The sequence below is a fragment of the Staurois parvus genome, unplaced genomic scaffold (assembly GCF_062004578.1).
Source record: "Staurois parvus isolate SC_StPar_1 unplaced genomic scaffold, SC_StPar_1.0 ptg000017l, whole genome shotgun sequence".
Lineage (NCBI taxonomy): Eukaryota > Metazoa > Chordata > Amphibia > Anura > Ranidae > Staurois > Staurois parvus.
In genome coordinates this window covers 10,162,051-10,306,229 of record NW_028317813.1, presented here as the reverse complement: position 1 = coordinate 10,306,229, position 144,179 = coordinate 10,162,051, and the positions used below count along the sequence as shown (strand labels likewise).

General features: G+C 41.7%; 2 protein-coding genes across 4 annotated transcripts; both read right to left on the bottom strand.

The window, feature by feature from the left end:
- Positions 1–42,949: 42,949 nt before the first annotated feature.
- Positions 42,950–84,102, bottom strand: TROAP (trophinin associated protein). Of its 3 annotated transcripts, XR_016313060.1 has the most exons (18): positions 83,947–84,102; positions 78,731–79,066; positions 75,667–75,880; positions 68,427–68,587; positions 67,027–67,120; positions 66,434–66,537; positions 66,189–66,343; positions 65,320–65,384; positions 64,447–64,595; positions 64,280–64,364; positions 62,644–62,741; positions 59,967–60,083; positions 59,725–59,811; positions 49,756–49,818; positions 46,334–46,604; positions 46,007–46,188; positions 43,373–43,568; positions 43,072–43,210 (listed from the first exon to the last, which is right to left on the bottom strand). XR_016313060.1 is itself a non-coding variant. In XM_089679611.1 (17 exons), the coding sequence occupies exons 2-17, from the start codon at positions 78,980–78,982 to the stop codon at positions 43,536–43,538; spliced, it is 2,130 nt and encodes a 709-aa protein (XP_089535737.1). In that variant the 5' UTR covers positions 78,983–79,066; positions 83,947–84,102; the 3' UTR covers positions 42,950–43,535. The 3 variants fall into 3 exon arrangements, 2 of the variants coding, with proteins under 2 accessions (XP_089535737.1, XP_089535732.1); XM_089679611.1 differs by having other exon boundaries at positions 42,950–43,568; XM_089679606.1 differs by lacking the exon at positions 43,373–43,568 and having other exon boundaries at positions 42,950–43,210.
- Positions 84,103–96,133: 12,031 nt separating this feature from the next.
- Positions 96,134–129,369, bottom strand: PRPH (peripherin). The gene is made up of 9 exons (XM_089679593.1): positions 128,721–129,369; positions 118,985–119,045; positions 116,884–116,979; positions 113,319–113,483; positions 112,091–112,216; positions 111,752–111,972; positions 107,225–107,274; positions 102,241–102,323; positions 96,134–96,872 (listed from the first exon to the last, which is right to left on the bottom strand). Exons 1-9 carry the CDS (start codon positions 129,242–129,244, stop codon positions 96,822–96,824), a joined length of 1,377 nt encoding a protein of 458 aa, XP_089535719.1. The 5' UTR covers positions 129,245–129,369; the 3' UTR covers positions 96,134–96,821.
- Between the last annotated feature and the right edge of the window lie 14,810 nt (positions 129,370–144,179).

The window sequence follows — 144,179 nt, the reverse complement described above, 5'->3', positions numbered from 1 at the left end:
TTCCTTCTCCCAGGACGATATTTAATAGTGAAGTTGAAGTCAGCTAGTTCTGCAACCCATCGATGTCCTGTAGCATTCAATTTTGCTGTAGTGAGGACATAGGTTAGTGGATTGTTGTCAGTATATACAACAAATGATGGACAGTAATATAGGTAATCTCGGAATCTATCACATATTGCCCACTTCATTGCTAGAAACTCGAGCTTCCCTGAATGCATGTGGTAGTTTTTCTCAGCAGGTGTGAGAGTTCTAGACCCATAAGCAATCACCTTTAGTTTCTCCTCTTGCTCTTGGTATATTACGGCTCCTAGTCCTTCTTGTGAGGCATCACAGGGAAGAACAAAGGGTTTGGAATAATCGGGGTAACCCATAACTGGAGGATGAGTTAACACTTCAGTGAGCTGGTTCAGTACTATCTGATGATGGTCAGTCCAGGCTATAGACTGATAGGATGGAAGTTGACCTTTTGACTTTGGGATTGGTTTCCTCCTCTTCTTTGTCTGGTTATCTGGTGTTGAGGTTGTGGTAGGTGTCAAACCTGCTGACAATAGTTCATAGAGAGGTTTGGCAATTCTGGAGAAGTTTTGAACGTAAGGGCGATAGTAGGAAATAAATCCTAATAGTTTCCTGAGTTCTCCGACAGTCTTTGGTTGGTTGTTTCTTAAGGCAAGAACAGGTGCCGTGTCGGCCGGGTCCATAGAGTGGCCTTCTTTTGACACAATCTTGCCCAGGAATCTGACTTTATTTTGAAAAAGTTCACACTTCCTGGCTGTTAACTTGATTCCGTGTTGTTGGTAACGTTGGAGTACTGACCGGACATGCTCCACATGCTCCTGGAATGATTTACTATGAACAAGGTTGTCATCTAAGTATGGCAGGCAAATCTCATCTCTCAGTCCTATTAAACATGTCTCCATACTGCGTTGGAATTCGGCTGGTGCAGAGCTCAGACCAAAGGGTATTCGGATCCATTCATACAAACCCCAAGGTGTAATGAATGCTGTCAATGGTCGACTGGCTTCTTCCATAAATCCTTGATGGTATGCTTTCCCCTGGTCTAGCACAGAAAACCATGAACTTCCTCCTAGACTGTCCAGCATGCCTTGGATTCTAGGAATTGGATGACGGTCAGGAATGGACTTCTGGTTCAACTCTCTATAATCGCAACACAGTCTAAAACTGCCATCTTTCTTTCTTACGCACACAATGGGTGAAGAATATGATGATTTTGATTCTGCAATCCATCCTCGATTTATCAGATCCTGCAGATATTCCTTAACTTCTTGGTGCAGTGGTTTTGGCACAGACATGTAAGTTCTCGTGACCGGTGTACTGTCTTTGAGATGAATCTGTAACTGTAAAGAAGGAATACATCCTACATCAGAGTCATCTTTGGCAAAAGCATTGCATTCTTCCCTTAGCATTTCTTTGACGATTTGTTGATCTTCAGGAGGGAGGTGTTTCAAAGGCACTGGCGGGTCCCAGCACTCCTGATTGTCATCTCCCACTCGCGGATAAGTCTCATTTGGATTTCCAATTTTCCCTTTTGGTCCTACCTTGAGTGTCTGTGGTTCAGAGGTCACCGAATTAGTAAACACATTTGCTGATTGTTTCAATTGTACTTGAGCCGGATATGTTGTTTTTATGGGCTCTACACCTCCAATCTTTGTTTGACCTGGTAACACAATGTCCCGTTTAGTTGTATTCCAAACTGGAATGGTCAGTTTGGAGAATTGTCCTCTTTGAAATGAGACTAGTGTCTCACCAATATGCAGTCCATCCGGCAGGTGATAAGCCTCACTCGGTGTAAACAAAACTGTCTGAGCCTGCAAGGACGGTTTGGTGTGAGCACTACACCGGATGTATGTTACAGTATTTGCAGGGATTCTTTGGTTCTTAGTACCAGTCTTTACGATAGCACCACTGGTTTCCCTACAGTTGGCTTGTAGTAAGCTTACAATGACTTCTGCTTTGGGGGTTGGCACTTCCAAAGCTGTTCTTAATATGTCCACAAAACCTGGGATAACTTTCTTCCCATCAGCAACTGTCTCTTTGAATGTTTCTTCAATTATAATATAGCCGATAATTGGCTTCTCAGCTACTTTCTCATCCTCAGAGACTACTAGTGGTACTAATAACTGTTTGGTAGTATTACTGCTCGATGTAAGCTGAAAGGTTACCTCAATCCAACCTGAGAACGGAATCTCTGTCTCATTGGCTGCTTTCCCTTGGAGTACCCCTGGTCCCAGCAGTTCTTCAAACGATCGGAGTACAGTGTGTGGCAGTACTCGCTGTCTCCAGCCCTCATTGATAATGCTAACCTGAGAGCCAGTATCCCATAAGGCCTGGACAGGAGTGTTGTCTATTTCACAGTTCACAAGGCATCTCTTTCCAATAAGACCCAGTAGCTTGTTGTGCTTTTTCAAAGTGATGCCATTCACATTGGTTGGCAATTTTTCAGCTGTCGGGGATAGACTTTGAGCAGGGCAGGTTGGCGTTTTCCTCCAGTAGTCTGCGTTTAACTTTCCAGCCAGGGCTCTGATGGTAGGTTGGGGACTGGTTTCTTTACTACTGACATGATTTGCACTTTGGGACGCAGGTTTGGTTCTGGCACAGGTTACTGTCGGTCCCTGAACAGCAACCTTCTCCCGTTTGACTGATTTTGTTTGGCCGCTCTGCACTCTCGCCCTATGTCCAGCTCGACCACAGTTAAAGCAATGGTCACATGCAGTTCTCTGATCAGTCTTTTCACAAGATTGACAAGTCCCTGTCCTTCGTCCAACAGTTGTTCTAGGTCCTCCAAAGCCATGCTCTTGTCGAGTTCTCGAATCTTGGAGAAGGTTTTTCATATCGAATATTTCTTGTTGCAACTGTATTACTATCTTTTCAAGGTCAGAGTTACTCTTTGAAGGCTGTTGGATTGCCAGACTACTTGTTTGTGATGGAAACAAAGGGAGGGTGCCTGGTACCTGAGAACAATGGAGGATGTTGGCCTGGCACTCTCTTCCCTTCGTCAGGTTTCTGTGCTCAGATTTCTTTTGTTTCTGCTCCCTTTCCATCTCCATATTTGTAGCCTCATTCATCTTCTCTATGAGCAACTCATCTGAGACTGTAGGATCGTCCAAGTGTTGTTTTAGTTGAAACTTGATATGGTCACTTCTCAGTCCGATGCCCACTGACCTTAAGAATTTCTTTTGTATAAATTCAGTGCCGAAGTGTTCATCTGAACCTTCCCCTTGTGAAACGAACAGCAAACGGTCCTTCAATGCAATGGCCCTAAATAGGAAGTTCTGGGGAGTCTCTTTACTATTCTGTGATATATTGATCAATTGTTGGTATAGTTCGGAAGCATTTTCCTCTTTATAATGGCTTTTTAGGATTCTCTTGAGTGGCACTAGGGTCAGTCCATTCTTCAGCTCTAGCATGCCTCTGAGACTTGACCCAGGACTAATGGCTTTCACCACAGCTTCCACAAGCTCTGACTCAGGATATCCCTTTTGCAGTCCCATGTCAATCTGGTGCATGAGGTTAGTATAGGACAGCTTATCTTTCTGTTCCTTTTCACCTATCTGGCCAGCAATTTGAGTCCTTTCTGATTGTAACTTTTGGCAAGTTAGTATGGGAAAGTCTCTGAGCAACTAGATTAGGGTCTTGATTTGCAGGACTTCCTTTTGAGTCTTTGTCTTTAGTGCTAATTTCTTTCATCTGTCCCTCTATCATCTTGGCCGTTTCTTGAAGTTTTTCCTGTATACTGTAGTATTGCTGTTTTAAATCCTTTAACTGTTGTTCTGCTTGAGGGTCTTTGCCACTATCGCTTGGTGCTTCCATGTTATCTCTTTTCTCTAACTCACCAATGAATTTCTTAGTTGCCTGCAGAAATTGTGTCACCACTTCTTCACTTTCAGTCTCCACCAGTTCATCTAACACCTCATTCACTATCCTCATGTAATGTAGCCGGGTTTTTCCTTTTGCCATACTTGCTTCAGAGGCCTTTATAAACTGGCAAGTCTCCATGAGATCATCGACTGTCATGTGAATCAGGTGTTCACTGATTTCGTCTTGCAACTTTTCGATATCCATACTCCTAATGTTTTTCTTTAACTTCACCACGGACAGTGTAGTCACTCCTTTTCACTTCCGGACCTTTTGGCGTTCCTTTCACCCGGCCCCACGTTGGGCGCCAATTTTGTTGCACATACGGTAAATAATTCAACTGTGCGAAGGATGGGTCGGGTGAAACCAGAAGTGTTTTATTAGGACTGGTTGTAACAAACACAGAAAACCCTTAATTACATGTGACTGGATATGTTCACTGTAATCACTGTCCTGTAGGAAACAAAGTGTTAGCTTTTTAGTTCCTACTTCGGTGTCTTCCTATTATCACAGGAAGTAGTTCTGTCCTCTTGTGATGGTACAATAAAAATGCAATCACTAGTATCTTCTATTGACAAAGATAGATTACTGTTATATTAGGTATTAGGCTTTGGATTTAAATTTTATGGGGCTGCCTATTTTCTACACCTCTTACACCACCACTTAGTATGGGTGTACTGCATGGATCCTCAGATGGAGCCCAGCCTGACGTCCAACCGGAAGTGCGTCACCGGGCACGTACTCCATGCCCTTGGTCGTTGTGAACTTTTCCAACATGACAATGATCCAAAACACACATCTAATGACACTGTTGCATTTTTTAAGAAGAACAGAGTGAAAGTGATTTAGTGGCCAAGTATGTCTCCTGATATGAACCCCATTAGACACCTATGGGAAATTCTAAAGAGATAAGTTGAGCATCACTCTCCATCCAGCATCCAGGCTCTAAAAGAAGTCATTCTTGAAGAATGGAAAAAGATAGATGTTGCAATATGTCACCAACTTGTTCATTCCACGCCTAGAAGACTTAGTGCTGTCCTTACAAATCATGGAGGTCATACAATATACTAGATGTAGTTTTTGTTGTGGGGTGTATTCATTTTTGCATCAACTAATTTGAGTAAAACTGAAGATTTTGTAATCCAAGTTATATTATTGACCTTACTTTCATGTAATGAGCTAAACAAATGTTCTATAACACTCAGTTTTGTCAAAATGTTGGAAATTTTTCTTGTGTTCATTGAGATAATGGGCACAATTCACTAAAGGTTATCGCATGCGTTATGTCGTTCAGGTGACCACATATCGCATGCGATACTGAAAATGGAAATTCACTATTGCAGTGTGCTGTATTTACCGAAAATAGCAAAATCACTTGGTAAGTACCGCATGGAATTCAAGTCAATTCAGAAAAGGAAATAAGTAATTAAATGCATGCAGTAATTAAGTAGTGGTCCAGGCATGCGATATGTACTGGTATCTGTCAGTAATTGTCATGGATTGGTAAGAAGTGTATGGCCGCCGCATCCTTAACAACCTATGAGTCATCTGCTGTCAGCAGGGTTCCCTGCTGACAGCTGAATTAAAAAAAAAGAATTGCCGGCAATTAAAAATTTAGCAAAAAAATGGCATGTCCCTTCAGATCTGTTATGGATTTTTAGGAGAACCCCCACACCAAAATTAAAAAAAAAATGGTGTAGGGTCCCCCCCAAAATCCATACCAGACCCTTATCCGAGCATGCAGGTCATGCCGTGGTGATTGCTGGCAATTCTTTTTTTTTACATTCACATTTGTTATTCAGCTGACAGCCGAAACATTACGTATGTTTCACTACTATTTCAGTAGCGTTTTTTAGTGAATGACATTTTTTTAAAAATGTGCGGTATCTTACAGCTTGGAGAATTGTCCCCATTGATTAAAATCTTACTTTTCAAAAGGGGTGTACTCATTTATGCTGAGCACTGTGTGTATGTTTGTGTATATATATATATATATATATATATCCAGAAGTAGGTTATACAGGGTATTTTAACTGGGAGTGAGACATAAAGCTATATGAAGGGTGGAGGGGGATATAACTCTTTTATATTAAAGTAGTACTGAAGGCTGAGACTTTTTTGCATGCATATAATCATTTTAAATATACTGGTAAATGTTAACTTTAACTGTAATGCCTTATATTGCCTCCAGTCTATCAGCCTCCAGCTTCTCTGGGTTCGGTTATTGATCTTCCCTGCTTAAAGTGATTGTAAACATTTAATTTTTTTCAATAACAAACATGTCATACTTACCTTCTCTGTTGCAATTGTTTTGCACAGAGCAGCCACGATCCGCTTTTTCTGGGGTCCCCCACGGGTGTTTCTAACTCCTCCTGCCTTCAGAGTTCCCCTTTAGCAAGTATGGTATAGCGTGCCTCTATAGCAAGATGAAAAACTGCCTTTAGTATCACTTTAAATCAATTCCTTCTCCTGCCCAGGACTACATGTCCCACAAGGTATTGTTTCTCACACATTCAGTTCTCAGGCGCATACTGACATACATGGACGGTGTACTGAGCTGTTTGTGTGCTGCACTGTATTTCCTGATATGTAAAGAAATAATGCATTCTGTATGCAGGCCAACTAATTGGCTGACCAACTAATTGATAATGAAATATTCGACAACTATTTTTATAATTGATTATGTTGATTAGTTGTATCAGTCCTAATGGCATGCAGGGCAGTAAAAAGTTAAAATGAGATACCTGTATAAGTATACTGTAGCAGAGGCATAAAATTGCACATTTAAGGTTATTACAGTCCTCATTTCTTAAGGGAACATATTACGCATATAAAGCCCAATAAAGCTGTAGTGTAGTAGGGATGTAGCAACACAGATAGAAAGTGGTTATAGCATAAATAAATCAGGCAGTGCATCTATCCATTACCCTCATGGTGCATAAAGTATAGGTGCAGAGGTACAGTGCATAGGCACTGATTGTAAATTGTCAATTGTAAATTTCAAGGTTATTAATTGACTATGTACCATTTAACTAAGCCACTGATCGAGAACAAATATGCTGCTTCTGACTGGTGTACAACCATGCTTCAGTTAGGCTGTTAGGCAAATTTTGTTTTGGTTCCATTGCAGTTAATGGAACAGTTATTGAGTGTTTTTGTTGGCTGTTCCGAAGCTGGGTGTTTGATTTCTTCCACCTGTTTCTGGAAGAAGCTTCCAGAACATAGGGCAAGGAGAATCAGACACCTGGTATGAATATTTATCATGCTCCAGCCAATCCCTGGGAGGAGGCGTCCAGAAGGTTTCAGGGGAGGTGAAAAAAGTTCGCTCTTTGTCAGGAAGGGTTCCAGTCCCACTGGTGCTGCTGCCCCTAGGAGAAGAATCACAGAGAAAAGACTGCAGGCTGAGCCTCAGCAGCTGATGGGCTGAGGTCCTGGAGAAGTTTGCCAAAAGATTATACTTGCTGGTAGGCACTATCTTTAAATCCTTCTCTGGAGAAGGATCTTTTTTATCTCCCTCAATGAGGATCTATCTGTGGAAGCTGGGTGACAGACAGCTCCTAGGATACTGTAGGTAAAGACCTTACGGGGGACTGTTAATTTTGCAAGTGCCAACAGGGAACTAAGAACCAGAAGGGGCTATATGCACTGTAGCTGTAGGGTCGTAGATATACTGACCATTCCCTTTTACCTTCATGAAGAGCTGCCATTTGGAGGTTAGGGAGAGGTTTGCCCTCCCATGATTGTTACTACCATTTTGGGGTATCCTGTGACCCCAAACCCCTCTCCTGTTAAAGTTCTTCAGCAATAAACATTAAAGACATCCCCTAGACTCAGCCTGAATAGTTGGTGTGTGTGGGCCTGTGCAACTGGAAACCTCTGTATTATTGTGGAGTACACTCAGCAGTCCTTTCAGGGGGTATAAGTACTACATCAAACTGAACATAAATTTGTACCAGGTCACTGACAAGGAAGCCCAAATTTTGGCCAAAATCAGATTCTGTAGAGCCGGTAGAATTGTGCTGTTTTAATAAAACAAAAACAGGAGCGCAAGAGTTGAAATGGTCAGAGAAGAGCGCAACAGCATCACATCCCATAGAATGTATTGAAAACAAGAAAAAAGGTGGGACCTCCCCAGACTGAGGGGAGGAGACGGGATTTTTAATTGCCATTAATGCCATTTTCCATTAATAATAGTCACAACAGAAAAACTAAAATTAAAAATGTTTTATTAATCTATAGAAAGATTAAAATTAATAAAATCGTTAAACATAAAGAACACTTATGAATCGAAACATTCATATATTAGTTGTTACTCATTCGATCATTGTCCAGGTGTCATGAATCTCAACATGTTTCGCCCATTCCAGTCTTCTTTAGGAGATAATTTCCATTAACGCTTGAGGTAAACAAATTCAAATTCATTACAAAACTGATGTTGAACACATTTACTACATCAGACATTCATTCCAGAAAAACAAGAAATAATCACAGATATATAAGTATATTCCGAAGGTTGATGGAGGGCATCTTACCAACAAAGATATCAAATGAGCTGGAAACTGTTCAAAAATTCAGAAAAAGGTTTTTTGCTGGTGTAAATTACAATCGATCAAGAGGCGGCCCCCTATGCAGCCAGGACAAGGCAATGTATATCTTGGCCGCAGGATGGGTACATAAGCTGGGTTGAACTATAAAATAAAAAGAAGTATATATCAAATATATTAATCAATTAATCTTTGCCAAAAAAATTAATGAACATCACCAGTAAGCAAATATTCCCATAAGCAGTATGATGACTGTATACCTTTAAGGTATATGGCCCTTATCACAATGTAGCCCATACACTGTACAAGCCATTGTATCTTCCAACAAGCATTAGAGGTCCATAACAGAACCAAAATTGTTTGTCCAAATTAGGTTCTAAAACAAAATACAAGATGCAAATGGTAGTCATAACTGCTACAGGAATAATATAGTGTTTAGGAAAAACTCCTATGAAAAAATGTAAATACCATCAACCTACCTCCCTTGACAACTTTTGAACCAAGTACATGGGGATAATTCCAAAGGAAGTGTTCAAATCAAGTGGACACAGATGACCACCCCAAAAAAAAGGAGTTACCTGGAATAAGAGTGAGCAGCACCACTGCCAAATAAAAAACATCAATAGATCAAAAAAAATGGGACACCAGAATGAAAGCCAGCCACAACGCTCAAGTCAGTCAATATCCACTGTGAATCACCAAATGCGTACCAACGGCCATGAACACCACCTCCCCGCCAGCCAACAAAGCAAATACCCAACGCCAGCTCCTTTTATATGTGCCCCTCCTGCCGTTCCTGACGTGATGATGCAACGCGGACGTAACGCCAGATGTCACTTCCGCACATCAACTCAGCAGACATTGCCAAATTACACAAGCACTTTACATCAACAGGTAAGCCAATCACCTCCTCACAATAGTAAGGGAATCAATGGACAGGTGCACACACCCCATCTAGTGGATTTAAATAAACAATATTGGGTATGCCATCTAGTGGATTTCAAGCGTATTGTTAAATTACAATATAAATTAAAAATATCACCCAAGGGGAAATTAAAAGATTTTTTGTAAACAACTAAAAAATACAAAATATAGAGAAGAGTTGCCTACTCCCCTAAACTGGGTTAATTATCACAACATTATATAGGACAGATGGACAGAATAGATATCCTTACAACGGGGCGCCACTTGAGAGGGTGGAAGAAGCACCAAATTGGTGCTTGATCCCCGCTCTTTGTCCCAGGAGCACTCCGGGCGTCCATACAGCCACTACATCGCCATATGCCTGAACGAGCCCACATGGAAGAAAAATATGTTCGAAATATATTTTAAAAATATTGTTCCCAAATATATTGCCATATATTTGAAATGCTATAATTTTGGCCATATTCAATATATTTCAAAATATACTTCAATAAATAAATATACTGCATGTTGAAATGTGTTTTTATTACAAAATATATGAAAAATATTTTTAAAAATACATTTCAGATATACTGTATGTCTTTAAAAATACATATCTACATTTCTGGAATGCATTTACAAATATATGTAAAAATATATGTTAAAATGACTTTTTGATATATTTTTTTATATCAAAACAATATATTCACTAAAAATACACTAAAAGCATTATTACCAGGTACAAACACAGCAAATTTTACAAAATTTCTGCTAAATATAAAAGCCTAACCTGTATGATGTTAATAAATAACCATTATTTGTACATTTTAAAATGCACCTTTTCATTTTTCACTTACAGCTTTCAGAGTTTGTAAAAGACCCCCCAAACCATATATTTTCTGAAAGCACATGACCAGTGGAATACAAAGAGGGTGCTACAGATTTTTAAAGCCTTGCGATATTTGCGCAAATGTTTATCAAATTGCAATTTTTACAAAAAAAAACACTAAAATCCTTATTTGCACACATAAAAACAGCATAATGTACAAAATTCCTGCTAAATTCCTACTAAGGTCTCTTTCATATGGGGTTTACTAAAGCATATGCCGATGGAGGGCCATATGGAGAGCCGTGTTTATCCACATAGAGATGCGCATCCCTGTGCAGGCAGTCCTATTCATGTCAGTTGGGACTCAGTGGCTACAAGGACAGATCCGACATCTGTGTGGGTGTAGGTGCATGGTCCCAAACACAGACAGTGTGAGTTTGGAGATTCACATGGATGTCAAACTGGGAGCAGGTAACATGTCCTCCTTGTGGCAGCGAGCCGGGATCTTCTCCCCGTACATGCTGCCACAATTCAAAGAGAGCGTGGCCGTGTGGGCAGAGATCCCTCACAGATCTCTGTAAATCAAGGAACTACAAGTACAGACAGGCTTTGCAGCTGTCAGCTTGTGGTTCTCAGTGAATTACCACAGCATTGTGGTAGTTCATTGATTCTTCCTGTCAGTGCCTGTCCCTAAAATATACAGGCAGACAGCTCACACTGACAGTCTGCAGGAGACCTGCATGGCCCCAACGATCTGCTGATCGCTGTTGCAGTGCTTTCCAGGCTCCTAAAACAAAAAAATAGTAAATGAACATTTTTTTTCCTTAAAAAAAAATGTACATTTATTTTTTTTTTTTTTAAAGGTGAACTTATCTCTCTGCCTAGACATGTCTGTACTCCACCCCTAAGGGTTCTTTCACAGGGTCAACTGAGTAGTAAAATCAAGCAGCTGTGGAGCTGCAGAGTAATCTGCAGTGCCGCTGTTTCTTATTAATAACCTAAACTCCACTTTTGTATCAATCTGCCAGATTGCTCCGGTGGATTGCTGTAGAAGAGGGTGGGACATTAGTTTAATTCACAGTAGTCTCTGCACTGCAGATTAGTCCACCACACATGAAAATGGAAAAGTAGCCCCCAGTCTACCTGTACTGTTTTCCCATTGAGCGCCCCCGGGATCTGCACTTCTGGCAGCCATGAGGGAACTGTTGAATGAGTGTGAATGGCAGAGGATCCTGCCTCTGTGTGCGCTGTGCAGCCTCCTTGGGAAAGTTTGTGCCTGCATGAAGAAGGAACAAGCCAGGTAAGCTCTTCCCTGGGGGCACTGCTTGTCTTTTTCATAACCAGGAGCAATAGAGGGGAGGCTGGCTGATACTTCTCTAAGCTCTTACTATACAGAACTGATCTTTCAGCTGCAGCCAACAGTGAAAAGAGCAGCTGCAGCTGAAAGATCTCTTCTGTGTTCTTACTACCAAACTCTCCAATGGGGTCACTCTGGTAGGGACACCTCCCCTATGGGGTCACTCTGATAGGGACATGCCTACGCCTGCAGTCTCTGATCAACTCCTTTACTACGCCTACAGTCTCTGACCCTCTCCTGTACTACTCCTGCAATCTCTGAGCCTTTCTTGTAGTACACCTGCAGTCTCTGATCCTCTCCTGTGGTATGCCTGTAGTCCCTGACTCTCTCCTGTAGTACGCCTGCAGTCTCTGACCCTCTCCAGTAGTACTCCTGCAGTCTCTGACTCAGTCTTGATGTACTCCTGCAGTCTCTGACCCAATCTTGTAGTACACCTGCAGTCTCTGACCCTCTCCTGTACTACTCCTGCAGTATGTCTACTGTGTCTCACTATGTCCTATACTACACCTGCAGTCTCTGACCATCCCCTGTACTATTCCTGCAGTCTCTGAATATCTCCTGTACTACACCTGCAGTCTCTGGCCATCTCCTGTACTACTCCTGCAGTCTCTGACCATCTCCTGTACTACACGTGCAGTTTCTGACGATCTCCTGTACTACACCTGCAGTCTCTGACATTCTCCTGTAGTAAGCCTGCAGTCTCTAACCAACTCGTTTAATATACCTGCAGTCTCTTACTCTCTTCCTGCAGTCTCTAACCAACTCCTGTAGTATGTCTACTGTGTCTCACTATCTCCTGCACTACGTCTGCAGTCTCTGGCTATCTCCTGTACTACGCCTGCAGTCTCTGACCAAGTCCTGTAGTACGCCTGCAGTCTCTGACCATCTCCTGTAGTGCTCCTGCAGTCTCTGACCATCTCCTGTAGTACTCCTGCAGTCTCTGACCATCTCATTTACTACACCTGCAGTCTCTGACCCTCTCCTGTATTAACTGCAGTAACCTTTAGCAACCAATCAGTGAGTGGTAATGATGTGCAGTAACCTCTAGCAACCAATCAATGAGTGTGGACCAGTTCTTTATGTTTACATTATTACATTTTTTTTAGATAAGTTTATGTGTGTGTTTATTTGTTTTTTGGGATATTGGGGTGGAGCCCAAGAAAATCTCACTCTTTTTAACCACACCACTTTCAGCCACATCCAATATTTAGCGTTATTTAATCCATGCCCATTTTTTGGCAAAAGGTTTCACCTTTTCTTTCTGGGATAAATCACGCCCATAAATGAATGTTCCACCCCTAATTAACTACCTGCCGACCGCAGATAGCCGAATGACGGCTAAACTGAGGCCGGCTAGTTCTGAGTCATATGACGTCCTCCCAGAACGCACTCTCCTGCGCGCCCCAGGGGGCGCGCACCCGGCGATCTCCATGATCGCTGTGTCCTACGGACACAGCTGATCACGTGATGTGGTAAAAGGCCAATCACAGCGGCCTTTTACCACGTGATCAGCGGTGTCCAATGACACGCTGATCAGAGGGAAATGCAAGTGCCGGTTCTCGGCTGCACTTTCCTCACGCTGTCAGATCGTGAGGAAAGTACTGCCGAGAACCGGCAGTTGTCAGAGCGGGGATCGGCACCGATCATCAGGGCACTGATGATCAGTGCCCTGATGATCGGTGCCCAGCAGTGCCACCCGCAAGTTCCGCCCACCTGTGCCCAGCAGTGCGCCCACTAGCTCCGCCCACCTGCGCCCAGCAGATCACCCACCTGTGCCCAGCAGTGCACCCACCTGTGCCACTCTGCAGTGTCACACACCTGTGCCCAGAAGTGCCACCTACCTGTGCCCAGCAGTGCCACCCACCTGTGCCCACCCACCTGTGCCCACCCACCAGTGCTGCCCACCAGTGCCACCCACCAGTGCCACCCACCAGTGCTGCCAGTCAGTGCCACCAGTCAGTGCCCAGGGGTTGTGCCAGTCAGTGCCGCCAGTCAGTGCCCAGCAGTGATGCCAGTCAGTGCCGTCTATCAGTACCCATCATCAGTGTCACCTATCAGTGCCGCCTATCAGTGCTGCATATTAGTGCCGCCTATCCGTGACACCTCATTAGTGCTGTCTATCAGTGCCGCCTATCCGTGCCACCTCATTAGTACTGCCTATCAGTGCCCTTTAGTGCTACCTATCAGTGCCCATCAGTGCTGCCTCATCAACGCACATCAGTGAAGGAGAAAAAATACCTGTTTGAAAAATTTTATAATAGAAACAAAGAAACTTTTTTTTTTTTTCAAATTTTTTGCATTTTTCTTTTTTATAGCGCAAAAAGTAAAGCGCCCAGCGGCGATTAAATACAACCAAAAGAAAGCTCTATTTGTGAGAAAAAAATGATCAAAATTTCATATGGGTACAATGTTGCATGACCGCGCAATTGTCAATCAAAGTGCGGCAGCGCTGAAAGCTGAAAATTGGCCTGGTAAATAAGGGGGTATAAGTGCCTGGTAGGCAAGTGGTTAACATACTACTCTGTCTACACTGGACATAAAAACAAAAATAGCATCCCTAAAAATGTTTCTAAATGTTGGCAACTATGGAGTAGTTTTGAAGGCATTAGCATATTTAGATGGACTTGACTAAAAAACTAAATCCAGATTCCTGTTAGAACCTTTTACAGTTACAGAAATATTTTTTTTCCTCTCCGTATAAAGGTTTTACATATATTAATAAATGCCGGCCATTGTAAGCATGCTGCCTGTGTTAAAAGGTTTGTCTTAACTCTCAAACTGCCACTTTTGCTGGACAAATGGTCTATTAAAGGAAATTGACAAATAGCAGACTTATTGCCCTGGTCAACAGGTAAAAATACAAGAAAAAAAGGCTAAAAACAGAAAACTAATGCAAACACATCTAAGAACTGGTAAGCCACAATATAATAATTATTTTTCTTTCTGGGTTTAGTACCACTTAAAAGTCCATGAAACACTAAATAATCTAGTGGAGGGTACTCTGACAGGAAAAGAAGGAACTCGGTCCTTGATTCTTAAATTAGTTGAAAATTCTACCTAGAGATGGTAGAAGTTGAAGCAGGATGTCTCTTAATAAAACCCTTAAGAAAGTCAAAAATAGAGTCAGTCTGTTTAAAGGAAACCTCAGCTGAGATACTCAAACAGTACATTCCATGTCCAAACAATGGAGGGAAATCTCTTTGGAATGTCTCATAAACAGAAAAATGAAAGATCAATGTCCTGGTTAAGGTAAAAAAAATAAACCACCTTGGAAAGAGGCCTGAAGACAACCTTACCTCTGTGTAGCAGAAGAAGGGGTTCTTTACAGGTTAATTTCACTAACTCAGAACCTTGCTTGCACAGGTAACAGCAATGAAGAGAGCAGCCTTGTGAGTTATACAGAGCATTATCACTGATAGGTTCAAAGTGTGGTTTCTGAAGGACAGAGACAACCAAGTTAAGATCTCATAGCTTCACTGAGGGACATATAGGGGAAACAACATGAGCAACACCCAGTATGAAGTGAGAGATAAGCCGTCTCAGAAAGAGGAATGTCAGGCTGAAATTTGACCCCTGACATTACTCACAGCCAAATTATGATCCAGGCCAGACTGGGGAAAAACAGTATTTGTCCCAAGAAGTACTTCCTACGATGGAAGCTCCTTGCTTCATACCATTAGAAATATGCTATCCAGGTGTGATGGTAGACTTTGCAAGAAGTTGATTCCCTATCTTTGAGAAGCATAGAGATAAGAGAATCAGGTAAACCACTGTCTTTTAGAACCTGAGCTTTATTAGCCAGGCCATTGAAGCTGGCAACCAAGAAGCAGGGTGTTAAACCAGTCCCTGGGACAGAACATTTAGGCTATTTGGGAGAGCCCTCAGGAATTCCGCCAGGAGCTTGAGGAGGTCAAAGTACCACACCTGCTTGGGACAGTTCAGTGTGATGAGCTTCACCATATTGTCCTCCATCTCAATCCTGCAGAAGATCTGAGGCACAAAGGGCAACAGATTGGTAATGTTGAATGCTAACTACAGAGTGCTGGTAGCACCGATGCACCAAAAAGATGGAGACATAGAAGTAGGCATCCTTAATGTCCACAGAAGCCAGGAAGTTCCCCAGATGGAGGGATGCAATGACGAAGTTTGGAGATTTCATGCAGAATTTTTGTACCTGAAAGAAAGTGTTGAGAACCCCTAGATCGAGTATGGGGTAAACGCAGTCTTAAAAGAGGAGCTGTGCCAGAGTAGCATGGAGGTCTGCTAGTCCTTGCAGAGATGTTGGCAGGTTTTACAGAGTTTGAAATTCTACCTTGTAGCCTATGCATCCCTTTCAGGGAAGAATCCCACTTTATCAAGCCTATGATTGGAACAATGGGGTTTCCTCTCCTAGCCATGCAAGGTTCCCTTCCCTGCAATACAATTGCACACAGAGCAGGTGAGTATACCATGTTTATTATTTAAATTTTTTTAAAAATGAGACTTTAGTAACACTTTAATAGCGGTTATGACCAGGTTACTATAAGACAGCAGCAAGGAGGATCAATGTTGACTTAGCCATAGTTGCTAACAGTCACAAAATGTCCCGGAAATCTGACAGATGCCTTGCTCAGAGCTCGTACCGGGAAGAATCCAGAAAATTAAGCTCTGTCACAGACAAAGGAGACTTTTGCCAGTTCACTTTAAAATATAGCCTTTCAGTGGGTCAGATACCGCTGGTGCTCTCACCACCTCCGGGAACCCTATGATTAAGTCAGGATATGACAAAACGCATCAGAGTGTGACGGTGCGGTGGACCGGAAATGACGCAGATCCGTAACCGGAAGTGACGTGACAGCATTCTGTCTGGCAGATCCGGAGGTGGTGAGAGCACCAGCGGTATCTGACTCACGGAAAGGCTATATTTTAAAGGCTTAACTAATTTTGAATTGCTGTAAGTGCAATATTTTGGCTTATTAAAGTTTTTTACCTTGGGTAGTACACGATTGGAGCAAATTTTTTCTCTTTCTATGTAACTATGGAGAGGAGTATATATTATGATCCTGGCTACCATTCGTATCATGGGTGATTATTGGAGGAACCTCCCGGTCTCAACATTTGGAATCTATGTAACAAGGTAGAATAAAGGCTGTGTTCTGGTGGTCCTAGTATCTTGAATCTATATAACAAGGCTAATTAAAGGCTATGTTCTGGTGAGTGCACACCTGAGAGGGGGTGTATGACAGGCACAGCACGTGGTTTAATAGATTTTTCACTGAGAATCACATTAACAGAGGACGCACACTGGAAGATTCTTTTGGAGTTTTGTATTTTTTTTTAATATTAATATTTTTTCATGGGACTTGTGATTTATGGTGTTTAATTTGGGCACTATAATTTGATGTCACATATAATTCGTTGTAATATTTTTTAGTGTTTTATAATATTTTGTGCACAATATGTTTGCATTGTGGGAGTAGCAATGAAGACAAGGAATTATGCACTGAGGTTGATAATAGGATTTAATGTGTTATAGGTACATAATGCGCCGCTAATAATCACTAGTATTGAAGGTGGTAATATTTGAAGCAAGTATAGCATGAGGGGCTAGGAGGGGATAGTATAGCACAGGGGGTAGGAGGGCCAGTATAGCATGCGGGTCAGGAGAGGACAGTGTAGCACAGGGGGGACTAGGAAGGGACAGTATAGCACAGTGGGGGGCAGGAGGGAACAGTATAGCATGGGGGGACTAGGAAGGGACAGTATAGCACAGTGGGGGGCAGGAGGGAACAGTATAGCATGGGGAGGCAGGAGGGAACAGTATAGCACTGGGGGCCAGGAGGCGACAGTATAGCATGAGGGGGCAGGAGGGATCAGTACAGCACAGGGGGGCAGGAGGGAACAGTATAGCACAGGGGGGCCTGGAAGGGCCAGTGTAGCATGGGGGGCAGGAGAGGACAGTATAGCACAGGGGGGAGCCAGAAGGGAAAAGGAGGTTGAACTGAATGAATTATGTCATTTTGTAATACTGGAAACTGTAGTGGTTAGGGAAGCTGCTGAAACGTATCTAGCGCTTTGATTCCCACCCGCCTTCCTCTCTCATCCCTCAAGAGTGATGTCAGACCTGGGAAGGACAGGAGGGGTGGGCCAGCTGGGATCAGCGCACGATAGTGATGCAAATTGTTTATCTCTGCAGCCGGTCAGCTATGTGGTGATATGATCTACAGTTCATCTGCTTGTGATGAACAGGTAGATCTTGACAGAACCATAGGTTTCTACAGTACCCTGGTTGAGAAACATTGATGTAAGTCATCTCAGACTCTATTAACCACACCTCCTTTAAGCCACACCAACACACCCACTTTTTGCTGCGATGCGCTTTGTGCAGTGCATTTTCATTTCTCCTCCTTATGGAAGCACACCCATAGTAAAAGAATGCCCACCCCTTATTAATACAATGCTCCCCCTTCAGTGGCTTTCTGGACACACATGAAAAAAAATGTCTCCAATATTATATTTACATATTTTTAACAAGCAGTAAAGAAGCCCACTCTCCCAGTGCACCTACTCTGTGTTTACATCAGAGATTAGAAGGCTAAAAAAGGCTCAGTTACTGCTGGGGGGATCAGGGGGCCTGAGACCTGCCTGAGAGATCTTCTTGAAGGACTTCAGTGCCTCTGCTCTGAACTCTGATAATAAAGTGCTCCACAGTGTCTACAACTACAAAGGTTAGTGAAGACTTGTTTAAAGCCAATTAACTGTTTAAGAATCCATAAATGATGAAATGTCCATAGTCTGGCCACTGTTACACTTTAAGGCTTAATTATCAAGTCAAATGGAAATAAAAGTAATAAATAACAAAGTAGACATCATGAATCTGCTCTTAGCTGGTTAAAAGTGAATCTTGATTGGGTTACTGTACTTTGTACTGCCTCATTAACTAAGTCCAATTTCGATTGAAGGAGCTGATCTTTGAAGAGGTTCTGTATTCTAGCAGGTGTCCATGCAAAGTGATTAGTCTAATGTATCTTACAAACATATGTTGGCATTCTGGAGCTATTCTGAATTCTTCAAGCTTTGCCTATACATGATCACTCTTCAGATGTATCAGTCTGTTGCAACTCAGCCTTACTGCTGTCTTCATGCATCATACAGAATCCACAATTATATCGTCTTATGCTCTGGAAAATTCAAAGCTGCCATGATTAATAGATCAATACATGCACCCTTGTAAAGTAATCCAACAGATCAATATTCAATTAAAAAGTGTTTTTTTATTTAATCAAGCCTTCATTAGATTATGGAAATTGGACATGATTGCAACAAATGGCTACATGGCAGAGAATTAACTGTTGACACTTAACACTTAGAAAGCATGCTACTGGCTTCAAAGGCTTCCCTTCATTCCTGTACCCATTGCTTACGGCCAGCGGAAACAGTTGTTGTACATGCAGAATTTGTATTTATGACATCATTTTTTTTTTTACATAGACTGACTGTAATCATTGGAAGCCAATATTTTGTCAGTGCCAACATATTATATGAAGCTGCACCTGTAATGCTAGTTACATGTTTTTGCGAACAAAGGGCCTTTAGTTATGCTCAATACTAGATCCACCAAAACCCTGCTGAAACCCATACATGCAGGGGCGGACTGACCATTTGAAAACTCTGGCACTGCCCGAGGGCCCGGGGTCAGTAGGGGGCCCCATGAGATGCCCCTGGTACCTTTTTCATAGGCTTTTTTGAGTTTGGGCAAGGACACAGGGGCCCAATGATCCCCTATTGCCCAGGGGCCCCATGAGTTGTCAGTCTTGCCCGGGGGCCCCATGAGTTGTCAGTCCGCCCCTGCATATATGTGTGCACCAAGACAGAGTATGGATGGTGATTGGGACCTAAACCGTTTTTTGCTGCATCACTCTACTCTTTGATAACAAGTTTCTCAAATTTCTAGATATGATGGGCTAAACATAATTTTTGAATGCTGAGGATGACCTTGCAGAAATAAAATTGCATGTCCACGGTTGCAGCCATATTGGGATAAATTCTACTTTATACAGTATTTGCTACATGTTCCCAATCATATAGCATAACTTTAAAAAGTAAAATAAATAGAAATTCCTACTTACCCCAAGCATCCTACCTATATTAAATCGTCAGTTTTTAAGCACTTTCAGCAGCTTGTTTAACTGCTTACCAAGTATGTAGCTTCTTCAATTTTTAATCCTTGCCTATGTTCCTGTTAAGACCAGCACCATGATCCCTGCCCTGGTGTTTTTCCCACTTCCGGTTAGCTCCTTTCCCTTGCAGCAATCTATGGAACTACCCTTGCATACAGGCACTACAGCTGTGTCTCTCTACACTGTGTGCATCAATAGAAATACACAGCCGTGCAGCCTAGGATGGCAAGCACTTCCCTGCTCCTCTATCCTCCCCCCCCCCCCTTCCTTTTTACAATCTAACAGACTGGCTCAAGATTGCACTGTCCACTGGTAACTCCTTGCTATGAAGACTAGAATTTTTTTTAACAAATCATTCACTGTGAAATATTTAATTGTGAGCAAAGCTAAAAAAAAAAAAATGCTGAAGGTTTAAAACTACTTTAAACTTCCCCTTCTACAGTATGTTAAGGTAAGGGGCTGGGGAGTAACATTTAGGATAATGAACCCTGTTTTTACTATGCTGATTGCCATTGTATGTAATAAGGAGGGGACTCAGGAGTTATGTTTAGCATAATTAACCCTGACAGTACTGGGCTGGTAGATCTTTATTATCAGCTGTAAACTAGTGGTCATTGTTTGCTCTAACAAAGGGTTAAAGATATTCAAGATTTGGGTAGCACATCGGTGTTGATTTACTAATGGCAAATAGGCTGTTCACTTTGCAAGAGATGTTGTATTTTGCTGGCTAATAAAAACAAAAAGAAAATGATCTATGTATGGCCAGCTTAAATTAATCTCATTGCATGTCAGCATTTTTGTAAATCTGCCTTTTTGCACATTTAAAATCTATTCTGAACCATACAGACTGACTCTAGAGTCCTATGTATAAACCTTCTCCAAAAAATAATTCGAAATGTAAGAAAAATATATTTTTTTAAATTGTTTTTAGGTATGCAGTGTGAATGGAAACACATAACAAATATAGTGGAGGCTCGAATTTGACTGCAAAAATAAAAATACACTTTAAAAGTGTTAAAACCCACTGAAGAGGTTCTAAAATTAGGAGGCAGCAGTCACATGACACAAAAAAGATTTGAGTAATTGTGCCAAGTTTAGCACTGTATAGGGTACAAACAATCAAATAAAATATAATGGAAGTGAAGACACTGGCAAACATTATTCAAGTTTTTTTTTTAAATAACAAACATGTTACACTTACCTGCTCTGTGTAATGGTTTTGTACAGAGCAGCCCTGATGCTATTCTTTGTGGGTTCTATGCCGGTGGCCCTGGCTCCCCCCGAGTGTCCCCAATAACAAGGCTCTTGCCATGGGGGCACTCCGGTGAACATTTATTCACACACAGAGTCACCCCTCATTGGCTCACTGGCTGTGATTGACAGCTGTGAGAGCCAATGGTTCCCGTTGCTGTGTGAGTCAATGAGGAGAGAAAGACCTCGGAGAGCCGCTGCTCTCATGCAGCTGGATCAAAATAGGGCTCAAGTAAGTATGAGAGGAGGTTGTGGGGGAGCTGCACCCAGAAGGTTTTTGTACCTTAATGCAGGGAATGCATTAAGGTAAAAAAAATACCTTTTGCCTTTGGAACCATTTTAAGCTGGGTTGGAGGTTTTTTAGGAATGACAGTGTGGGTACGTACTGCATACAAAAAAACCTGAAATTTATTTTGAAATGTAAGCACCTCTATAAATCAAAATATATAGCCATTGTGCATCAAAAGTATTGTGATATTTAATTTAGGTTGAATTTCCAGAATATATTATTGTTCACATTTTAATTCCCTTACAATTTCCTTTAGTTTAGTCATCATGAATATGAGCCTTAAAGATTAACTTCACTTCCCTCCCCAAATATATATATAAGAAAGGATTAATTAGTACGATACACAAATCAGTAATCTGTGGCAGTCAATACAGCGTTTTTTGGAAGAGCTTTATTCATCTACAGAGGTGTCCATCCCTGAATATTTTTCACCCTCTCCTTGGTATCACTCCACACTTTTTTTTCTTTCTTCACATCGTTGGTCAGGTAGAAGAAAAACATGACATTCAGTCAAGTTCAGAGCCCTCCCTTTACCTCCTTTGGGAATTCTTCAACAAAAAGAAAGGCTGGACCTCTGCTTTTATTAACACCTTACTGCCAAAGTGTACAAGACTTATTCTACGCATGACTCAATAGGTACTATGGTTAAAAAGCACATAAAATGGGTATTTGTAAAACAATGTATGCTAGAAGCCTGCATTGCATAAATATATGATCAGCTTATAGTAGCTCCACTAGGGAATACCTATCTATTCTTTGTCATCGGTATGCTTTGTATATTATTTATGTGTGGAAAGCTTAAGAGCGGTACATATAACAATATCATCCAAACAAGCCTTGCATGGGCTCATAATGACCACCTTGCTAGCTACCCTTTACTATGCCTGCCTCCCTGATCTACAGTCATCTGTCCATGTCCTAAACGTAGCTTTTGCATGGAGTAATGAAGGAGGTTTTATCCAGGGAGCTTATTAAAGCATTGCACACACACATGCAGTGTGGCTTACACAATACTGTCTCGGTGAGTGATGTTTAAAGCACCAGGCACTGTCAGCTCCCCACACCAGACCTAAATGGAGCCAGACGTAGGGCGGGGAGTGAGGGGGAAACATCCTCTGCCTGGATCTGTCTCCCTGAGGAGTCCTGGCAATCCCCTTCATAAATCCAGGGCTCTGCTCTTATCCGTCTATCCAGAACATTGATCTGAAAGTGTATAGAGTAAGGATTAAACGGAAACAGCGAAGGGAGGGCCTGACCAGACTTGAAGACCACATGAAAATTGGGCTTTAAATACATAATATGCTGCCAACAGATGTGTACAACAGTCTACCTTTGTGTAAAGGATCACCACAAGCAGTGGTAGATTATTATATGGCTAATGTGGATAGTAGCCTGTAACTGTAAAAGGACCACACGCTTCCTTACTAAAAATCAGTATTGCATTGCAGCCTTCACAGTATAGAGATAAAACTAAAGCGAGGGGTTTGATATAGATGACAATGATCTTGCAATGCTCCAATTTGTGCTTTACGAAGGTAAAAGTTTGCATGTGAATAATTAATATGCCCCCCACTCGTTTCTCACATTAGAATTGGAAGCATTGAGCTGAAGATGATTTTTCTGTCCACAGCTTGACCTGTGTACAAGACCCTACTTCCTAATGGAAGGTATATTGTAAAACCTAGAAATATTTTACAGTCCACAGACCCTGGGCAGGGAATACTTGGGTTACTGGGTTGTATTTGTATATATTACTGCAGAGGCATGGTAGTGGTGGAGCATAATGACTTTTTATAGGAATGGGCACATATCCATTAGGATTGCTTCAGAGCAGGGTTGCCAACTATCCGTAAATTTTAACCCATTTACGGACTGTCCATAAATGTCTGTTACAGACAATAACTGTCCATGAAAAATATGGATGTGGGCTGACTTTGGAACTGTGCATGCGCAGTTCCAAAGCCTGCTGGGCTCGTGCAAAATCAGGCATTTTCATCTGTTCTTGGGTGGGCGGGAGCACCCTTCAAAACCATCCAGGCTCGGGGAGGCTAGGCAATTTTTCATCTGTTCTCAGGCAGGCACATGTACAGTGACATCATGGCGCAGCATGGCACCATTTATGGACTTGCTTCCCGATCCGGAGACTGGTGCACAGACACCCCTGCTGGTGATCGCTGCGAGTCTGTGCAACCTGTTCTGCATGGAATTTCTTCTTTGCTGCAGTCTGCTCATGGTGCTCTGAGCTGCCCCTTCCTTCTTTATGTTCAGCACTGCCTTGCAGTGTTTATTTTCTCCTCAGTTTACCCTTTAACTAGCACAGCTCTCTACAGATCACAAGCACACTCACACAGAAACAGAACCCCAAAGACCAAGAGTACTTCCTTCCTAATCCTTTGCTCTCCACCTGACACACCAATATAGAACCACAGAACTGACTCCTTCACTACTCTGCACCCCAGTACTGCCTCCTCACCCTGAAATTCTGCAACCCTGTATTGACTTCCTTGTCCTCTCTGCAGCTTCTAACCATCGCCTGTATCATGTCCGCAGCCTCTAACCATCTCCTGTACCCTGTCCACAGTCTCTGACCATCGCCTGTATCATGTCCACAGTCTCTAACCATCTCCTGTACCCTGTCCTCAGCATCCAATCATATCCTGTACCATGTCCACAGCCTCTAATCATATCTTGTAACATTCATAATCTTTAACCATCTTCTGCATCATATCCACAGTCTCTGACCATCTCCTGTATCATGTCTGCAGCCTCTAACCATCTCCTGTATCATGTCCACAGTCTCTGACCATCTCCTTTATCATGTCTGCAGTCTCTGAGGGGGGCCCAGAAAGGAGTCAAGGAGTCAAGAACAGGAGTACCGCCAGTGCTGGGATGGGGTGTGGACGGTGGAGAGGAAAATATAGGATCAAACCAGAGCCGCCAAGCTGGAGCCTAGAGAAGATGGTCTGACTGAGCCATGCATGGTGCTGAGAGGAAGTCAGTCACAGCAGTGAGGCCAATCTGGGGGAATTGGGGGGTCACTAATGTAAGGGGAAGTGAATACAGTAAGATAAGGGGGGCGTTGATATAAAAGTTCCCCCTTACCTTAGTGTATATAGTCTGCAGAAGGTGGTCTGTGGTCACCATAGTTCCCCCCCCCCACCACACACACACACACACACACACACACACACACACACACGTATTCCCAGCGTCCCCCCTTAAATCGGTGTGCTCAGAGTTAGACTTTACATCAGAGTCTGCAGGATTCCCCTATACAGTGCAAGGGAGAACGCTGTTGACCCTGATGTAAAGGACAACATTGCATACCCTGATGTAAGTTGGGCAGCACAGTGGCTAAATGGTTAGCATTTCCACCTGGCAGTGCTAGGGTAATCGGTTCAAATCCCAACCACGGCACCACCTGCCTGGAGTTTGTATCTTCTCCCTGTGCCTGCGTGGGTTTCCTCCGATTTCCTCCCACACTCCAAACACATACTGGTAGGTTAATTGGCTCCTGTCTAAATTGGCCCTAGTATGTGTATGTATGAATGTAAGTTAGGGACCTTTTACATTTCTTAACACCTGTGGATAAACATAAAGAAAAGGCAAACTATGCATCTACAAACTATGATATACAGTGCTCAGCATAAATGAGTACACCCCAACAGATTTGTCAGAAAACCTTTACTTTCCTTTCACAATCAACATTTTCTATGGAACACTATACTACAAAATACTCCTACAAATGTGGGCCATTGATTGCAAGCAAGATTTGGAAAAAAGTATTTTTCCTAACAAATTTATTCAACACCATGTTGCAAAAATGAATACAGCCCAATGAAAGTCTTGGTAGCAAAGCTAAATTTTAGACAACAAAATCCGAATTAACAAGAATTCAACTACAGCCGAGTCTTATAATCAACTGTCTGCTGGACACCTGTTTAATGAATAATTAAAAGGACAGGACTTAAAGAAAACCCCTTCCCATTTCATGCTTTCAGCAATGGCACCGCATGGAAGAGAAATGTCGCAAAAAGTAAAAAATTAGGTGAAGGCTACAAGAAGATCAGCAAAACTTTACTTATCAGTCAGAATACTGTAGCAAAAGTGATCCAAAAAAAAAATTAACAAAGATGGAACTGCAACCATCTCACAGAGAAATCCGGGCCATCCACAGAAGTTAACACCTCGACAGGAGTGTCTTCTCGTGATGAAAATCAACATGCAGGTTCACTGCAGTCATTCCTTTGACCCATTTTTAGCTGATAGTGGGATGAAGCCCAGTGTCGGCTGACGTCACTCTGCCGGCCCAGGCTGGGGAAAGATCCTGACTATAATGTCGGGATCCACCCCAGAGTCTGGAGTGACACCTGGTTCAGTCTCTCAACAATCCACCCCTTCCACAGCCCAGCGCTCCAGTAAGCATGGATTGGGGGGGCAGAGCAGAAAGCGGTGACTAAAACGGCGTCTGTGAGAACGCCACGATCAGCAGTCATGTGATCGGAGTTCTCACACTTCAAGCCAGCGGTGGACCGATTCTGCATCCACATAAGTATAATTTGAAAAAAAAAATTAAATCCGTACTTCTCTTTTAGGTATTGCACCCAGCAGCCCTCTCTCCTATTGGCCCCAGGGGTGTAGAGGTACTCACACTGTCCTTGTATCCTGTAGCTCTGGGTAAACAGTATTTAGGTCTCTCTCTGAGCCATTTTCTGTCCCCACTTGCAGGCTGTCCTTTCCTGGTGGACTGTAAGGTAGTGGAACTCCATCTGTCAGCTTCCTTTCTTTCCCTGTAGCCTCCAGCCCCCCCTCCCCTTGCTGGGATCCCCTGTCAGGCTACACAGCAGCAGCTTCAGTAAACCATCTTCCACCCAACTCTGGACCCCTTCTGGGGTGGCTCCTTATATCCAGGGGCAATCTGCCACAATACCAGGGCCTCAAGCCTGGGATTGGTCAGACTTCCATGTATATGCAGACCTAGGTCTCCACCCTACCATGCACTGGCTTCTGGAAGTTTCCTTGGACCTCCAGAACCAGGTAGAGGCCAAACCTGCTGAGTCATCCAGCCTAACCTGGTCTGAACTGGACTTGATACCCTCTCAGGCATGCTCACTCCAACTACTGAGACATTAAATTTGCCCAATTCTCTACTTTCGTTAGAGGGCGCTACATGCACATATGTAATGTTCTTTTTTTTTTCATGAGAGTGTTATCACTGAAATGTATAAAGTGCATTATTGTCTAATATCTATGCCTGGTCATAGTAGCAGAGAACATGGGCATATGATGAATCAGGTCTGTGAACCAATATGACCGCAATTCATTCTTTTTTTGTAATGCCTATTAGGAGGGTTAGGCCCAAAAAAGGTTTAAATTCAGAAACTGTGATAGGTTTCCACGTGAATTGTCTGGCAATAGCTGAATTTGAGGGGGTGGCCATGTATAGTTGTGCATATAAATTGCTTTGGCCCACAATCAATTGATACAAGGCTACCGTGAAAACACCAGAGGGTCTAAACGCTAGTGCTGGCAGTGAATGAGGCTGATCCTGCTAACACTGCGTTTTGGGGTACACTATACTAAGGGGGCACTAGTTTAGTTCTGTTTGTATGGATCAATATATTGTTCACAAACACTATACCAGTAAGGGCGGTGATCAAAGACCTATAAGCATGAGTGCAATAGTGTACGGGGAATCTAATGCAAGCTGACGCTGATGCTATCTGATGTCACTAATGACAGTAATACAGTGGTGAAAAATGTTATATACTGACACTGTATTAATGGCACTGGCTTTGCGACAGGTGTGATTAAAGGGTTAAGAAGGGCAAAAATATAGTGCTTTTACCCACAGTGTGGTGTTCTCTCTCCTCTCCCTGGACTGAAGAGGGGGGGGAGTCGGGGTAGTGGGGGTGGTGCGTGCTCATACCCGGATATAGATTGCAACTTAAGGGTACATCACTTTTGCCCAGAGCCTCGGTTCACCTGTACATTGCGAGCAGGTGGTCGGCGTGTAGTTGAAAAAAAAAAAAAAAAAAGTGAAAATAAGGAATCATTTCAAAAATTAAATTTTTAATTATTCATTAATTTTAAATTTAAAAAAAAAAATATGTTCATCAGAGTAGTTCACTACTCAGTGTACTACTGTGGAGGGTGATCAGGGATTTTTTTTTTTTTTTTACACTTATTGTAGGTGCAATAAACATCATTGAACCTGCAATGCAATGCTTGCGTTGAACTGTCATGAATGAGTCAAGTTCATGGCAGTTCAAAATACTAGTGATCTGTGATTGGCTACAGTTAATCACATGGTACAGGGTGCTGTGATTGGTCCATGTACCATAGGAAAGCTGTGGGCTAATCAAAGCTCACTAGGAAGGGAAGCAAAGCTGTTATGAATCAGATGGATTCATAACAGCTTTGTTGACATTGTGATAGCATACCAATCACATGAATACTGGGTCCTAACTACCAGGATACGCATTCCACTGTGTCCAGTGGACACAGCAGTTGAGGGGGGGGGGGGGAGCACCCTGTGTCAGTACAGCCAATGATGTACTGGTACATTACTCTGCCTGTACATGCCACCCGCTCACAGTACAAGTACTGTGTGGGTAGTCGGCAAGTAGATATGCAGTCATGTTATCCTTCGACTCTTGCCTTGTGAACATTAGGGTCTAGTACAGTGGCTTCCAAACTGCAACCCATGGGCCAAATGTGGCCCTTTGCTTACCTTTATCTGGTCCTTGGGCACTGTTCCTATCACTGATATGAGGCACTAATCATTCCACTATCACTAAAAATGGGGCACCATTCCTTCCACTGACACCAACGTTGAGGCAATATTTCTTCCAGAGACACCAACTATAAGGCATAATTCCTCCCACCAATACCAATGATGGGGCAGAATTTCTCCTCCTACTAACCACAGGTACTGTGTAATTTGTACTCCCCCTGACCACCAACCCCAAGGCATGGAGCTACAGTTGGAGATTAGACATGTGCAGTTCGTTTAGTTCTGAATCAAAATCCAGACAAAATTTTCATTACTCAAAGATGCATATGTATCTGAATTTCTGAATTACAATAGTAACAAATTTAAACAAATCCAAAATAACAAAACAAAATTGTGTCTGAAATAACAAATTATCCGAATTCGGATCTAATTTGAAAACTACTTTGAAATGTAAACATATTGCTTACTATGGCTGTTTTTCTTAAAGACTGTGTAATAAAATATAGCCTTCCGTCTTCCAAAATTTGAATTTAGAAAAGAATAGATCAGAATAAAACTGAATAGAAAAGTAATATAATATAAAAGAATATAATAGAAAAAAAATTGAAAGAATGTAGCCATCTTCCAAAATTTTAATTTTGAAATTTGAATTTAGAAAAGAATAGAATGGAATAAAATGGAATCTAGCCATCTTCCGAAATTATAATTTGGAAAAGAATAGAATTGCATAAAATAGAAAAATTTAATACAATAGAATAGAAAGAGTATGTTCATCTTTTGAATTTGGAATAGAATAGTATAAAATAGAAAATATAGCCATCTTCCAAAAATATAATTTCAAAGAGAATACAATTGAAAACGGTATAGGACAGAATAGAACAGAAAATAAAATAGAATGGAATCTAAAGAAATAGGAAAAATAGAATAGAAAAGAAAAAAATGGAATAGAAAAAAAACAAAGAATATAGCCATCTTTCAAAATTTGAATAAAACATAATAGAATAGAAAATAAAAGAATAGAATATAATAGAATAGAAAGGGAGAGAATAAAAGAGAAAAGAAAAAAATAGATTAGAACAGAATAGAAAGAATATAGCAGTCTTCCAAAATATGAATTTCGAACAGAATAAAATAGAAAGACTATAGCTGTCTTCTGAAATTCGAATTTTAAATAGCATAGAACCAGTTGTTCTTCACAATGAGTTTGGATTGATTCAATATTTTTGATTCAAATACTTTGAATCCACTGGAGAAATCTGAATCAGATTGAAAACGAAATGAAATTATTAATTTAATGAACGGATATGAAACAAAACAAAAACACATTTTTGCATACTGCACATGTCTATTGGCGATAGCCTTTAAAACTGAAATTCATTTTTAGGGTAAATGTAACAGGAGGTGCCTGTACAGGTAGTGAAATAGTTTGTTAGATTGCACTGTTTGAGTATTCAAAATATACGAAGGCCAAGGATCCAGTCTGAACCAGGGCTCTATGGGCTTCAAGAAAAACATTTTATGGCAAGTACAAAAATCATATTTTCTTTTTCATCCAGCCAACAGCCACTGACAGATCTAAGACAGATAAGCAAAAGCTGTAAGCCAAAGCAAATAATACCTGGTGGAGCATTAGAACAAATCCTTAAGGGAAACAAAGACAACAGGTCCGCAAACCTAGAGTGGCCAGTCTAAGGATGTCAAAAAGGCCCAAGCGTTAATCTTTCAACCCTAGGTATTAGTGAAGGAAGGCTCCAAAAATAGGATTTTTAGGAAAGCCAACCAATCTCATATGTAGGGGCGGACTGACAAGTCATGGGGCCCCCCGGCTATAGGGGATTATGGTTCTCCTGTGTCCTTGCCCAAACTCAAAAAAGCCTATGAAAAAGGTACCAGGGGCATTTCATGGGGTCCCCTACTGACCCCGGGCAGTGCCCGAGTTTCCAAATGGTCAGTCCGCCCCTGCTCATATGAGATCTAGCATAAAGCTCCAAAAGGAGATGGTTAGGGGCCTTAGGAATTGAAGACAACCCCAAGTAAACTACCTTAACCCCCTGCCGACTGCCCACAGTAATTCTGCTGTGGGCAGGTGGCATGTGCAGACACAATCACGTACATGTACAGTTGCAAGAAAAAGTATGTGAACCCCTTGGGATTATGTGAAGTTTTGCATGAATTGGGCATAAAATGTGCTCTGAACGTCATCTAAGTCACAACAATAGAAGAACACAGTCTGCTGAACATAATACTACACAAACATTAGATGTTGCCATGGTTTAATTGCACATAACATGTAAACATTCACAGTGCAGGGAGGAAAAAGTATGTGAGGCCGTAGCTTAATGACTTCTCCCAGAGCTAATTGGAGCCAGGAGTGAGCCAACTTTGACTCCAATCAGTGTGATGATATTGGATGTGTTGCTGACAGCTGTCCTGCCCTTAAAAAACACGCACCTGTTTTGGGTTTACTGGTTTCAAGAAGCACTGTCTGATGTGAACCACGCCTCGCAGAAAAGGGCTCTCAGAAGACCTACGATCAAGAATTGTTGATTTGCATGAAGCTGGAAAGGGTTACAAAAGTATCTCCAAAAGCCTTGATGTTCATGTGTCCACGGTAAGACAGACTGTCTACAAATGGAGAAAGTTTAGCACTGTTGCTACTCTCCCTAGGTGTGGTGGTCCTGTAAAAATGACTGCAAGAGCACAGCGCAGAATGCTGCATGAGGTAAAGAAGAATCCCAGAGTGTCAGCTAAAGACCTACAGAAATCTCTGGCACATGCTAACATTTTTGTTGACACGTCTACAATAAGGAAAACATTAAACAAGAATGGAGTACATGGGAGGACACCACGGAGGAAGCCATTACTGTCCAAAAAGAAGATTGCAGCACGTTTGAGGTTTGCAAAAGAGTACCTGGATGTTCCACAGCACTACTGGCAGAATATACTGTGGACAGATGAAACCAAGATTGAGTTGTTTGGGAAGAACACACAACACTATGTGTGGAGAAAAAAAGGCCCAGCACACCAACATCAAACCCTCATCCCCACTGTGAAACATGGCGGAGGGAGCATCATGGTTTGGGGCTGCTTTGCTGCCTCAGGGCCTGGACGGATTGTTGTCATTGATGGGAAAATGAATTCCAGAGTTTATCAAGACATTTTGCAGGAAAACGTACGACCATCTGTCCGCCAACTGAAGCTCCGCAGAGGATGGGTGATGCAACAGGACAATGACCCAAAGCATACAAGTAATTCAACAAAACAATGGCTGCAACAGCACAGAATACACCTTCTGGAGTGGCCCAGTCAGAGTCCTGACCTCAACCCCATTGAAATGCTGTGGCATGACCTTAAGAGAGCGATTCACACCAGACATCCCAAGAATATTGCTACACTGAAACAGTTTTGTGAAGAGGAGTGGTCCAAAGTGACTCCAGATCGTTGTGCAGGTCTGATCTGCAACTACAGGAAACGTTTGGTTGAGGTTATTGCTGCCAAAGGAGGGCCAACCAGTTATTAAGTCCAAAGGTTCACATACTTTTTCCTCCCTGCACTGTGAATGTTTACATGTTATGTGCAATTAAACCATGGCAACATCTAATGTTTGTGTAGTATTATGTTCAGCAGACAGTGTTCTTCTATTGTTGTGACTTAGATGACGTTCAGAGCACATTTTATGCCCAATTCATGCAAAACTCCACGTAATCCCAAGGGGTTCACATACTTTTTCTTGCAACTGTATGTCATTGAAGCCTGCTCCAGTTTAGGAGCACGCTGCGTGCCTGCAGGGCCTGGGGATAATGTGATCGACATGTGACTGCTGTGAATCTCACTCATAACAGCTCTGCTTCCTGTACCACTGTGCTGTGATTAGCTTACAGCTTTCACATGGTACCTGGGCCAATCAGAGCACCCTGTACCATGTGATTAGCTGTATCCAATCACAGATCACTAGTAATCACAGCTGTTAAGAATGAAACTCATTCATGACAGTTCAAAGAATTGCTGTTACAATTATCATTACTGTTACATATAACAGCAACCAGTGTAAACAAAAAAAAAAATCCCTAATCATCCATCCCCTCCAGAATAGTACAATCTTACTATGGGGACACTGAACTACTCAGATAAAAGGTGTATTCATACTGTTAGGGGGTTCTTATACTTTCTGGCATTTTATAGGCCTCAAGAAATATTATTGGCCATTAGTACATCAGGACTAATCAATTTTCAAATATGTATACCATAGTTTGTAGATGCTAAGATGCTATAGCTTTTACACAAAATTAATATACACTTATTGGGATTTTTTCTTTACCAAAGCCATGTAGCATTTTGGCCTAAATTTATGAAGAAATTTGATTTTTTTTTTTTTTTATTGGATAGGTTGTATAAACAAAAGTAGAATATATCTTTTTTTTCCAAAATTGTCAGTATTTTTTCATTTATATAATACAAAATAAAATGCCCTCTATTTGTATGGAATAAATTATATAAATTTCATTTGAGTACAGTGTTGTATGACCACATAATTGCCAGTGGAAGTAGCACAGTGCCGTATAGCAAAAAATAGCCTGGTATGAAGGGGGTAAAACTTTTTGGAGGTTAGGTGGTTAAAAATGATTGTAAAGGCAATTCTTTTTCTAAATTAAGAAAAAAAAAAATCTTCTATACTTACCTATTCTGTGCAATGGTATTTCCTAGGGCGGCCTCTTACCTCCTCTTCTGGGGTCCCCTGCCGGCGCTCTTCACTTCTCTTCTTGTGCCCCCATAGAAAGCTGTGTGCTATGGGGGTGCACTCCTGAGCTGGGCCATAAACACACACAGCGTTACTTGGTCCCCAGGCAAGTGTTTGGGGGTTCACAGCAAGTGCTAAACATGTATCTTAATGCAGGGAATGCATTAAGGTAATAAAGATGTTAGAGTTAGAACTATTTTAAGTCTGAGAGACTAACAAAGGGTAAAAAGTGTACCATTGATCAAAATAAATAGGAGTGGGCAGACAAAAACTAGAAAACAGCAGGATGAGCAGGCCTGTTTAAATCAGCACCTGTTGTGCCTGCCTTCCTGATCTAAGCCATGTGACTAAAAATCTGCTGACCCCTCTATCCAGCAAAGTATCCACAGTTATAGAGGGAGGGTCAGGAACCTAAAGAGCTAACAATCATCTGATTAAGGATAGAAAGAGGGAGCATATTTTTAGGAACTTTGCTGAGGGGATGCAAATCAGCCACAGTAGGAGGGCCTAACTCCAAATGATGCAATCCCACAAACGCTCTATCTCCCATGAGTAGTGTCTGCATCATGAGCAGTCCACTGACAATTCAGGGGAAAAAACAAGCCTCCCAGTGATAGTTTCCTCCTGTGTGCAGGAGCTAAAGCCTATCTAAGTACACAGGTGTCTGTCTCCAGAATGGAGACTACAGGATAGAGAGGCCCAGAAGGCAAAACGGTCTTTAAGGGGAACCGGAAGATTGAGAGTAACATCCTCAGCATTGTCCAGCATAGGGACTAGGTCACTCGCTCTGTCAAGTGGAGAAATTCCCGACTGCTCCAGGGAACTGAACTCAATTTTCAGACATGAGGACAGGCCTGGAAGAGGAGTCCTTCATCTATGTAGTGTAGGAACCCCCTCATAGACCACAAGGGTTCAGATCAGAGACTACTAGATCCCCTGGGATTGCTTGCACCTCCCACCTTAATTTCAGACTCACATATACCATAGGGGAAACGAACAAAGATTGAAGGTCAACAAAAGGAGAGGCATAGCAAAGAGGGCAAGCCCCCAGTACCCCCTAAATGGGAAGTACTATGACCATTATGGGAAATTCCACTAACCCAGAGGGTGCAGGGCGATTCAGCAAGGATCTAAGCTCGTTAGCCTTGCTTGTTGGTGACTGATAAAACAGCAGCACTATACATCTGTAAGGCTCCAACAACTGGAAACTTGCAGTATTCTGATTATCACAGCCCATAAAACTGAGCCACTTTAAGGAACTGGTATAAGCATTCCAGAAAGGGGATGCCAAGAAAAAGACACTTGAGCGGAAACAAGGTCCAGTGCTGTCAACAACTCCAAGTGCCATTGAAGGACACACAGGAGGGTGCAGTGGAAATTGATCCTAGCTGGACTAAGAAGATCTCTCTGGGGAGAGTGAATACTGAGAATCAGGACACAATTTTCCTGAAGAAAAGAGGAAATATGCCTCAAGAAATTAACTCAGAAGGGCAAGATTCTACTAAGATCATGGTTTCCCAGAGTGCAGGAAACTCAAGGAGGCCTATGGAGCTATGTGTTGTAGCACAGAAAACATACTGGTGGTAGCGGAAATAGATGCTATCACAAGGTAAAAAGCCTTTAAGCTTAAAAAGGATGGAGAAGTGGGAAATCCTGAAAATCCAAAAGCGAATGAAACGTAATATTTGAGAACTCACCCGGGTGTGCAAACAGCCTGCTACCTGTAGTACACCTTAATGTGAACATCTTTACAGTGGCATTAGCAGATCTTTGGCTTCTGGACTTATGGTCTGAGTCAGTGTCAGGAAAGGCTCAGGAACCAAAGAAATCCTGCTCGCGCGCACACACACGGGTGTGCATTGGTGCCAGGCGGGTTATTTGAACTGTACTAGTTCATAATGTCACTTCCATTTGGTCTGTCGTTCCTGTTAACCTGCTGTCTGTGTTCTGATCTTCTGTTGCCGACCCAATCTGTTTGACCACGCTTGAATTCTGCCTGCACCAACCTTTGGCTTGCTTCTGGACCACATCTGCTGCCACTGCCTACTTGCCTTACCGTTTCCAACCCCGGTTTGAACCCTGACTATTCTCTGGCCTGTCGCCTTGTATTTGGTCCACCTGCCAGTTTCTGACCCGGTTTGCCTGGCCCTATCACCTGTACACTAGCCTGCTGTTTTATTACCAGTATCTATAGTACTGCCTGCAGACGCTACAGACGAATGACACATTTGCTTCTGGCATCCACAGCCTGCTGTCCTACTATTCAGCATCTACAGCTTTGTCTGCATCCGGTACAGACAGGTGATGCATGTGCTTCTGGTGTCCACAGCCTGCTGTACTACTACTCATCATCCACAGTTGTGTGTGCATCCAGTACAGATGGATGATGCATGTGCTCCTGGTGTCCATGGCCTGCTGTCCTACTGTTTCACATCCCCAGTCCAGCCTGGAACTGGTACGGACAGCTGACACACCTGTACCTGGTATCGCAGATCTATCAAGCACTTGTGCCAACACTGGCTCTCGTGTTTTCTGTCTACTCTATCAAGGGTACTGAGCAGGAAGTGTAAGAGAACGCCTTCCTCTCCATGTCAGGCACCATCACCAGGTACTTGACAGAGACTCTGCAAACATGTACTGCTAGGACAGATGAGGTCTGCTGAGCTCTGACAGTTGCATACTGTGGCTACCCAAGGTTTTGCTGTGCCAAGAGCCAGCCCAAAAAGGCTATGGTCAGCCAAAGGAAGAGGAATCAGCTGTTCCTTTGACATCTCATCAGATATCCAAAGCATGTAGCCAAACTGCCCTACATATTTGTACAGACATCAATCCTATGCAGAACACAACTATAAAAAGGTACATCCTACTGCTTCAGTTGGACCAGTCTAACTAAGCGAGCATTCAGAGAAAAGGTCACAGTAGAGGTTGTGCAATAGCTCTAGACCTGGAAAGTGCGGTGTTTAACACAGTACATGAAGATCTGAAATACACCACAATGCAGAGCCCAGTGCCCAAAAGGTCACATCCCAGACTAGCCTTGCCATGTCCAGAGGCCTACTCACAGACCGAGTCTTCATGAGACAGGATCACAGCTCTGGACCTAGAAATTGTTCTGTGGCTAACTTAAAGTGGTTGTAGAGGCTCATTCTATTGCATGAAGGTAAAAAATTGTGTGCAGCAGCCTCCCCAATACTTACCTGAGCCCCATCATGATCAAGAGATGCACTTGAGAGCCTCAGCCAGTGAGCCAATGAGGAGAGAGAGAGAGAGAGCAGCGGCTTGGAAGCAAGCCTATTTGGGTGCTTGCCTTTGGGGCACTTGGCCAGAATCAGAAGCCCCACCCAGGGACCAGAGGAGGGAAGGATCGGGGCTGCTCTGTGCAAAACCCTGGCACACAGCAGGTAAGTATGATGTTTGTTTTTTTAAAGAAAAATAGCTGCCTTTAATAACACCAACTAATACACTCAGGTCTGGAAAATGCCACAATACAGAGCCTACTGTCTGAAATTTACACTCCTGGCTAGCCTCACAGTCTCCCAGTCCAGCAGGGTCCTTGCATGACCTCCAAAGCCGATACGATAATCTGGATAGCAGCTATGTAGAGACCAGATGATGTAGCATTGTGAAAGTCTTACATTTTCTTTTGACTTCCATCTTCCTTGACATACCTCTGATAAAAGAAGGCACACAAGGAAAAAATTCTAAGAGGCTTTAATTAGAGTTTTTACAGCAGAACAGAGTAAAAAGGTGTCCTACCTCCTAGGACACTAGCAAAGTATTGGGTAGAAGAGGGTTTATACTGGGCCTCCTTCCAGTGGTAGCATACACCCTGTTTCAGAATCCCGGTGTCTCTCAATAGACAATAAAGAAATTGAAAATCTATAGCTTTCATTTACCATTTGGGAGCAAAAAACTGTTATTCATGTTTTTATTGGGCTTTAGCGAAACTAAAGCTAAAATGTTAATTAAAGCGGAGCTCCACCCAAAAGGGGAAGTTCCGGTTTAAGGACTGCTCCCCTGCTCCCCATTAAGGATTGGCATCTTTGGGGGGCGAATGGGTACCCAAATTTGACAGGTACCCGCTCCCACTTCCGGTCCGATCGTCCTAGGCGATCGAAAATGGAAGGTTCCCTCCCTCCCTGTAGTCTTTTGGGACACGTGACAGGTCCCAGAAGAGTACAGGACCATTCATGAAGTGCAGTGCTACTCGTGCATGTGCAGTGAGTACCCGGCTGTGAAGCCGCAAGCTATCACAGCCGAGTGCCCACACTGAAGATGCCGGCCTCCTGGAATACAGGACTGCCGGTGAAACGGGCTGCGGAGGACACAATGCGGGACCGAGGGACAGGTAAGTGGCTGTTATTTAAAAGTCAGCAGCTACAATGTTTGTAGCTGCGGACTTATTTTTTTTGCAGGGTGAGTAGAACTCCGCTTTAAGTTGCTATACTAGCAAATTCTTGACAAACAAAGTGGAGGAAATAGGAGGGCATTTATACTCGAATAGGAAGCAAGACTGGAAAAAGAACAAACAGCATCATGTGCTTGGAAAGAACACAACAGAGCTGGCCAAGGATAGGGAGAGTAGGCAGTGTCACGTGTACCTGCTCCACACTCCAGCACCAGGTCTTCCCCTCTGTGCGCTGCCCCTGCCTTTCTGCTCCCTCTGATGCTGCAACCAATCAGAGCGGGTGCTGTCCTAAACAGACAGTATGCAGGTTGTTCAGGGTTCAAGCAACACACACTAGCAGTCAAACCCTCTGTGTTCCCAAAAAACTTGTCAAGTGTTTCCCACTATGGCCTCTGACCTCCAGTGTTCCCAGTATGGCCTCTGACCTCCAGTGTTCCCAGTTTCTGTCTAGCCTAACCTAGCTCCTGTGTCTCTCAAGGTCTTTAGTTATACCAGCCTTGCGATTCCTGTGTATTGCAACTTGTTACCCTGCTCCTGGAATCGTCATGTTCCCCACATCCTGCTCCAGTGATCATGTGCAATCCTGCCAACATCCAGTCTTCCTTTAGCACCATATCTCCCTCTGCTCTTCAGTTCAGTCTGCCTCTCAATAACAGCATCAATGCACCCCCAGCCTGTGTTTCTGTGTGTTCCCAGGCACTCCTATTGTGAGGCCTTCTGTATTTAGTGCCCCAGCGCTGCAAGGAACTTTCGCCTTCTCTCAGTAGCTGCATGCTCAGGTCAGCCAGAGAACCAAAACCAGATATCGTCAGCATAATACCTTCCCCCTCTAGGAGCTCTGGTGAAGACCACGTGGTTCCTTAGATTTTAGAATATTTTTTATAAAACAGCAAATACATGTAAAGCCTCATTCAAAGCTGTGCGAGGGCCACATTTGTCCACATGGGGACGCACGGGTATTCTGTGCATCTGGTCCCATTCATGTCAATTGGGACGCAGTGGCTGTACAGACAGCCTCTGCTCCCAATTAGACATCCGTGTAGACGCACAGCCCTGGACGCAGACATCAGTGGTTCAAGGCCATGTATTCGCATGGCTGTCAAATTGGGAACAGCTGCTGTGTTCCCCTTGATATGCATGGCATTGCCTGCACAGGGATGCACTGTCCTTGCAGGCGTGTGCCCTGTAGCACACCCATGTGCATGAAGCCCAAGTTTTATTCTTATCTGTTTTATGAAAAAATTAGACTTCTGTCACTTTCAGTTCATACCTTTAGATCGTTTAGGTTGGATTGTGTTTATACTAAATTACTTCCTTTGTACCTATTGCCCTATTTTTATCAGTACAACTCTTTAGATTTTTAATTCGGTAATGAAACCCTTTTTGTGTAAAAGCCCATACTTCTTTGGAAAGCCTTGTGGCACCAAAAATATTTAACAATCCAAAAAGACTGGCAAAGAGGTGCGTGTGCCTGTGGGGGGAGGGGGTTGGGTTAGGTACCTGGAAGTTGGTTGGTTAGTAAAGTGAGAGAGACAAGTTGTTTACACTGCAGTAAGGTGCAAGGCTGCCATGAACTTGTTGGGGGCTACAGGCATGCAACAGCAGACATTTGGGGACTAATGCAGGCCATAGACGGGTCTAAAAATCGGCTGATTTTTCGTCCATAAAAAAAAAAAAAAATTGGCTGATTTTCGCACCGTTAATGGGTTAATTGGTCGGCTGTTTTTCAGGGTTTTAGCACATTTTTATTTTGTCGGTGAAGTTGGAAAAAAAAAAAATCGTCCGATTTTCCCAGCAATGATAGGCAAATCGGCCGATCTTTTTACCGATAAAAAATCTGCTCATGAGCCGTGGCCTGCAAGAAGAAGAAAAAGAAGAAGAATTCCAGTCCGCTATTATACAGTGGGGCAAAAAAGTATTTAGTCAGCCACCAATTGTGCAAGTTCCCCCACTTAAAAAGATGAGAGGCGCCTGTAATTGGCATCATAGGTAGACCTCAACTATGAGAGACAGAATGAGAAAACAAATCCAGACAATCACATTGGCTGATTTGGAAAGAATTTATTTGCAAATTATGGTGGAAAATAAGTATTTGGTCACCTACAAACAAGTAGGATTTCTGGCTCTCACAGACCTGTACCTTCTTCTTTAAGAGGCTCCTCTGTTCTGCACTCATTACCTGTATCAATGGCACCTGTTTGAGGTTGTGGACAGGTGTCTTTTATACTGATAACAAGTTCAAACAGTCACACTCCAAACTCCACTATGGTGAAGACCAAAGAGCTGTCGAAGAACACCAGAAACAAAATTGTAGACCTGCACCAGGCTGGGAAGACTGAATCTGCAATAGGCAAGCAGCTTGGTGTGAATAAATAAACTGTGGGAGCAATAATTAGAAAATGGAAGACATACAAGACCACTGATTATCTCCCTCGATCTGGGGCTCTACGCAAGATCTCACCCCGTGGGGTCAAAATGATCACAAGAACGGTGAGCAAAAATCCCAGGACCACACGGGGGGACCTAGTGAATGACCTGCAGACAGCTGGGACCAACGTAACAAAGGCTACCATCAGTAACACACTACGCCGCCAGGGACTCAGATCCTGCAGTGCCAGAAGTGTCCCCCTGCTTAAGCCAGTACATGTCCGGGCCCGTCTGAAGTTTGCTAGAGAGCATTTGGTTGATCCAGAAGAGGATTGGGAGAATGTCATATGGTCAGATGAAACCAAAATAGAACTGTTTGGTAGAAACACAACTGGTCGTGTTTGGAGGAGAGAGAATGCTGAGTTGCATCCAAAGAACACCATACCTACTGTGAAGCATGGGGGTGGCAACATCATGCTTTGGGGCTGTTTCTCCCCAAAGGGACCAGGACGACTGATCCATGTACAGGACAGAATGAATGGGGCCATGTATCGTGAGATTTTGAGTGCAAACCTCCTTCCATCAGCAAGGGCATTGAAGATGAAACGTGGATGGGTCTTCCAACATGACAATGATCCCAAACATACCACCCGGGCAATGAAGGAGTGGCTTCGTAAGAAGCATTTCAAGGTCCTGGAGTGGCCTAGCCAGTCTCCAGATCTCAACCCCATAGAAAATCTTTGGAGGGAGTTTAAAGTCCCAAAACATCACTGCTCTAGAGATCTGCATGGAGGAATGGGCCAACATACCAGCAACAGTGTTTGCCAACTTTGTGAAGACTTACAGGAAACGTTTGACCTCTGTCATTGCCAACAAAGGATATATAACAAAGTATTGAGATGAACTTTTGATATTGACCAAATACTTATTTTCCACCATAATTTGCAAATAAATTCTTTCCGAATCAGCCAATGTGATGGTCTGGATTTTTTTTCTCATTTTATCTTTCACAGTTGAGGTCTACCTATGATGCCAATTACAGGCCTCTCTCATCTTTTTAAGTGGGAGAACTTGCACAATTGGTGGCTGACTAAATACTTTTTTGCCCCACTGTATTCGACATGAAAAAGTATTGTGGTTGCAACAATGTATCTATTTGTATCCGAATAACAACATCTGTATCCGAAATGGATACAAATAGATACATTGTTGCAATACTTTTTCATGTCAAATATAATAGCGGAGCTCTCTGCAGGGACAGAAGTAATTAAATGCCGACCGATTTTTTTTACCATTGGTGGTAACGTCGGCCTATTGAACGACCGATTTTTCATGGTTTTTTTTTTTTTTTTTAAACGGATGGTTTTCGACCAGTCTATGGCCTGCATTAGGATATCCTAATTAAAAAATAGAAACAGCTTGTGCCTGCGCACTTGCTATAGATGGTGTCATCTTCCACTTCAATTCTGTACATCCCAACCAACTCTCAGCAGCCCCTTTTGATCCTCAACCCTATGAACATGCTCCTAGTAGACACCGCTGTTCAACCCAAATCAGTACTTATGGCTGGTAATGTAAAAATGTGAAATGAAGCAGACTAGTACATTTTTTCCCCGCAATGAAAGTTCCTTCTCCTGGGGGGACAGGAGTCAGTAATAACATGTATGATGTGACTGTGGCAAATCTGATTGTCTTTTACCGGCCTCAGATTTGCAGTGACTGCATATACAACAGTGGTCTCCAAACTGCAGCCGGGGATGGATGTGGCTTTTATCTGGCCCTTGGGGCACTATTCCACCAACTGACACCAATGTTGGAGTACATTGTCCTCTACTGACACCGTGAATGGGGTATTATTCTTCTTATTGATAGCAACAATGGGGTACTATTCTTCTCATTGATGGCAACAAGGGGGCACTATTCCTCCAGGTCATTTTTGGCTCCCACTGGCCACAGTCCGACCCCCCTAAAGCCTGAAGGACAGTGGCCCTTTGCTTAGATAGTTTGGAGACCCCTGATATACCTTTTACCTATAGCTATAACTTTTACCAGAGAACTGTGATTTTTGTCGGAAAGATTACACAGTGCTGACCCTGCGATGAGCCATGTGCTGAGAGCTCCCCCTAGTGACAATTTTCTAATACTGTACTTCCATTTCAGGATGTGAAAACAGATAGCACAGTTTGTATAGGCCCAAAAAGACCTGTCTGATTGGAACAGCCAGACAACAAGCTTTTTTTTTTTTTTTTTTTAACTAGGTCAGCAGAAGAAGGTCATGTTTTACTTATACTTCATTAAACAGAAAGAATTGCAGTACAAAGATAAAACAATATAGCACTGCCTAAGTAATTAAAGTGGTTATAAAGCCTAAACATTTTTTACCTAAAAGGAGTATGTAAACCCAACATTTCATATTCCCGATATGTGCCTGCTGTATCATGTACTTGTATGAAGAAGTATCCTGTTCTCTTTGTATTGCTTCTTTTGTGTGAAATCCCTCCACTTTCCTATTAAACTGCCCATACTAAGTATGAGAGCACAGCGTGGTCAGTTTTCTAGCTGTGGTGGGAGCTCAACCCGCTCTCCTCCACTGATCAGACTTCTGCCAACACCTCCCTCTGCACAGCCATTCACTGGGTGGATCAGCATACTGCTGTTTCTCCTCCGCCAGCTCCTATGCAGCTGAGAACAGAGAATATGTGATAATTTCTTTAAAAAAAAAAAAAAAGAAAAAAGGGTTTTTTTCTTTATACCTATACACAAGACAAAGGTTTTGCCTTTAATGTCTATCTTAAACTGAATGGGCTTGTTTTACAAGGTGAGGGTTTTCATATAGTTTAAAGCATTCCTTACATTAAGGTAAATATTTTTAGGCATTACACCCCCCCCCCCATTTTACATACTCGAGTCCTCATTGAATCCAGACCTGTGCCTGTCTGCAGCTCTCCTCTCCCCTCACTTCCTGGTCTCACTGGCTTTGCTGAGGAAGCGGGAGCCATTGGCTCCAGACGCTATCAATAAAAGCCAGTAAGGAGGGAGAGAGGACGTCAGGGCTCTCAAACTATTTCCACCAGACCAGACCACCACTGGGTGTGGTTTACCACTCAAACACATCGCTCCATCCTCCAAAAGGTTTCCCAACCTTCCTCCTGCAACTATCAGCTCCCAGAACCCTCTTCTGTCCCAACTCATTCCTTTAATTACTAGGCTAGGAGGTCTAAATGCAAGCTGGCTTCCTTTTTCTTTTTAGAGACTGAAAGTGTAGCTTTACCCAAAATGTGTAGTTGAAAATAGGGAAGGTCTTTTATTTCTGTCTGGTGGATTCAATTTCACTTTCTGTCCTGGCAATCATTGGCCTCTCGCTGCAACTCTCTATATGCACCGTAAAGTAGATTAACAATACACGCCTGAAAGAGGGGATACACAAAGAAAATGTTGATTTAACAAAACAATGATTTAAAAGTACAATTGTATAATAGATGAAAAACACAAATGTTAATTTCAAAATATAAATAGTGTTTTATTTTAATATTACTTTAGCATGAAATGGTGTATAAAAAAAAAAATAGTCCTGGGAAGCCTAATTGCTGGTATGATACAAGGTATTTTACACCTTCCAGTTTTCTACATACTGCCATTTCTTATAGCAGTATCATTACTGCATGGACAGACGTTACCAGATGCCACATCCAGTGTTGTAGCAGCAGCAGCAATGGAGGGTGAAGGTAGAACACATCCATGTTGCTGTAGTAAATCCTATAAAGGGATAAACGTATGGTTTGAGAAAATACTTTCAATATTTCTTCTGTATAGTTAGAGAAGGCCTAAACACATGGTACCAGTTACAGAGATAGACTTGACCTAACAGCATCTAGTGCATATAATTTAGGACCCAGATAGTTTGTCAGACTGATTTACCTGCCAATGCAGTTTAAGAATGTGATTTGGTTGGTTAAAAGTGTCCTGGTAACAGTGTTAACTGAGGCCTAACCCCCTCAAATGAGAACAAAAAGGAAGTGCAGCTTTTTCTTTGCTTGTATGCATACGAGTTCTGGTAATGATGTTTATAGAGACCAATAAGTCAGGATTCTTTAGGACAGATAGGCGTAAAGTGCTAGAAAGGAAAAAAAGAAAAAAAAAAAAAAGACATTTTAAAAACTATTAAAGATAAATGTATCAAAGACTGCAAGGAAAACAAGCATATTCAGTAATACAGCAAAAAGAGGATCACATATCTTTGGAATAAGATGACTGTAGTAAACACATTTCATTTTATTGAAGAAATCTTAAAACATTGATTATATCAGCTGCTAAAAAAAAAAAAAAAAAAAAAAAAAGCCAGTATATCCAACTTCAGCTTCCAAAAATGAAAGCCAATCTTTGAATGGAAGGGACAAACCTTTCAATTATCTGCTCGTCCTCCATTCACAGATTGAGTCTCTTTCTTTACTATAGGGTAATTGAGGTGGCAATTATTAGCATACAAGTAACTGCACTGACTTTTTTGTCCCTTTCCTACTGGGGAAAAAAAAAAAAAAAAGTGTGGCTGTGAAATAATTTTCTGGCTCCCAAAAGCAGAAATTCACTGCTGGAAACAATGCACACCATCTACCTTTTTCTTGTCAGTGCCACCCCAGAGATTGCTTGCAAGCAGGCTTCCTGGCCTATTCACATCTCCCCTTTGGGTAATTTTACTATTGGCTGCGCATGTACATCCCTGGGGGATCCAAAATTCCTATATACACATCCCAATTTTTATTCCTTTCAGCATTTTGCTGTAGAGTGCCTACATGTCATGTTTGTGCCCTACTATTTGGCTAGACACAATGCCCTAGGATCTCACCAAGACAGTGGCTCCTGTATTAGAAAGTTTTCAAGTCCTGGTAGTCCCAGACTGGCCTGGCAGAGCCTGGTAAGTGAACCTTGTAGAGCCTGGCAAGTGCAGCTTACTGCACAAATTCAGAAATGTCGAAGTTGATGGAACTCCTGCATGTGCACAGCAGACCCGAAAGCCAGCCGCCCGAAGAGGTCAGTGACCGGCAGGCAATTTTGGAATGGCACCTCATTGGATTGAAGGTGAATATAGTTACGCTTTAAGATGCTCCCTGGTGTCCTCCAGTTCAGCCAAACCTCCTGTCTCAAGTTCCCATATTCCACCCCTTTTTCAGTCCCTGGCTGAACAATCATACCTTAAGCACTTGCCTACAGGGCACTTATACCCCCTTCCCGCTCAGGCCAATTTTCAGCTTTCAGCGCTGTTGCATTTTGAATGACAATTGCACAGTCATGCAACACTGTACCCATATGAAATTTTTATAATTTTTTTCTAGACAGATAGAGCTTTCTTTTGGTGGTATTTAATCACCTCTGGGGTTTTTTTTTTTTTTTTAAAAAACATGTTTTCTTAATTTCTGTTACAAAATTTAGTAAAATAAGTGATTTTTCTCCTTCACTGATGTGAGGCTGCAGTGATGAGCACTGATAGGCTGCACTGATGGGAAGGCACTTGTAGGTGGCACTGATGGGCATTGACAGGCATCGCTGATGGGCACTGAAAGGCAGCACTCATAGATGGCACTGACTGGCACTGACTGGCGGCACTGATAGGAAGCACACAAAAAGGTGGGCCTTCTTGGCTGCTGTTGCCCGGAGAATTTCAGAAATTATGATTTTTCCCTTATACAACTTTCAGGAAAAGGATGTTCTCTGCTTCCCCGTTAACTCCCAAGGTACACATTAGTCTACCTAAATTTTGTTTGTCTTTCTCACTCTAATCAGGGGAGAGACTGATTTCCACACTTGGATGTGGTGCTTGCCTGAAAGCAGGACTTCAGTTAAAATGTTTAATTTCCCCATGCAGTGGGGCTGTGCCTGCACTGCAATGGTTAACTGCTTGTTTTGTCCAGGAACACAGGGTAAAGCTATACTTACCCTGTCCTATCCTCTGGGAAACCACAGCGGTGGACTGTTCCTGCCATCCTAACGTCCAGGGCTGGTCTATAGACACGATGACGTCAGGAACAGCCCATATACAAGACCGCAAGCGTGGGGGGAGGGAGTGCGGCGTGACCAGTCTTGTGATTGGCGGCTTAAGTGTATGTATGTATGTATGTATGTATGTATGTATGTATGTATGTATCTATCCGAACCCCTAGACAAAAACGAGCATTTAACCCATGCAGTGTGGGCTCAGCCCCACTGCATGAGAAAATAACATTTTTTCCCAGATTTCTTCTTTAAAGCATACCTTGACCATATGGCTTTACACAAGACAGAATTCTTTGTCATTCTGAGGGTGGTCAAAAAGATTCCCTCTGTCTGGGGCCACCATTACTCGACAGGATCACTAGGCTATTTTTCAGGCCTATTCTTCTGCAGGTGAGGATTCACCCTTTCACGTGACCTCTCAATCCAAATGCGTCACCAGCATGTCTTTGGCTTTCAGACACCAGGGTTCCACTGCCAGAGTATGGAAGACCACCAATATGAACCCACATTTATTACGTTTTACTACATAAAACATGTCCGCTTTGAGCAATGCAAATTACTCACCATGTCTTCCTGTTTCTCTAGAAAGAGAGATACAGGGTCCCTACAACTTCTAATTGAGCCAGAAACACATTGAGCTGTATAGAAAGCACATTCTTCATCAAGACGAGCTTCCCAAAACCTCTGCTTGGCAGACACTGCAGCTTGTAATCGTAATCGTGCAATATCAGGTAAAGAGGAAGGACCTATATAAAAAGGATAAAAGACATAGATACTAATTTACCAAATTGTTAGCTTGGATCAAACCATTACAAATTACTGTGTTTACAAATTGCTGTATAGCACAGTACAATTCACATCCCTTAAAGATGGTACCATTTTATTTCTTACCCAAGGTGCAGGTCTGCAGGGCTTGTACAGCAGGGTGAGCAAGAAAAGAAAGTGGCACAGTGGATTTTATACCAGACACAATGCTGGAAGAGGAATCACTGACACTTGGCTGTAATGAAGGTGCAAGGTGCATTTGACTGTGCAATTGAAAATTCTGAGAATCCCCAACATTAGCCCTGTGAGCATCAGGTTGGACCAATGCTTTCTGCTCTGGTGCACTTGTTGGAGTATGTTCTAATACGATCAAAAGATTAGAGACTGCAGTGGGTTCCTATAAAAAGAAAAAAAAAAAAAAAAAGTTTACAAATCTGTAGTAATGCAAATCAAGGCAAAAACAGGTTCAGTTAGGCTAACAGGTCTACATGACAAAAAATAGCACAAGTTAAGGATTCTTTTGTTAGGTTTTCATTTGGTACTCTATATCATTTTTAGCACCATTATTATGAAGAGGACAGTGAAGTGATGCCAATTTACTATGTCTTGGTAGATGTCTGCACACTATTTAGGTACAAAATGGAAAGTATTTACAAGTTCCCTGCTTGCTTATTTTATTGGACCCACAATTCTAAAGCTGAAGTTAGTTCTTAATATATAATATATATATTAAGAATATATAATGTTTTTTTCCCCACTATGCAGTACCATGGACATAACTTACGACAAAGTGTCCCATGGCTGGCTGGCCCATAGTGTAAAAATCTTCTTCCTAGAGCACTGATCTTACATCGGCCACTGCCAGTGTGAAAGCACTGAACCATTCACCTACCTCTTCTATCTATTTCCTTTATTCACAGAACTCATACTACCTTTCCCAGAAAGCAAAGAGTTCTGTGAATTGAGGACAGATAAATTAAGAAAGCCACTTTTTTTCATTTGAGATGGGTGAAACGAGTGGGTGAGCGATGCAACTCTTTCACACACACCCCGACTGATGTTGACCTCAGAAGTGCTGGAAGATAATCAGTGGAAATAAGATTTCTACACGATGCAATAGCCAGACATAGTTCAAAAGTAAGTTAGGTCATCCCTGGTGCTGCAGAGCAAAAAAATTACATGAAAAAAAAATATTAAGTAAATCTCAGCTTTAAATGGTCACAAGCATGTTTAAAGTATTGCAGTGGTTTTGAATGCAGGACATAGAAAAGAGCTCAGCTGCCCTAGATGACAGGTTTCACAGGAGAATCACAAGAAGAGGTTCTTATCTCCTATAGCATCAGCATTCTGCTGCTGAAATCCTTTAATAATGTGTTTAATACCCATTAAAAAAAAAACGCAATCCCATACTCTTTGCGCAAGAACAGATTCCCCATGGAATCTGGGCACACCTAAGATCTCAAATTCTATATTAAATATATATATTTTATACAACACACACACACACACACACACACACACACACACACACACACACACACACACGCACAAAAGTTTACATACCCTGGCAGAAATCGTGAATTTTTGGTTTTGATATTGAAAATATGACTGATCATGGCAAAAAATGCTCTTTTATTGGAGGATGATGATCATATGAAGTCATTTATTATCAAATAGTTGTTTGGCTCCTTTTTAAATCATAATAACAGAAATCACCCAAATGGCCCTGATCAAATGTTTACATACCCTGGAATGTTTGGCCTTGGTGCAGACATGGGTTAAAATGCCAATTGGAGATTAATGTCCCACATCTGTGGCTTTTCAAATTGCAATTAGTGTCAATGTATAAATAGTCATTGAGTTTGTTAGCTCTTACGTGGAAGCATCGACTAGGCTAGATACTGAGCCATGGGGATCAGAAAAGAACTGTCAAACGTCCTGCCTAACAAGGTAATGGAACTTTATAAAGATGGAAAAGGACATAAACAGCTGTCCAAAGCCTTGAATATGCCAATCAGTACTGTTAAATCACTTAAGAAGTGGAAAGTTCGGGGATCTCTTGATACCAAGCCAAGGTCAGGTAGACCAAGAAAGATGGCAGCCATAACTGACAGAAGAATTGTCCGGGACTCAAAGAAAAACCCACAGGCAACCTCAAAAGAAATATAGGCTGCTCTGGAAAAAGCACAAGCGCGTCGCAACCGGCCGGGCATTTGCGGAGCAGCACCATAGACGAGAATAGGAGGCTTCAACGCCTCCTGACTCGACCAGAGGCGTCCATTTTGCCGCGACACGATGCAAACGCTCCCGTTAGAACAGCACCATGTGCTCTAATGTGCAGAATTGGCAGAGGCGCTTGGGAAGCGGTAAAAACGCTTCCCAAACACCTCTCTGCCGCCTGCACACAACGCTAGTGTGAACGTAACCCAAGAGCTAACAAACTCATTGACTATTTATACACTGACACTAATTGCAATTTAAAAAGCCACAGATGTGGGACATTAACCTCTAATTGGCATTTTAACCCATGTGTGTCACCTTGTGTGTCTGTACCGAGGCCAAACATTCCAGGGTATGTAAACTTTTGATCATGGCCATTTGGGTGATTTCTGTTATCATTAGGATTTAAAAAAGGAGCCAAACAACTATTTGATAAGAAATATCTTCATATGATCATCATCCTCCAATAAAAGAGCATTTTTTGGCATGATCAGTCATATTTCCAATATCAATGCTACAATTTCACAATTTCTGCCAGGGTATGTAAACTTTTGAGCACAACTGTATACACACACATTTTCTTTTTGTATAGAATTTGAGATCTTAGGTATGTGAAGGCATTAGAAATCAGAGATGAAGTTTGTGAAGGCTGTATTACCTGGTTTTCATTGGGAACATACTTCTACACAAAAGGGGTGGATTGTGTTTTTAATTGGTATTAAACATGTCATTGAAGGATGATTTCTAAAACTCTACCAATGCTTACTGCTTTCTCGAACATAATGATTGATAGAAATATTGAAATTAGCTATCCTATTGAGGGAAGGTTAGAAAACAAGAGTAAGGATTAACTGGATGCAACTTGTCAGTTTTCTAAACTATCCGAAAAAGCAGTGGAACTGCATAAATCACAACTAACATACATTGGTCTGTAAAGGAATGGAAATTGCCTGTTCTCGTGACAGAGTAGATGCAATTCCCATCAGCTTATGTAAACAAGTACCATACTCCTACATGACTAAAATATTAAATCCAAGCAAACCAATTAAACCTGCTTGGACAGAGGCCATGTCTACCGGAGCCTTGCTGATTTTGGAAAATAAATGACTGTGCAGGTCCTGCCGTTCAGTGGCTTAGTTTCACAACAGATGAAAAGCTACAGGTCATCTAAACTTTACTCTAGAGTACAAGGTCTCTTTATATTTTACCAATGAAGTATACCAATTAGCCTGTCAACATTTTCTGTAAACATCCTCAAGTTGACAATAACTTGCTACTATGGGCAACACTGACAAAATGTTTGTTATAAAAAGGGAAAAACACATTACCTTTTTCTTTTCAGTGTCTCCCGCCCCTTCACAATCTAAAAATAACCGCATAGCTACTTCTTTCTACACACAAAAAATAAATAAAAATTGATTAGATTAACAAATGAACACGTGATGCTATAGCTAGATGACTATAATAATTAGTATTTTAGAATAAAGATTAGCTATGCCATCTAGTTCTGCCTGGAAAGAGGCCTCTCACCGGTATACAGGTGAAACTCCAAAATTTGAATATTGTGCAAAAGTTCATTTATTTCAGTAATGCAACTTAAAAGGTGAAACTAATATATGAAATAGACTCATTACATGAAAAGCAAGATAGTTCAAGCCGTGATTTGTCATAAATTGTGATGATTATGGCTTACAGCTCATGAAAACCCCAAATCCACAATCTCAGAAAACTAGAATATTGTGAAGAGGTGCAATATTCTCGGCTCAAAGTGTCCCACTCTAATCAGCTAATTAAGCCATAACACCTGCAAAGGGTTCCTGAGCCTTTAAATGGTCTCTCAGTCTGGTTCAGTAGGAATCACAATCATGGGAAAGACTGCTGACCTGACAGTTGTGCAGAAAACCATCATTGTCACCCTCCATAAGGAGGGAAAGCCTCAAAAGGTAATTGCAAAAGAAGTTGGATGTTCCCAAAGTGCTGTATCAAAGCACATTATTCGAAAGTTATGTAGAAGGGAAAAGTGTGGAAGAAAAAGGTGCACAAGCAGCAGGGATGACCGCAGCCTGGAGAGAACTGTCAGGAAAAGGCCATTCAGAAGTGTTGGGGACTTTCACAAGGAGTGGACTGAGGCTGGAGTCCGTGCAGCAAGAGCCACCACACACAGACGGATCCTGGACATGGGCTTCAAATGTCGTAATCCTCTTGTCAAGCCGCTCCTGAACAACAAACAACGTCAGAAGCGTCTTACCTGGGCTAAAGAAAAACAGACCTGGTCTGTTACTCAGTGGTCCAAAGTCCTCTTTTCTGATGAGAGCAACTTTTGCATCTCATTTGGAAACCAAGGACCCAGAGTATGGAGGAAGAATGGAGAGGCACACACTGCAAGATGCTTGAAGTCCAGTGTGAAGTTTCCACAGTCTGTGTTGATTTGGGGAGCCATGTCATCTGCTGGTGTTGGTCCACTGTGCTTCATTAAGTCCAGGGTCAACGCAGCCGTCTACCAGGAGATTTAGGAGCACTTCATGCTTCCTTCCGCAGATGAGCTTTATGGGGATGCTGACTTCATTTTCCAGCAGGACTTGGCACCTGCCCACACTGCCAAAAGCACCAAAACCTGGTTCAATGACTGTGGGATTACTGTGCTTGATTGGCCAGCAAACTCGCCTGACCTGAGCCCCATAGAGAATCTATGGGGCATTGCCAAGAGAAAGATGAGAGACATGAGACCGAACAATGCAGAAGAGCTGAAGGCCGCTATTGAAGCATCCTGGTCTTCCATAACACCTCAGCAGTGCCACAGGCTGATAGCTTCCATGCCACACCGCATTGAGGCAGTAATTGCTGCAAAAGGGGCCCAAACCAAGTACTGAGTACATATGCATTCTTATACTTTTCAGAGGTCCGATATTGTTCTACGTACAATTCTCGTTTTATTGATTGCATGTAATATTCTCATTTTCTGAGATTGTGGATTTGGGGTTTTCATGAGCTGTAAGCCATAATCATCACAAATATGACAAATCACGACTTGAACTATCTTGCTTTGCATGTAATGAGTCTATCTCATATAATAGTTTCACCTTTTAAGTTGCATTACTGAAATAAATGAACTTTTGCACAATATTCTAATTTTTGGAGTTTCACCTGTAGTGAATAGTCACAGCACAGGAACCTCTCCAACCTGACATTCCCAGCCCTGGACACCAGGAGGGTAGACTGGGCCCATAAGACCCCCAATCCTGCAATCTATACAGCACAGGGACTCCTCTACCTCTGATATGAATGACCTGGAGGACTCCATGATGATAATCTCACCTGTAAGCCCCACTGACACCACAGTAAGAAGTCACAGCACAAGAGCTCCTCTTTGTCTGCCATCTCTATCCTTGGACTCCTCCATCCTACAGTTCCCATCCCCAGACTCCTCCATCCTACAGTTCCCATCCCCAGACTCCTCCATCCTACAGTTCCCATCCCCAGACTCCTCCATCCTACAGTTCCCATCCCCAGACTCCTCCATCCTACAGTTCCCATCCCCAGACTCCTCCATTCTACAGTTCCCATCCCCAGACTCCTCCATCCTACAGTTCCCATCCCCAGACTCTTCCATCCTACAGTTCCTATCCCCAGACTTCCAGTCTTTTTCTGCCTCTATGATATGATGTTTGGTATCTATTTTGTGTATGAAAAAAGTGTTTTTCCCCCCCAAAAAAAAATTGCATTTGAAAAACCATTGCGTGAATATCGTGTGACATAAACATTGCAACACCCACCAATTTATTCCCTAGGGCCTCTGCGTTAAAAAAAAAAAAAAATTAATAAAGAAATGTTGAAATTGATGGCAGCTACACGTCTCAAAAAAAGTTGGGACAGGGCCCTCTGTACCACAATGTAGCATCCCCTCTACTTTTAACACTCTGTAAATGTCTGGAGACTGAGGGGACCAGTTGCTGGAGTCTTGGGAGAGCAATGTTGTCCTGGTATTGCACAGACCAGTCCCGGGACCTCCTATTCTGAGTCCCCCACCAACACTCGCTTGCTATGAGTGCACATATGTGGGCTCGATTCCAAGCTGGGGTGTGTGCATCTATTTACACACAGTGCAGCTTGGTCCCACATTAGAGGGCATTTGAACTGAAGCCGCAGTTTGAACTTTATAAAACGCATGGGAAGGAAAATCCTCTGTAGTATGTTACAAAATCAGCATCCTTAATACATTCCTCCATAATATCCTGAAGTAAAGAAGATTTCACCTCCTTCCCCTCCATTCCTAAACAGAGTCATGGGGAATTGGTTTCCAGAGGTCATAAACACCTCATGTCCATCTAAGATTCTAGAAGCACTGAAAGTCTTCAGATGAATTTAGACACTGGAAGAAAAATCTGCTTTTGTCAGACAAGTCACATGGTGTACAACTGATAGGGAACTAGAGTCAGATGCGGGGGATCATCTTAGTACATTGCTCTGGGAACAGGAACACCTATCACCCTGAGCAGTGAATAAGTTTCCTTTAGGCTGTCTGCAGAATGCATGCCATTATGCCCTTTTGTTCCAGCTCTCTTGCAACTGGGAACCGTCATTGCAAAGTGATGGGATCCCCAGTAGAGTGTTCCAGGAATGGAGTGTGGAAAGAATGGGGTTTTTCGTGTTCGGATTTATGAGCTGCTACAATCTAGGTACTCTGCATGTTCCTGTGGCTGTGTCTCAGTAGTGGATGGCAGCAAGAGAGCAGAAACATGCCAAATGCATTTTCAGCGGAAAAGGCTAATGGTAATGTGTTAGCTGGCAAGCATGACATATTTATCTCATCCTCACACAAGGCAGAAATGACAAATGTCCTGTTAAGGTAGAATGAACAGACCACTTTTAGGAGGAAGGAGGCTTTAGGCCTCAAAATAACCTTGTAGGACACTAAGAATGGCTCCTTAAAACTCAGAAACCACCCCGCAGAGGTGATAGCAACATGAAAAGCCATCTTGTGAGTGAGGTCAGACAGGGAGATATTACCAATAGATTCAAAAGGAAGTTTCTGAAGAACTGAGAAAACTAGATAAAAAGGTGCCAAGGAGACAGAGGTGGAATAACATGTGTGCTATTCCCTGAACAAAGGCCTTAAGCAAGGAGTTAGAATGGCCAATGCTGGGAATTGCCTTAATTGTACTCAGGGCCAGATGCTGATCCAGTCCGGACTAGTGGCAAGACAGAATACAAGTACTTCCCTTGACAAAAGTTCCTCAACTCGCATCAAGCAAAATAGGTCTTCCAGATGGTAGATTTTTCAAGAAGTTGACTTTATAGCCTTCAAGAGGGTAGGGGGTGACCAGGTCCCACCGGACTATGACTTTAACCCCTTCACGCCACAGAGTAAAACAAATCTTAAAGCCCAAGTAAAATTTTACAACTTTGACATGTGTTAGTAAAACCGTACATATCACCACAACTACTTTGTACATCTAGGTGAATTATAACTTGTTTTTTTTCAGGACAAACTGGGCTTTCATTTGGTGGTAAATGGCAATGGATATCTCGATTTTTTTTTTTTCTTTTTTTTATTGTAAAAGAAAAACTGGTCCAAAATAGTAAATTTTTAAATTTAGCTGTGTGTTTCTTGTCACTACCATAACCTACCACCAAAAGAACAACCCAAAAAAAATTTCTAGCTCTTGATGATTGCAGCGATACTATATATGTGTATTTGTTGTTTGTACCTGTACTACAGCCCAGAAACAATAGTACGCATTTTGTTTTGTTTTTTTTCACCTAAAACCACACTGACACTAACTGACACGGATACCAAAAAAAAAAAAAAAAAAATGTAAAAATCCTGACCTTCAGCCAAACACTAATAGTGGCACTAAATTTTGTCTTTTCTTTTATATTCATTTATCTTTTTTTTTTTTTACAAAATGTTTTTCCCCCTCTGCAAGGAGATAGAGAGATACAAGGTATCTCTCTCCTCCATTCAGAGATAAATAAAACCAAGGAGGGGGGGGGGGGGGGGGGGTTAACTTCACAGTGACTGATCACTGCAATAGCCAATCAGAGGCTGTCACAACGATCATCTGACCCAGAAACTAAGAGCCCTGGGTCCTGTTCTAACAATCGGGACCTGGGACTCCCGAGACCCCCCAGTCTTTGTGCTGGGAGCGCGTTGTACGGCATGCTCCCAGCACAAAGACAGGTACGCAAATATGCGACCCCACAGAAAAAAGCCCAGTTCTGTGAGGCTGCATATTTGTGTGACGTCGGTGGGAAAGGTTTAATAGCAATGCCATTAAAGCAAGCAACCAAAAAAAACAGGATGGCACACTAACTCTTAGGATAGAAGGTCCTGATAATCCAGTAGGGCCCACTAAGCATCTGCTAGAAGCTTCAGTATGTCTGTGTTCCACATCCTACTAATCCAGAATGGCCCAGGAAGCATCTGCCAGAAGCTTCAGCATGTCTGTGTACCACATACTGCTAAGTGAATTCAGTACGACAAGAATCACCACAATGCCCCCATCTCTATTCTGCAGAACAGACGAGGAAGAATCTGGAGGGGCAGAGAGATGTAGATCAGGTTGACTTGATCCCACGGCATCACCAAAGCATCCACTGCAAATGCCCAAGGGTCCCTGGACCATAAAACAAACCTGTCCAGTTTGGTGTTCAAACTGGGCAATCGGATTGGAAATTGAAACACCTTATACCTCCGGATCCAGACAGTGTCAACTAATAAAACCTGCCTGACAATTTTTTCACTCCTGGGATGTGGACGCGGACAGGGCTGGAACATAATATTTTGCCCAAGAGAGAATCAAGTCTGCTTTCTTTTGAGCAATGCAACTTCTAATGCCTCCTTGATGGTTAACGTAAGCAATGTTTGGTAGCAGTGTCCAACTGGATCATCGAGTGTCCTCCCAACAACATATCCTGAGATAACCAATTGCTCTGAACTACAAAATGTTAAGGGGAAGGCGAGCGTCATCCAACAACCAAGTCACTAGCTCTGAGAGGATATTCGGGACTCCTCCCCAGCCCAACAGACTGCTCTCCATCATAAGGACCTTCCATATATTTAGAAGGAAGGGTTTTCCTGACCACAATAGAGTGTCAGGACTTGGGGGATCAAACACATGAGACAGTCCAAGGACCCACTGTTCATCCCATGTTTCTAAAATGTCAAGTTGCAAAGGTGAGGATTGAAAATGGACATATGGCACAATCTCTAAGGTGGCAGCAATTAGACCCAAGACCCTCATGCAGACACGAATTGAAGGATTCTTCTGGGCCCAAACAACCCTGGTAATGAGATCAGAGGGACTGAAATTTTTGTTCTGTGGCAGGGCTGTGTCTAATGTCAGGCCCAGGTACTCTAATTTGAGAAAGATCCAGCGATTACTTTTTCAGACCGAGGACCCAACCATAGCTCTACAGAGAGATTGTCCTGTTTGTTGGATGTTGGCTAATATAGACAGGGGGCTGTCTCTTAACAGGGAACTAATCCTTTAAACAGGTTAGAACAGGGCAAACACCTTCATAAAAACTTGGGTGCCTGTGAACAGGCCAAAAGAGAAGTATTGGTAATGCAGATTGCCCATTGCAAAAAAGCTGGTAGCACTGACGAGACAGGAAAATGGGAATATGCAAGAATAAACAGATGTCTATTGAGATTGGGTTAGAAGAAGAGAGGCAATGACTGGCCTGGCATTTTCCATGAGGCACTTTTGAACCCCTAGGAACAAGTTGAGCATCAACAAATCCAGACCATGTGACAGACCCTTCACTTTGGTTTGGTAACCATAAAAATGTATGAGTAGACTTCTGTGTCAGCAGAAGTCTGATCATAGGAAGAGAGCACACAGAGTTCCCAGCACAGCTAGAGAACTGGCCACGCTGTGCTCTCATGCATAGTGTGGTAAGTTTTTAATAGGAAATCAGAGGGACTGGCAGGAACACTAGGGATTTCACACAAAATGGAAGCAAAGAAGATAGCAGGATACGTTTTCATTCAAGTACATAATACAGCAGGCACATATCAGGAATATGAAATGTTGGGTTTACATACTCCAAGAGTGGAGGAGACAGAGTTCGAAACTCCAGTTTGTAGCCCCTGGAGAGGACACTATGGAGCCAGGCATCTGAGATTTTCTGGCACCATAAGGTTGACAGACTTCATCCCCCACAGTCTTATATGTGGAGGCACCCCATATTTGGGAAAGGATCCTTGGGACCGGTCTTTACTGGTTTGAAGGGACATGACTTTTTACAATGTATGTTCCAGTCTTAGACTTAACTTTTTACTTGACAAAGAGATGAAAGGAATATTACCTATCTTCAGGAATAAACATTCTACTGGTAGAGGTGCAAACCTTTTAGAACAAAAAGTCACTTTTTCTCCCTGTGATCTCCTTGATGTGCTTATCTAGGAGGGACCAAACAGGAATTCATCTTCAATGGTGTTTCTAGCATGAGAATTCAGGTGGCTAACATTTAAACCACAGGATCCTTCACATGTGGATGGAGAGAAAACTTATCTTAGAAATTTGATGAAATGCATCGGCCAAACTCAATAGCGTAAAGCCATATATAACAGACCTAGCTGACAGTGAACACAAATATCCATTAGGACTAGGGTTTTGGGTCAAGTGCTTAGTCCAGACAGCATCGCCCCAAGAAGATTGGGTCATGCAATTAGACATACTTGACATCACCAGAAGGTCTCCCTGATAAAAGGGAAGCAATAAATGACATGGTGGAACTTTTAGATCCAGTATTACAAAAATTACTTAGAACTCCCAAAACACGCACATACTCTAATATATACACAAACACAGTATATAAATACATTTTTAGCAGATGCGCTGGAGATATAACATATATATATGTTACTGTTAAACAGAGTAAAAAGATGCCAAATACTTTAAAAAATTGTGCATGTCCGTGGAATGGCGACAAACTATGGTACATTAAATTATCCAGAGGCAATGCTTTATAAGCCTGCACAGGTGTCAAGTTTAAAGTTACACAGGAGGTCTGGTGCTAGAATTATTGTTCTCAAAAACTTAGTTAAGGTCACATGAACATGACATAACAAAACCACAAGTAATTGGCCCTTGGGCTATATGTTGAGATTATCCAGACAATAAAACAGCAGCCAAGGGCATTACTTGGAACACAAGGGTAAGGCTCGCCCCGTCAAAAACAAAAAAGACAAGGTTGCATCCACAAACTCGTGGATGTCCCCAAAAAGTATGTCCCTGCAGAGTACTAAACGGGTATTGCTCATATAGGAAACCTCAGCATGTCCTAAACACTATCCAATGCGGAGGCTGTAGCAGATTCTGCTAATCATTTGAAACAAACCCTTTCATATTTCCTTCGGCAGCCTTGAATAATGTAGGTATCTTTACAAAATGGTAAGCTCTTATTCACCAATTGCTTCCACAGAGTGCGGGATGGCGGAGTGGGTTTTTTTCTAAGTCATGGTAATGGCCTTTCTGGCATAGGAGAGGAGAAAATCGATCATGGTTCTTTCTGCTACCATAGGGATAAAATTTTCCACCAGGCCTTACAAGCACTGATAGCATGGGCTATGACAGGTCCTCCTTATGAAGAGATCTGGGCTCTAAGAGACCTCTGCTGACCTCTAAAGCACCCGATCAAACTGAGATCGGTTTGATCAACTGCTTCACAAGCCCGTAATGGTTTATTAATAAACAAACCAAAACCAGAAGTGACAAAATCCTTGACGCTTCCGGTTTCTGATGTCAGGGTGGGAGACAAAAGATTAGAAATACATAATCACCCAGTGAAATCCATAGATAACAGGTCCTGACTGACACAATGTTATTCAAAGTGGTCCTCTCCCCCTTTGTGGGAATTAGTTAGAAATCCAAAAAGGGTAGGGCCGGCGTGAAGACAGTTACTGTAATTGATGCAGTCATTTACATAAAAACTGCCAGTTGAACAAAACAGTACTGGGATCATGGCTGTAGATGCAACCGTGATCCCGGTAGAACCATCTCAATAGGAGGACACACTCACACTAACTGGGACAATGGCTATGATCCTATGGCTTATATACCTATGGCTGGCATGGAGGAGTGGTGATAGAGAATAGCACAGTTAAATGCAAATGTGCTTTTTTTCTACTATACGCAAAAATATTCCTCCCTTCCTTATAGGTTTTTTTTTCTTCAAATTGAAGCAAAATTTAAGAGTTAAGCTCAGGCCCCATCAGACAAATTGTTGCTGCACTATCCTGAAGAGAGGCACATATGCTCTGCCTGGTTTGGGGGTTGGTGGCAACAGTGTAATCCTCCAGTTAGTTAACAATGCCCCAGCCCAGGAGGAATTTGTAACCACATGCAGTTAATAGCGAAAGCACAAAATTGTCATAGTTCCTGTTGCAGGAAAAAATATGGAGGTAAACAATCAGGCACAAAAAAAAAAATCTTCATAAAGCATATTTAAAAACGCATTGTGATACCAATACACAGATATACATAGATTGAGTTTCAGGACAACTATCCTCTAAAACCAGAACTTTGCGTTGCTGAGAAACATTCCTTCATATCCTCAAAGTTAATTTGTATGCAGATAAACAAAAAAAATAGGAAATGATAATTCTGTACTCATGTTAAAGAATAAACATGTTCTGCTCCATGCCCAAGATAAATAAATTGATGACAACTTCTGTGTCAGTGTTAAAAAGTATGTATGGGCAAAATGCTGCATGTACAGCAAGACACTGCCAAAAATCCAGTGAGCTTGTAAATTCCTACACACGCTGCTTTTGCTGCACTGAAATCCCAAGCAGTGTTATCAGCTCTGCACGTTTATATTCTATGGACTACATAACACCTTCCCAAAATGTTATTGAGATGAGAAAAGAGGGTGGAGTTTGGTAGCCTAAATCAGGAGCTCCTCCACAGATCTAGTACAAGGTGTAAGCGTTGTCACCCCAGGACAAACAGTGTGTAACTGGCTGGATCACCAGTTGAATTAAAAAAAAAAAAAAAAAAAGCCTGAAGAAAAAACGAGTGCATCCACCTCAAAGGACAGGTAAGCTCATTTATATAAGGCCTCATACTCACAGAGCTTAAGAAATGCCGCTTTTACAGAGTATGTTTTTTTCAGTCTGTAAAAGACACCTCTATGTAAGCCTGTGTCCATACACACAGAAGTGTTTAACACACACACACCTTTTGAGCAGAAAATTCATGTAAATGCATCTAAAAGTGGGTGCATGTGCTTAATTGTATTCCAATAACCAGCAGTTTGTTTAGAAGAGATCTCTAGGGCATACTCACTATATTCGGTTCTTGTTCACATAAAACCTCAGATAAGGGGGAAGGTGACAGCTCATCTGCCCATTTTACAGTCGTTTTTGATGAAGTCTACATATAGAAGAAAAAAAAAAAAAAAAAAAAAAAAAAAAAAAAAAAAGCACCAAAAAGCAGCTTGGTGTTAGAAGAGTGTAAGCATGTAAAATAAGTAAAATGTATTAAAAAGAACATCCATCACATGATCTACCTAATGTTTTTCAACATACCTGAACATCGGTCTTATCAGACTCGAGACACTTATTTGCTTTCTCTAGTGCCAGCGCTCTTGGAGTTTTCGGAAACACTGGTTGCTTTGATGTGACAGAGTATGGCTGGGAAAACTTCTGTAACATACGTAGAACATGACACAAAATGTAATGGACCTTTGGGTTATTCAAGCTTACACATTGCTTTATATTACCATTTCCAGTTACAGCAGATATAGTAAAGGACCTATAAAAGCATACAAAGCAATACACAGGTCAAAGACGACAAACAAGTGGTGGGAAAAATGCAGTAAGGGCGCTACTGACAAAACAGATTTCAATCATTTCGTGTCTGTTAGAATGCTGTCAACTGGTCAAATTCAAATACTTCTAAAAAAGCCCCAGATAGTATTAAAAAAAAAAAAAAAAAAAAAAAGGGGGAGCTCTATCCCTTCCATGCTCTATACAGAAAAAAAAAAAAAAAAAAAGTTCAAAAAGGATCATTCAAATACAGTTTAGTCCTGAGGTTTTTTTATCTCCGAATTCTACGTTGTATATAGCATGGAGTAGGAATGTCATGCTCACAATTTTCTTGTACTGAGCCTCATGTCACATCATTACAATGCTCCATCCCCTGCCCTCACTGCTGTATGAAACAGAATGGAGTGAGAGAGTGTTTACAGCTGCTTCAAGACACAGCCAGGCAAAAAGTTTTCTTTTTTTTTTTTTCCTTTTAAAAGGCCAGAACAGGAAGCCCCAACATGACAGCATGACACATTCACTAACGCCCATCTCAAACAAGGAGGTGGAGGAGCACAGGAAATGAGGAGAGTATAAGCAGATCACAGGGTGGGCTAAGAAAAGAGACTCCGTCACTTTGCTTTTATTAGGCAAAGTGACAGTTTAAAGTCAGAACACTTGATAGTCATGGACCAAGAACAAGTATACCCAAGTATTTTAACCATTAGCCGCCCGGCCAATGGCCGTTTGGCGGCTTGAAAAGCGCTGCAGCTTTCCGGGTGCACGCCATTTGGCGTGCTCCCGCACATGCGCGGTTGCAGAGCGACGCAGCAGTGCGATCTGTCACCGCCCATGCACCTCGGACACGGCCGATGACAGATCCGAGTACCGGCTCCCGTTGCCGGTACCATGTGACCTGCTGTGACCAATCACAGCAGGTCACATGACAGTTGTATACAATGGATGGCTTCATTCATGATGCCATCCATTGTATACTAGTGCCTAGCTGTGAATGGTCACAGCTAATCACATGCACATGTCATGTGATTAGCTGTGACCAAATCACAGCTAAGCACAAAAAAAAAAAAAAAAAAAAGCTGAATGAATCGATTTCATTCAGGTAAATGCTTGCTTATAGCAAAGTAATTCTTTGCTATAAGCAAATTGTGTAAAAAAAAAAAAAAAAAATACTGATCACTTCCCCAAAGTAGTAGTGTTACTATGGTAACATTGTACTATTTTGGTCATAGTAAAATATGAAAAAAAATCTTAAAAAAAATAAAAAAATGTAATAAAAAATTAAATATAATAAAAAAAAAAAAATTAAAAAAAATATATATATATATTTTTTTCATACTGTCACCAGTCAGTGTCGCTGTTCACCGCCATGCCAGTTATATGATGACGCTGTACTGCACTGGTGACTGTATGTAAAAAAAAAAAAAATAGTGAAAATAAATTTTTTTAATTTTTTCATTTTCCGAAAAATTATGACAAAAAAATACAAACTTCAAAAAACTCGCCATGCCTCTTATGAAGTACGTCGGACTGTCTACTCTGCAAAAAGGGGTCATTTGGGGGATATCTGTACTGTTCTGACATTCTTGGACCTCAAGATATTAGATTGGCTGTCAGTACTTCAGGATTGATCAATATTCAGATCTATACCATAGTTTGTGAACTCTATAACTTTCCTACAAACTAAAAAATACATCCTAATTTGGGTTATTTTCACCAAAGACATGTAGCAGAATATATCTCGGCCTAAATTTATGAAGAACAATTATTTATTTGTAAACTTTTATAACAGAAACAAAGAAAAATGTGTTTTTTTTTCAAAATTTTTGGTCTTTTTTTGTTAATTTAGCAAAAAATAAAAACCCCAGCGGTGATTAAATACCACCAAAAGAAAGCTCTAGTTGTGTGAAGAAAATGATAAAATTTTAGTTTGGGTACAATGTTGTATGACCGCGCAATTGTCATTCAAAGTGTGAGAGCGCTGAAACCTGAAAACTGGCCTGGGCAGGAAGGTGTAAAATTGCACGGTATTGAAACGGTTAATCACTAGATCAGCAGCCAAAAAAAAAAAATTTAATTTTCACAGAAGAGGTCACCAGTAGTAGAGGTTTCCTTAACACAATAAGAAAGGGATTTGCAAGTGATCAAGTTATTTATATTTTCAAAAGTGCCAGAAATCAGTGGAAATTATATTGGCTTCAGATTTTGCAATGTTGTCAGATTTGTACCAGCTGTGGGTCCCTGGGACATTCAGAGAACACCTAAAATGAATCATTCCCCTGCATTTAATCTCTAGAAAGGATCACTCAATTCTTGATTAATGTTTTGACTAATGGTATCCGAGATTTAAATGTGCAGAACTTCCTGCATACTCAAGAGGAGACTATTATTTACAGCAACATAGATGTAGAAAGCACACAGGTTATTTCAGAATACAAACCACAGTGGAAGATTGTAGCTGAAGCACTCTCCTAGCTGGCCTTCCAGAGCTCTTGTCACTAATTTCTAGAGGAACACGACAAGGACTGAATGTTAGCCCTGTTGAAAAGAAGATGGTGTCAGGTGAACAAGCATACATCAGCATACAGAATTGTCACGTGAAGTACCTCCAGGATAGTAAAAAAAATCACCCATTAGTACACCCCCCTATACTAAACTGTTAATATAATTTTGAAAATCTATACCATTTAGGAGAAAAGTCTAACTGAATTTTCATGACCTCATCTCTGTAAATTCAAAAGATAACAGCATCTGCTCTGCCAAGGATGAGGTGTAACAGCAGGGATTACATCATATCCTCTCTTAGCAGTAAAAGGAAACTATAGTTCCCATCAACCACAGTGAATTTTAGTGAATGTGGGAGGGTACACTAGGCATGTACATATTGAATACATTAGTCTTGGTCCACCCACCACTGCAGGTGGGGCTGAACGACATCATACCTCTTGGAGAAAGAACTACAGAATGGTTGTGCCAAGACCAGTGGCTGGAGAAATAAAAGGCATAGCAATCACTGTTCTTACAAACAGCAAACCAAAGAGAATTAACAGTTTTGATTTGAAAATAAATGGGCTATTTCAGAGCAACTGCTGAGTGAACCAGAAGATGGATGACATTCAGTCAAAGAAGGAATTCAGCAACAAGAACATGTAAATAAGGTTTTGCCTAGAGTTCTGCTTCAAGCAACACATTAGAACAGATACATTTCGCACATAACAATACATTTCTTAAAAAACTGCAGAACACTTACAATATATTCATAGTTCAGCCTCATCCTCTGATTTCTTGTGCCGCTTCCCCACATTTCCAGGAACACACAAAATGTGAATAAATGTGAACCTGTAGACTGTACTACATGTCTCTTCAAGTGTATTGCTGCTGTGTATGCATGCCCTATTGGCTGTTGTGAGGACATTGATTGTGCCAGTGTGCACAGGCAGTCCGAAAGGACAAAGAAAACAAGATACCCATGTTCAGACGGCATCCTCAGAGGGCTGTAGTGCTCTTCCCAGAAGCATGTACGTAAACCTGGCTCTGACAGGACCCTGCAAGCCAATGGGCCACCCTTGCAATGGAAATTGGAGCAAATGATTGGTGGACCTGATAAAAAGGACAGGCAGGACAGAAGAACACCACAGCACACAAGGTAAGTCCAAACACCAGCATCTTAGATAACAAATATCCTCACTACTCTTTGATCTTTACAGCGAGGCCCACAGGAAGAAGCACAGCTCTGGCTAGGGTATGCGTCTTCTTCACCATTCATTCCTCTGTGCATTCAGGGTCTTACAGTGGGCAGCATAGCGAAGGTCTTTGAGGAGACAGGACATGCAAGAAGATTTGGGTGGGTTGTTAGAAGGGTAGGAGGCTCAATTAAAGGATAACTCTAAACTAAACTAATCATTTGTTGCTTACTCAAGCTGAAGGGAAATACAGACAGGAAAAACAATTGTATGAACTGATTGTTTATACTAATTGACAATAAAGTAACTAGTATTTTGGCTCATTATAAATCTCAGTCACTGCTCCTCTTATTGATAAGATTTTTTTGTTCAGGAAAAGAAATGTTAGCTTACCTTTAAGTTGCATTGTCACATTAGATACTGGACCACAGGCAGGCTTTGGGGTTGTCACCTGCGGCAGAAAAGTTCCAGACAAGGCCTAAAAATAAGAATATGAAGAATACATTAATGAGACTGGGCTTTTGAAAAACACCTAAATGTTATTTTGGTAGTGATCTTACCATAGCGCCCTTGAACATGGAGCTTCTGCCCTGCATAGGTATTCTCTGTGCCAGGCTTAGTTCCCGACAATTGGTATTGTTCATTTCAGTGTTGGAGAGGATGCTGGCAAGAGCCTGGGAATCGGCCACAAAATCTACAGAACTAGTATCTGAAAAAAAAGAAGAAATATCCGCAATGCTTTAAAGGGATTCTAAAGATTATTTTTTCTTTTCTTGTAAAATAACAAAACATATCTATACTTACCTGCTGTGTGCAGTGATTTTGCACAGAGCAGCCTGGATCCTCCTCTTGTCAAGACCCCTGCAGGCTCTCCTCGCCCCATTCTGTCTGTCAGGTGCCCCCATAGCAAGCAGCTTGCTATGGGGGCACCCGCTGCTCCGTGTGTCCTTTCACACATGGAGCTGCGGCTTGGCCCCCCTCGCTCATTGGCTTATTGGCTGTGACTGACAGCAGCGGGAGCCAAGGGCTTCTGCTTGCTGTCTCAGCTAATGAGGAGACAGATCTGGGACAGCCAAAGCTGTCATTCACATTGCTGGATCGCGATGAGGCTCAGATAAGTATTGAGAGGGCTGGGGGCACAGAAGTTTTTTTTTTTTACTTTCATGCATAGAATGCATGTAGGTAAAAAACCTTCAACCTTTACAACCACTTTAACTAAATGTCTGTATGCTAGGAGCTTTCGATTTGCTGATGATTCTATTTATTCACCCAGCAGCCATTCTGACAGAGTATAAATTCTTCCATTAAAAAATAAATAAATATATATATATATATATATATATATATATATATATATATATATATATCTCTGTGAACTACATATGTACTTTATGCTCTCACTACCCTGGAACTTAACATATTTCAACTCTTACCTGTATTTTTTTCAAAGTCCCTTTTCCTTGCAGATCCATTTACTTCTGTGGAAGAGGTCTCACACCTGGAATGCAATAGGTAAAATGTATACAACATAGTAGATAACATTTTCTCTATGGTTTTAAAAAGTGAAGAACACATACAACTAGGCACACACAATGCTCATTTCACAAGGTCTAGGGCCAAATAAATGTTTAGTTTAGTGGTGTTTAGAGTGCCTTTAATTAAACTATAACTAAAAGGCAAAATTTAAAAAAAAAAAAAAAAAAGTTTAATTTTGAATAGAGGGGAGAAGGATTAGAACACGTCAGGTTTTTATTGCGGTCTGTGCCCTCGTTAAGGAGGAGATTAACCCTCTCTATTTATCCTGACTACCATTATCATTGAAAGTAAAAGGAAATCCAGAATTTTGGCTTGTCCCCAGAAAATAGGGGGTAAATCTTCCAATGGGGCACTAGCTCTGGCGACCTAGGGGTCCCCAGGGAATTCTCTTAATTTGCAGGGATTTCCTCTCACTTCCTATCTGGCTATGGGACAGGAAGTGAAGGAAAATCTCAACAATGGGAAAGAGATGATGAAAAAAAAAAAAAAAATCCGACAGGGCTTATAACCCTCCCTTACTCTATCCAAAAAGGGAAAAAAAAAAAAAGTTTGAATATAGTTCTACTTTAAATAACTATAAACGGCAAAGCTTTTTTGTTTTGGCTATAAACACCTTCATAATGACATGTGGGCACATCAGCGACACAAGCCAACACAGGTAAAGCTCACTATGGGATGGAAATGGCCTTCAGGCTTAGTTAGTAAGGGTTTGCTATTTTTATGAACACGGTACTTATGAAAACGAAAACTGAGAAAGAAATCATACAGCGGTGTTGTATGTACAGTACTGGTCTTGTCCGTTTTCGCAGGAAGAGATGTCAATTTTGTTAAATTGTCTTCTTGTGTGGTGAATGAACAAATGATTTTATCAAATGTTGGCACATGTGGACGTGTGTTCATTTGCTGTAACACTGGATTTTCCTAGAAGAAACAAAAGACCATATTTTTATTGACTAGGAGATTTTAAAAATATATTAAAGTGAAGACCACTCAAAGTAAAATTTTGCAAACCTGTGGGTAAAGCTCATCTTTTTTCAATCCTCCAGGCTCTTTTACCGTGGTTTCAGGGACAGGATTCCTATTCTGCAGTCTAAACAAGGGCTTTTGCTCATAAGCTAAAGGACAATGAATACTGTTAGACTAAGCAGTACTAGGAAAGTCACAGTACACCAAAACAAGTGATGGTTATTTCACTGGTTGGGCTAACTAAACAACGTATTTCTCCTGAAAACACAATACTCACAAAAGATAGTTAAGCAATTGAGCTTGTGAAATACAGAAAAAAACAAAAACTTACCACGATTTTAATTTTATTACCAATTTTTTTATTTAATAAAAGGAAAGCAGTCATAATCACCTCCAAGGCTCAGCCATAGATCATTTTAAATGCTGGGGCTTGCTACTATATGAACCCTGATAGAGTTGCTTGTGCGGTACAAACATACTACACGGTGTGTGATTGTAAAGAGATGTTTATGAAGCTATGTTTGAAGCACATAATGGGATTTATAATTTAAAGTGAGGCTTTATTTGCATATGTATTACATTTAATCATCTACCTGAAATATATACGTTGCCCATTACATGCACCATATTCCACATACCTTTAACAGTCATCTTGGAAAAGCAGGACATCCTATCCATATTAGCAGGCCCACTGTGGCTATTTGACACGGTGTACATTGAGCTTCTGATCATCTACAGAAAACAAGGTGCTAAAAATGAGCAGCACACAACAATGTTCAATAAAACCTGGTTGCACAAAAAGGCTACACATACACATTGTACACACTCTTCAGTTTAAAAAAAGAATATGTTACGAGTTATTATAACAATCTTTCCTCTCTGCACAAGTCAAAAAGGCCAACATGCAACGAAATCCTAAATTTACAGTTTTAAATCTGAGGCTAGCTTCACATCTTTGTGGTGCAGTAACACACAATGCAGTAACACAAGTGCCATGCATGCATTAGAGTGCATTCAGATAGAAGCCTGTACTGGGGAAGTACACCAGCTGTTATAATTCACATTCCTTACTAAAATGTATGAGATCTCTGGCAGTCATACTGGTCCAGCAGCTTCATGCAGATTAAGAACTGCATTCAATGCCACTGGTAATTTCCAAGTGAGAACCAAAAGTAAGCACTGAAGCCAAAGAAAGCTGGACAATTAATATTTTTAGAAAGATGGCAGCCTCCATATTTGAGTAAAAGTTTCCTTTTATATAAAGAAATCGCCAGCGCCAAAACCGTGAAATTAGAGGCTAAATAAATACTGCTGCTGCTCATTAGTGTAAACACCAAAAAAAATATATAAAACATCAAAACAGCACAAATATATAATAAAAATTAATATACACTCCGGTGAAAAAATTATTAATAAAAAATAGAAATTAATAAGTCCCACTCCAAATCAATAAAGTGAAAGATAAAAAAAAAAAAAAAAATTATGAAAGTCCTTTTCCAAGAAAACTTTTGACCCATGTTTCCACCAAAATAGTGCTCAAATATCACACCGCACTCACCAGATATTTAACCATCAAAACCCCAAAAGGTGTTTTTTTTTTACCAATATCTGGTGAGTGCGGTGTGGTATTTGAGCACTATTTTGGTGGAAACATGGGTCAAAAGTTTTCTTGGAAAAGGACTTTCATGAATATTTTTTTGTTATTTTTCACTTTATTGATTTGGAGTGGGACTTAATTTTAATTTTTTAGCATTTATTTAATTTTTCACTGAAGTGTATATTTATTAATTTCTATTATATATTTGCGCTGTTTTGAGGTTTTATATAAAATTTTCTTTTAATAGATAGAGCGACAATAATAACATGCATTCTGAGGCTGCAGGGATGCGTTATAGATGCTGATAAACACTCGTATGCTTTCTTTCTAGTGAACAGTTTGACACAACAGTGCAATAAAAAATAAATAAATAAAACCACACACTCAAAACATAAAACATAGGCAGTTTAAGTCTGGAGTCCTGGAACTTCCTTCTCTTACCGGGTTTCTGCAGCTGTTGAGTGGATGAGCAATTGATGACGCTCTCATAGGTACCCTTTGTGCCAAGCTGACTTTGCCAACAGGGGCAGCAGACACACCAATATTTGACAGGATGCTAGCCAAGGCAGCTGGATCAGCTTTAAAATCCACCTCTGAACCACCTGAAGAAACATGAATACTCACATCTTGTGCTCCGGATAAAATTTTCTATATTATTATGACTCCTGTATATAAACTAATAAAACAATCACCATGATTTCATAAAAGATAATCACGTGACCCCCAGGCCAGCTCTTACATTTCTCTCATACATGTAAAAAATCTGCTAGAAATTACTTTGAACCCTCAAACAAACAAACATTCCTAAATAATGAGTATTGCAATTTTTTTTTTTATATCATACGATATTTCTGCAGCGGTTTTTCAAAAGCTAGAAAAGAATACACTTTAATGATTTTTAGTGAACACAAACACTTTAATATCCAATTTTTTTGTAAAATATATAACAAGTTACGGTGCGTAAATAGATTCCAAACATGTCATGCTTTCAAACTGTGCATGCCCATGGAATTTCAATAAACTACAGTACATTAAATTATCCATAGGTGACGCTTTAAGCCTTTACAGGTAACCAGCTTAGAGTTACACAGGAGGCCTGGTGCTAGAATTATTGCTCTTGCTCAGACGTACGTAGCGATACCTCATGTGTGGTGAGATTTCTGTATACATATGCGTGTGGGACAGACATGTGTGTTCGTCTGAGCATGGGGGTGTTTTAAAATAGTTAATTTTTTTTTTCCGCTTACAATGTATCTTTATTTTTTTTGGATCAACTTTATTGCCATCACAAGGGATGAATAAGCATGGGCCGTGACAGGTTCTCTTTTTTGAGGGAACTGCTGTATTCCACCCCCTATCTCTCATCTGGCCTCCAAAGCATCTGACCACACCGTGATCAGTTTGATCAGATGCTGTACATGCTAGCAACGGCTTGTAAACAAACTGAAACCGGAAGTGACAAAATCATTGTTGCTTCCAGTTTCTGACGTCACAAAAGATGGGTGTGAAGATCCGTCCCTTCCACTCTTCAGAACTTGTTTACACCATGGTGCAGAGACATCGATTTTGCTGTGCTCTTGCAGAACACATGCAGAAAAACGAATTGTTCTCTTTGTGCCCTGTTCACACCACTAGTATCATGTGCAAATTTTTTTGACCTGCCGGAGCCGTCATTTGGTGCCCAAGAGCTCAATATTCAGATTCAGGCCAGTGATGTTCGGCCTGGATCTGATAATTGATCCCTGCCCTATCACAGATCTTCCTGTACCTGTGTTTACATTTACACAGGTACAGGAAATGATGCAAACTTCTCTCTCTGGGCACATTACGTTCCAGAGAGAGAGGAAAGCAGATCCAGGTGAGTAAGACAGCACACAATTACAGTTAAAACACTTTTAGGACACATTTAACCCCCTGACCGCCCCCCAGTTAGTACAGTGTACATTGTTTTTTTTACTGATCACTGTATTAGCGTCACCAGCGACCTCAGTTAGCGTTAGCGTCCCTTCCAGATAGGGCCAGATTGCCCATCACCACATTTAACCCCTTGATTGCCAGGAAAATGCTCACATACACAATAAACCTCCATTGCTAGTAGAGTGTCTAAACGGATCAATATCTGATCAGATCAGCACTATACCAGCATTCACATTAGTATAGTGTCCCCCAAAAACGCGGCATTAGCGGGATCAGCCCCACCACCTGCTTTTAGCCCCTACGCTTAACTCCCCACCCCCTCCCCCAGCAAGTGCAGTGTAGTAGGTCACTGTCACTTGATACATTGCACACAAAACCGCAGTGTTCACAGAATCCAGACTGATCTCTGTTAGCACTTGCAGGTAAAATTTTTTGTAGCGGTTCAGGCAGTCCCTGACAGCCAGTTGCTGTTTTTCCCCATGAGTCGCACTAGGTACCTATAAATTTAGTGACCAAAATGTCCAACGAAAGGTACTCTAGTGAAGAGGCCTACAGGATTCTGAGCATGTCAGATGAGAGCAAAGGGAAAACCTCACTGACAGAATCAGCCTCAGAATACGAACCTGTAGACAGCAGCAGCAACCTGACAGATGGCTCACACAATGAAGAAGAGGTCAATTGTACCAGACCCCGTTCCCAGGTTGCTGACATGTTCCAATTGCATGAGGATTCTCATATGCAGCAGAGTGCTAATATTAGTGCCACGCTACCATTTGGTGAACTGGCGAGCACCAGAGGCCTAGTACATCCTGGTCTTTCACATACCAGCATTGCAGTATCACTTGGTGACATGGCGAGTCCCATAAGTGCAGTACAAGCTGGCGCGGTGGCTAGCACAAGTAGCGCCCTGCAGCCACCAAGAATTCACACACAGACCCGTAGAGCCCCTTGTATCCTTCTGGATGTGCTTGCAATTCCCGATAGCCCACAAATTCTGCAGCACCCGTGCTTCCCCCATTCACTGCCCAACCTGGAATTCAGGTGGAAATAGCAAATTTAACTACCCCTTGATTTTTTGGAGCGGTTTTTCACAGAAGATCTATATGCATGGATTTTGGATCAAAGCAATTTATATGCACAACAGTGTATTGTTGCCAACCCAAATTCAAACCTTGCCAGACCATTTGCATGGAAACCTATTACAGTTTCCAAATTTACATTTTTTTTTGGGCCTAACCCTAGACATGGGCATTACTAAAAAAAATTAGTTGCGGTTGTATTGGTCCACAGACCCGATTCATCACATGCCCGTGTTCTCTACTGCCGTGGCCAGGCATGGATATGAGAATATAGAATGTGACTTATGCATTTCAATGACAATACACTTTGTCGTCCTCGGGGTGACCCTGAATTTGACCGGTTCCACAAAATTCAGCCCTCATAAATAACATTAACCAAAAATTTGCAGATGTCTATACTCCCCAGCAAAATATCTGTGTTGAGGAGTCTATCAGTTTTTCTGGCCGCCTTGCATTCAAACAATTGTTCCCCAGCAAGCGTGCCAGATATGGGGTCAAGATGTATAAGACCTATGAGAGGGCAACAGGCTATACATATACGTTTCAGATTTACGAGGAAAAAGATAGTCACATGGAGCTCCCCGGATGCCTAGACTACATGGAGAGCAGTGGCAAGATAATTTGGGACTTGGTGTCTTCCTTTTTCTATATGAAGTACCACTTATACGTGGACAAATTTATTCAAGTGTTCCACTATTTAGACATCTGTACTATCTTGGTATTGGCGCATGTGGCACCGTGCGACCTAATCGCCGGGGCTTCCCCCAACGGCTTGTAAATACCCATCTTAGAAAGGGGGAAAAAGCCTTCTTGAGAAATGAGGAATTGCTTGCAGTGAAGTGGAAGAACAAAACGGAATGTATTCGTCCTGTCTTCCATTCACACAGACACGACCATTCAAACTCCCACAGAAGCTGGTGTTGAGAAGACCCTCCGGGGTTTATTTACTAAAACTGGAGAGTCCAAAAATCAGACTCCCTTCTGCATAGAAACCAATCAGCTTCTAACCTCAGCTTGTTCAATGAAGCTTTGGCAATGAAACCTGGAAGCCGATTGGTTTCTATGCAGAAGTGAGTCTGATTTTGCACTCTCCAGCTTTAGTAAATAAACCCCTCTGTTTCCACGACTATAACCTTAACATGGGAGGGGTGGACTTCAATGACCAGATGATGAAGCCATACTTAGTATCCCGAAAAAGCCAGACGCTGGTACAAAAAAGTGTCTGTCTATTTATTTCAATTGGCTCTATATAATGCTTTTGTGCTTTACAAAGCAACTGGACATAGTGGATCCTTCCTAAAATTCCAGGAAGAGATCATCACGGCCCTTTTGTATCCAGAAGGTGCCATGGCCCAAACCCCCAACCCAGATGCAGTTAGCTGGCTGCACGAGAGGCATTTTCCCAATGCCATTCCTGGTACCCCAACCCAAAGAAGATGGTCGTGTCTGTAGCAGACACGGAATTAGGCATGATACCCATGTTTTTTGCCCTCCTGTCCTGGCCAACCTGGTCTCTGCCTCAAGGACTGCTTCCGTCACTACCACACACACACACACACAAACTAGTGGATTAGTATAGGGTACAGCACAACACATTGCACAGGGTCTCGAAAGATGTTAGGTAGTCAGGAAACTGGCTATTGCATTTTGAGAGACCCTACAATCTGGTTAAAGTTTAAAAAAAAAAAATTAAAGTTTTAAAAACCAAAAATAGTTGTTTTTTGTTGTTGTCAAGTTACGATTATACGGTTATGGTTTAATTGTTAACCATTGCGGGTTTCTTTGCAGGAATGCCATTCCGCTGCAGCATCGATCTGTTTATTCTGACAGCAACAGGGTCTTGCTCTCAGAATATATGTAAGTGTGTGCAGCACTGTTACATGAGCTTTTTCATCTGCAATTTAAAAAGAAAAAAAGAAAAAAAAAAGAAAGAAGGAGCATTAGTGCCCAAGCATGGGGGCCTGGCATATATGCGTCGGCATATATTTTGAAAAAAAGATTTTTGGCAGAGATTTCTTCATCCACATCGATTGATGTGAATAGAGGAATCTGTTTAAAGAAGAAAAAAAAAAAAAAAAAAAAAAAAAAAAAAAAAAGGAAGAACCTAACAGATTCCTCTATTCACATCAATCGATGTGGATGAAGAAATCTCTGCCAAAAATCTTTTTTTCAAAATATATACCGACACATATATGCCAGGTCCCCATGCTTGGGCATATATGCTCCTTCTTTCTTTTTTTTTTTTTCTTCTTCTTCATTCAGCCTACGGGCTAAACAACAAAGAAAGAATATTTCATGTGTGCCCACCATTAGTAGTGGGTGGATGCAGGGTGGTGGGCATACCACACACACTTTTTCTGGCAGAGATGATTTCTTCTCTTTTTTTTCCCATTCAGCCCACAGGCTGCATAAAAAAAAAAAAAAAATTTGCATATATACCCAACAAGGACCAGAGACATACTGGTACATCACTGGACTTTGAGTGGTTATACCAGGATAATGCCTGCAGCTATCATCCTGGTATCATTTTTTTTCAGCTGGCGATCAGCTTTCATGTAAAAGCAATCCTCATGGCTAATTAGCTGCAGGATTGCTTTTACAAGCAGCGGGAGAAGATGCTTTCCTACCACCCCCGTTGCCTTCCACGGTCTTCTCGAGCGGTCCTGTGCCATCGGGGGAACCTGAGAATGCAGCCGGTGGTTCTGCCAGCTGACCATAGAGCTGATTGGGGACCAGAATGGCTCCAATGATCTCTATAGTCTAAGAAATCAGAAGCTACGAGCATTTCATCACTTCAGTTTCACAGGATATAAAATTTGCAGATCACCTTAAGCAGACAGCCGCAAGTCTTTTTTGAATGTGCCCCCCTATACCACTGTATCATCAGCTTACTCAGGGTTAACGACCTGCTTCCCTCCGTCACATGACAGTGTTTGGGCCCGGCAACTTACCTAGGTCTTAGCATTGCATGAAGCAATATATTTTGTTATTTTACATTGTCCTTATATCTGAAGTTCAAGCTGCTTATATGTCTTCCCTGGACAGACGACTAGTGCTTTGATAAAAGGTTTACGGTTTTCCAGGAATTAACTAAGCTATCTTCATATCATCAAAATGGCTTGCGGTCAATTAAGTAAATCCCTCAAGAAACTTCTGTTTCCCCAAAAAAGCTACTAAACTTCAGATACACAGGCATATTTAAATATCCTTAGCACCAAGACTAATAAAAACCTGCAGAACCCAAATATTAATTTCTAATGTTACGCATGTGTCTGGCCTCATTTCCCAGGCCACAATTAGCTAGTAGAGAACCCCACATTTTGGGGCTCTCATTGTACAGTTGCAATGTATGGCAGCGTATAAGTGCACAGTTTTAATGTCCTAATGTTTTTATGTCTTGTCATTTCTGTAGCATTTAAATGCGTCTCAAGGGAAAGATATTTTGTTCCCCTTGTCCCCAGAGGACAAAGTGAATGTGGCACTTTGTCTCGCTTTTGATAGATGTTGCAGATTTTCAGCTAGTGTAGTCATTAACACACTCTCCTTCCCTCACTGCTATCCAACTACGCTGTTCAGAAGCAGACAAAAACGAATGAGGTCAGATTGACAATGCTCTGTTCTGGCAGCAGGAGCACACTAGGGACAAATGACATCATTCAGCACAGAATGAGGAGAGGATCACAAGACAAGCACTTACAATTGTAAAGGACCAGTCGGCATTAGGGGGCTATGAGATCTATCTGCCAGCTGCTAGTAAACATCCAGTGCACTAGCAGATAGATCACCCACAGAACTAACTTTTTCATTTCAAGTTTTTTTTTTTACACTTTCAGTATACTGAGATATGCAACTCATCAATGCATTTTGCTCAATTACGGTACTTCTTCACAAGATCGCACGGACCTGAATAGACATACAATTTAAACTCACTAGGGGACATATATGAAGCAAATTTGCAACACAGATGCAAATCAGGCGCCTCCGCAAAGTCTCTGCAACAAGTTTACATTATATTTGCTATCCATGCAACTGAATTTCCAGGCAAGCCAACTGCAACATATTTAATATTGACAAAGAGAGACTTTGACTATAAAACAGATGCAGGGTCAGGTTTCATTCTGTCAGTGTGACTTTAGAGTAGCCAGAGGAGGAATTACTGAAGCTGTGACCTTGTAATTAATTTGTTGCATGAGTTGCCTCACTGCTGCTGTACAGTGATGCCTTATGGTGTGACAGAATTGCTAAATATCCCCCACTGCATTTTTCAGAAACTTAATTATTCCTATTACAGGTAAATACACTTGTGCACACAAAGCACAGGGACAACATACAAAATTCATACACATAGCGTCTTTGGTGGGAATCAATTACTGCCCACATATAACTTTTATGAACATAGCCTAAATGTCATTAGGTGGTAATAGGTGGGTACAGACACCTACTAGTAGTGTTAGTAAGAAATCTAGCTGGCTACTTGTCTCCAAGATTGCTACGAGTTTTTGAATGAAAAGTAGTAAAAGCTGGCTATGAATAAGGTTTTTTACTGAAACATGTAAAATGCTGTAATTTACACACTGTACCCTTTATGAATGAAGTACTTTTGTCGGGAGAACGAGTTTCTGGCTTTTCATCGTATACTCCTAAATGTAGTAAACTCATGAGCATTACAAAGATAAACCACATACCCTTTACAACACTGGATTCCTTTTTTTGGCTAAGAACTACATTTGCTAGGGGTTCCCGGATTTTGTGACTTGCTGGAGAATTACAAGACTGTTGCTCACTGGATGATGCTCCACAATTGCTCACATCTGTAACTTGTACTTGAGAGCGTTCTCCCTTCTGCGAAAAGTTGAAAGGTTGGGGGCGAGTGCAAGATTTTTTGCATACGGCTTTTCCCTGTGTAAAATAAACAAAACATATACCCTCAGGAAGACATAAAAGAGACAGGGAATCTCATGTTTAGAGTGTCAAATAATTGTAGGCTATATTTTGTCAATATACAACACTTAACATTCTGATGTACCTTACTGTAACCAAGTGATTCCCAGCTGTTATACAACTAGGAAGCAGCTTGATCCACTGAAAAAGGGATGACATTGGAGTATTTTTTTTTTCTCTCTTATGACTCAGCAGCTGTTATGTAGTTGCTGACTTATATGAAAGACAAGTAAGCAATATAAATATAACTCACACACACATCAAGTAGATCAGATCTCAATTGCATGAACTATAATCTAACTTCTCATTCCTTCTTCAGTTCCAAAAATACGCATGCAAAAAAATTAAAAAAATAATATGCATGCATTATGTTTACATGTAGACTGTATGATGGACCACAAAAATGGGAGGTTCTGCTCATCCTCCTCTTCCCCCTCTCATCGAATCTTTTTTTTTTTTCTTTTAATCCTGACAGATACCTGCTCTGACACATCACACATCCCAGAAGGCCATGGGCACCAGTCCGAAAGCACAGTGCGTCACATGTGCAGTGGGAAGCCAGCTTCTCACATGCAAGATGGTGGAACCACAGTCCCAAAGGCAGGCATTACCCATGCAGAACTCCAGACACATATTTTCCTTCATTTCCAAACATTTTCCATCCCCCACTTCGTTATCGGGAATGGAAAGAAAACCCAGTGAAAGTTAAAAGCATCAACTTACACAGGGTCCTGATTGGTCAGGTGTCATCATGTAGAGCAAGTCTACTCTATACCCTGAAAAAAAACGGATATTTCTTTTGGTACCCAGAAAAAGGGAATGTAGAGAATTAGAAAAATAAAAAAAAAAAACCCAACAGCAATCTGGTAAATAACTGCAAGGCTATGGTGCATCCTATTTGATTGCAAAGCTGTTTTCTTTAATTTTTACTTAAAATAAAAATGTTTATACTTACCTACCCTGTGAAACAGTATTGCACAGAGCAGCCCCTTACCCTACTGACTGTCTGCTAAGGGAGGTGGGCCCTCCTGATTTTTTCCCCACACAAATAGAGCTTTATTTTGGTGGTATTTGACCACTGGGTTTTTTTTATGCTAGAAGGACCAGTTCACACCACAAAAAACACACTCGGGACGTGTTCCAGGTGCGTTTTTGCTTACAGTTCACACCACACTCCGTTACGGTGTGTTTTTGATACGTTTTTCTGTGTTCCGGTACAGTTCTGTGCAAAAAAAAAAAAAAAATTTAGCATGTTCTAAATTTTTTCTGCATCAGAACTGACTGCACTGGTGTGAAGTAGAGCCATTGCAGTATATGGAAAACACTGCATACATTTTTAATGCAGAAAAATAAAATGCACTGGACTACATCTGGTGTGAACTGGCCACACAAACACACACACTCTTTTTGCTATAAAACATATCCCATAAAAAATGAATAAATAAATCTTCATAAAATTTAGGGTAAAAAATGTTTTCTGCTACTAAAATGCACTGACACTGTACTAATGACACTGGGTAGGAAAGGGTTAACATCTGGGGCAATCAAAGGGTTAACTGTGAGCCAAACTATGTGTACTGCGTACAGTTTTACTAGGGCATATGACAGTTACAAAAACTGGCACATCCCCGCTGTCAACACAGGTTGCTCTCCTGTCACTAGCTCTGACTATTGTTGGGTCCCCAGGTAGCCAATGACAACATGGGTAGAAGGGCGTGTTGTCCCACATGTAATTTTGCACAGCCAGTCTGCACTGTAGCAGTAAAGCTACAGTGTGCGGTCGGCAAGCGGTTAAACAGTGCATGCAACTTTTACCAAGCATCGGACGGCAGTGAATCAATCACTGTCATTTAAAGCCAAACTCCAGGTGAAAGTAAAAATCCTCCCTTGTAGTGCAGCTGCCTCCACACTGCAAGATTTATGTGCTTATTTAGGTCTGGGGGGCAGAAAAAGCAGTTATACTTGTCAGGTACTCTGCTACCAAAGCTGCCAGTGCTCCCCACACTCCAGTGGTGGACTATTCCTCAGCATCCTCATGCCCAATGCAGGACTATGGACGCAGCAATGATCTTGATGACATCAGTGGACCTACAATTTCTATGGTATAGGGCAGAAGAGTCTGTGAAAACCAGTCTCACAGTGCAGAGGGAGCCACGGATTGGGTTAAGAGTTCTTTTCTTGTTCTCCCTGACCTACACAAGAATTTAAAAGTGATATATAAAAAGGAAACTAAAAAAAAACAAAAACAAACATGTCATACTTACCTGCTCTGTGCAGTGGTTTTGCACGGAGCAATCCTGATCCTTCTCTTCTCGGGTTCCCACCAATGCTCCTGGCCCCCCTGCTACCAAGAACCCCCAGAGCAAGCAGCTTGCTCTGGGGCAATCAATTAGTCAGGCTGGCTTCCACATTGCTGCTCTGCATGTCCATTCACACACAGAGCCGTGGCTCGGCCCCGCATCCTCTCTCTTCTCATTGGCATCTCATACATGACAGCTTTTAACCTTTCCATACTCCATACAAAACTAGGAGAAAAAAAAAAGAAAAATAAAGTTTTGGCTATACATACACTCCCCTGCATAGTAGATGCCCTGCCATCTGCCCAGTAGTGTCCCAATACATACGCAGTTTTTAGGGATGTACTAAACAGCCACGGTTTAAAACATAGGATGCTAGAAAAGTACACGGACATCTTTTTTTGCAGGCTGGATTTAGATTAGCTTGGACCCTATTGTGACAGGGTCACTTTAAACAGGCAGATTAATGGCATGTGGATAAAAACATTTTATAGATCTGCTTATATTTTACCCTTTGAAAATGGGTCTGCCAGCTCTGATGCATCTTCTGGAAATCCGGAGGTGCCTTTGCTTTGGACAGAACTGGAAGTTTGCTTTTCTTTGGGCCATGTGGCTCTGCATTCTGTACGGTTTGCTTTTGCTTGTTTTGCTGAAGACATGCTGAAGACGTCAAACAATTCTCTTTTCCTTTCAACTGGCATTTCTTTTCAGCAACTGAGAGCTTTTTTAATACATCCAAAGAGGCATCACCGTATGACTGCATTTCCTACAAAAGCGTAGGTCCCACTTATACGTCGAAACAGCCACTAAAGTCCTTCTCCATCAAAAAAGAAAACTTGAACAAGACCTGTAAGAAAATAAAAAGTATATATATATATATATATATATATATATATATATATATATATATATATATATTACTCTAAATATCCTCTTTACACTTTTCAGAAATGATAACAGCAACAGCATATGGTTGTCAACAGAAATAAACATTTGCAGGCATCTCTTAGGCTCCACTTACACTACTGCGACCTGAAAGTCAGGAAACTTAGAGTGACTTTGCCAGGTGACTTCCTGGCAATTTGCTGCGATGCGAGTATGACTTTAATGCGACTTGATGCACGATTATCATGCCATGCGACTTTGTCTGGGTAATCTTCCTGTAATGTTGGATCCAAATCACATCGGATAAGGATCCAACTTGGAGGTGACTTCTATTAAAGAATATGGGCACAAGTCGGATAGAAGTCACCTTGAAGTAGTACAGAAACCTTTGTTAAAGTCAGAGCAACTTCAGTAGTGCCAATTAAGACAGCTCTCATTAACCAACATGGGATTTCACATCTCATGCAACTTGGGGTCTCACATGTACCGACGCATGACCGAGTCCCGTAATGTACACAGGAAAATACTTTGGCATTAGATGAAGAATTAGGAGAATGACAAACAGCAAAATACTATAAAATTACATAACATTACCATACCATTTTTATTGCTGTCTGTGCCCCCGTTAAGATTTACCCTCTTTACAATTATCATTGAAAGTGAAAATAAAAGAAACCCTAAATTTTGGGTTGTCCCCAGAACAGTAAACAGAGGGGAAATATTCCAATGGGGGCCACTAATTCTGGTGACCTGGAGGTGCTCAAGGAATTCCCTTAGTTTGCAGAGATTTTCTCACCTAATGTTTTAGCGTTTTTTGCCGGCATTAAGCAGTGTTTAGCCTAGTGCAGTGGTCTCCAAACTGCGGCCCTTTGCTTTCTTTTATCCGGCCCTTGGGGCATTATTCCCCCCACCATCAGCAACAGTGGGGCATATTTTCTGCCACTGACACCAACAAGAGAACACCATTTCTTCCACTGACACCAGTAAAGGGACATTATTCCTTCCACTGACATCAATGATAAGGCACTATTCCTCCCACTGACACCAATGATGGGGCACGATTCCTTCCACCGACACCAATGATGGGGCACGATTCCTTCCACTGACACCAATGATGGGGCACGATTCCTTCCACTGACACCAATGATGGGACAATTTTCCTCCCACTGACACCAATGATGGGGCACTATTCCTCCCACTGACACCAATGATGGGGCACTATTCCTCCCACTGACACCAATGATGGGGCACTATTCCTCCCACTGACACCAATAATGAGGCACTATTCCTCCCACTGACACCAATGATGGGGCACTATTCCTCCCACTGACACCAATGATGGGGCACTATTCCTCCCACTGACACCAATGATGGGGCACTATTCCTCCCACTGACACCAATGATGGGGCACTATTCCTCCCACTGACACCAATGATGGGGCACTATTCCTCCCACTGACACCAATGATGGGGCACTATTCCTCCCACTGACACCAATGATGGGGCACTATTCCTCCCACTGACACCAATGATGGGGCACTATTCCTCCCACTGACACCAATGATGGGGCACTATTCCTCCCACTGACACCAATGATGGGGCACTATTCCTCCCACTGACACCAATGATGGGGCACCATTCTTCCCACTGACACCAATGATGGGGCACCATTCCTCCCACTGACACTAATGATGGGGCACTCTTCCCCCCACTGACACGAATGATGAGGCATTTTTTTTTTTTTAATTAAAGGACTTTTTAATAAAGGACTTGTCAAAAACACAGCCATCCAAAGCAGTTTGCACGAGCTGACAGGGAGGAAAACTGTTTTACCTTTACATAGGCTATCCCCCTCCATCATGAATACTGCTGCCAGGCTCATCCACCTTACCAACCGTTCAGTGTCTGCTACCCCTCTCTGCCAATCCCTTCACTGGCTTCCACTCGCCCAACGAATAAAATTCAAAATACTAAAGCAACTTACAGAGCCATCCACAACTCTGCCCCAGCTACACCAACCTGGTCTCAAAATATCAACCAAACCGCTCTCTTCAATCCTCCCAAGACCTTCTGCTCTCTACTTCATGTGTCACCTCCTCCCATGCTCGCCTCTAGGACTTCTCCCGAGCGTCTCGCATCCTATGGAACTCCCTACCCCAATATGTCCGGCTATCTCCTAATCTATCCACCGTTAGACGATCCCTGAAAACCCCTCTTTTTAAAGAAGCCTATCCTGCATATGACATGACCGGTGTGCAGTGGGAGGAGGAGATCGCAGAGTGTTCCTGGGACCAGGAATGTGGAGCCATCTTGGTTTGTTTAAACTATGATCAGTTGAGCCCATTGTCTAGAGAATGGAGGTATCCTTGCCATTAGTTGCTCAGGAACTGCTACGTAAGATAAAGCAATCTTACCAAGAGACTTCACAAGGCCATAAATAAATTTAAGGGGTGACCCCTTCAGAAGAAGTCCGGAAGTGACAAAACGAGTCAGAGGACGTGGCGTCTGACATAACCGCGCAAACCGGAAGTGGCAGAGCGGCCATCTTTACTATTGGAAAACTGCATTATAACGTTCCAGGAAGCTGCTCAGGCTATGTCATGGAAACATGCAGCTGACAGATAAGATCCCTATCACCATCTTGCTTCCCTGGCTTGTTATTACACGAGCCTCCTTAAGGTGGATCGACATCTAGTGTCTGAGCGACGGTGGACCCATTGGCGAGTCCTGAGGTGGACCGGGAGCGTGACTAAATATCATCTCTGAGAGTCCGCCAAGGCGTTCTGATGACATCATACCGGTGACCAGACCCTGATGTTTTCTACAGATTATATACATACAACGCGTAGTTTGTATGTAGTTCTGGTAAGCACATTATAAAACCATTACTACAAGGAATTTGCCATTTTCTCACCTGACCAGTTTGGCTACTTGGTGGACTTCTTGATCACCTTATGGAGCATTTCTGATATATACTAATTTTGTTTTTGGAGGACTCCTTATCTGGGACTATATTAATCTCGTTTTATTATAAATTAATCATGGTTTCATATAACATCTAGCGCTGCATATTCAATGTTTTATCCTGCTTCTACCTAGTAAACCGTCATTTCCTCCATCAGCTCATCCCCCCCACAGCTATTACCTTTTGTATCACTCAACCCTTCCTCCTAGATTGTAAGCTCTAATGAGCAGGTCCCTCTGTTTCCTCTTGTACCAAATTGTATTGTAACTGTAATGTCTACCTTCATTTTGTAAAGAGCTGCGCAAACTGTTAGAGCAATATAAATCCTGTATAATAATAATACAAAATGAATGGGCTCAAATCATACTGCAAAGAATCGCCTGTGATTTGAACTGCAATATAGTGCGATTCCTGTCCGAATCACATGCTGTTTCCCAAAACGCATCAGTGTGAACCAGCACTTTGCATCACTGTACTGCAGGCGAGTTGCGTTTTAAAAAGTCCCGCATGCTGCATCTATGGTGGCCGGATTCAAAAAAGCATTTTCCATTGAAGTCTATGGGAACATATCAAAACTGACCACAGTGCGGTCCCGGGGCATTCATTTTTTCTAGGGTGACCAGGGATGAAACACCCATCTAAATCGCATAGCCACTGCATCAGATTGTAACACAATGCATTGAAAACACATTAAAATGGGATATGCACCATGTGTACTACTTTTTGTTCCTGCATCAAAAAAAAAAAAACGCATAGAAAGTAGGTTATATGGGATCCAATGGCAATAGTTCACACCACTGCAGTGTGTTCCAGTGCTTTTCAGTTACACGGCAAAGGGCATCAAAACGCACCAGTCTGCACTACAGTGAAAAAAAAAAAACCTGCAAAGAAAGCATATGGAACGCATTAAAAACACAACCACACGCATGCAGAAATGCATCCAAAACAAATCTGCAGTGAAATTTTGTGGTGTGACCTGCAAGGGAATACAGTGTGATCTAGCCCTAAGGGCCACTTCACACTACATGTGTTTCAGCATGCTTTTTTTCTGCATCCAAAACGCACAGAAAGTAGATTATATGGTTGTCAATGTCATAGTTCACATCAGTGCTTGCAGTTCCAGTGCATTCCGGACGCAAAAAAAAAAAAAAAAAAAAAGTACAACAGGCTGCATGTTTCCTGCACAGAACTGTACTGGAACGCCGTAAAATGCACGTCTCTATTTGAGCCCCAGTTCACATATATACGGCCGTGCGGGCTGCGTTTTGCGTGCGTTCATTTGAATGGACTCCTGTGCCCCGCAGAGATTAAGTCCCTGCACTTCTTCCGAATACGCAGCCCACATGGGAACCTCAGTCCCCAGTAGGGTTGCGGTTTCCAGTGTGGGCGGCGTTCCATTAGAACTAATGGCACCCGCCCGCGGGTCTGCACTTCCCTCTGGTGCGGGTCTGCACGCAAAACTGCATGGATTTGCGTGCGGACCCGCAGCAGCACCACCCGCACTGATGTGAACCTAGTCTCAATTGAAGAAAAAGAGAGGGGAAAATATGAATTTGAACGCATAAAAACATGTGGAAACACATCCAGAACACATCTGGAGCAGGTTTCTATAGTGTGAACAAGATGATGATAGAAGGAGAATAGGGCCCACATAAAAAAAGAGCTCGGTGAAGGGGGAGGCAGACTTCCCGGACAAGGTTCCCATACACTTCAATACAACACCATCCCATTACAGAAACCAGAACAGGGCCCACATAAAAAAAGAGCTCGGTGAATGGGGAGGCAGACTTCCTTGGCAAGGTTCCTGTGCACTTCAATACTACACCCTCCCATTACAGAAGCCTATGCTGGCTCTACACACGCACAAGGAATACATACACAGCAGACCGTCCGCCCCGCTCCTCGGTACATGGAGCTAGGCTCTGCTCCGGGCCCAGCACCGGTCTCGGCCCCGACAAGTCCCAGCGCTCAGCTGACAACACAGCCCCTACACAACTTTCGTAGTTCGTAAAAAGCAGCGCCCTCTGATTGGCTAACTGGACTAGACTAAACTAAACGCGACACAGCCCAGCTAACCAATGCGGTAACCGAAAAAGTCGTGACCAAATCAGGTGGGCGGGTTTTCAACATATGCCTTACGTTTGATTGGGCACTGGAATAAAAGGATTTCATTACCCTGGAAACCGTTAGGGGCGTGCTTCGAGAGAATCACACAGGAAGTGTTTTATCGATTTAGGCTACATGCTCAGTGGGATTCTTGAAGCCCGAGACGCCATGATTGTAGTTTATAGGTAGGGCAACGTTCGGTTGTGGAGGAATATCTGTGAAACAAGATTTCTCTGTATATTAAAAAAGGATTTTAAAAGATGCAGCTTGGCAGTTTCTAGATGTAGAGGCTGCATTTGTTTTCCTGTTTTGAGGCAATTGTTTTCTCCTGATGATTATGCCAGTAACAAAATAAAGGTGGGAATACACGATTAGAAAATTGACCGATCGGTCATCCGACGACCAAGAGGTGTTCGTTGTTTGAAATCGTGGCCCACATTAACCAATCTGAAAAATCGTTTGTCGGGCAATATGTAGTGTTGACGTCTTCCATAGAAGTGGAAGTGATGCAGTGTGTGTGACCTTGTAGCCTCGCCCTTCCGGAGAGAATGAGCGATATACACAACAATTACCAGCAATGAGTATAATATAGTTTATTACATTATCTATATACATAAATAGTGATACATAAAATATAATATGCAGAATTCTGGTTTCATTATTTCCTAACATTTGGATTTTTCGTTCGTATTTACAAAGATTCCTTGGACATAAACGTCCGGGTCATCTTCTGTTTCCGCTCATGCATGATAGCGCTTGATAGATTTTTTCGTACGACCGTCATACCACCGCATAGAAAATCAGTCGTTCATATGCGAAACAACATTTTTCACTTGTTCAACCAGATTTTTTCATTCATTTCATTAAAACATCCTGCTCATCAACGAAGAGAAAATCATTCATTCAGTGGTTCCGTGAAATTTTTTGTACGATTTTCTTATCGTGTGTACAGGGCATTAGGCCGACCGTACATGGGTCGATTTTCAAACGATTTTTCATTCGAAAATCAGACTAAGAATAATCGGCCGATTTTTGCTCTGTTAGTGGGGCAATGGCACTGGCTGATTTTCGTGGTTCCTCCCCATTTTGTGTATCGGGCATGCTGGAAAATTCGTGAAAAACTACCGATTTTTGAAATCATTGGTGGCACCATCGGGTTACAGAACGAACTATGTTTTCGATTTTCGATCGAAAAATCGTTCAGAATTCGACCCATGGATGGCCTGCTTTAGGGTTGCCACCTCATCCCTTTAAAACTGAACACATATGTATTGCACAGGTTCTGAGGCCAATTTAATGTAGATAAGGCTAAGTGAGGTTAATCACTTGCCCTCCAGAGGATTTACCCCCCTTCCTTACCAGGCCATTTTTGTGCAATATAGCGCTGTGTTACTTTAACTGACAATTGTGCGGTCATGCAATGCTGCACCCAAATTAAATTTACAGCCTTTTTTTCCCACAAATGGAGCTTTCGGTGGTCTTTGATTGCCTGTGCATTTTTTATTTTTTGCGCTATAAACAAAAAAAGACCGACAATTTTGAAAAAAGAACTATATTTTTGACTTTTTGCTATTAAACATGTCCAGTGAAAAATCTAAAAAATCAAATTTTGTCATAAATTTAGGCCAAAATGTATCCTGCTACGTCTTTGCTAAAAAAAAAAAAATCCCAATACATGTCAATGAATTGGTTTACGTTTATAAATGGCGGTATATATACTGGAATTGGTCACAGCGCTCACATGACACTGGCAATGGGCCAGTGCAGTGATATGTCATCGGCTGTGGCCACGGGACACAGGCGGTGACAAATTGCGCCGTTGCATGGCCCCACGGCTGCGTGTGCGGCTCGTTTTGATAGGACGTCATATGACGCGCAGTCACAACGAGGAGTGTCTCGCCGGGCCGTCAATCTGCTATAGGCCAGGCAGGAAGATGTTAAAGGGATGAGGTGGTAACCTTAAACAACCTTCCTGTCATAGGGTGACAACTCTCACTCATTATGCTTCTCTCATGGAGGAGCAGTGTTGTCAGCTTAGGCTGCTCTCCTGATTTGGACTACAAACACCTCCTCCTGTACCTCCCAACTGTCCCTCTTTTGAGTCCAGATCCTTCTGTCCCTTGTGCAGCCTTAGTTGTCCCTTCTTTTGGTCCGATGTCTATATCTTCATACAAAAAGTTCTATTTTACTACGAAAATGTGTCATGGTGCACTAAATATTTTTTCCAACTTCTAGATTACTGTATTTGTTATTTTGAAAAGCCAATATACAGGTAAAATAAAGGTCAAAAAGCACTTGTGAGGTTACCTTCCTGTCCATCCCTGTACAGTAAGTTGTGCAAGCACAACTCACTTCACAGAATCTGCTGGAACTCCCACGCATGCGTGAGAGTGATGTCATTTCCGCTTAGCCAATGACAGCATTCAGCACTCGAGACCCAGAAGTCAGCCGCCCAAAGATGTCGGCGGCCAGCGGGGAATTCCGGAGATAGCACATCGCTGGATTCAAGGTGAGTATAATTCCGCTTTAATTTCTTTGTTTTACTTAAAACGGAGTTCCAGTTGATTTAAAAAAAAAATAAAAGCAGCTACAAAAATTGTAGCTGCTGACTTTTAAAATACAGACACTTACCTGTCCCGGGGTCCAGAGGTGTCCTCACCACTACTGGTTTCACCAGCCGTCTTCTCTCCTAAAGCTTGTGGCTTTACAGCCGGGTGCCCACTGTGCATGCGTGACAAGCACTGTGCTTTGTGAATGGCCCCTTAGTCTTCTGGGACCTGTCACGTGTCCCAGAAGACCATGGGGAGGGAGGACAACTTCCACTTCTGATCACCTTAGGCGATTTCAGCGAAAGTGGGAGCGGGTACCTGTCAAATTCGGGTACCCGCTCCCCCCCTGCTCCCCAAAGGTGCCAATCCTTAACAGGGAGCGGGAGACAAGGGCTTAAAGCGTAACTTTCCCTTTTTGGTGGAGCTCCACTTTAAGGGTCAACACAACAAGCAGAGAGAATGCCTACAGTGGGTCAAAAAAGTAGTCAGCCACCAATTGAGCAAGTTCTCCCACTTAAAAAGATGAGAGAGGCCTGTAATTGGTATCATAGGTAGACCTCAACTATGAGAGACAAAATGAGAAAAAAAATCCAGACAAACACATTGGCTGATTTGGAAAGAATTTATTTGCAAATTATGGTGGAAAATAAGTATTTGGTCACCTACAAACAAGCAAGATTTATGGCTCTCACAGACCTGTACCTTCTTCTTTAAGAGGCTCCTCTGTCCTGCACTCATTACCTGTATCAATGGCACCTGTTTGAACTTGTTATCAGTATAAAAGACACCTGTCCACAACCTCAAACAGTCACACTCCAAACTCTACTATGGTGAAGACCAAAGAGCTGTTGAAGGACACCAGAAACAAAATTGTAGACCTGCACCAGGCTGGGAAGACTGAATCTGCAATAGGAAAGCAGCTTGGTGTGAACAAATCAACTGTGGGAGCAATAATTAGAAAATGGAAGACATACAAGACCACTGATAATCTCCCTCGATCTGGGGCTCCACGCAAGATCTCACCCCGTGGGGTCAAAATGATCACATGAACGGTGAGCAAAAATCCCAGGACCACACGGGGGGACTTAGTGAATGACCTGCAGAGATCTGGGACCAACGTAACAAAGGCTACCATCAGTAACACACTATGCCACCAGGGACTCAGATCCTGCAGTGCCAGACATGTCCCCCTGCTTAAGCCAGTATATGTCCAGGCCCATCTGAAGTTTGCTAGAGAGCATTTGGATGATCCAGAAGAAGATTGGGAGAATGTCATATGGTCAGATGAAACCAAAATAGAACTGTTTGGTAGAAACACAACTCATCGTGTTTGGAGGAGAGAGAATGCTGAGTTGCATCCAAAGAACACCATACCTACTGTGAAGCATGGGGGTGGCAACATCATGCTTTGGGGCTGTTTCTCTGCAAAGGGACCAGGACGACTGATCCATGTACAGGACAGAATGAATGGGGCCATGTATCGTGAGATTTTGAGTGCAAACCTCCTTCCATCAGAAAGAGCATTGAAGATGAATCGTGGCTGGGTCTTCCAACATGACAACGATCCCAAACATACCGCCCGGGCAACGAAGGAGTGGCTTCGTAAGAAGCATTTCAAGGTCCTGGAGTGGCCTAGCCAGTCTCCAGATTTCAACCCCATAGAAAACCTTTGGAGGGAGTTGAAAGTTTGTGTGCCCAGCGACAGCCCCAAAACATCACTGCTCTAGAGGAGATCTGCATGGAGGAATGGGCCAACATACCAGTAACAGTGTGTGCCAAACTTGTGAAGACTTACAGGAAACGTTTGACCTCTGTCATTGCCAACAAAGGATATATAACAAAGTATTGAGATGAACTTTTCATATTGACCAAATACTTATTTTCCACCATAATTTGCAAATAAATTCTTTCCAAATCAGCTAATGTGATTGTCTGGATTTTTTTTCTCATTTTGTCTCTCATAGTTGAGGTCTAACTATGATGCCAATTACAGGCCTCTCTCATCTTTTTAAGTGGGTGAACTTGCACAATTGGTGGCTGACTAAATACTTTTTTGCCCCACTGTATATGGATTGGTGGCATCATTAAAAGAGGGTCAAAGAGATTAACATTTTTTGGACATTGTTATATTTATTTTATATGGTAGCTCTGTTTTGTGAACACTCATGAGATGGGATTGTCACAAGGTTGTTCATCATGTTCAGAAACTGACCACCTTACACTGTGGATTTAAATTTTGCTTTATTATTAGTAGCATTTGTGTTATTTATCTATACACTTTTTTTGAAGTTGGATTACACCAAATTGTGTTAGTAGGTTATTATTTATGTAGCACTACCCCCTTAGGAGTTTCTGAAGTTTTGGGTCCCCCTATAGTCCTGTACAGGCAGGCAACACGCATTTTCACATCACACCCAGGGGTCAGTGGCCAGTCCTTGAGCTTGTTTTAAAGTTTTATTAGGGAATGTAGAAATTGGATGGGGTAAGGGATGTACGGGATGCCCAAGGGTACTGAGAAACTGAGGACAACTTCCTGAACTATGTACAACTGGTTACAGCAAACAGTCTCTTTTGGAGAGCTAGCCAGCGTCTCCTGTAGTACCACCCCAGACCCCAGATACTCCTCTATCCAGCTGCCTGGAGGAATCGCTGGACAGGGGATCCAGTATTTGCCACGTAAAATGGTGAAACAATCCTGGGTGGCAGGCTAAACCAGTTTTCCACTAGGGTGCCTCCTTCCTTTATCTGGACAGGAAGGTGCGGTCTACTAACTGAGTTTTTCTCCTGTGTTGCTGGTGGATAGGTGACTGCTAGCAAGCCTTCTACCTGGGATGCTGCCTTCCCTGCCACACAGGTGATCCTCTCGCAGGGGGCCGGTGAAGTTCCAAACTTTCAGCCTTCACAGCCTCCTGCCTGGAGGTGAGCTCTTCTCCCAACTAAGCCCCCTCCCAGGCTCTTGCTCTTCCACCGCACATCCTCCTCTTCCAACTGGACTCTCCTCCAACTCTCCTGCTGCTGGGCAGGCTTTGTCACTTTTAAGAGTTATCCTGGCCCCTTGCCAAGCCTCCTGTTGGGAGATTGACCAGGATCCCTCAAAAGTGCAGATCAGCTACTCCTCAGTTCCACCCACTGCTTCTAGATCTTTCTCCAAAGAGCAGGGGAAAATTCCAGAGGGCTGGTCTGCAGAACCTCTGAGCGCTGACCACACTTTCTAGCTCCCCTTAGCTGACTAGGAGGGCGCTACATTTACACTATACAATTTTAAACATCAGTGTGAAGATAGCATATATTAGTTAATGATTTTATCCTGTATAAGTGCAGCATATCTTCCACTCACTATTTCGGCGATCAATCTTGCCTGGAAATTTCACTTTGTGCTTGCTGTTTATCTTTAAAGTGGAACTTTAATATTAATATTCTTTAACAAATGAACATACATTCCACATTATTAATTATGCTATCAAAATTAGTGTGTGCTATAAATTGCCTCCAGCTTTGCTCTTATTTCTTCTTGCTGCAGGCTGTCATTTTTCTGAAGCCCAGAGCAGTCACTGAATGTAACATGTTACATGTTACACCCTAAATATGGGTGTAAGATGTAACATGTTAGGAAAGGTGAACTTATCCTTTAATCATCTGACATAAGGGTTCACAGAAGGAGCCACAGCGCTCATTTAGAGACCAGACATCAAATCCATCTGGAAATGGGTTGGATGCAGAACATTCTTTGGCAAAGGCAGACAATGAAGATCGGTGGCACAGGACAGGAGTGTATTAAAAGCAGGACTAAACCCACCAATTTAACTGTTTTTCAAAACAGTTACATTCCAGCCATGTATGTTCAGATGTGCAGACAGTGTTCAGTAGAACCAGGTGGTTGAGCCACATTTTTAACTCCCGTTGACTGCCCACCTAAGCATAGAAATGCTTGCCATCAAATGTGACCAATGTAAGTCTATGGGGCTGCACCTCAACACACACCATTAAGGTACATTGGTTTGGCTTTTATAGGGTTAAATCAGCCAGTTAGGAGGTGACATCGCCTCCTTGCTGCCTTACACATGCCTCTGAACAGAGGCCCACCACGGATCACTTTTTAGAGGGACAGCCAGGGCTCCCACACGTGAACAAATCCTTAAAATTGCCAGTGTGCTAATGTCACCTCTCAACTGAACATTCAAGCCCTCAAATGGCTGGAAGTCATAACTGATCGGCAGCTGCAAGTCAAGCTGTAGGATTCCCTTCATGTAAACCCAAAATCTATTTTTCAGAATGTTTGGTATTATGCCTCACTGTTTTTTTAGAAAATTATTTTTTGTGAAACTGTTGCAAAGCTTTTTATCTGGAGATCTTGCCAGCAATAGCATTCTTGGCTGCAGATTGACAACACTAAGCACAAAAAAGGGGACAAGGATACAGTGTGCTACAACCTCCAAAGTGGAAGGGCCTTGACCCTGAATCTTTTGGGGTGCAAGGCTCCTGACACATCAAAAACCATGTGGATGCCAATCCTTAGGGAGCAGCCGAAGCTAGTTCTCTAAGTACTAGGTGGGAGCTTTCCCAAAGAGAGACCCCCAGTGGGGGAGAGGAAGAAAATCCATGAACGCCACAGATCCTCCCCGACATTAAGGCAGACCTCGAAAAACACTTCACCCTCCATCTCTGTAAAGTGAAAACAAACAAACCACAATGGCAGACTTTTTCCCTAGTCATTATTGTAGATAAAAGAAAATATGGGCCCATATATAAGAAATCCCAACAACACCCCAGTGTGTCTCCACTTCATGTACACCTAGTGATGTATTTGGCTTTTTGTGGAATATTGCTGTAATGTGGTTAAAGGGATTTACCTGAATACAACTACCAAACTTTGGAATACAGCCATTGTCACATACTGTACATGAGGGGATTTGATGTACAGTATATCTATATACCACCTTTGTGAGTAGGTTATTTATTGATTTTTGCAATAATATATACACTATCTTGTCAAAAGTATTGGGACGCCTGCTTTTACACGCTCATGAACTTTAATGGCATCCCAGTCTTAGTCCATAGTGATCAACATTGAGTTGGCCCACCCTTTGCAGATATAACAGCTTCAACTCTTCTGGGAAGGCTGTCCACAAGGTTTAGGAGTGTGTCTATGGGAATGTTTGACCATTCTTCTAGAAGCGTATTCATGAGGTCAGGCACGGTCTCCACTCCAATTTATCCCAAAGGTGTTCTGTCAGGCTGAGGTCAGGACTCTGTGCAGGCCAGTCAAGTTCCTCCACCCTAAACTCGCTCTTCCCTGGAAGCTGGAGAACCTCTTGCCTAAAAGAAGCAGTGGCCAAAAGATAAGCCCTGATGACCCTCACCACATCTAGACAACAGAGGGAGATCTTTTTGGGTAAACCTGTGTCTGACACAAAGAAGGTAATACAATATCCTCATTAAAGTGATATTACTGGCACAAAAAAAACAAAAAAAAAAAACAAGCATGTTATACTTACCTGCTCTGTTCAGAGGTTTTGCACAGAGCAGCCCTGTTCTTCCTTTTCTTGGGTCCCCCACTGGTGCTCCTGGCCCCTCCCTCCTTGTGTCCCCAAGCAGGCCACTGCTGTGTGTGCCACATTCTCTCTTCTCATTTGTTCACTGGCTGTGATTGACATTTATTTTCTAATTTTTTATATTTATTACAGGTACAGATATAGTGCTGTCAATTTACACAGCAATTTACATATATATTGTACATTCACATCAGTCCCTAACCCTCAAGGGGAATACAGTCTAAGGCCCCTAACTAACATTCATACATACACATACTAGGGCCAATTTAGATAGGATCCAGTTAACCTACCAGCATGTCTTTGGAGTGTGGAAGGAAACCGAGGTAACCGGAAGAAACTCACACGGGCACAGGGAGAACATGCAAATTCCAGGCAGGTGGATGGGATTTAAACCAACGACCCTAGTACTGCCAGGTGGAAGTGCTAACCATTTAGCCACTGTGCTGCCCCACATTAGACATCAGCCAAGGCTCTCATGCACATCGCTGGACCGCCATGGGGCTCAGGTAAGTATTAGGGAAGGTTTGGGAGGAAACTGGAGTACCCGGAGGAAACCCATGCAGGCACAAACCATAGCTTGTAGATGTTATAACTAATAAATTAATATACATTTATGGGGATTTTTTTTTACCAAAGACATAGCAGAATACATTTTGGCCTAAATTTATGAAGACATTTTATTTTTTGACTTTTTTTTATATGTTTTGTAACAGAAAGTAGAAAATATTGTGGGTTTTTTTGTTTGTTTTTCAAACTTTAATTTTTTTTTGTTTATATAATAAAAAAAAATAAAAACCTAGTGGTGATCAAATGCCACCAAATGAAAGCTTTATTTTTGTGAAAAAAAGTTATATAAATTCCATTTGGGTATGGTGTTGCATGACCAAGCAATTGCCAGTTAAAGTAGCTCAGTGCTGAATAGCAAAAAGCCTCTTGTCATGAAGGGGCTAAAACCTTCCAGAGGTCAAATAGTTAAACATTACCTTTCCTTTTCAATCTGTAGCCCCTGTAATTTTCTTTATGTTTCAATGCAATATGGCAAGCTGGATGTGTTCTGTAAACTGCTAGTGAATGTTACACCCCAAGCAATGTAATTTCTGGTTTGTGTGATTGGCTTACTGATTTTCCCAGAAGTCTGCACAAAGATACAAGTAAACGTTTAGGCATCCTCTGCAACAAAAATTACATAGTGAGATAGTCCCAAAGGGTTAATCATGTCTAAAGTGTTTCAGACCTTGCCGTTTTCCTTAACTGAAACGATTCCCTCATCCACACATTCAGGGTGGATGGGGGAATCCTCCCTGCTGTGCTATTCTATTTTGACAGTGGGAAGACTGCCCGCTATCAGAATAAACATATCAGTACACTGCCACTGATTACATGGCTTTTTTCCAACAGGGGGTTGAATGGAAGTCGATTGGTAGATCGACTTCTTTTAAACTGCCACAAATGGACCAAAATTCGTTTCTCTGCTGAAATGGACAGATTTTGATCCATGTTTGGCCAGCTTGACTCTTAAAGGGGGGGTCAGGGGCCTCCAGGCAATCTATGCCAGACCCTTAATCCGATCATGCTACCTGGCTGACCAGCAAAGGTAGAGGGGTTTTGTGCTCGTGTGCTCCCCCTCGTCCTCTCCCCAGTATGTGGCAGAAAAATTGTCCATGTTGATGAGGGCAAGGGCCTCAACCCCACAACCCTGGACCAGTGGTTAGCTGGGCTTGCAGGCAAGGAGCTTATCACAATCTGGAGACCTGCTCTAACAATAAGAGGGTGCCCAGATATGGGCCTCCCCCCCTATATGAGAGTTTGGGGTGCATAGTCCCCCCTACTCATTCACAAAAAAATTTAACCTACAAATAGGTCCCAAAATGTCCTTTTTTGCTGTTTATCTTTTGTTTTGACCTACTGTTTGAGGACATCCAGATTTATGAGCAGCTGAAGGCAGAGAACCTGGCCCACCTCTGGGTGACCAGTACGGTATGGGCCCAAAGGGTGCATAGCTGGAAATAGTGGCCACTGAGATCCCAGATCCATGACCTAGTGCAGCTGATCACAAATGGCTGCAACTGGAGATATAGATGGGCCCTCAGATGGTGTGTCAGGCCTTATTGGACTGGTACCTGAGGTCCCTGTGACCTACAGTGCTGAGTGAGCAATGGAGATACCACCACAGCAGACCATCTGGTGGAAATGGTCAAGAGATACACAGCGGTGGAGAACCTGCTTGGGCCTGCCAAGTGCTGGGAACCTACACCAAGGGCAGCAAGCCCACATGCAGCACCTAGGCGTGCAGTGTTGGTGGTACTGGTCCTAAAAACACAGTACCCACTTCAGTAAGAGCCCGTAGAATACGGGACCAACAGGAGAGCATCCTTTTATGTACAAAGGGAGTGTACCACAGTTCTTGACCTTGCTGAGGCTTGGTTATGGGTGAACCACTCCCCCTGCCAAGGCCTTGCTGGACTCCGGTAGTATGGTCACACTTGAACACTTGTGGATGATCTGGATAATCAGCTCAGTAGGTAAGACTCTCTGGGTTGTATGTATCCATGGACACACTAAGGAGTATCCCCTGGTCCCAGTAACCATTTCCTTTGGCTGTGCCTCTGTTACAAGAGGTTGAGGTGGTGAAGAATTTGATGCACAATGTTATACTGGACCAGGACTGTCCATTGTTTCTTGAACTATGGGGACAGGTACAGAATTAACTTCCTGGAGAGTTCAGTGATCTGGAGACCATGGGCCTTTCTGGTCCCAATTTTGAGAGGTCTGGCCCAGAGCCACCCACAGCAAAACCCACTAATAACTGATGTTCATACTGATGGCTGTAACACGGTAAATAGTGTTGTTGATGTTCCAGGTCTCCAGACTGTGTTGACCAGGGGGGGTCGTCCATTTCAATGTAGGCCATGGTTGGGGAGGACATAAAGGAAACTTCCCCATTACAGGTCAAGGGTGATGGAGTAATTTCCTCTAGTCCAGTGCATGTTGATTTGTATGTGTGATATATCTCAGTTTAGCTTTGGGACCCACATTATAGTGGGCTGAAATAATGTTTATTTCCCTGTTTTCTGCATTTCTAAGTTGTATACATTAAAATTAATTGGGTTATTTCACATGGAATTGTTTGTACGCCACTACAAGAATTGATTTGTCATATGACCCCATGTGGGAATTGGAGTGGATGGGTTGCATTTTATGCCTAGATGGGTGATGTATTGTGTATACCATGTTAACCATTTATTTTTATATATATGGCCTTATGCTGAATTTGTAATAAAAGTATATGTTTTATGTATTTTGGCTATACTTTTGTGCCTTAAAAGTCCCAACCAAAAATGTTCCCTATTCTCTAGGTGCAGAGATGTTGGCACAATGCAGTATGTTAGCACATTTTGGACTGATTGTGTAACCCCATAAGGAACTTGTTATCGGCTGAAGAACCAGGATCATCAACACCTATCATGGGTTCACTATGTGTGTTTGAAGAAGATTCCGGTTCTTCTCAAGACTTTAAGGAATTGCCCACAGTGGAGGGAGGGGGAAGCAGGAAGAAGGGGATAAAGCAGAAGACAAACTATTTTCACATAATATTCTACAAAGCCAACCGCGCAGATTAGATTAAAAAATGAGAAAATCCAGTTTATACAAAAGACATTCTCTGAACATGCCAATGCTCAAGGATTTCACATCATACTTACAGGACAATTTGGGTACAGAGAACTATAAACAGAAGGATGTGGATGTGACCAGGCCAACTACTTGTATTTAGAGAAGTGACAGCAGAAAAAATACCGAGTGGTCCATTGAGGCTGCCCAAATGAACACACACTCAATAAGTAAGCATACACTCTTCGCTTGATTGCTGCAATCACTTTATTAGCTGGTTAAGCAGACATGGCACGTGTACATTGCTACAAGGCATATGGGTAGTGTCCCAACCAGTACAAAGAGGCAAGGATTGTATAGCACCAAAGTCGCTTTACAGCTATCATATCTTTAACAATGTTTTTGTCTTGAGCAGCAGTTAGAGCTCAAAACTGACCAGCAAGCTTGACATTCAAGTGTATTTCAACAAAGGGGACAGGAAAGGCCAGCATAGGTAAATAATACTGCTAATCACAGAAGAACCTGCTATGTTTGTAGAATTTAACAAGACAAATGATTACCTTTTACCTAGTACATATGCCAGTGAATATCACTCCACACATATCAATATATATAGACTGATCAAATGGTTGGTTACTTCACTATGATGGTACAATGCTCCTAGGTAATATACTGAATGTGAAAACATTACATTTTTGCACAAACATTTAGAAGGCATAATAGGAATAGAAAATAGGTAACATCACAGTCTGGGACACAGGCACTTAAGAGGTGGTTTACCATGATGTAAGTGGATATTGATAAACCGGAACCGTGTACGTAACATACTCAAACCAAAATAAAGTCACTCAAATAGCTCAGGCCGCTCCTTGGTCTCTAGGCTTAGGGTATTTAGAGGTGTTAGGACCTTTCTTCTCTTCGGCTGACAAGTAGCAGTTCACTTCTCCCCTTCTGTTGGTTGCTCCTTCCTGGATTCAGTCACCACCTGCTGTATTCAAAAGTGGATAAGGTAAAGAAGCAGTACTACAAAAATCACACATCAGCTTAGTAAGTTCACTACCTAGATACCAATTGCACCCATTTTGTTTTAAAATCATTTGGTGAACTGTAAGTGCTCTTCAAGAGACATCATTCAGGAAGTCCGCTGGGTGTACCTTAATGCAATTGTGATATCAATTAATAGCGTAACAAGAACCTTCAGGGCCCCAGTGCAAGAAACTATGAAGGGCCCCCCTGAACCACTGCTAGGGCCCTTTCCTTCAAGCCTGGTGCCGGAATGCCAGTGTACGGTCGCAAGTGCAATCTTTGTGACCCTGGTAGTTCCGCCCCTGGAGTCAGTAGAGTTTTTTGTTTTTGCTATTTTATTTTTTCATTCTTTCTTAAAAAATTTTTTTTCTTTTACAATATTATTTTAAAAAAATTTTTAGGGGTCCCATTGGGGAGCTTTAGTGAGATATCAGGGGTCTAAACAGACCTTTGATGTTCCACATTTGGGATATAAAGAAACAGCCCTCATTCTCCTTCTCTGCATCCTCAGCTGCACAGAATGAATGGACAGGAATAGCTCTGTACAGAGCTCCCTGTCCATTCATGAACTGAAGCATGGTAAACACAGTTTCAAATGTTTCAGTTATGAATAGAGAGAGTCAGTGATTGGTACCGATCCATTCAGAAAAGGAAGGGGACAAAAATTACACATTTACCTGCCCCTTCCCCACTCCCCATCCTGACAGATCCACCGCAGCAGCCGGTGGGAGTGGGTAACCCGGCAGAGCTGGGGGGGGAGGAGGGGTTGCTGGAGAGCACATGGGGGATCGAGGAGCACGGAGGTGGAGAGCACAGAGGGGGGCCAAGGAGCACAGGAGGGGAAGTAGAAAGAAGCTGATAGGAGGAGCAGCGAGGGCGGTTGAATATAGAGGAATTAATATCTTCATTAGCCTCCTGCAGCCACTGAATGCCTGCAGGAGGGAGAGGAGAAGCGGGTATTCAGCAGCTGTAAGAGGAAAATGGAGAGATCAATTCCTCTATATGCAGCTGCCCCTGCTGCTACTCTTATCCTGGTGTACAGGGGGGCCACATGGGCCCCCTGCAGCAAGGGTCTGGTTCACAACTGAGACCCCTGTAGGTCACCTCTGTATCAAAACAATTGTTCAAATTTCTAATCATTATTTTTAATCAAAATTCAAAGAATATTTTTCTATAACCAATTTCTCTAATAGTGAATGCGGTTTTCATGATGTAAAGTCCATGTGTTCCAAAACCAAATTGTGAAAGCAAAGAAAAATTTTAAGTACTTTTGAGCAACACTTGTCAAGTCATTGAATGTATGGATTATAATTTTAATATGAATGTTCGTACAAATATTCATTTGAAAATGCTTTAAGGTTCCAAAATAAATCTTGTTAATGCTATGTAACCCTTCAAAATTTTCAGCAGTCCCCTAAAGTGTAAAGTGAAAACTTAGCAACCAACACCTTAATGATCAACTCACCTCACAGAACAAAATTCAAAAAACTTGGATCAGACCTATAAATATTATACCATCACTAAATCATCATAGACAATTAGCAATTACAGCAATCTGAATGAAAAATGTGGAAAAAAGACAAATCAAAGTAAAGAATATTCCATTTTGAATATACTATTAAAAACAGTATTCATTAATATTGTTTGAAAAGCACAAACAATGTAAGAGAATACACAGATTAGGGTGTACTCCCCGGATTTCTCCCCGGAGTCCATATTCACAGTGGTCCCATATAAACGTAAAGCAGGGGTTTCCAAACTTTCAAAATAAAGGCCCAGTTTACTGACCATCAAACTTTAAAGGGGCCGGAATGTGGTCAGTGGGAGTAAAAAAAAATTACCCTATCGCTGGTATCAATGGGAGGTATAGTGCCCTGTCGCTGGTGTTGATGGGAGGTATAGAGCCTTATCGCTGGTGTCGATGGGAAGTATAGTGCCCCATTGTTGGTGCCATTGGGAAGTATAGTGCCCTATCATTGGTGTCAGTGGGAGGTATAGTACCCCATCATTGGTGTCCATGGGAGGTATAGTACCCCATTGTTGGTATCAGTGGAAGGAATAGTGTCCCTTACTTGGTCTCAGTGGAAAATTAGTTCCCCATCTCTAATGTTAGTGGAAGGAATAGTGTCCCTTCATTGGGATTAGTGGCAGGAGTAATGCCTCGCATCAGTGGAAGGAATAGTGCCCCAAGGGCCGGATAAAGGCAAGCAAAGGGCCACATTTGGCCTATAGGCCACAGTTTAGAGACCCCTGATGTAAAGGATATGTTCACCTTTCTGAACATTGTACTTGTTACACTCTATTTAGAGTGTAACATGTTTAGAATTCACCACCTCACCCCTGACCCCCCCCCCCCCTTTTCCCTGGGACTTCTCCCTGCATCTGCTGTCACAATTTGAAAACAGTGTGGCCCATCAAGGCTCCGCCCACACATCCATGTCATTCATTCACAGAGTTCTGTGAAGGAACTACAACTACCATCAGCCATTGTAGCTGACGGCTTGTAGTTCTCAATGAACTAGGAGTGCACTGGTGAGCACCCTTGTAGTTGATTGATCTTCCTGAACTTCAGTAACTGCCTGCCTGTATCAGAGGTACGGGCAGACTGTTATAGTGGCAGTCTGCAAGAGTCTAACATAATCTGCTGATTGTGGGTGCAATGCTTTACAGTCTCCTAACAAAAATAATCAATGCACATTTTTTTACATGCACAAAAAGTGCATTTATTAATTTTTAGGGGAGTAAAGTCCCCAAATCTTCCAAACTAACTTAAAGAAAGAGCATGAAGTAAAAACCATAAAAACTTCACTGAATTCCAATTAAAACACACTAAAATCTCTCAGTAAAAACGCAGTGTGAACTTAGATAAATCACAAATGTTTCGGGAAATCTCTACCTGTCTATACTATAGATCTGGCCAGCCACTATTGCTTGCTGGGTTAGGCAGATCCAGGATAGAATATCACTTATAGCGGAGTTCCACTCACCCTGTCAAAAAATAAAAGTCAGCAGCTACAAAAACTGTAGCTGCTGACTTTTAAAAAAACAGCCACTTACCTGTCCCTCGGTCCCATGGTGTGTCCCCCGCAGCCCGTTTCACCGACCGTCCTGTATTCCAGGAGGCCAGCATCTTCAGTGTGAGCACCCGGCAGTGATAGCTTGCGGCTTCACAGCCGGGTACCCACTGCGCATGCGTGAGTAGCGCTGCACTTCATCAATGGTCCTGTAGTCTTCTGGGACCTGTCATGTGTCCCAAAAGACTACAGGGAGGGAGAGAGGGAGAGAGGGAGGACACCTTCCTCTTACGATCGCCTAGGTGATCGGACCGGAAGTGGGAGCTGGTACCTGTCAAATTCGGGTACCTGCTCCAACCCCCCCTCCAAAAGGTGCAAATCCTTAATGGGGAGCTCCTTTCGGGTGGAGCTCCGCTTTAAGAATGTGTGCATCATCAAGCTCTGTGGATATCACAATGGACTTCTTCAGGCATTTAATCATCTATTTGATTTGCCTTTTTTTTTTTTTTTAACATTCTTCACTCGGGTACACAAAAGGTGCACTGTGATTGTCTGTGGTGATTTCTTGACATTGTAAAATTTGTAGTGCTGCATCAATTATTTATAATTTATACCCTTGTCCTGTTTCCCTTGCTCTTCCATCCACCATTTTTGGATTTCTCCACCTATTAAAAATGACTGGCAGGGAGGTATTTGGCTGCTGTGCCACATCTTCACATGTTGTGTAGATGTGGCTTCAGGGGTACAAATTCTGGTAATATTTGCATACAAGTGCAACTTTTACTGTTAATTCTTTCTATTCCCATAGAAGAAGAAGCTGCGTGATGTCACACCTGTAATCGCATCCCCACACATCAGGCTCTGGTCATATAGTGAAGTGATGTATTGATACAGGGGGGTAATGTAGCCAATTATTTGTAAGGTTGTCACTAACTTTTAGCCAACTGCCTAAAGTCTGTCAAACAGAATCACTGTAGGATAGGAGACAGATGGAGATAACCCCAGCACTCATATACTGTAGTGCTCAATAGTAAAAGATTACTACTTGCGGCATTCTTTAAATGCCATAAAGCTGTTTCAGACATCTACCAACTTTATCCACAAGAAACCAAACATCATTCTGTGTTCCTGCTCTGAATCAACGTGGGAATGGTGTATACATTCTAAGGCAAGAGCCACAACTAGCGCGTACAAGGGCTGTACTTATTCTCTCGATTCTATCATTTACCTGTCAACCAACTGTGAACAACATGTATCCAAGGCTTTTCCCCAGAACACTTCACGTAAGTACATAATGGTTTTAGCATTTTGATATATAAATAGTTTTAAGCAGCTTATGGGTCATGTGTTGCAAGCTTTCTGCCTGATATCCAACCATTTCATTCTGCAACGTTTCACTAAGAGATGAGCCTCAAACATAAGATCCACTATCTGTATCATGAAATACAGTAGATGATGGCTCTATTACATAAAACCTTCTATCATTTATGTTAATTTAAAATAACTGAGCTCCTATAGTTTTATAATTTTTTATTCCTCTTACTTTTAACTTTTTGAATTTATATATTTTAGATTAAGAAGTTTTACTACACTTGACTGGTTTCAATTGGATGTCAATCTTTTGGAGTTTCTGTACATTAAAAATGTAATAACATTGTTATAATACAATACACCTCCATCATTACACAAATATAAGGCCACATTCACACTTCATGTGGTGGGAATGCGCACTCTCTTTTTTTGCACATTTTCTACATGTTTCCATGCATCACGCATAGGGAACAAACGTGCCATAGAGTCTCCTGCACCTTTTCCAGCATGGAGCATCGTGTGTTTTTTTCAGCAAGCATTTTGGTGTAATTTTTGCGCGATTTGTCATGTAGCAAACATGACACAATCACGCATTTCTACCTGCAATTTCAGAAATGCGGCAAAACACACAATGTGCTTGCGAAGACGTTACTTCTTAATGGCACCCCAAATGCAGCGCAATTTTGCTGTGTTTATCACCTGGCAGCAAAACGCTCGCCACTCCACACTCAAAAAGGAGGTGTTTGTGTTGTTGATTTCAAAGCATCTCCCACAATACCTACTCTAAAGGCCATTTTATAGTTTGCAAACGCTACAATTATACTGTATGCCATGTGTGGAATATTCTTTACAGTTGTGAAAATGTGACTCATAAGTATAAAAATGATACTTATGGGTATAGAAATTATATCGCATTACTTATTTCATGATGATGATAATGGCAAAGTTTTTGTTACCAGTCATATTATAATATTACTGCCAACATATATTTGCAATCTAGCTCACCTCTCCATCTCTTGTCTCAATAGTTTTAATGACGACGGTTTTCCTGGAATGAATCTCAGAGCTGTGATCTAATTCAGCAGGTCCTGAAGGATATATAAAGATACATACGATGTGTAAATTCAGATGAACTTTCTTTAAAAATCCATAAACCAAACATTTCATATTCCTGATATGTGCCTGCTGTACCGTGTGCTTGTATGAAAAAGTATCCTGTTCTCTTTGTATTACTTCCTTTGTGCAAAATCCCTGGTGTTTCTGCCATTCCCTCTGCTTTCCTAATTTAAAAATTTACCACACTAGGCATGAGAACACAGTCAGATCTCTAACTGTGCTGGGAACTCAGCCTGCTGTCCTCCAATGATCAGACTTGTGCTGACACCCCCCCCTTCCCCCACATAGGCTTCCACTGGGAAGATTAGTGTGCTGCTGTTCCTCCTCCCTGAGCTTCCTGTGCAGCTAAGAACAGAGGGTATGTGATCGCTTATAAAAAAGGGAAAAAAGGCATTTATAATTTTATATATATATATATATATATACACACACACACACAAATGTTTTGCATTTCATTTCTGTTTTAAACTGAATGGGTTGTCTTCGTGAGGGTTTTCATATACTTTAAGGTGTTGGCCTATCATGAATAAAAGCTTTTAAAATTAATCAGTCACCAGCATCATATAGATATTGGGGGCTCTGGATCTCTGCACTACAGTTACCAGTGTCACCGATCTAGGATGGCCCAGAGGTGGCAGGGCTGTCCCTCTGGCAGGTAGATTTCACTACAGTATAAATAAAACCAGGCAAAATAACACCACAGGATAGAATTAACATTTAAAGGTCAAGCACACAACAGATAACCCAGCTATGTGTGGACAACGGTAAGCTAATCTACCAGTTATATATATACATACACTCACCAGCCACTTTATTACGTACACCTGTTCAATTGCTTGGTAACATAAATTGCTAATCAGCCTTAGCCAATCACATGGCAGCAACTCAATGCATTTAATGCATTTAGGCATGTAGACGTGGTGCAGACGACATGGTGAAGTTCAAACCGGACATCAGAATGGGGAAGAAAGGGGATTTAAGTCACTTTGAACATGAAAAGGTTGTTGGTGCCAGACAGGCTGGTCTGAGTATTTCAAAAACTGCTGATCTACTGGGATTTTTATGCACAACCATCTCTAGGGTTTACAGAGAATGGTCCAAAAAAGAGCAAATATCCCGTGAGTGGCAGTTGCGTAGGCGAAAATACCTTGTTGATGTCAGACTGGTTTGAGATGATAGAAAGGCAACAGTAACTCGTGTCAATAGGGACCAAAATCTCTGAGGAATGTTTCCAACACTTTGTTAAATCTATATAATATAAGAATTAGAGAAAAAATTGCCTGTGAGGACGTCGGATGACAAAACTAGTAGGGCGGGGCTTCTTTTGGATGTGATGTCGGAATGCTCCTCGTAGGCTGTCGGCTGTGATATCGCGGTGAACGAGGCTCGTCTCTGCTTTCTTGAGGCTGTCATTGCTGGTGTCGGCTGGACACCCTGTTTGTGAGTGCATTTCTGACGTTTTAATAAAACATTTTGGTTTTAAGTGTACTACACCATGGTTTCCTTTTTTGATTCCCTGAACATGATCTATGGTTTGGAGACGTGATGACTACCTGCTGTTAAGGCTATTCCATATTGTGCTGATTGGCTAATTGCAGTATATTGCTCCCAGTTTGGATTACTTCTGCTGATCATCGCTCCCAGAGCGAGCGCTATCTTTGCTGACTTGTAGTCTGGTCAACATGGAGCTCTGGTGAGTGTACCCATTTAATTCGGTGGTGGATTTTTTTTTGCACGGTGTTTGATTTATACAAGATTACAGAACTGTTTAATTACTTTGTGATGGTGGATGGACTTTTATATAATTTTTTTTTATCACGGACATCATTATTTTAAACTAATAATTTTTGTATTTACTTATATTTAGCACACTCTTTGATTTATTCACTTGTTGAATCTATGCCATAAGGAATTAGAGCAGTTCTGAAGGCAAAATGGGGTCCAACCCGGTGAGTGTATGTAAAACATGGTGAACAACTGCACAAGTCATTTTCTAGTTTAATGTTAAAGAAGAAGTTTCTTTTTTTTTAAAAAACAACAAATATCTATACTTCCTTCTATGCTGCATCATCAGTCTGTTTTTGCAGCTGTCCCCTGTTGGCTGTAAGCCTGAGAACTGAGCAATCACATGACCTCTGATCGCTCAGTTCTTGGTCTTCCCGGAGCAGAGAGCTGTGACTGTCAGTTGCCGCTCTCTGCTCTGCCCCTCCAGTACTCACAGAAGCGTTGGGCTGGAGAGGGAGTGGGAGCACCTGGGTCAAGCTCTCAGCAGCACACTGAGAGGCTGAGCCAGCAGCTGACCAGGCATCCAGGTGGATCCTTGCACTGCCTGGAGCTGCTATGTGACATCAGCTGGAAGTGGGCTTTAGCCCACTGTTGGCTGATTCTGAGTCACAGGAGAGCAAAAGTAAGTGCACTCTTGTGACCCAGAAGAGACGTATGTCCAAACTTCTCTTTTAATAAAAAGAAAATATGGAAAACTAGAGGAGTACAGTACACTTCTTGCTTGTTCGATTGTTTCACTTATTTTTCTCAAATGTCTACACCAATCTAGACATCAAATTAGAGGCATCACTTACAACAGAGACATACCCAAACCCACAGCTCCGCTCAAGACTTGCCCCTCCTATATGTGGACAATTTGGCTGCCAGCCACTGTAGTCCATCTCCGTGTATGTATCAGCCGCACTCCAGGCGGAGACATTGTTATATGCAGTCGCTTTTTTGACAACTAATAAATATGCCAAAGGTGCAAAAAGTGGGCTGTGGCTGACACATTTTGTAATATTTCTAGAGTCATCAGTTGCTGTAATAAAATTTTTATACTTAGTGTAAAATCTTTTCTTGTAGTTCACTGGGGGACATAGGTCCTTCACCTTAAAGTTATGCTTCTTCTTACATGAGGGTTGGACACTAGCAAACAAAACACTGCATCCTAGCTCAGGATAACCCCTCCCACTACCAGCATGCCTAAGTTTTGTAGCAAAGCAGTGCTGAGAGCATGAACAGGGACCTGTGTCCCTCAATTTACTCAAATAAAAGGATGTTATGGTGAGTACGAAATTTTATTTTCTCATTCAAACAGGAAGTTTTTCACCTTCGGGGTGTCCAAACTAGCCAAGCTGAGGCAAGAGCAACACAGCAAACAAATACTTACAGGCCTAAGAAAACAATAGAAAACTGGGGACTACCTGCAAGATGACATCAGATAAGATTGCCTTATCCACCTGGTTTTGTAAAGCAAAGCCTTGCAAACATGGATCTTCCAAGGGATAGGAAGGAAGGACCTCTCCAATTCCAGAGCTGTATTTCTGAACCACCAAATGAATCAGCCTGGTCAGGGATGCATTCTAGCAGTAGCATTCTAGAGGTTTGGAGGGAAACTGGGACTTCCTTGAAGGAGTTTACCATCAGACACAAGATTAATGCAAAAGCAGAGTCATATGACTCCTGTACTAGAGAGTTTGGATTTGAGATGGGAGAGTCTGAAGTTTCTTCTGTGAATGAAACACTCTGGCCTGTGCTGTGTCCAGGGTTTGACCCAGATACTCTAAATAATTAATTGGTTCCAGTAACGATTTCTGAGAGTTCAGAATCTATCCAAACCACTGTAGCATCTGGACAGTCAACATTACAAAGTCTAACAGAGCCTGGGCTAACTGTTCCCTCAACATGAGGTCATCTAGATACCTTACAATGGGGATGCCACATGAGTGAAGCAAGGCTAGAATTGGGGCCAAAACTTGATGAACGCCTGAGGTGAAGACAAGAGGCACGGACAAGAGGCTGGAGGGCAAGCCCATGAACTGGTAGCGAAACAGCCCTACAGCAAAGCATAGAAATCACTAATGTACTGGAAAATTGGGGGGACAATTTGCTGGGCATCTTCAGAGGGAGAGCAAGTGCTAAGGAAATGTTAGTGGCTCTGGACTTGGAAAGCGCCCTGTGGCTAATTGTTAACAGAATGGAGTCTAAAAAATGTCCCCTATGGAGATATCAGGACCCAGTCACTTCCAGGCTATTGATGCAGAGTCCAGTTCAGCATTCCAAAACCAGTCTGAGGATGGCCATGTCAGATAGCTGCAATTGGTGGGACCAACTCAAGTAGTGATGTAGAGGAGAGCCTTCGTTAAAGAAAAAATGGTGCTTGAAAAATAGGTTAGTTATTTACACAGCAGAACTGAAAAAAATGTCCATCTCCCTAGGACACTAGCTACTATACTGAGGCACGTTGGTAGTAGGAAGGGTTAACCTCGATTGGCCTTCAGTTTTTTCTCTGTTATAAAATGAAAGTGTGTGCTGTGACTATAGATATTCTTTAGGAGCTCATTCACATTTCAGTTTTCCAACACATAATAAACTGACAACCTACCTACAAGGTTTTAATTATGCATGTCAACACATGTGAATTTGCATTAGGTCCTCCCTCACACCTATTACACCTATTGTGTTACAGTGTGTTACTGCATGTACATTAACATGTGGTAGCGTGTTCAAAGTAATTGGACTTAACACAAGGCACTTTGAAGGCATAGGTATGAGGCCAGCCTAACACATTCAAAATCACGTTAACGCACATTCACATACATTAAACTGCATTATAACTCACAATGATGTGCAATGTAAAGAACTTACATTTCATTCATATATAAAATATGGCTTTCTTGATCTTTTTTGCTTTTTTTTGGTAAGATCAATTAAATATAACTTTCTGCAATAGTCCTCTCTCTCTATTAGTTCAGACTATGTCCACTTTCAGTTTTTGATACTGACATTTGGTCTAAAGAATGGTTTCTTAGCAGTTGATCCCACACTTGGGTTTCAGTAGATGTAATATATATGGAGATGTATTAGTGTATTCATAATTACTAACCTGGACTTTTAATACTAAGAGACGTCAGTGAGTGAATGGGTACAGCAATCCTGAAATACAAGACATGTCATTTGAAGATACATTTTTTGATATGTGAATGAATAAAGATTTATGCAATATAGATGTTTTTAATAACAGTACAAATGTCTCTAGTGCGTAGAACCTTATAGCAACCAATTACTTATTATAGCTGCCATGCTGCTCAATTCAGTTTCATCTTAGAAGTCATTGGTGAGAGGAAGCCATGATGGTTATTTACTAAAACTGGAGCATGCAAAATCTGGTGCAGCTCTGTATAGAAGCAATTAGCCTCCAGGTTGAAGACATCGTTCACACCTATGCAGGTTGCGTTTGAGCCATTTCTACATTATGTTTTGCATTGCATTATGCATTTATGCACCTGCATTTTTGCCACGTTTTTGATGCGTTGTGCATTTTTTTCTTTCTTTTCATTTTTCTTGTTGCTAGGCAGATTTAAAATGCAAAACGCAGCAAAAACGCACTACAGGCTTTTCTGCAGAGTTTCCATTGAAGTCTATAGAACCAGAAACGCAACTTTTTGTGTTCATAAAAGTCCATGACCCTTTCCAAAAAACGCACAGATCTGGACATGTCCCATAGGAAATCATGTTAAATGGACTGTACTGCGTTTCTGCAAAATGCTGCAGAAAATGCTTAGGTGTGAACCTACTGTTATTGTCAAAGTTTAATTGAACAAGCTGACGTTAGAAGCTGATTGGCTACCATGCACACCTGTACCAGATTCTGAGTGCATCATAAATCTTAGTGCTGGCCTCTTTATTAGGCTCCTTTGTGCCCATTTTATTGTTAAAGTGAACCTGTACTCTATTTCTAAAGTCCAGCCTAATGCAGGCCATAGACGGGGAGAAAACCGGCCGAAAAATCGTCCAAAAATATAATCGGACGATTTTCGGATTGTTAGTGGCTGAAGTGGTCGGCCGATTTTCTTGATTTTGACACATTTTTTTAATCGTTCATGTTGGGGAAAAAACGGCCGATTTTGCCCATCAGCCGATTTTCACGGCAATGATGGGCAAATCGGACGATCTTTTTCCCGATTAAAAAAAATGCGCATGAGCCGTGACCAAAGAAAAAGAAGAAGAACATCTGTATCTATTTGTATCCATACAAATATATACAATGTTTGCAACTGCAATACTTAGAAATGTCAAATCTATTAGCAGTGTCCCTGCAGAGAGCTCCGCTATGATATTTGACATTTAAAAGTATAAGGGTTGCAACATTGTATCTATTTGTATCCGAATAGAAACATCTGTATCCGAACTGGATACAAATAGACACAATGTTGCAACTTTTTCTTATTATTATTCATATTCTATTTCTTCTTCTTTTAAGTATCAAATATAGCGGAGCTCTCTGCAGGGACACCGCTATTATATTAATTGCCGGCCGTAGACGGGACGAAAATCAGCTGACTTTTTTCTACCAATGGTGGTAACGTCGGCTGATTGAACGACCGATTTTTCGTTTTTCTAAAACACAAAATGTTCGGTTTTCTCCCCGTATATGGCCTGCATTAGAGTAGACACTGCAAAATTTATGGGTTTCATAGTTTCACTTTATCACTGGGGCCTGTCTAATCAGAGTGCCTTTACCGGCCATAAACGACAGTTGAATGGTATTTGGCAGAGTGAAATTTTTTCAGAGACAGGCAAAAAAGAGGCTTTTCAGGATGGTAATAATATAATAATAAGTAATGGTAAGTAAGTTATTTGCAGACACCCACGGATCCTTAAATAATTGAGCTCTGTCATTTCAAAGCCATTGTTTCTAGTTTTTAGGGACTCTTTAATGACTGGCATAGTACCACTGGATTGGCGTAAGGCCAATGTGGTGCCAATATTTAACCACCTCCCATCCGGCCGTTGTATATAAACGGCCAGACAGTGGCAGTACAAGGTCAGGTGGTCGTTTATAAATGGCCTCCCCACCCCCTGCTTGTGCGTGCTCCCTGGGAGCGCGCAGCACCGCGATCTGGTGCCCGCTGTGTCCTCCGGACACAGTGGAACACCGATCGCTGTATGGGACCTCTCTGCGAGGTCCCGATCATGTGATCACTGATTGGCCAATCAGTGATCACATGCAGAGTAGTAAGCAAGATGTCACTTCTGACATCATTGCTTACTACGTGTGAAATCTGTGAATGATCACAGAGGTCACATGGTACAAGGCTATTCACAATAGCCTTGTACCATGTGACAAGCTGTGACCAATCACAGCTCACACAGTAGTTCTCAATGGCTGCAAGAATGCAGCCAGAGAGAAGGAGAAATGATTGCTTTTACAGTCTATATGGGTGTAAAAGCAAACAGTGTAAAAAAAAAAAAAAAATCTTATCACCCCCCACAAGTAGTACAGTGTCATCATGGTGACACTGTACTGCTAGGGTGACAGTATGTTAAAAAAAAAACAATAATATAAAAAAATGAAATAAAAATGTAAAAAAAAATGTTTAAAAATTATAATTTTTGGTTATAAACTAATTTGGGTTTTTTTTTCACTAAAAAGATAACGGAATAAATTTTGGCCAAGATTTATGATGAAATATTATTTATTTGCAAAATGTTATATGAAAAACACTCTTTTCAAAATTTTTGGACTTTTTCATTTACATAGCAAAAAAGTGAATAAATACCACCATAATAAAGCTTTATCTGTCTCAAAAAATGCTAAAAAATTCATATGAGTACAGTGTTACATGACCGTGCAATTGTCATTCAAAGTGTGATAGCGCTAAAAGCTGGAAATTGGCCTGGGCAGGAAGAGGGTAAAAGTGTCCGGACCTGAAGTGGTTAAAAAGGGGTCTAAATCTTTACCAAGTAATTATAGACCTGTTAGTTTAACTTCTATAGTTGGGAAGATACTGGAGAGTTTAATAAACGACCACATAGATGAGTTCTTGCTGGAAAAAATATTTTAAGCAACAAACAGCATGGATTCATGAAAGACAGAAGTTGTCAAACAAATCTGATTTCCTTTTATGAGGAGGTGAGCAAAACCTTTGGACAAGAGGGGTGGCGGTGGATGTGGTATACTTGGATTTTGCTAAAGAATATAACACAGTTCCCCACACACGGCTAATTTGTAAGGTAAAGTCTACAGGCTTGGAAAAATCTGTATGTAAATGGATAGAAAACTGGCTACAAAATGGTATTCAGAGAGTAGTGGTTAATGATTCATACTCTGAATGGTCTGGGGTTGTCAGTGGTGTACCCCAAGGTTCAGTGTTGGGACCCTTACTTTTTAATATAGTTATAAACACTATAGGGTCTGAGATTTTAAATCCCATTTCAGTCTTTGCAGATGACACCAAGCTGTGCAGTGGAATAACGTCCTTACAGGATGTCTCCAACTTACAAGCCGACCTCAATGCACTGTTTAATTGGGCAACTATGTGGCAAATGAGGTTTAATGTTGATAAATGTAAGGTTATGCACTTGGGGGCTAAGAATATGCATGCATCATACATACTAGGGGGGTACAACTGGGGGAATCAATGGTGGAGTACGATCTGGGAATATTGGTAGATCACAAGCTTAATAATTGCATGCAGGCCTGGATTCTTTCTTGGATACACAGAATATAACTGGATACTAACATTTATAGGTAAAGTTGATCCAGGGAATATCCAATTGCCTCTCGGGGGATCAGGAAGGAATTTTTTCCTTGCAGGAGCAAATTGGATCATGCTTTGCTGTTTTTTTTTTTGCCCTTCTCTGGATCAACTGTGGGTGTAGGATTATGACTTTTTTTTTAATGGTTGAACTGGATGGACTTTTGTCTTTTTTCAGCCAGAATAACTATGTAACTATATCCACTTTTAGATAAGACGTTAACTTGGAAAAGCTCAAAATGAGGTACAGATTTATTTAGGGCTTCGTTCACACTTGTGCGACTCCAAAGACGCACAATTTCCAGTGCAACTTTGGAGTACAACTTTTAAATTCAACTTTGATGCAAATTTACACTCTCTGGCACTCAAGTGTGTATGAGTATATAAATAAATAAACATTTATTTGTAATCAAGATCTTCTTACAGTTTTTACGCTTGATCATTGTGCTACGATTTATTGGTTCTCTAAGTAAGCTCATAACTTAATGAATTCATTGACATAATGCCCTCTGTATATCATATATTCTGAAATAGATTTTTGGTCAGATGGGATGCTAAATGCACTATCTGGAATACAAAAAGCCCCCAAAGGAGGGGCAAAGAAATTGCCGACAAATTAATATGTGAAATAAGATCACAAAACAGCAGGTATCTAAAGGTTTTCATGTCACATTTTTTAAGATTAACTGTTCAACAATAACTTCCAAATTAAATTGTGGAAAATATACCATATACACCCATTAAATACTGCAATTATGGTCTTCATCAGTCCTAATGTCCTACTCATGTTATAAGTAGGTAGAATATACCAGTAAAGGCATTATAAGGTAGAATTATTTTTAGGTGTTTGTTAGGTGTACACTTCATCTCACCTGCTTTCTTCTCCTTCAAGGAGTTTTCTGTAGGTTGCAATCTCAATATCTAATGCCATTTTAACATTGAGCAGGTCTTGATATTCCCTCAAGTGACGAGCCATTTCTTCCTTCATATGTTGCACCTCCTGTTCTAGTCGTACAATATTATCCTGGTAATTTGCTGCTTCAACCCCAAACTGTTCCTCCATGTTCTTCATCTGACGCAGCAGAGCTTCATTCTGCAAAGGAGGACAGGTTGAACTAGTGAGAAGATATCTGTCATCAAAGTACTTCATTTTGAGAATGTTAATCACCATTAATTACACATTTCTGAACCTCTATCAAAAGATTACTTACTGTTCCTTTTAGCCCATCAACCTCACAAGTCAAACTCTGGATCTGTCGTCGTGATTCATTCATCTCCTGCTTGGCCTGGCGCAGTGCTTCATTATTGCGGTTTGCAGCATCTGACAGGTCAGCAAACTGTTCCATAGGAGTGACAAAAATAAATATAAATATGAATTTGACAAACTATTTGAAAAGTATTGATGTTTTTGAGGTGCTCAATAATGACACCACTGCTACTGTTGTGTATTCAGAACCTTCAGAGAGCCTGTAATAATAAAAAACAGTAAACACTGTAACAATATAATTGTAGTATACACATAGGGGAATATTTATTTTTTAAAAATTGCATAGCAATTCACCCAGGGATAGTGAATGCACTGTCGTCCTGTGCAAATGGAGTAAAACATTTTTATTTGGGCTGTTTCCTGTGCTGGATGAATGTTTTTCTATGATTTTAAATGGAAAAAAGAATGCATTTGGCCACAAGATGGCACTAATTATCATAGGAAACTCATGACACTCGGCACCATCTTGTGGCCAAATGCTGTATTTTCTGTTTTAAATCAATGAAAAATATTGTAAAGCACAATTGTCCAAATTGCCTAATAATTTTTTTGCCCCATTCCCACCAACTGAATGTATATGCACTTTCACTAGACAAATTTCTATCCACATTTTTATAAATACACCCTATGGAGTGCATTATTAGTACTATGATAAGTAAAATACTATTCATTGTATATATTGATACGTGATTACTAAGCTACAGAACCCCACAATGCCTGTGGTTTGAGATGATCTATGCTGACAAACGTTAAAAGCTCTTAATTATTATGTAGATATTGAACAAAAGATCAAGGCTGTCATTGTTGTCCCCCTTTGAAAATGCCAGCTGCTTGGCTATCTCTAGCCTAGAACTTTTTGAATCAGTAAGTTGGATCAAGTATGCAGAAATTGAAGTCTAAACAAAAGGATAGTGATGGCAGTCTAAGTATTTTGTGTGTGTAGGCTTTCTTTAAGCAATCAGCTTATGGATGTCATTGTTTTAAAATATTCATCTTGAACACTTTTCTGTCAGTGAACTTTAGCTAATCATATACAAAAGTGTCCTAGAGGATCATAAGGATTGCATATATTATTATATCATGTTTCTTGGTTTATTGCTCTGTGTCCTATATGAAAACCTGCATTACCTTTTGTAAGCATCTATCTCTCATGTTCGGTTTCCACCTCGTACCTTAGATTTGTACCATTCCTCAGATTCTTGTAGATTCTTGGCAGCGATGCTCTCGTACTGGCTGCGAATATCACGTAGCGCAGATGTAAGATCCGGCTGCTTTGTAGCTTCAATTTCCAGGTGTACTGATGGAGCCTGCACTGACACCTGCACATCTTGAAGTTCCTACATAGTAAAAAGATTTAATACACAAAATGAGATTATACAGAATTTAACAGGATATATTGTCTTTAAAACCTGTTCTTTTATCAATGACTTTTAAATCTTTGCATCTTTAAAGTGAATCTATGCTTTTGCCATCCAGGCCACAGCAACAGGTTCCTAGATGTTCAAAAAGTTCAGGTTCCTGGAATTGGACTTTCTGGCCAGGGACAGACTGACCGCCCGAGGGCCCGGGGTCAGTAGGGGGCCCCATGAGATGCCCCTGGTACCTTTTTCATAGGCTTTTTTAGTTTGGGCAAGGACACAGGTTCCCCATGATCCCCTATTGCCCAGGGGCTGTTGGTTATGTGTTAGAGAAGACACTGGTAGCTTGTGATGAGGCAGAACAATGACTTTACTTGTGTGGCTTAAGTTGCAAACATACAACACATTTCAGCAGACATCTTCTTGCTTCATGAAGAGAGAGGAAGAGAAAGAGAGAAGAACCAACAAGTTTTACACATATGCACAACTAGTACCGTATTTTTCGCTCCATAAGACACACTTTTTTCCCCCAAAAAAAGGGGAGAAAATGTCAGTGCGTCTTATGGAGCGAATATAAAGCGGCCGGTCCGGTATTTCTGCCGCCACCATGTCAGAATACCGGGCCGGCCGCTCAGCTGTTCTCTCCTGCAGGGCCTTACCTGTTCCTCGCTCCAGCGCTGCACAGTCTTCCCGCGCTGGCTTCTGTGACAGCCGGGTGCCCACTGCGCATGTGCTGCGCTTTGTGGATGATCCGGTGTCTTCTGGGACACATGACAGGTCCCAGAAGGCGCCGGGCCATTCACAAAGCGCAGCGCTTCTCGCGCATGCGCAGTGGGCACCCGGCTGTCACAGAAGCCGGCCCGGGAAGAAGAGCGAAGGACAACTCCGCGGAAGTGGGAGCGGGTACCTGTCAAATTCAGGTACCCACTCCCCCTCCCTCCCCAAAGGTCAGCAGTCTCTGGTCATTCCCTGCACTGTCTGCAGTCTCTGGTCATTCCCTGCACTGTCTACAGTCTCAGGTCATTCCCTGCAGTGTCTGCAGTCTCTGGTCATTCCCTGCACTGTCTGCAGTCTCAGGTCATTCCCTGCACTGTCTGCAGTCTCTGGTCATTCCCTGCACTGTCTGCAGTCTCTGGTCATTCCCTGCACTGTCTGCAGTCTCTGGTCATTCCCTGCACTGTCTGCAGTCTCTGGTCATTCCCTGCACTGTCAGCAGTCTCAGGTCATTCCCTGCACTGTCTGCAGTCTCAGGTCATTCCCTGCACTGTCTGCAGTCTCTGGTCATTCCCTGCACTGTCTGCAGTCTCTGGTCATTCCCTGCACTGTCTGCAGTCTCTGGTCATTCCCTGCACTGTCTGCAGTCTCTGGTCATTCCCTGCACTGTCTGCAGTCTCTGGTCATTCCCTGCACTGTCAGCAGTCTCAGGTCATTCCCTGCACTGTCTGCAGTCTCTGGTCATTCCCTGCACTGTCTGCAGTCTCTGGTCATTCCCTGCACTGTCTGCAGTCTCTGGTCATTCCCTGCACTGTCTGCAGTCTCTGGTCATTCCCTGCACTGTCTGCAGTCTCTGGTCATTCCCTGCACTTTCCGCAGTCTCTGGTCATCTCCTGCATTGTGTCCGCAGTCTCTGGTCATCTCCTGCACTGTGTCCGCAGTCTCTGGTCATCTCCTGCACTGTGTCCGCAGTCTCTGGTCATCAATATAGCAATTGTAATAATGATGCTTCTCTGGTATGCCTGATCTATGTACAAACCCCAAAGGCACTCCTGTTTTATGGAACAGGTATTAGTTCAAGCAACCGTATAAAATAAAAAAATATTTGGTCAGTGTACTTGTCTTGTCTTTCCAGTCTTCTACAGTATTATGGTGGAAGACCTATTTAAAAGGACATTTACTCATACAAAGCACTTTTTTTTCTTAACTACAGTCTGTATCCTGCCACAATTTGGAAAGCTATTTGGTTTCTTTTTGTTTTGTTTTTTTACATATCATCTCATTCCACTAACCCCCCACCACCTTCCCATACCACTATTCTCACCTAGGCAAGAATGACAACTCCTGAAGCCTCCTGGGATATACACATCACATCCCTGAAGCCATCAGCTTCAACACAGTGATTGGAGGAGGGTAGACCTGCCACGTCATCAGGTGGCTGGCTGTCTGAATCAAGAAGAGACAGCCGACTCCTGATGATGTCAAAAAGGAAGATGGCAGAGCACAACCCAGAGTGCAGCAATGGATCAGCAGATTACAGCAGGACAATGCCAGGATTTGCTGGGAAAGAGAAACAAATGTATGGGAGGAGCGATATATGTCTTTATGTTTTTTTAATAAGAGGTGGAATGTGGCAATAATATTAAATACTTTGCTAGAACTCTTGGCTCAAAGTTTTAAAGTATTCTATTTTTGTCAAAAGTGTGTGTGTGTATATCTTTATAAACTGCAACTTTTTTGTACTATTTTACCAGGAAAATAATTCTGAAGAATGCATATTTTTTGTAAAACTAGGAAATTGCCCATTTTTATTTTGTGCAAGTTTTATAAATGTCTGCACAATTCTACATAGGTAGCTGAACTGACCGACTTTCTAAAGTCTGACCAACTGGTCTAAAGAATGAGTTATGCTGAACGGTCTTGCTGGAAAACCAGTATTCTATCAGTGCTTACAGCCAATGGCTGAAACCACTGATCAGTGTATTCTGGCAATGGGGGAGTCCCCCCTGTCATAATACAATAGTGCAGTGGAAGATATCCCCATATCACACATTGTTTTGTTGATGTGGGCATCTGTCAGGTTTTTTTTTGTTTAACCTGCTGGTTGAATGAAGAAAAACAGTTAGGCCCCTTTCACCCGGGCATTCCGTCTGTCCATTTTTCATCTGTCCGTTTACAGATGAAAAACGAACACCCATGTATTTCTATGGACTAGCGGATGTAAACAGATGATCATCTGTTTACATCCGTTAATGTCCGCATCTGTTAACATTGGTTTTATGAACAGAATAAACCCCTATTTTTCTTCCATAAAAAAAACCAGAACGGATATAAGCGGACAAAACCGGATGTAAACAGATGAAAAATGGATGTAAATGGACAAAAACAGATGTAAACAGACAAATATGGATTCAAACGGATGTAGGTGGACATACGGTCCATTTTTTCGTGGGTAAAGGATGTTAAAAAAACGGATGTAAACTGATGAAAAACGGATGAAACTGATGTAAACGGATGAAAAACTGATTTACGCTGATGAAAAACTGATGTGAACTGATCCGTTTTTTCTTGGAAAAATCTTGACTGAACTGATGAAAAAAAACAGAACGTCCGTTTGAAAGGACCCTTAGTGTATACCCAGCTTTACTCATATTGCCACACATACCTCCTCATGAAGTTTCTTCAGGAATTCAATTTCATCCATTAGGGACTCAATTTTTCTTTCTAGCTCTAGACGAGACAAGGTTGCATCATCCACATCCTGCAAGATAACCAACAAAAAGATTACTAATCCACCATACTGGTAAACTACTTATGCATAGCTTGCTTTAATGAGTAGTAGACAGTATGATAGTGATCTCTTTCATCCTGTTTTTTTAAAGACCTGCTTAGCTCATGTACAGTATGTTTTCTAAATACTTGTACTGTTATTGATGTCTTTTGGATTTAGCCTTGTTATATAATGTGCATAGAGATTTCTGCACCACAACTTGCATTGTTCCTTCCTCAGCACTAGCAGCAACACATTTTTTCTGTGCTCCATTGCAAATGGAATTATTGACCCCTCAGAGCCTGTATTATAGTAATATATCTATGGATTAGATTTTGGGGACATGGTATACAGCATCCACAATTTTCTGGACGGCACCCAGGAACTGTGCTCAGACAAAAAAAAGAAAACATATCTGGACAATAAGAATACTGATATAAAATTGTCTGAAATCTGAAAGAGATCTATCTCAATGTGTCATGTGTATTATATTATTGTATATTTTCCCCAAGAATGCATTGATTTATGATATATCCACATTTTATTATTCAAAAAAGCCTATGATTTGCTAACAAGGTTTTTCCTAGAATTAGATGGGATCAAACCAATTTTTCATTTTTCACTATAGAATTACAAATATTTTGTTTTTGTTTGTCCTTTTAAGTTTATAAATGTTGGTAAACTGTAAGGTTTTATTGCTGTACACAAGCTGTAACCAGTGAGGATGAACATAGAGGAGCGGACACTAATTATGGTTCTTTATTCTATTCTTAGATGTTTAAGTATGTAGAATAGGTTGCTAGAGAGGTTCGGGTAAATTTACACTTGTTGGCTGCTTTGTAAACAGAGTAGCATTGTGCGTTTAGTTTTGGCTGCTCCGGGTCTCACAGGCTGCAGGCTCAACTCCCCGCCTTCTGGGAGGATCTAGAATGTAGTAGACTGGAAGTCAAACCTTGAGCTTGAATATTTTTGGCACTCTTGCCAATCCCTGGGGAGGTGTGCCCAGAGAGTGGAGAGAGAGACCATAAATAGTATGACGCCTGGAGACATTGGTTCCTGTCCAGGAGGAAAAGATCCCAACCTTAAGGGCTGCTGCTCTTTGGGCAGGTTAGCTGAAGCCTCTTGCAGATAATTCACCGGGGTCCCAGCTCAGTGAGAGCTGGGGGGCCTATTGCAGGGAATTTACCAAGGTCCCATCTCAGTGGGAGCTGGGGGGGCCTATTTGTTTCCCTGGAAGCAGTTTAGAGCCAAATGGTGCACTGAGGATCCAGCCTGGTGAATCACGGTACGGTGTCTAGCCAATATTGGACATCTGGAGATACTATGGGGTTTATTTAGTAAAGCTGGAGAGTGCAAAATCAGGCTCACTTTTTCATAAAAACCAATCAGCTTCCAGGTTTTATTGCCAAAGCCTAACTGAACAAGGTGAGGTTGGAAACGGATTGTAAAAATTAGCCTGATGTTGCGCTCTCTGTCTTTAGTAATTAATGACTAGTGCTTAGAGGCTTGGAAGTGGGATCCTAGTGACTGTCTGCTGTTTAACCACTTGTGTGACTGTGTCCATGTTGCTAAAGTGGGATCTGCCCTGCTAGGAGTCCCAGAGGTGATGGTGTCTCTAGTCTCTGCAAATAACCCCCTTAAAAGACCCCTGAAAAGAGAAAAACAGAACAGTAAATGTCAAAATATTTTTTGCATGAAATTCTGGAGTATCCCAAAGCTTCCCTGCATCCCACACAAGTTTAACCAGCAATAAAGCATAAAAAACATCCACCGCCTGGTTGTTGTGAGACTGTTGAAGTGTTGTGTGCCTGGCTGCTTTGGGACCCAGACGGTAGGAGAACCTGGGACAAATCAGAGGGCTCTCTGAGGGGTCTGAGCTACAAGTAGAAGAATATAGCTCATCAAATACACAGAGCCAACAACTGCCTAGGATCTGCTACTGTACGCTGATATCTCTGTTTTAATAAATGTATCTTCAAAGATTTGTCTGGCTTACCTTCCTGAACAGAACAAGGTTATTCTCCGCATCTTCTCTTTTGTGCATTTCTTCCTCCAACCTGTAAACAGAAATGAATGAATAATAACGCTCATCATATTAACCAGATTTTTAGCAGAATTAACAGAATACAATGTCCAGAAAAAGTAGCAGTTAGAGCTTTGAGACAAACCATTTAACACCTACAATAGTCAGCTTTTACTCATTTATGTAAAACATTTATCCCAAAAGGAAAAAAGTGTTTGCTGTAACTGCTTAGAAACTGTTAGCTGGAGTTCAGCTTCAATTTGTTATTCAAGTCCATCTAAATCTACTAGTACCACTATCACTTTCCTCTCCCCAGTTTGACAATCCTGCTGTCAAAGGGTGGTTCCATTCACAAAGCACAGTGCAATTCGCGCATGCGCAGTAGGAAACCAGCTGTGAAACTGCAAGGCTTCACTGCCATTTTCCCTTAGTCAAGATGGCAGCGCAGGAACCCGACAGCTAACTGAAGAATTAGCTCAGGGTGAGGACACCACTGGACAGGTAAGTGCCCTAATATTAAAATTTAGCAGCTACAGTATTTGTAGCTGCTGACTTTTAGTTTTTGGGAGGGGGCGGAACTCCTCTTTAAGTCAGAAAACTTGTTATTGTCTGGAAAAATAAATGCACATTTATTCTTGCAAATATATGTGCATTTATTATTTTCTTCTATTAGGCGGACTTAACATTTAACGTTAAGATAATCTACTTTTACTGTATCTATTCTGCTATGATGTATTGCACAAAACTGCTCACTTTGTAACCTACTGGCTATCTAGTGTCCTGTTGATGCTATGCACAGTACTCATATACTGTATAGTCAGACAGTAAACAGAAGCAAAGACTCTGGAGAATAAAATGGTGGTCGTTGCGATTTTTATGTCACATCATATTAACACGTTTCTCAGATGAAATTATTTCTAAAAAAAAAATGTTAATTTTCATGTACAATTAGCCAATTTTCTGGTAAAATATAAAAGATACGGTTGCAGTGAATAAATGCCCAAAAGGTCAAGCCTAATGCCCCGTACACACGATAAGAAAATTGTCCAAAAAAGTTTGTGGAACCACTGATCGAACGATTTTATCTTCGTTGATGAGCAGGATGTTTTAACAGATAACGATATTGTGACCGAAAAAATCAGGTTGAACTACAGTGAAAAATGTTGTTTCACATACGAACAACCGATTTTCTATGCGGTATTATGATGGTTGTACAAAAAAAATCTATCAAGCGCTATCACGCATGAGTGGAAACAGAAGATGACCCGGATGTTTATGTCCAAGGAATCTTTGTAAACACAAATGAAAAATCCAAATGTTAAACGTAGATTGGCCTAATGAGATAATGAAACCAGAATTCTGCATATTATATTTTATGTATCACTATTTATGTATATAGATAATGTAATAAACTATATTATACTCATTGCTGGTAATTGTTGTGTATATCGCTCAATCCGGCTGGAAGGGCGTGGCTAAAAGTCACACGCACACTGCATCACTTCCACTTGTACAGAAGACGTGAACACTACGTATTGCCTGATGATCGTTTTTTTTAGATTTCGACCAACGAACGAACGCCTCTCGGTTGTCAGATGACCGAACGGTCGTTTTTCTAATCGTGTATTCCCACCTTTAGAATTACGCATGTCCATGAAGTACCCAAAATTGTCCATAGGCATCACTTTGAAAGCTTTTAACAGTGGATGATGGCCCTAGAATTAGAATTGGTCATTCCTACATTTGCAACAATATATAACACAAGTAGGCATTTTTCTACATAGGTACACATGCCTCGTGCTTTTTACCCTCTTATGTGTTTACATAGCAGCAGGGGACTTTAAGAACTTTTTCTTTTTTTTTTTTTATAAATTACTTTATTTATTTATACAATTAACTATCACATAAGGACTAATAGCCACCCAAATTATTTCCACCTGAAAGCCCATTCCCTGATGGACAACTGTAAAAACCCAGGCGACCAGTCACTGTTTATAAACAGTACTGACAGACAAGTGGTTAACTTAACCACTTCAACAACGGGCACTTTTACCCCCTTCCTGCCCAGGCCAATTATCAGCTTTCAGTGTTGTCGCACTTTGAATGACAATTGTGCAATCATGCAACACTGTACCCATAAATTTTTTATAATTTTTTTCACACAAATAGAGATTTCTTTTGGTGGTATTTATTCAACACTGAGTTTTTTATTTTTTGCTAAATAACTTTAAAAAAAGACGAAAGATTTGAAAAAAAACCAAATTTTTTCTTAGTTTCTGTTATAACATTTTGCAAATAAATAACATTTCTTCATAAATTTAGGTCAAAATGTGTCCCATGGACAGACCCGGTGACAGATCGCACAGCTACGTGGCCCCGCAGCTGCGTTAGCGGCAGAGCCGGTGACAGATCATACCACTGCATGGCCCTGCAGCCGCGTGAGCGGCTCCTTCTTAAGGGACGTCATATGACGCCCAGTCCGAAGGAGGAGTGTACCGCCTGGCCTATAGCAGATTGACGGCCGGGTGGGACACTCCTTCTTCTGACTGGGCGTCTTATGACGTCCCTTAAGAAGGAGCCGCTCACGCTGCTGCAGGGCCGTGCAGTGGTACAATCTGTCACCGGCTCTGTCCACGGGACACAGCCGATGACATATCACTACACCGACCCATTGCCAGTGTCATTTGAGCGCTGTGACCAATCACAGCAGATCACATGTCAGTTGTATACAGTGGATGGCTTCCTGTCATGCCATCCATTGTATATAATTGTGTTGTTAGCTGTGATTGGTGAAAGCAGTCACATGGTACAGACAGGGCCAATCACAGGTGTTAAAGTAGAACTGTACACAAGCTCCCTTGCCAGTGCCAACATCTTCTTTCTGGCTTCAGGATCTTTGGCCATCTTCATTTGGCCAGCCAGGATGACATAACTCCCACGCATGTGCATGGTATTCATTTATCATAGCACCCAGTAGATTCCATGACGTTACACTTGCTAATTTTTGTACTGTTTACTATTATCATTGAAAGTGAAAGCAAATAGAAAATCCCAATTTTGGGGTTGTTACCAGAAAAGTAATAGAGGGAAAATCTTCCAATGGGGACACTAGTTTTGGTTGCTTGGGGGGCCCGAAAGGGATTCCCATAATTTGCAGGGATTTCCTCTCACTTCATATTTTGGTTATGGAACAGAACATGAAGATACGTCTCCACAATGGGACACAGATGGCGAAAAATAAAAAACCTGACAGGGGTTATAACCCTCCCCTACCCTATCCAAAATCTTAAAAAAATGCCTATACTTGTACTTTATTATAATTGCTATTAGGACTCATGAAGGATTTTCTTTCCTCTACTTTGTGACATAATTGATACCCAGACGTTCTTTATTTTGCCTTCCTCTGGCCAAAGCAGCAGGAGTATTGAAGTTGAATTTTATGGATAGCACTCTCCTGCTACCTGCAGATATGAAGGATATTGCCCATCAAGGGCTGATTGATTTCCTTGAGGCTTTTGTTAAAACTGAATTTTGGCTAAATATATATTTTTTTCGCTGCAGCTTTAGTGGTCTAGCTGTGATCTTCTGTGCAGTGATGACAGGTCCTCTTCCTGGCGTTGAACTTTCGACACTGGGTCTGAGGGTTGTGTTTAATAGAAGAAACTCTTGACAAGGACCCGGCCCCTCCTTCCCCCACTGAGAAAAGCCTGAGCATTGATTATACTGAATGTACCACAAACTGTGAATTGGAGAAAGTCTGATGAATGTAAATAAATTCTCTCCCATTCACAGATTGTTACACAATGCACAGGCTTTGCTCAATGGATGAGAGGGGAGGAAGGTATTAAGGAAGCTATTAAATCCCTCTGTACCAAAATCTCAGTGCCAGGAAGAGGCCTGTCATCTCTGCATATAACATTTCTCCAGGATCCTGCAAATATGGCACATACTTCATTACAGGAAAGTTAGGTTGTTAAAGCTGTAGAAGCTGTAGGTTAGACAAAAATCATTTAGCTGAACTTCAGCTTTAAAGTGTTACTAAACCCACAACAGTAAAATCAGTCTGTATATGCAGTAAAGCATGCTTGTTATACTCACTAAGGGGTTAATCCTCTGCATTGTGTAAAAAAGGCTGTTTGGTCCCGTTTTCTCTGCCCCTCCTCTTGTTCAAATGTCCACCTGATAAGACAGACTGAAGCAGTACTCACATGCACATGCTCAGTTTAGTGTGTATTGCTAGAGAGGTTTTTTTTTTCTTGAGAGATTGCATGTGATCAGCACAGGGCCAATCAGCACTGTCCAGACAGAGGGTCAGGGGTTTTGCATCCTCCTAGAGCAGAAAGAAAACTCCTACAAGCTTTAACCAGTGCTCTGTTGAACACTGATAGAAGTCACAAGACTAACTGCTCATGAGAAAAGATATTTAGCAGTTTATATTTACTGAAATAATTACATTTCCATGTTTTGTGTGCTGTGGGAGACCAGATATAATGAATGCAGGGTCCTGGGTTTAGTAACACTTTAAGTCTTGTGAGGTTGTACAGACTTATCTCCTATATTGAAATTTCTTACTCTTATTCATTGCACACTGTAAACGTTATTTCCTGGCTGGAGGATATCCAGTATCATCCAGCTTTTCTCCCCAGCCTTACTGTCCCCACCCCGACCCTTTCATTCATTGAATTTCATGATTTGTCTGCATCGCCAAATGGTGTCATTACTTCTCCATGCAAATCACGCAATGCAATAAATAAAATAAGGTATGTCATGAAATGGAAAGGTGTTATTCAAATATTTCATTAGCACGTTAATAAGGTTAGAAAGGAAATGACAAAGGAAGAGGTAATTTCCTTTATTTGATCCAAAATTGCTTTCCAACAATTTTTTTAATTCTTATCACTGCTAAGATATTAAATGTTATGGTTAGGTCAACGTTCATCCTGTCCCTGGGTGGCTTTAGTGCAGAGTTGTAAACAGGGGCGGACTGACAACTCATGGGGCCCCCGGGCAATAGGGGATCATGGGGCCCCTGTGTCCTTGCCCAAACTCAAAAAACCCTATGAAAAAGGTACCAGGGGCATCTCATGGGGCCCCCTACTGACCCCGGGCCCTCGGGCAGTGCCCGAGTTTCCAAATGGTCAGTCCGCCCCTGGTTGTAAATCAGTGAGGTGGACCTATACAACATACAATGTAGAAAAAGATCCAGGACATTCACTGTATAAGGCTCCATGCACACTGGACGTTTTAATAACGCTGGTAACGTTAGCTGTGTAAAGTCACATTAAAAACATGAGTTTTTCAGCTTTTTTAGCATTTGTGTATTAGCGTTTTGCCGCGTTTTGCTGCGTTTTTTTTTGTGTTTGCTGTTTTAGGGTTTTTTACTCAAAAAAAATTGGGGGTTCAAAAAAACATCCAAAAATGCTGGTTTGCCACGATTTACCACGTTTTGCAGCGTTAGAGCATTTTTACAGCTTAAAGACTCCTCTAGAAACCCACTAGTCCTGGGTTTTTTTTCCAGCCAAAAAACACCCCTGCCAAAAAATGTTGATTACAGTCTATGTGTGGATGGACACAATGTAAAAATGTCCAGTGTGCATGAGGACTTAAAGTGTTTGGGTTTATTAAGTAAATAACATTGTGCTTTTTACATAAAAATACTTTTGCACAATGCCATATATTGAACTTACAGAAAGCATTTTAGTGCATTGGTTGCCATGGACATTTTTTTCCATGTTGTATTGTTGTAAGAATATCATAATGCATATGTAAATCTCTTATTGGTGATAGACTGAGCCCAGCAGGGCTGACAATGCACTATTATTTTCTTCTTCATTAGTGCAAAATGTGGACTGAAAACCAATCATGTACTTCTCAACTGTCCAACTTCACAAAAGGAGTGTCCACACAGAGCAATGGGCGCATGCCAACCATTCTGTCATCCTCAATTCATGTAACCTGGCTTTGTTTTAGCTCATCTTTAGTATTCTGACACCAATTGAGAATTATTTCAGATAATACATTTTACCACAATTAGACATGATTTGCAATTATCATGTAATTATAGAACCAGACTAACAAAGTAGTGTCTTTAGATATCTGCATATCATAGGCCTTCCAATAAAATGATTACGCTGACTGGAGCTCACCACCAAAATTAAGAAATGTGTTTTATATTTTGTATTAATACTACACTTGTACTGCAAAGCTTTCCACTTGGTGGTCCAGGATAATTAATTTCCCTGGGGAAAAAAAAGAGAACAAAGAAATAAAGGCTGCCTGGTAACAGGGTGCCTCCTATCCATGAAAAGCTCCTTTCTGAAAGCTTGATGAAGACAAACCCAATGTCCCAGTTATATCTTACATGTTGAGATGGTCACTTTTCACCGATGTACTGATTATATCAGCTATAATATGGCTTTTCAAGGAAGATAAGTAATTTAACTCCCAATGTGTCTGATTATCTCCTATTCTGTCCACTTTTAGATGATCACTGAAAACTCAACTCTTCAAAGAGGCCTGTCTTACCCCCACCTAACAACTGTACATGTATTTTCTCCATTATCCCATCCCCCACAATTATTACCTTTTGTATCTCTTGCCCCTCCCTCTTAGATTGTAAGCTCTAATGAGCAGGGCCCTCTGATTCCTCCTGTATTAAATTGTATTGTAATTGTATTGTCTGCCCTCATGTTGTATAGTGCTGTGCAGGGGCGGACTGACCATTTGGAAACTCGGGCACTGCCCGAGGGCCCGGGGTCAGTAGGGGGCCCCATGAGATGCCCCCTGGTACCTTTTTCATAGGCTTTTATGAGTTTGGGCAAGGACACAGGGGCCCCATGATCCCTTATTGCCCAGGGCCCCATGAGTTGTCAGTCCGCCCCTGGTGCTGTGTAAACTGTTGGCACTATATAAATAATATATATAATAATAACAATAATAATAATAAAATAAGTATGCAATGCATAATGTCAAACTTCTAGAAAACAATGGCAGTTGTAAAAAATATTTATATACATTTTATTACAAACCATGATTCGTTTGCCATATCGATACAAGCTCTGCTAGGGTGGACGAATGATGGGAATGTAATATACAAACAGCGACTTTCCACTTGTTGCAATATGCTTGTAGAACCACACCCTCAATAAAGAAAGGTTCTGTTCAGTCAGTTGTTTACCTTTTGGGGGCGCTCTCTCCCTTATACAGTACATCATTTACTATGGTCATGGTCTAACAGGGATATGATAAGGTTGTTCAATCTCTAAGTTATCACAATAGGTAAATTAATAGATCATTTGTAGAAATTTATTTAGATTAGACTTTGATTTATTTTATTTTATTTTAATTCAATCATTTTAATGTAAAAATGTTTGCTGTACCAAAATAATTATACTTGGTGCAAGCATGCATGATTAGATGCAGAGACAATGGAAATTACAATGAAGGATTACATATTTTATTTCTCCAACCCTTCTGCTAGGTTTGCTGGACTGAAAAGCTGTGCAACTGACAAATTTAGTGCTGTTTTTTTTTTTCAAATTCTGTTGTATTCTTCTTTTTATATTAAAAGTATACATTTCACTCAAGGGTGACAAACAACTGTGTTTTTGTCTATTATTATACCTTTAGCAACTTAGTAATGTTGTTGTTCACATTGGCCTGTGTATTAGGTCCATGGTTAAATAAACTCTGGTGAGATACTACTGAAGGAAAAGCCTAGAAATTATATGCAATACCATGTAAGCTCTCTCACAATGCACCTCTACAAAAAAAGTATGCATGAGAGACATCAATACGACGCACATGTTTCTTGTTCCTTTTAAAAAGGATAGATGATAAAGGTTAAGCAATGCTTGTTCTATGTTGGCCCCTGTTAGATTTTTTACATTCAGGGCTGATACTATTGATAAATATTTCCCCTTCTTTTTTGTTGGACCCACAAGTCCTAATTTTAGTTTCAGTAGCATATGATTTTCTAGGTACTTTCCTATATCTTTTACTAATTTCTCAGATCCAAACCACAGGTTAAACTACACTACTCTTTTTTGAGAAAGTAATACATCCCATCCTTTTAGATGCACCATTATTTATACTAGCTACTCATACATATCTAATGAGGATACGTTGTTAGCAATTGATCTGACCTCCTAAAGACTTTTCTTATTTCCAACAAATACAGAACACACTTTACAATATTTATGATACTCATGATGTTGACACATTACAGTTTTAATCACAGCATTTGGGAATTAAAATTTAAACTGGACAACTCTAATTTAATACATCTTTAGTGTTTTTAGTCCTGAAAACATCTGTACCAATTACATTGTCCAGAAAATGACCCAAAATGATGGACTGTGAATATGGCACCTAAATAAGCACCCTTACTATAAGTTTATATACAGTATCTGTCCTTTAGAGCAGTGTTTTTCCAACCTTTTTTTCAGTCAAGGCACCCTTTAAAAATGATGGACAGTATCGAGGCACCCTTTAAAATTACGGACAGTCTTGAGGCACCCCATTCTCGAGGGTGCCTCGAGACTGTCCATAATTTTTAAAAGGGCACCCCATTCTAAAATATGAGAAACTATTCTAATAGTTTTTATAACGTAGCAACATCCACACATGTGGGACACCCAACATTGGAGGTGATTTATTAACTAAAAGGCAGGCCTGTCCACCCACTGGCTTGTATACAAGTTTTGGGCAATTTTTAGACATTTTACCAAGGCACCCTGAAGAGACCACAAGGCACCAAGGGTGCCTGGGCACCCTGGTTGAGAAAGGATGCTTTATAGGACAATTAGAGGCTAGTTCCACCCAAAATGCTAGACACTTTGTATCCTTTTTATACCAGATAAAATCTAAAATAATGGCCATACCACTGATATAGCCCCTTATACAAAACTGAGTTATTTATTCGGGCTGTTCTGAAAACTAATAAAATGACTTTCAAAAGTAAATTGATGTTTTTACATAACAGCCTAGAGTTGATTTCAGGGGCAGACTGACCATTCAAGCACTCGGGCACTGCCCGAGGGCCCGGGGTCAGTAGGGGGCCCCATGAAATGCCCCTGGTACCTTTTTTATAGGCTTTTTTTAGTGTGGGCAAGGAAACAGGGACCCCATGATCCCCTATTGCCAGGGGGCCCCATGAGTTGCCAGTCTGCCCCTGGTTGATTTTTAACCTGGTAAACTATAACTATATACAATTAAGATACTGTTATAAATAAGACCAGGACAAAAAAGAAACACTTGATCAAGTTTACTTGCGCAAATGTAAAAAATTAAATTCCTGCAGTCCAAGAGCTTACTTAAAAGTGTACAGAAAAATAGCAAAAGAAATGATGTCCATATAGCTGTAACTCTTACATCTAACTGATGTAAATTACATCCATTTAAAATGAAACATTTTAGTAATATAAGATGTTGCCATAATAATAGACATAGCAGATTGTGCTTGGAATTGGTCTGCTGTCTTTGAAGAGCCTAGTGCCATTCACACACCGGGGTTTATTTACTAAAGCTGGTTCACTCAGAATCTTGTGCACTTCTGCACAGAAACCAATCAGCTTACAGGTTTTATTGCTAAAGATTAATCAAACAAGCTGAGGTTAGAAGCTGATTGGTTACCATGCAAGGTGCACGAGATTCTGAGTGAACCAGCTTTAGTAAATAAACCCCACCCTGTCCACCCCGAGACTCTCACCTCTGCTTAAGCAGGTTCAGGTCTTCTGCCATGTTGTCTCTCTCCACCTGAATGTGGTCCCTGTCCTTGCCCAGGACATCCAGCTGTCTGCGGAGCTCCCTGAGCTCTTGCTGGCACAGATCTGCTGCCCTGGTGGGCTCTTTGGACCTGGCTTGGTTGATCTCTGTGACCAACACTGCATTTTGTTGCTCCAGGTATCGAACCTTTTCTATGAAACTGGCAAAGCGGTCGTTCAGTTCCTGCATTTCGGCCTTCTCATTGCTGCGGGTGGTCAGGAACTCTTGATTGAGTGCTTCAGCCACTGAGAAGTCCACTCGGTCCAAACCAACTCGGACTGGAGTGCTGGACCTTACTCTGAAGGCTGAGGATGAGGAACGGCTAGAAGCAGCAGGAGAGGGGCTAGCAAAGTGCCTGGAAGTTGAGAACCTAGAAGAAGAGGAGTAGGACACAGGGGACAGAAGAGGAGCCCCAAAAGTGCGTCGGTAAGAGGTGGACGATGTTGATCTTAATCCAGAGTGACTCATGCTGAAAGAGGTGCTTCCTTCTCTTTAGTACTCTGGAAAGATGCTTTGTATTGCTTGTTCTGAGATGCTGAGTAGAAAGACTGCGACTCCAGTGAGCTGCTTTATAAGGCAGCCTGGTTCATGATTGTGCAGTGACTGCCCCTCCTTATGGGACCATGTTTCTATTATGTAGAGATGTGGGAGGAGGGGAGGCTGTGTCTGTATCCATCCTACCACACCCGATAGTGCCAGTGCTGCTGAAACAGAACTGGGTGACTTTCTTTATCCTACCACAAGGAAGCTTGCCAGATGATACAGCAAATTCACAAAAACTAGTACTTTGTGATAGAGCTTCATAATATAAAATCCCCGCTCTCCACATCAAATATAGCAATCAAAGCCTACTGTAAATAAAATCCTATTTAAAGCTGTTACAGAGATTTAAGTTATAGCATTATTGAACTTTATCTGAATAATAATAATACTAACAGATGCTTAAGTTATAGCATTATTACGTTTGGAGTCAATTATACAGATGAATGTGTACAGTTTTGCAAATTTGTGCTGATTAGTTGGTGTAAGTGGATTCTCAAGCTATGTATGGAATTTCATAGAGAAGTACTGCATTTCTGAGCACAAAAGTAAATGGAGATGAATCAGCTTCATCACAAGAATATGGGGAGCAGTTTCCAAAATCACTATCTTCTCTAGGATCACCTACAAAGCAGAGATACCATTCATTCAAGAAGATTTGATCACATGACCTTACCTATATACATGAATATTTCAGGCACATTTAAGGCACCTTCATTAGCAAGGCTCACACTTTGCAGCTTCAAGCAACTGCTTGTTGATTTCATTGTACTGCAAATTAGGCAGTTAACAAAGGGTTTAGCTGGCTATTCTAGTAGAATTTCTTTTGAAATATTTTGTTTTAAGAATATTTTTCTGATTTTCTAATCATTATTGGGGTCAAGTCACCGTGTGTTTTCGACTGCAGTGATGAGAAAATTCAAGGGAGCAGGATGGAAACTTTTTCTGCAAAGGACGAATTTTTAACAGTGAATGTGGTTTTCATTTGGTAAAGTCCATTCACTTCAAAATCTTAAGCCGGCCATACATGGATCGAAATTTCCATTAATGTATGGGCACCCACAACCACCGTGTCAGGTAAATGCTGCTCAGTCAACACCACCAACTATAGCTGGCAGAGTTGATCAGTGTGTTCTGACAGCAGGGAAGTCTCCCTGCCGTCAGAACACAATAGCTCAGAAGGAATGATTTCCCATCCACCTTGAATGTGTGGATGGAGGAATTGGGTCAGTTTTTTCCTGCTGGTTGAAGGAAAAAAACTGACCCATCTATGGCCAGCTTTATATTAAAAGCAAACAACATGTTGAAGTACTTTTGAAAGACATATGTCATCAAACGTACTGATGAAAATTTTCATACAAATGTTCATACAAACATCTACTAATGTGTGGCCAGCTTTATATGATACTACTAAGTGGTTCAAAATGTACTTTACTTTTTTGTACTACTATTTTATCCAGGGACTTTACATCTTGGGACGGTTAATTATGGGCACCAATTCTTTTGGAGCAAAGCGTGTGTTGTTCTGCTACATAAGATGATAAGTGCACTTACAGGTTAAAGAGGAAGTATGGCTTAAGCAATTTTGATCTTAATTCTCCTATGGATCACCGGAGTGCAATTAATTCATATTGCAATTATCAATACTTTGTACAAAAACACATAAAGCTCAAAATGTATAAAGAAATAAAATAATAACACATACATAATCTGCATGATCTGATGAAACAAGCTCTTTACAAAAGATCTCAACGTGTTTTGTGAATCAGCGTTCACTTCTTCAGTAAATAACAAAGCTGATGTAAATCAATTAAAGTGCTGAAGGCCTACCCAGAAGAAACAAATGGTGACTAGATGACAACCAACCAGCAATAACCATCCTGGCCAGGAGCTGTGAAAAGGAAAGGATTGGATACAGCAGGAGATGCAGAAGGAAACCATCAATGGATAGGCAATTGCATGGTAGCCAAGAGATGACAACCCAGTACCGTTGATGGTTCCCCTCTGCATCTCCTGCTGTATGCCCCTGGCGGGCCAATCTGTCCCTTTTAGCAACTCCTGGCATTGCTGGTGTTATTTTTATTTGTATATACACTATGAGCTTTATGTGTTTTTGTATACTGACTTCTTGAATGTTTTTAATATGGTTACTTTTTTAATAAAATATAATTTTTTAAAATATACTTTGTGTGCCTCGTCCTCGGTACCCAAAAGTCCCCTAGGCAATCTTTTCTTCTGTTGTAACTATATATAGGACTGAGCCACATATTATCCATACTCACTACAGCTTCTTACATTGAGCATTTTCAGGTTAGCTCTGCTGGATAGCTGTGACATGGTGCAGACCAAAAACCTTCATCATGCTTACTAAAATCACTTTTATAAATTCTTTATGTGCCAATACCTAATACAAAAAGATATATTAGCTTCTCCAGGTCTTAGAACTCCCCTAACGTAAAATCAGCATCACAAGAGAGCAGGACATAGCTGATCATCAGCTAAAGGAATAAGTCAGGGCAAAACATATCCTTTAGTGTGCACAGAACCTCAGACATGTTTCATTTGTCAGCGCTCGGTCATAGAGAATCTATGTGAAACATAACAGAGGTTCAAGGCTGTCATGATATACTATGACTTACAATAACATTTATCATCTGAAAAGCCATGGATGCACCATACCCTATTATATAGTAGGCTAGTATCCAGATAGTTTAAAGCGGAGCTCCACCCAAAAGGGGAAGTTCCACTTCAAGGACTGCTCCCCCGCTCCCCATTAAGGATTGGCACCTTTGGGGGGCGGGGGGGGGAGCAGGTACCCGAATTTGACAGGTGCCCGCTCCCACTTCTGGTCTGATCGCCTAGGCGATCAGAAACGGAAGGTGTCCTCCCTCCCTGTAGTCTTTTGGGACACGTGACAGGTCACAGAAGACTACAGGACCATTCATGAAGCACAGCGCTACTCCCGCATACGCAGTGGGTACCCGCACTGAAGATGCCGGCCTCCTGGAATACAGGACGGCCGGTGAAACGGGCTGCGGGACACACACCACGGGACCGAGGGACAGGTAAGTGGCTGTTTTTTAAAAGTCAGCAGCTACAGTTTTTGTAGCTGCTGACTTTTATTTTTTGACAGGGTGAGTGGAACTCCGTTTTAATTTCTGATAAACCTCCTTTCTAGATGTACATCAACAGGCAGTACAGACAGTAAGTAAGGAATGATGGAAATTGCAGTTAAAGGAGGCTATAGGAATGAACTTATAATATGGACTTTAATAGGTTATTCATGTTGAATATTGTGGCCGTAATGCATTAAATACCATATTCTCATTGAAGATACTGTGTGACATCATTTCTAAGAAAAGACACATATCATCAGAGCAGACTGACAGCTAGGTCAGAAAAAAAGGAGGGAGAGAGGGAAAAAGATGACAGCTATATTGCAGCCAACATAAATGCATTACATCCTCCTTGGGGAACATCCAAGCCAGGCCACAGTAATTACCAGCTAATGGAGAGCTACAGACAGCTGCTGCTTACCGTTAATGGAGCATACCCCTTTCTTTTCAGAAACTTTAATTCATACCATCCTCTCATTGTTCTCTGAGCCAATCACAGGACATTTATTTTACACATCATAGAACAGCTAACCTGCCAGCAACATGCAATCAGTGCCTACCGCAACAGTTAGATAAAGTATGTTGTACAGCAAGCTAATATTAATGTACATAAATCCTGTGGGTCCCACTCAGATTCTGTAGAATTGGCTTGCTCTCTGACCACAGAGGTTCACTCACTTGGCACTGCCTCCATTCAAAGAACGCCTTATATCTTTTTTTTGTGAATACATTCCATTCTCTGATTGGATGAGATGGAGAAGAGGGGCTGTGATGTCACAATCTCTACTTCATTCAATTAGATATAGCCTTGTAGTCTTCAAAAAAAAAAAATGCAAGGTATTCTTGGGATTGCGGCAGTGCCAAGTGAGTGAACCCCTCTGGTCAGTGTGCAGAGGGAAGCAGCGACACAGAGTACCTAGAAGATTGCTGCTATGACTGTAGTAGCACCAGGGGCGGAATGACCATTTAGAAACTCGGGCACTGCCCAAGGGCCCAGGGACAGTAGGGGGCCCCATGAGATGCCCCCGGTACCTTTTTCATAGGCTTTTTTGAGTTTGGGCAAGGACACAGGGGCCCCATGATCCCCTATTGCCCGGGGGCCCCATGAGTTGTCAGTCTGGCCCTGAGTAGCACCAACTACTACAGTGATTGTCAGCTTCCCTAGCAGCTCCTCAGGTATGACATATACATAAATACATTGGTCTAAGCTAGACCACTGCAAGTATGCAATAAAGATCCTACCTGGAGTTTTAGCTTTAAAGGGTAACTATAAGCAAAACATTTTTTTTAGTTTTGGACAGAGTGGAGATGGATTAGAACACCTGTTAGGTTTTTATTGCTTTATGTGCCCCTGTTAAGAATATTAACCCCCTCTATTTGTCCTGTTTACAGTTATCATTGAAAGTGAAAGTAAATGAAAAATTTGGGGATGTCCCCAGAAAAATAATAGAGGGGAAATCTTCCAATGGCGACATTGTTTCTCATGACCTGGGGGTCCCCAAGGGATTCCTTTAATTTGTAGCGCTTTCTTCTCACTTCCTGTTTTGGCTATGGGACAGGAAGTAAAGGTATATCTCCCCATTGGGACACCGATGGCAAAACAAAATTTGACTGGGGTCATAACCCTCCCCTACTCTATCCCACATGTGAAAAAAAATTGGATTCAGTTCTACTTTAAGTATACTGTCATTTAGTCTGTATGTGTTTATTTTTCTCATTTATGCAGTGCTGACAGCTGCATTTCTTTACATAGAGCATCAAACAATTCACATCAGTGCCTCTCCCAATGGTTTGTAATGTGCCACAGTCGCAAACATCACTGGATCACAACTGGGCTCGGGTAAGTATGGGGGGGGGGGGGGCTGCAGTGGAAGCTGCATACTGAAAGTTTTTTACCTTCATGCATAGAATGCATGAAGGTAAAAAAAACTTCAGCCTTTACAACCACTTTAATTGAATAAGCAAAAGTTAGAAGCTGATTGGCTACCATGCAGAGCTGCATCAGATTTTGCACTCTCCAGTTTTAGTAAATCTCCCCCATGGTGTTGCTGTACCTCTGTAAGGGGTATTTCTGTTCATCTGCTAAAAAGTGGACAATAATATTGACCTAAAGAGATAATGTCACCTGCCTATTCAGAGCAAAGTGGGCTCAATTCACTAAAGCATATTGCATTCGGAATTTGGGTCATGTGACACATTTTTCCCAAGTATCACATGCGATACTGATACTGAAATTCTTGGTAAATACCTCATAAAATAGTGATAAAGTAAATTCATGAAAGGAAATAAACGCATGCATTAAAAAAGTAGTTCTCCATGGCATGAACGTTTAGCTGGTCATTAAGGAGCCAGCACCCCTTGTTTAAGGGGGCTTCCAATAAGTCACCCCCCACACCCCCACAACTACTGGATCTGGGTTGTGGGGAAGAGGCTCTTGTCCTCATCAACATGGAGATAAGGTGCTGTTGAGGTGGGTCCTCCCCAAAGCACCCCCCATGTTGAGGGCATGTGGCCTGGTATGGTTCAGGAGGGTGGGCTTCTCACTCACTCATACCCCCCCTTTCCTGGCCTGCTGGGCTGCATGCTTGGGTACAGGTCTGGTAATTTTGGGGGGCCTCAGGCCAATTTTTTGACATGACCCATGCTGCTTTATTTTTAAATTTGATAATGCCGGCTCTTCCACTGACAGCACACAAGCCAGGTTTGTTAGGATTTCTGTGGGTGCCTGGTCCTTATCAACCAGCTATTCACTGAATGGTGAGGATGCCAGCAAATGCCGGCACTAAAATACCAAAATTTTTCACTACTAAAATATGTCATCACTTCTAGAAATAGTGAATGCTGTATTTTAGTAGTGTTCGTTAGTGAATTAAAACATTTTTTTGAAAAACACTATGAGCTATTTTACCACTGATCTTAAAGCAGTAGATACCATTTTGTGAATTGAACCCAGTGTCTTCTATTAGCTCCCCCCCACTCGCCTCCCTCCACCAATGGAATACATACTAATCCATATTCTCTTGCGCCTTCTCACTATAGGAATCTATTCTGGGTATGCACAGGTATAGGCTGGCGTTGAAGCATAACCAGATGGATGGCATCATCGCCTACCGCTCACATGACAGTGTTCAGGCCTTGCAACTGCCCGGACCATATTCTCCCCCGCACTCAGAAACCCACTCCTTCTGAACTGTGCAAAAAATCAGGAGTCAGTGTTTCTTTAGAGTAACATTTTTATTGGGATACACATGTCAATGAAAGCAGTTTCTCTTTAAAATGTGTGTATTATACTTACCATTACCACCTCCATTGACTGGAATCCTCACTGTCTTCCAGACAGTGCAGTTAGGATTCTTAGCATTAGATAGATAGATTATTATTGATCTGTTTAACACATCTGCTATCTCTGTGCCATAATGGTATTGCCTTTTTTTTTTTTTAAGAGGGGCTAAAAAGGGCCAGAATGAAGTTTACATATAACATGAAAATGCTTTTTTATAATCAACCGTATATGCATTTGTCAATGACACTTTGACAATCACTTAACTGATTTACATGTTCCTTTCTCCAATAATACCTCCAGGGAGTTCAGCAAATGCACAGAGCACATCTGTTACTCTGCTCCATGTACAGGATGTCATTGATCAGCAGATAGAGGGGAGAAGGAGAATGGACGTAGAGTGGCGCAGCTGTGATTACAGGGGTCTTATGAAAGGGGTCATCCTGTCAAAAGTACAAAGTGAAATCTTCACTGAGAATGCTGATTATTTATACATGTCTTACCTCTATGTCAGTCCAACCATATTCTATATAAAAAATGTTAAATCCTGAAATTATTTGAATGGTAGCAGTAGGCACTGTTTTTGTTTGTAGCTGTACTTTAGGCAATGTAATTTATTACTAGCATATAATCATTAATATGGGTTTTATATAGTCGTAACACTCATTTTAATACAAGTCTGTACATTATCACCATCCCACAAGATTGACAAGACAAAATGAAAAATCTGCAAAGAAAGCGTATTGGTTTAAGTGAGATTGAGGATACTGGTAAGCTTGCAATGAGACAGAAAAAAAGAAAACATAATCGGGGATATTTGCTAAAACTGTATCATGCAAAATCTGGTGCAGTTCTGCATAGAAACCAATCAACCTCCAGGTTTTATTGTAAAAAGCTTAACTGAACAAGCTGAAGTTAGAAGCTGAATGTCTACCATGAACAGCTGCCTTCGTAGTGCTTCAGTTTTAGTAAATTCCCCCCAATGACTGTAAAGCAGAAAGCCTATCATATGCTCTGAAATATCACCGATCAAATTCAAACATATAGTTCTTTAAAAATAATAACAACAATAATAATAAAAAAAGAAATGTTAAAAGATCATAGTTTCTCTTTATAGCAAATGTGTACTTCAGATGAACTCCACTAACTATGCAATCAATAAAAGAGCAGGCACTGAGAAGTGCCCATACATATTTTATTTCAGTAACCCAAAAAAGCTCTCTATGCAAATGCTGGCTTCCACCTTGAAAGTAGGAGCTCTGCTTTGTGTCTTGCACATCACCTGGCAATGGGAGGTATTCTTTTGGGTAGAAAGACTCAGATTATTGCACTGATGGATGGACCTGGCAGAATTCTGACATTGAATCTCAAAGTTCATTTTTATTTTGCACCATAGATTTAGTGTCTCCCAGGATGCAGTGCAGGATGATGACGGGTATGCAGAGGCACCCCACAGTGAATGCTGTTCACTGATTGTGTCAACTACTATAGTTTATCTCAATTACAGGTTTGCATGGGGTTTTGTAAGACAAGACATGGATAAGATTGGATAGAAATACACTTTTCACTGACAATCAAAAAACTTAAAGTATCTAAAACCAAAACATTTTCCATTTTTTAATTTAGTTAGAAAGGCTAAACCCCACGTAGGTTGTTTTATTTTTAATGTCAGGGTCCAGCTGGGAGAATTTCCTTTCATTTTCTCTGTTATAGACAAAACGTGAAGTCAGAAGAAATCACTCCAAAGTGAGGGAAATCTCCTCTTATATAATTGTGCCCTCTTTAAAAGATTTACTCTCTACTCCGGTCTGGAGCCAACTCAGATTTTTGATTTTTCTGTCACCTTCAGTCACTCATTTAGAGTCCCAGTAACACTTATCATCAGGACAAATAGAGGGAATGACAACCCCCCCCCCCCCCCAGCAGGGGAAGCAGACATGTTAAATGTTGTCACTGTGCCAATAAAGTGTAGCCCTCCTTTGAGGGGGAGGGTTATGAGAAATGACCCTCCCCAACAGCACTTGCCTTCCTCTGAACATATCCACTTTCTTAGACACTGGAGAGTGGGCTCTTTCCAGACTTCAAAATTTCCTTCTTTTGGCACAGGGACATTACCATAAACACTTTTAGCTTCCTTTAATGTGCTGCCTGTAAATCCTGTGCTAACCTTTCAGTCAGTGTGGCTAAAATATCATTGTCACTAGGGTGTTCACTATCATTACCCATCCTCTGAGAACAGCTATCTAACCTGGGTTCTTCTTGTACGTTGAGCGGTAGGAGACCATAGTCTAAGTCTACCATTTTATTTAGGAATGGGTTATGCCTGTAGTGCCCCTCTAGTTAGCCGGGGGGGGGGGGCTAGCTAGGTTTTTTTAGGCAGAGGTTGAATAGCAGCCTGGGATGTGTCTGCCAGGTTAGTCTAGGTCAGGGCAGAAGGCTCTGAAGGTCAGCTCCCTGATACCTTCCCCTACTCTAGAAGCTTGAGAAGTTTCTAGAAGGCAGTTCGTGGTGTTGAGGAGGGGCTGATCAGCATGTCTTAGGGATATTGACCAATCCCCAAGCAGGAGGCTTGGCATGGGGTCAGAACAACCCTCAGATATGATTCGGCCTGAGCAGCAGGGAAGGAGCCAGCCCAGCAGAAGGCCACTAACCCATAAAGCTATCAGGAAGGACAGTGTTAGTAACCTTACACCCCCTGGACCAGATAAGGGGAAGGACAGTCAGGTGAAGAACGCAACTAGCTCCTCAGCTGGGACTGTTTAATCGTTGGCAGCTCCTGGATCCCTTTGCCCAAGGAATACCCTTAGTACTGCTGGGTGAAGAGGAGGATTCATCTGGGGTCTGAGGAAGTACAAGTGAGAACTGAAGTGCTCTCAAAGAAGAGACAGGTTTTTCTTCTTGTCCATAGACTTGTACATAATTTGTCTTTGCAGTTCACAGTTCCTTGGGCATCCCATGCATCCCTCAACCCCATTCAAGTTCAATACCTTTTAATAAAATCACAAAAAACAAGCCTAAGGACTGGTTACTGGCTCAGTGTGCAAGCGTGGAGGAAGAAGATGTGTGTTGCCTGGCTGTGCAGGACTATAGGGGGACCCAAAAACTTAGTGACTCCTAAGGGGGTAGTGGGACATGCCCTTTAGGAGCAGGGTGATGCTGCTCTGGATTACATTGCTCCCCCATACTACTGTTAGCCCCACATCACTCTCAGCGGTGCCTCCATATATAGCCCTCTTTTGGGTCCTCCCCAGACAGGATATTGCGCTAAACCTGTAGGTAAATAAGAGAACCAGAACCTTCTTTCCCTCTGCCCTATAGCAGAAATACTGCTAAAGGGCGGCAGAGCTGTGTAAAATCATGTATATATACGGTAGGGGGTGCGTGTGTGCCGCCCTAACCACGCCGCTATTGGCGGCTAGAGATGTTAATCACTGGGTCCCGGCCAGTGATTCCCGGCTGACACTTGTTGGGGAAAGCTGACAATGGAGAGACCTGTGTGAAAACAACACAGGTCTCTCTGCTGCCTGCATGGACATGCTGTTTTGTATCTGTTTTTTATCTCTCTGCACAGCACTGATATCTAAGATCAGTTTGATAATCTTACTACTTAATAACAGGAAGCTTTTTTTTAGTGATATAATAATGATTCTACTGTTACTATCTATGCTGGGACAAGGTCATCCAGTCCAGCACCCAGGGCAAAGAAGCCAAACTGCGCCCCCCCCCCCTTCATTATGTGTAAGCTTAGGGGATGCTACCCCCAGCAGTCATCCAAAATGCCTTGTATCAGAATGAGTTCACTGGCACCCCATCCATACAGTAAACCACTGTGCCCAGGGCAGCCATCCCTCCTGCCCACCCCTTGTCCTGGCCCTGGTTATTACTAAGTTACAAACAAATGTGTAAGGCCTTGATTAAATTGATTCTGTCATTAGAGAAAACAAGCCATAAAAAATAATACCTGTGAAAAGAGAAGGCAAATACTCACTTTTACCATTATCTATGCCGTCAAACACTGCTTTTATTGGTAGAAGTAGATCCCCAAAATTACTTCTTGGAGTGTCGATCTCCTCCTCTACGGTGCTCAGTGGCTTCTCCCTCTGACTTCAGGTCTTCACTCTCACCTGTAGTGATGTGAGGTCAGAGGGAGAAACCTCTGAGAGTTACAAGGAACCCATTCGATTGTCAATCATGGGAGTGTCGTTTTCTCACTGGACTTTTTGGGGCCATCATTTGCACGTAAGTATTTACAATATTATTTATCGGTATGGTTTTTTATGGATTGTTTCACTTAATTTACAAGGATTGGTTTTCAATTTTATGTAAACCCAATAACAAAAAAATGTAATTTTCTTCAAGTCACTGAGGATCCACTTACAAAGTGTTTCTGTCTAAACATTTTTTAAAAAATCATGTTATTAAACACACCAGACTAGTCCGTAATTTTTAACAATCTAGATAAATGCATGCTACTTTTAGAAAGAAGTATCTGCTGTTGGAACCAAGTCTATGTTAAGGCAGCAAAACTATTTCCAGAAAACTGATCCTCTAAGTACTCATAATTCAGCAAGCTTGTGCTCTATCTGGAAGCATTAAATATTTAGGGACTAGTGCTGCCTTTGCTGAGAAGAGAGACCTCTTTGGTTATTTTTTCCAAATATCAGTGGATGCTAAGCAGTGCAACAGCAAAATATGAGATAGATTATAAAAGTGTATAAGCCTTTACAGAGAGATGCATTATTAAAGTATTTAGATTAGAGTATCTCTAGCTCCCTTGTCTCCTCCTCCCATGCTCGTCTCCAGGACTTCTCCAGAGCCTCCCCCATCCTCTGGAACTCTCTGCCCCAATCTATCAGACTATTGCCTACTCTGCCCACTTTTAGGCGATCTCTGAAAACCTATCTGTTCAGGGAAGCCTATCCTGCCTTCAGCTAATAACAGAATCTTCTATTCCTCCTACCAGTCCATCCCCCAAAGTTATTACCTTTTGTACCATGAGCCCCTCCCTCTTAGATTTTAAGTTCCAAGGAGCAGGCCCTCCTAACCCTCTTGTATTGAACTGTATTGTTGCTGTATTGTCTCCCTTTATATTGTAAAGCGCTGAGCAAACGTGGCGCTATATAAATCCTGTATAAAAATAATAATATTAATATTTAGTCATGACATCCTTAAAGGACCACTATCCTCAATTCAATGAAAAAATGTCAAATTCATTTAAATATGCTGTATGTTTAGGTTTGCTGTTAAAGATGGTTCAAATGGCTGAACAGTAAATACTATGGGGTTAATTTAACAAAGGCAAATAGACTGAGCACTTTGCAAAGTGCAGTTGCTAGGGAGAGCTAACTGATTATTTTTTTTTAGTTAGGAAGGCTGAATAGCAGCCTTGGCAGTAGTCAGATGGGTCATATTTGGGTCAGGGCTGAAAGGCTATTCAGATCAGTTCCTTGATATCTCCCCTTGCTGTAGAATATTGGAGAAGGAGCTGGTCTGCACTCTTAGGGGATCCTGACCAATCCCCAAGCAGGAGGCTTGGCATGGGGTCAGGACAGCCCTTAAAAGAGACCGAGCCTGCTGAACAGCAGAAAAGTTTTGGTTGAAGATGTGAGGAAGATAAGATGCAGGAGCCTATGAGGGGGCCCAGAACGAAGGGGCCTACCTACAGGCAGGCGCTGGAAAGGTGGATTGCTCAGTTTCACCAGCCCCCATAGTAAGGACCACCTGTAGAGCTAGAAAAGGAGCCAGCCCAGCGGATGGCCTAAAAGCAGCCACCTACCTATATCTGCTTGCAGGACTGAGACTGAGTGAGTAGCCCTACACCCCGTGGGCCAGTTTAGAGAAAAAGAGCACTCTGCTGGGAAATCTGATTAGCTCCTTACCCAGGAGTGTTTCATTTAATGTGGCAGGCACTGGATTCCCTTGCCCAGGGATTTCCTCAGGCAGCTGGATAAGAAGAGGATTATCTATTGTATGGGGTGGTACACCAGGAGAATCTGGAGAGCTCTCCAAGAAGAGACTTGGACTTGTGCATAGTTGCTAAGAAATTGTCCTCGGTTTGCAGTTTCGTTGGGCATCCTATACACTCCTTACCCCATCCAAGTGCATAGTTGCTAAGAAATTGTCCTCGGTTTGCAGTTTCGTTGGGCATCCTATACACTCCTTACCCCATCCAAGTTTAACACCCCTTAATAAAACATAAAAACCAAGCTCAAGGACTGTTTACTGATTCTAAATGCAAGTCTGAGAAAATGCGTGTTGCCTGGCTGTGCAGGACTATAGGGGGACCCAAATCTTCAGCATCTCCTAGGGGGGTAGTGCTACACAAAGAATACCAAATCATGCACAAGGAAAATAAAAAAACAGCATTTTTGCTTGCACATGATTGGATGATGGTACAAAGCAGAGCTCATTTACTAAGCTTTGGAGCAACTGCAAAGTGCACAGTCATTTTGCCTTTAGTAAATCAACCCCTATATGTTTTATATCAATAACTTTATTAGAGCACAGAGACGCTTTACAGACATTAACATGTACAGGGCTTAATGTAATAGTAAATAAAGTACAGCTTCATGCATGGAATGCATGAAGGTAAAAACCTTGAGCCTCTACAACCACTGCATTCCCTGTATTAAGGTAAAAAATGTCCCAAGATGTCTGCAGTGGCTCTTCTCACAGAGGCAGCAGCATTTGGCTCCTGCTACAGTCAATCAAATCCTGTAAGGAGAGAATGGGGATGGGACTCAGCTGTGCTCTGTGTGTCTATAGATGCACACAGCTGGGTTGGGAGCAAGCCTGCAAGTGCATCCCCATAGAAAGCAGCTTCCTATGGTGATGCACAGAGAAGAGAAGGATCCTAGAGGACCCCAGGAGAGTAGGCTTGGGGCCAGGGGTGGACTGACAACTCAATGGGGCCCCCAGGCAATAGGGGATCAAGGGGCCCCTGTGTCCTTGGCCAAACTCAAAAAAGCCTATGAAACAGGTACCAGGGGCATCTCATGGGGCCCCCTACTGACCCCGGGCCCTCGTGCAGTGCCCGAGTTTCCAAATGGTCAGTCCGCCCCTGCTTGGGGCCCATCTGTGCAATACTATTGCACAGAGCAGGTAAGTATAACATGTTTGTTATTTAAAAAACAACTTTACTGCTTCTTTAACTTTACTATTCGCTGTACATCTTTAATGGTTTTTTTACCCGTTTTACATTCTCTCCCTGTGCTGCAGAAAATGTTGTATTTAGTATATCTTTAAACAGGACATCTGTCATTCTCACAGGCATCACCTGAGCCCAAGCAGGCCTCTCCTACAGGAAGAGTCTACATTGTCAGTCCTTAGTTGCCATCCCAGAAACATGATATGGGATATTCTGTCTCCTCCGCTGTATACACACTTTCAGAAACTGCCTAAGCTAACATCTGCTTCCTTAGGTATCCCTGCCCACAGCTACTCTCCTGGGATTGTTTGATGAAAGCCTGAATTCAGCCACATGCTGTCACTAATCCCAGGAAAGAGATTACATGATCATTTCAGAATCTCTGTTTTCTTAAAAAAATGAACCCTCTCTGCACAACTCCATACAGCATAGGTATATTATTACACATACATATTAGACAGGTTTACTCATTGCATTACTTAAAAGGGTTTATGATGTCTTCACAAGGGGCCTGTGTATCAAAGTATTTACTGTACTAAAAAAATTATATCTTCATCGAAAATCTCAGGTCGCAGTTGCCATTTTCCAGCAAAGGTTTTCATTTGACAGGTAGCTATGGGTAATAAGATCTTAGTATCATTAATTAGGATCTAGGATTTGTAAAGCATTGAGCAAACTGTTGGCGCTATAGAAATCCTGTATAATAATAATAATTAGGATGTCATATGCAGAACCCTCAGATTCCTGATAATTAATACTGCATGGAAGTGGTTCATTCTCTGAGCCCTGCATCAGTGGCTATCTTGAGAATTGTCCTTTGTTGCATTTACTGTTGATAAATACTTTTTAAAAATGTATGTTCAAAGCAACATTTCTTGGTAACTAAGTAAGAGTTAGAAATAGAGCTGGAGAGCATATTTATCCAAATTGTGACTTTTCGGAATTTATGGCTTTGTGCCACTTCCCTATTACAGGACTGCAATGCAGAGTCATTATTCCGATAAACATTAAGATGACTTGCAAGAGTCTCCTGAAGGCTTCTGGGTAGCTGTTAAGTTTGCTGAATCATTCTAAGCTTTAATATATGTCTGCATTGGTAACACCAAGACTGTCTGCCAAGAGCAGGCCTAGATGAGACTGCATTATCCAGAACCTAGAAGCAAAATGAATATTATATTTTGCCCAAAATGCCACGCACAGAAAATTAAGAGTGGCAAGCTTTTGAAAAATGTCATCAGAAATGATATCATATGTCAAGAATGTGACATGTTTATCCAATCTCTGTAAACATGTTTTAAAGATGATATAAATGTAATGTAG

What these genes read in the sequence shown, in the direction of transcription:
- TROAP (XM_089679606.1), bottom strand. Translation starts at nt 78,982, where the DNA reads ATGCAGTCATACGGTGATGCCTCTTTGGATGTATTAAAAAAGCTCTCA. An exon ending in TCAACAGCTGCAGAAACCCG is followed by an intron (nt 67,121 to 68,426) that starts GTAAGAGAAGGA and finishes TGTTTTCTGTAG; the next exon opens with ATGATCAGAAGCTCAATGTA. An exon ending in AAGATGAGCTTTACCCACAG is followed by an intron (nt 66,344 to 66,433) that starts GTTTGCAAAATT and finishes TGTTTCTTCTAG; the next exon opens with GAAAATCCAGTGTTACAGCA.
- PRPH (XM_089679593.1), bottom strand. Translation starts at nt 129,244, where the DNA reads ATGAGTCACTCTGGATTAAGATCAACATCGTCCACCTCTTACCGACGC. An exon ending in AGGAATGGTACAAATCTAAG is followed by an intron (nt 112,217 to 113,318) that starts GTACGAGGTGGA and finishes CCTATGGAACAG; the next exon opens with TTTGCTGACCTGTCAGATGC. An exon ending in TTGAGACAAGAGATGGAGAG is followed by an intron (nt 96,873 to 102,240) that starts GTGAGCTAGATT and finishes TTTTGAATACAG; the next exon opens with CAGGTGGTGACTGAATCCAG.